The sequence below is a fragment of the Aotus nancymaae genome, unplaced genomic scaffold (assembly GCF_030222135.1).
Source record: "Aotus nancymaae isolate 86718 unplaced genomic scaffold, 86718_ANA_hifiasm-v0.15.2.pri h1tg000089l, whole genome shotgun sequence".
Classification (NCBI taxonomy): domain Eukaryota; kingdom Metazoa; phylum Chordata; class Mammalia; order Primates; family Aotidae; genus Aotus; species Aotus nancymaae.
The window spans coordinates 6,192,220-6,332,550 of record NW_026988504.1 but is presented as its reverse complement, the minus strand read 5'-3'; the positions used below and the strand labels follow the sequence as shown (position 1 = coordinate 6,332,550).

The 140,331-nt window shown below is 53.2% G+C and overlaps 1 protein-coding gene, 2 long non-coding RNA genes and 1 pseudogene across 5 annotated transcripts; 2 read left to right on the top strand and 2 right to left on the bottom strand.

Moving 5' to 3' along the window:
- The first annotated feature begins 28,682 nt into the window (after window positions 1-28,682).
- Window positions 28,683-113,612, top strand: MGAT5B (alpha-1,6-mannosylglycoprotein 6-beta-N-acetylglucosaminyltransferase B). Of its 2 annotated transcripts, XM_064369739.1 has the most exons (18): window positions 28,683-28,822; window positions 32,604-32,716; window positions 43,313-43,460; window positions 64,352-64,467; window positions 65,096-65,169; window positions 65,904-66,074; window positions 66,820-66,984; window positions 67,700-67,869; window positions 87,939-88,070; window positions 89,540-89,673; window positions 95,566-95,696; window positions 96,212-96,217; window positions 100,662-100,817; window positions 103,016-103,162; window positions 103,349-103,465; window positions 109,345-109,419; window positions 111,106-111,362; window positions 111,830-113,612. In XM_064369739.1, exons 1-18 carry the CDS (start codon window positions 28,755-28,757, stop codon window positions 112,026-112,028), a joined length of 2,379 nt encoding a protein of 792 aa, XP_064225809.1. In that variant the 5' UTR covers window positions 28,683-28,754; the 3' UTR covers window positions 112,029-113,612. The 2 variants fall into 2 exon arrangements, with proteins under 2 accessions (XP_064225809.1, XP_064225808.1); XM_064369738.1 differs by lacking the exons at window positions 28,683-28,822; window positions 96,212-96,217 and having other exon boundaries at window positions 32,503-32,716.
- On the bottom strand, window positions 104,384-113,124 carry LOC135271722 (uncharacterized). Its single transcript, XR_010339858.1, has 4 exons — window positions 113,097-113,124; window positions 111,912-112,417; window positions 107,888-108,088; window positions 104,384-104,518 (listed from the first exon to the last, which is right to left on the bottom strand). It is a non-coding gene; the product is annotated as an uncharacterized LOC135271722 (long non-coding RNA).
- On the bottom strand, window positions 113,522-131,545 carry LOC110568292 (uncharacterized). 2 transcript variants are annotated; one of them, XR_002478587.2, is made up of 3 exons: window positions 131,233-131,545; window positions 126,529-126,779; window positions 113,522-113,714 (listed from the first exon to the last, which is right to left on the bottom strand). It is a non-coding gene; the product is annotated as an uncharacterized LOC110568292 (long non-coding RNA). The 2 variants fall into 2 exon arrangements; XR_010339859.1 differs by lacking the exon at window positions 113,522-113,714 and adding an exon at window positions 125,711-126,013.
- On the top strand, window positions 129,326-129,891 carry LOC105718080 (large ribosomal subunit protein uL24-like; annotated as a pseudogene).
- Window positions 131,546-140,331: the final 8,786 nt, after the last annotated feature.

Here is a 140,331-nt window from a genome sequence, read left to right as displayed (position 1 = left end):
CAATTCTCCTGCCTCAGCCTCCTGTATTTACTTACTTATTTATTGAGACGCAGTCTCACTCTATCACCAGGCTGGAGTGCAGTGGTGTGATCACGCCTATAATCCCAGCACTTTGGGAGGCCCAGGCGGGTGAATCGCTTGAGGTCAGGAGTTTGAGACCAGCCTGGCCAACATGGTAAAACCCTGTCTCTACTAAATATTACAGTAGAGACAGGGTGGTGGCACTCACCTGTAATCCCAGCTACTAGGGAGGCTGAGGCAGGATAATTGCTTGAACCCAGGAGGCAGAGGTTGCAGTGAGCCGAGACAGCACCACTGCACTCCAGCCCGGGGTTTTGCCATGTCGGCCAGGCTGGTCTCAAACTCCTGACCTCAAGTGATCTGCCCACCTCAGCCTCTCAAAGTGCTGGGATTACAGGCACCCAAAGTTTCCTTTTTGTTTCATTTTATTCTTAAAAATTAATTATTTTAATGAATTGAAATGCAAGGCTGGCTCCGCGCCGGACAGTGCCTCCTAGGAGGCCGTGAGTACCTGCGCTGTGCCTTTGTAGAGCATCGGCAGCTGTCTTCCACATTTGTCCTCCCCGCACTGACACCTCCGCTGAGCCTGCATGAGGCCCGTCTCTTCTTGACACCTCCCCTGGGTGCCTGATAGGCACGTGGATTGAGCACACGGAAATTCTCTGATCATACTCTGACCAGATTCCCCCATCGCAGAGAATGGCGCCTGCCAGTGCTCAGCTCCAGACCCAGGAGGTGCATTTGTCTCCTTTCTCCCGCCCTGAGCCGGTCACCTGGGCTTGTCCCTCCAGACAGACCCCAACCTTCACTTCCCTCCAGCCCCACTGCCTCAGCCCACTCCGGCTCCTGCTGGCCCTCCCCGCTCTCTGCCTCCCCATTCCTCTCCCGAGTCCCCCAGCCCAGCAGCCAGAGTGACTTGGCTACAGCACGATCCCAGCCCCTCGCTCCCTGCACCCCCAACTGCAACCAGAAGCCATCCCTGCTGCTTGGTGGTCTGGCCTGCCCAGCTCTCCCACCCCGTCTCCTCTCTCCCCTTCTAGTCTCCTGGGCTCTGGCCGCCCTGGCCTCTGCCCCTGCAGTGCCTGTGTGACCCCCACCCAGGGCTCCTGTGTTTGCTGCTTGGAACTCTCCCCCTCTGCCTCTGTGTCTCCTTCTCAGTCTAGTGTGAATTCAGTGTCACCTCCTCAGAAAGGCCTCGTCTCACTACTCACTAGCGCAGCGTGTTGTCTTTGTAGAGAGCACAAAGCCCCTCCAACCAAGTGACTTCTGCAGGGAGCACCAGCCCCTCCAGGCCAGAGCGCTGCTCTGCTATCACCGGCTGTGTTCCTGGGAAAACATTCTTGTCGGCCTCCCTGAGCCAGGCTCTCTGTCCCTTCCTCCCTCTCCCCAACCCGTCTCTTCCTCTCTCTCCCTTCCTCCCTCCTTCTCTCCCTGACTCCCTCTGTTCCCTCTCTGTCTCTCCCTCTCACTTTGCCTGTCTCTTTCCCTCTCTTTCTGCCCATCTCTCTCTCTCTCTCTGCCTCACTGTCTCTCCCTCCCTTTCTCTGTTTCTCCCTCTCTCTGCCTTTCCGTCTCTCCGTCTCTCTCTCTGTCTCTCTTGCTCTGTCTCTCTCCCTCTCCGTCTCTCTCTCTCCCTGCCCCCACCCCCCCCCCACCCCCGCCTCTGCCGCATCTCCCTTTGCCCTGGGACACTCTCTTTTTTTCTTCCCCCGGTTCCATCTTTTGGGTGAAGGGTAGAAGGAAGCAAAAGCTGGAATTCCTGAGCCAGAGAAGTCATTACTGGCCCAAGCTGAAGTTGTGACTGCTCATGCTGTGGCCCCTGGGTGACCCCTGATGCAGCCACGCACCGGGGTCCCACTCTGCTCCTTACCGGACCCGACCCCACTCCCTCCGGCAGCGTCCGCGGGAAGGGACTAGCTTCCCGTGTGCCCAGTGGGTCCAGGGCGCCTGGATCAGTCCTTCGGTACCTTCAGGTTTCAAACAACACCTCTTGTAGCTCAGGGAGCAAACTGTGCTGTTGGTGGGGAGGGACCGAGTGCCCTGACCAATCGGAGCTGGACCTGCCTGGCTCCTCTGGTAGAAGGTTGGGGGAACACCTGGGGTGGGCCTCAGGGCGGTCTCATGTGCACCCAGGTCTATTCTGAGCCAAGCACCAAGCACCCCGGCTGGAACTGGCTCACTTCCTTCCCTGATTACAGATCCCAGCAGCAGCAAACCCAAACGTCCCCCGGCACTGGCACACGCCCCGCTAATGATAAGGCGGGAGCGCTCCTGCTCCTTCCAGCCCTGACTTTAATTCTCTAATTATAGCTGAGGCTTGGAGCAGTCCCTCCCCGTTAATCTACTTAGTGCAGACACATTACTCCCCCCACTCTCCACCCTACCCAGCTTCTGTCTTTAACCCTTTTGCTCCTGAGTGGCAGTTTTCTGAGTGGGCGCCTGTTAAGAACTGAATTGTGTTCCCCTCACCAAATTCGTATTATAACCCTAAACCCTGGAGCTCGGAATGTGACCATTGGAGACAGGGTCTTAAAAGAGGTAATTAAGGCGCAGTGGCTCACGCCTGTAATCCCAGCACTTTGGGAGGCTGAGGCAGGTGGATCATCTAAGGTCAGGGGTTCAAGACCAGCCTGGTCAACATGGTGAAACTCTGTCTCTACTACAAATACAAAAATTAGCCGGGTGTGGTGGTGGTCGCCTGTAATCCCAGCTACCTGGGAGGCTGAGGCAGGAGAATTGCTTGAACTCGGGAGGCAGAGGTTGTAGTGAGCTGAGAACACGCACCACTGCACTCCAGCCTGGGCAACAGAGTGACTCTGTCTCAAAGAAAAAAAGAAAAAAGAAAAGAAAAAGAAAAAAGAAAAGAAAAGAAAAAAGAGGTAAAAGCCCGGGTGCGGTGGCTCACACCTGTAATCCCAGCACTTTGGGAGTTCGAGGAGGGTGGATCACCTGAGGTCAGGAGTTTGAGACCAGCCTGACCAACAGTTGAAACCCCATCTCTACTAAAAATACAAAATTAGCCAGGTGTGGTGGTGTGCACCTGTAACCCCAGCTACTCGGGAGGCTGAGGCAGGAGAATCGCTTGAACCCAGGAGGTGGGGGTTGCAGTGAGCGGAGATCACGCCATTGCACTCCAGCCTGGGCGACAAGAGCAAAACTCTGTCTCAAATAAAATAAAATAAAATGAAGAGGTAATTAAGTGAAAATGGGCCCTAATCCAACGTGACAGGTGTCCTTATACGAAGAGGAACACAGGACATAGACACAGAGGGAAGGCCATGTAAAAGTCACTCAAGCCAACGCAGGAGGCATTACAAAAATCCAACCCTGCTAACACCTTGAACTTGGACTTTCAGGCTTCTGAACTGTGGCCAAATTGCTGGGCTGGGTGGCTCATGCCTGTAATCCCAGCACTTTGGGAGGCCAAGGCAGAAGGATCACTTGAGGCCAGTCGCTTGAGACCAGCCTGGTCAACGTAGTGAGACCCCATCTTTACAAAAGAAAAAAAATTAGTCAGGTGTGGTGGCATGCACCTGGGGTTCCAGCTACTCTGGATGCTGAGGTGGGAGGATAGCTTGAGCTCAGGAGGTGGAGGCTGCAGTGAGCCATGATTGCACCACTGCCTTCAGCCTGAGCAACAGAGTGAGACTGTTTCTGAAAGAAGAAAGGAAACATTGTGAAATAATAGATTTCTGCTGGTTGAGGCGCATGGTCTGTGGCTCCTTAGCATCCTCGGCAGGGAGGGAGCCATGTGGCTGCCGTCTGGGAGGCAGGAAGTACCTCTCCCTCTGAGGAAACCCCTCCAGGAACCCAGCTCCAGGGCCACCAGTTGGGGTGGTCAAGTGAAGCTGGGCCTCTCTGCTGGCCTGATCCTGGAGGTGGGGACATCTGGTGGCCTCTTGGGGAAGGGAAATTGTGTCTTGGCCGGTCGACCCTTGCAGCTGCCGGTGTGCACGTGAGAACATGTCTGTGTGCTTGTGTGTGTTCACACAGGAGAGACAGATCAGGCTTTGTGATTAAGCTCAGACCCTTCCCCAGCCCTCAGAGCACACAGTGCTCCATTTCTTTCTTTCTTTTCTTTTTTTTTTTTGAGACGGGGTCTTGCTCTGTTGCCAGGCTGGAGTGCAGTGGTGCGATAGCTCACTGCAACCTCCGCCTCCTGGGTTCAAGTGATTCTCCTGGCTCAGTCTCCTGAGTAGCTGAAGCTACAGGCACATGCCACCACGCCCAGCTAAGTTTTTGTATTTTTAGTAGAGAAGAGGTTTCACCATGTTGGCCAGGATGGTCTCCATCTTTTGACCTCATGATCCGCCCGCCTTGGCCTCCCAAAGCGCTGGGGTTACAGGCGTGAGCACCGTGCACCATTTCCACAAGGAGCTCAGAAAATCAAAGGGTATCCCATCAGGACAGGAGCTGCTGAGTTCAGCTTGTTTCCTGGAGTGTGACTGTCCCAGATCATCTGTCTGGTGATGCCAGAGGCAGAAGCAGAGCTTGTGCAGAGCTGATGATGACTCCAGCCCCCCGGAAGTCTGAGTCATACTCTTGCCATAACCTCCATGGTCACAGTTGTGCCTGCTGGGCACTCTCACTGTAGAGTCCTTTTGAAGGTCACTGCAAAATCGTGATGCCCTAAATGCATTGTGGACCAAGACAAGAGGCAGGTGGGGCTCCCCTTCGACAGGCCCCAGCCCGGGAGATTTGCCCTGAGGAGGAATCACTGGTGACTGGATGTTTTGTGGGCAGGAGAGGCAGGGGATGGATATGGAAAGACCCCCTGCAGGACGGGTTGGAACCACAGACCTGGAAAACAGCCATGACATGAGCCTGGACAGCCCGGAGTGGGGGGTGTGGTCAGGCTGCCGTGGGGTACTCCTGTCTTAACAGTGAAGAATGGCTGGGTGGTCCCCAAACAGCAGACAGCACAGCTGTGCCCGACCTGTAACCTGCGATGCTGGTCAGTTCTGTGAGGGCTCGACTCCCTGCAGGGCCTCTCCCAGGTCCCGCTCTGCATTCTCTTCACGACCCTCACCCAGGCCAGTCTTTCACGACTGCTCTGCTAAGCCCACAGGGGTTCTACATTTTTTCACTATTCGTAACCAAGGCAACTCATAAATATAGCACAGACTGATTCCTGATCCCTGAGACAGTTTTTGTTAGATTACTACTCAGTTTCCATCTTTCCTTTTGGTCCTGGGTTGTGGCGGTCCCTGGGACGGCCCACACACTTGGTGATTTGCCAGAAGGGCTCCTGGGACCCAGTGGAGTCTGCAGAATTCTGCGTACAGCCACCAGGGGCTTCCTCCTTCCCCTGAGGGTGCTCATGGAGCACGCTCCTCCCCAAGATGTGAAATACACATGTGAATTAAGTCTACCCAGGACTACCCCTTAGAGACTCAGCACCCGAGGTTTTTATTGAGGGCTGGTCACATAGGCAATCCCTGCTGAGCAACTTAAAAAAAAAAATCTCCCATAAGAAAAGCAGGTGTTGGGTCAGGTTCAATGGCTCATGCCTGTAATCCCAGCACTTTGGGAGGTCGAGACAGGAGGCTTGCTTGAGCTCAAGAGTTCCAGCCTGGAACACAGCAAGACCCAATCTCTACAAAAATAAAATAAAAAAATAGCCCAGCACGGTGGCATGCACCTGTGGTCCCAGCTACTCAGGAGGTGGAGGATCACTTGAGTCTGGGAGGTGGACGTTGCAGTCAGCCAAGATTATACCACTGCACTGCAACCTGGATAACAGAGCAAGAACCTGTCTCAAAAAAAAAAAAAGGAAGAAAAGAAAAAAAAGCAGTGATTTGTCCTAAATAACGCACGCACAGCTTAGGCACAGTGAGTCATCCTTATCAGCTGGAGGAATGGTTCAAGCGCCAAGTTCCCAGAAGCCAGCTCAGAGCTGACCTTGCAGGCAGACTGTTTTAAAGATAGCAGCCCTGGGCCTCGAGTCCATGAGGTCTTTTCTCAGTCAGGACTTAGCCAGGATCTCTCAAATAAACGATCGACCACAGAGTTGTTTTCCTCTCAGCTCACTTTTCTTCTAGCTGTGACCCTTGGCTTCCTCCCTCCCTGCCATGGGGACTTCCCATCATACTTAAGGCACAGCTGTTGAATGGGGCTCTCGGTGCCGGTTTTGAAGAGCCTCTCCCTCTGCTAATTAGTCTTCCCATCTTCGGAACTGATTCTTCTTTAAAAAAAAATTTTTTTGAGATGGCGTCTTGCTCTGTTGCTCAGGCTGGAGTGCAGTGGAGTGATCTTGGTTCACTGCAACCTCTGCCTCCCGGGTTCAAGCAATTCTTCTGCTTCAGCCTCCCAAGTAGCTGGGACTACAGGCACACACCATCACGCCCAGCTAATTTTTGTATTTTTAGTAGAGACAGGGTTTCACCATATTGGCCAGGCTGGTCTCGAACTCCTGACCTCATGATCCACCCATCTCGGCCTCCCAAACTGCTGTGATTACAGGTGTGAGCCACCGCACCTGGTCCACGACTGACTCTTAATTTATTGCTGTGTTCATATCATTTCAACCACCCTGGATAAATTTTCCTAACACCTCCATAATGGGATCTTAACTTGAGGCTTCTAGCCAGGGAGAGAATGAACTCTTTCTACTGAACACCTCTTCCAGATGCCTTCCACAAGCATTCAGCCGACGAAGCAGGAGGCACCTGTGTTAGCGTCTGCAGCTGCACATTACACACGGTGCTAAGAATACGGGAAGGTGCAAGAAACGGGTACCATAGGCTGCCTCCAAGGGGGGAACTGGATGGGGAGCAGGCGTGGAAAAGGGACAATTCACCTTTAAATTTTGTACTATGTGAAGGTATTACTTTTTCAAACAAAATTATTTTATTTTATTATTATTCTCTTTTAAGACAGAGTCTCATTCTGTCATCCAGGCTGGAGTGCAATGGTGTGATCGAAGCTCACTGCAGCCTCAACCTCCCAGGCTCAAGTGATCCTCCCACCTCTGCCTCCTGTGTAGCTGTGACTGCAGTCACATGCCACTCTGCCTGGACAATTTTTTGTTTTTGTTTTAGACGTGGGAGTCTCACTATATTGCCCAGGCTGGTCTTGAACTCCTGGGCTCCAGCAATCCTCCCACTTCTGCCTCCTGACGTGCTGGGATCAGCCAATTTTTTTTTTTTTTTTGATAAGGAGTCTTGCTCTGTCACCAGGCTGGAGTGCAGTGGTGCAATTTTGGCTCACTGCAACCTCTGCCTCCTGGGTTCAAACGATTCTCCGGCTTCAGCTTCTCGAGTTGGCTGGGACTACAGGTGGGTGCCACTATGCCCAGTTAATTTTTGTGTTTTTAGTAGAGATGGGGTTTCACCTTGTTGGCCAGGATGGTCTTGATCTCTTGACCTTGTGATCCTCCTGCCTTGGCCTCCCAAAGTGCAGGGATTACAGGCGTGAGCCACTGTGCCCGGCCCCTCAGTCAAAATTTTTGACTAAAATGAAGAAGAAGAGGAGGAGGAAGGAGATGAGGAGGAGGGAGAGGAATAAGAGTAATCGTATGTTGAAACCCTGACTAGTGTGATGGTATTTGAATATGGGGCTTGAGGAGGCAATTAGGTCAAAAGGGTACAGCGCGTGTAGATGGATGCAAGCCCCTATAAAAAGCCAAGAGCTCTTGCTTCCGCCCTGCTCACCACCACGTGAGGATACAAGGGAGGCCACCTGCAAGCCAGGAAGACAGTCCTCAGTAGCCCTCAGATCCACCGACACCTTGATCCCAGATTCCGGCCGCCAGACCTGTGAGGAAGCGACACCGTGTTTTTTTTTTTGTTTTTTGGAAAAAAAAAAAAGGAAGAAAGAAAGAAAAAAAAAAGAATGAAGAAAAGGAAGAAAAAGGAAGAGAAAGAGGGAGAGAGAACGGGAGTATTGCTTTATTGCCTAGGCTAGAATGCAGTCTAAAAATGGGAATTGAAAACCTCTTTTATGCCAATAATTGTGCTTAACAATGGAGACAGGAAGGAATAAGGGAAGAAAATAACAAACAAGCAGCCAACCAATATTTCATTTAAACCTATGAAATGCTATGCAATTACTGAGGAGTGATTTACTTCCAATTATGTAGTCCCTTTTGGAATAGGTGTGACATGGTACTGATAAGAATGTGTGTTTTGTGCATTTGAAGTGGAGAGTTCTATAAATGTTTATTAAGTTTACTTGTTCCGGGTCTGAGTTCAAGTTCTGGGTATCCTTGTTAATTTTCTATCTCGTTGATCAGTCTAATATTGACAATGTGATGTTACAGTCTCCCACTATTATTGTGTGGGAGGCTAAGTCTCTTTATAAGTCATTAAGAACTTGTCTTACGTATCTGGGTGCTCCTGTATTGGGTACGTGTATATATAGGATCGTTAGCTCTTCTTGTTGCATTGATCCTTTTACCATTATGTAATGTCCTTCTTTGCCTCTTTTTTGATCTTTGTTGCTTTAAAGTTTATTTTATCAGAGGTGAGAATTGCAACTCCTGCTTTTTATTTATTTATTTATGTTTGCTCTCTGTTTGGTTGGTAAATCTTCCTCCGTCCCTTTGTTTTGAGTCTTTGTGTATCGTTGCATGTGAGATGGGTCTGGATACAGCGTACCGATGGGTTTTGGCTTTTTATCCAGTTAATAATATATATGAGTTTAATACTGCCATTTGATGCTAGCTGGATATATTTTTGGAAAGGCTGATACTGGTTGTTCCTTTATATGTATAGTGCTTCTTTCAGAAGCTCCTGCAAAGCAGGCCTGGTGATGGTGAAATCTCTAAGTACTTGCTTGTTTGCAAAAGATTTTATTTTTCCTTCGCTTTTGAAGCTCAGTTTGGCTGGATATGAAATTCTGGGTTGAAAGTTCTTTTCTTTAAGGATGTTGAATATTGGCCCCCACTCTTTTCTGGCCTGTAGGGTTTCTGCTGAGAGATCTGCTGTAAGTCTGATAGGCTTCCCTTTGTGGGTAACCTGACCTTTCTCTCTGGCTGCTCTTAGTATTTTCTCCTTCATTTCAACCCTAATGAATCTGATGATTATGTGCCTTGGGGTTGGTCTTCTTGAGGAATATCTTTGTGGTGTTCTCTGTATTACCTGGAGTTGAATATTGTCCTGTCTTACTAGGTTGGGAAAGTTTTCCTGAATAATCTCCTGAAGAGTATTTTCCAACTTGGATTCATTCTCTTTGTCACATTCAGGTACACCTATCAAACGTAGATTAGGTCTTTTCACATAGTCCCATATTTCTTGGAGACTTTGCTCATTCTTTTTTATCCTTTTTTCTCTAATCTTGACTTCTCGTTTTATTTCGTTAAGTTGGTCTTTGAACTCTGATATCCTTTCTTCTGCTTGATCAATTTGACTGTTAAAACTTGTGCATTCTTCGCAAAGTTCTCGTGTTGTGTTTTTCAGCTCCATTAATTCACCTATATTCCTCTCCAAATTGTCTATTCTCGTTAGCATTTCGTCAAACCTTTTTTCAAAGTTCTTAGTTTCTTTGCATTGGGTTAGAACAAGTTCTTTTAATTCACAGAAGTTTCTTATCATCCACCTTCTGAAGCCTACTTCTGTTAATGGAACGCACTCGTTCTCCATCAGGGCTTGTTCCGGTGCTGATGAGGAACTGTGATCCCCTGTAGAGGGAGAGGCATTCTGATTTTGGGTATTCTCAGCCTTTTTACGCTGGTTTCTTCCCATCATTGTAAATTTATCCACCTGTTGTCTTTGTGATTTCTGACTTTCAAATTAGGTTTCTGAGTGGACGTCCAACTTGCTGATTCCCCAGCACCGAAATCTGAGCAATCCACTGCGCTGGCCAAACAGCGGTGTTAAGATTGATGGTGCTTTTCTGCCAGGGAATCTCTGGACTCTGCACCAAGAACTGCCGTGCTGAGGCGCCAGCAAAACTGCCGCGCCGGCCACAAGAGTCGCGCTGGCGACCTGTGGGGCTCCTCCGCTGGGAATCTCCTGGTCCGTGAGCAACAAAAATTCGTCTGAAAGTGTGGCGTCCTCTCGTTCTCTGCACTTTCACTGGGAGCTACAATCCCGAGCTGCTAGTGGTCAGCCATCTTGGATCTCTCTCGCGACACAGTTGTTTAAGCCCCTGGTCTTCAATCTGTTACCGCAGCCTGAGCTGACCACGCACTCAGTGTGAGGCAATGACTTTTTCTCAACCGTGTGCAAGTGGTATTTCTGTGTGCTTCAAATATCACAGGCTGGATTGTCAAAAAGCCGAGGAAGAGCCTTTCGGGAGAGAATGATGCTGAACCCTCTGGGTTCCTGGACAGCCAGTAGCTCTGAGGCAGACAGAAGTTTAGACAACTCAGGACAGGGAGCTTGGAGGGCAGCCCTACATGTCTGAGTGGTTTCTACCTGTGCTGACTCAACTTCAAGGCAAGAGCCTCTAAGGACAGAGTCAGGACACTCTAGCACTCAAGGCCGTTGAGCTCAGCTGAGGGTAAGGCTAGGGCTGGACGAGCTACACCTGGGGCTCAGGTGGCCCTGGTGGGGCTGAGCACAGTGCAGGAGCTGGCCAGGCTTCTCTGAGACTTGCAAGTTGCACAAAATGCCTTCTTTTTTTTTTGAGATGGAGTCTCACACTGTCACCTGGGCTGGAGTGCAATGGTGTCATCTCAGCTCACCACAGCCTCTGCCTCCTAGGTTCAAGCAATTCTCCTGCCTCAGCCTCCAGAGTAGCTGGGATTACAGGTACCTGCCACCATGCCCGGCTAATTTTTTGTATTTTTAGTAGAGATGGGGTTTCACTATGTTGGCCAGCCTGGTCTTGAACTCCTGACCTCATGATCTTCCTGCCTTAGCCTCCCAGAGTGCTGGGATTACTGGCGTGAGCCACCGCCCCCGGCCCAAAATGCCTTCTACTCCATGGAGGGAGGGAGTGGAACTAAAAGGAGGGGTAGTTCTAGAAGCTGGGCCAGGAGGTGGGAGAGGCACCTGGTAAGGGCTTGGGCCTGGCAGTTAGAGGAACAGGCAGAGGGGCTGGGGCTGGGTGCAGAGGTGGGGGATGGACCACATGGTGGGGTAGGTGGGGGGAAGGTGTGGGGAGGAGGCACAAGGTGGCCATTATGGGGTTCTGTAAGAGAGTTTGAGGGCAGGGGCCTGGTGTGATGGCTCACACCTGTAATCCCAGCACTTTGGAAGGCTGAGGTGGGCAGATCACCTGAGGTCGGGAGTTCAAGAGCAGCCTGGCCAACATGGTGAAGCCCCATCTCTATTAAAAATACAAAAATTAGGCTGGGTGCGGTGGCTCACGCCTGTAATCCCAGCACTTTGGGAGGCCAAGGTGGGTGGATCACGAGGTCAGGAGTTCAAGACCAATCTGGCCAAGATAGTGAAACCCTGTTTCTACTAAAAATACAAAAATTAGCCAGGCATGGTGGCGGGTGCCTGTAATCCTAGCTACTTGGGAGGCTGAGGCAGAGAATTGCTTGAACCCAGGAGGCAGAGGTTGCAGTGAGCTGAGATTGTACCACAGCACTCCAGCCTGGGCAACAGAGTGAGACTCTACCTCAAAAAAAAAAAAAAAAAAAAAAAAGAGAGAGAGAGTTGAAGAGAATGGGGGCGGAGGCCGCTGGAGGTGTCTCCTCTTCCTGGATCTCCAGCAGCCCTCACTGTCATCTCACTGAGTCCCTGTGTACTCTGATATTCCTGAATAAGACACAATTCATTATCATCCTAAAAATTGATTTAGGGGAAAAAAAAAGTAGAGCCTTCAGCTCAGAGAACTGCTGAGCTGGGATGATGGATGGCTTTATTAACATGCTTCAATTTTATATTTATCAAATTAAACCAGCAGCCAGGGGACACTTAATTAAGATTCTTTGTCATCAGTCGGAGGAGAGAAGATGGGGGAGAGAAAGGGCTTATGACCCATATTCTAGGAGGAAAGGTTTAAGTGTCCAAAATAATATGCCAGAGGCCCTCGTGAGGGCTTGGTGGCTGGCAGTAATGAGGAGCGTCTTCGCCGTGGGAATCTGAGGACTGGTCCGAGTCTTCCTTCCTTAAGTGTCTTCTCTTTATTAAGCTCTCACCAGAGATGCGACATTTATTCAGTGCCTGGTCCTCGGGCCCCCCACCCAACACGGTGTCTGTAAAGATGTCAGAGCACAGGGCAGCCAGGGAGCCCAGGCTCCGAGATCAAATCTGGTTTCAAATCCCGACTCTCCTCCTTACTAATTGTGTAATCATGGGCAAGTTACTTCATTAAAAAACCTGGGATATAATTCACATGAAATTCACCCCTTTAGAGTGTACAATTCGGTGGTTTTTAGTATATTTATAGATTCTTGGTGTATTCACGATTTCACAAACGTTATTGTCCAGTTAAAACATTTCCATCATCCTGTGTTAGTCTGTTTTCACCCTGCTGATAAAGACGTACCCGAGGCTGGGCAATTTACAAAAGAAAGAGGTTTATTGGACTTACAGTTCTGCATGGCTGGGGAGGTCTCACAGTCACGTCTTACGTGAATGGCAGCAGGCAAAGAGAGGGCTTGTGCAAGGAAATTCCTCCTTTTAAAACTGTCAGATCGGCCGGGTGTGGTGGCTCATGCCTGTAATCCCGGCACTTTGGGAGGCTGAGGCAGGCGGATCACCTGAGGTCAGGAGTCTGAGACCAGCCTGGCCAACATGGTGAAATCCTGTCTCTACTAAAAATACAAAAAAATTAGCCGGGCGTTGTGGTGAGCGGCTGTAATCCCAGCTACTCCGGAGGCTGATGCGGGAGAATTGTTTGAACCCGGGAGGCGGAGGTTGCAGTTAGCCAAGATCGCACCACTGCACTCCAGCCTGGGCAACAGAGTGAGACTGTCTCAAAACAAAACAAAACAAAACACCCAAAACAAAAAATAAAAAACTGGGCTGCGCACTGTAGCTCATGCTTGTAATCCCAGCATTTGGGGAACCTGAAGTAAGAGGATCACTTGAGCCCAGGAGTTGGAGAGCAGCCTGGGCAACATAGAGAGACCCCTCTACAAAAAATTAAAAAAAAATTAGCTGAGCATGATGGTGCATGCCTGTGGTCCCAGGTACCTGAGAGGCTGAGGAAGGAGGATAGCTTGAGCCCAGAAGATCAAGGCTACAGTGAATTGTGATTGTGCCATTGCACTCCAGCCTGGGCAACAGAGAGAGACCCTGTCTCAAAACAAAACAAAATGAAAAAAACCCAAAACTCTATACCCAACAAACCCCTCCGCATTCTCTCCTCCCTCCAGCCCTTGGCAACCCCCTTTCTACTTCCTGTCTCCCTGAGTTTGACTCTTTTGGACCTCATGTAAGTGGAATCCTATAGTATTTGTCCTTTCATGTGTGACTTATTTCACTCAGCATAATGTCTTCAAGGTTCATCCACGTTGTAGCATGTGTCAGAAATCCCTTCCTTTTTTTTTTTTTTTTTTTGAGGCAGAGACAGAGTCTTACTCTGTCACCCAACTGGAGTGCAGTGGTGCAATCTGGGCTCAACTGCAACCTCCGTCTCCCTGATTCAAGCAATTCTCTTGTCTCAGCCTCCTGAGTAGCTGGGACTACAGGTGCATGCCACCATGCATGGCTAATTTTTGTATTTTTAGTAAAGACAGGGTTTCACCATATTGGTCAGGCTGGTCTTGAACTACTGACCTCAGGTGATCCACCTGCCTTGGCCTCCCAAAGTGCTGGAATTACAGGTGTGAGCCACCATGCCCGGCCATGAATTCCTTTTTTTTTTTTTTTGAGATGGAGTCTCACTCTGTTGCCTAGGCTAGGGTGCAGTGGTGTGATCTCAGCTCACTGCAACTTCCACCTCCTGGGTTCAAGCGATTCTCCTTCCATAGCCTCCTGAGCAGTGGGACTACAGGTATGTGCTACCATGCCTGGCTAATTTTTTGTATTTTTAGTAGAGATGGGGTTTCACTGTGTTAGCCAGGATGGTCTCCATCTCCTGACCTCGTGATCTGCCTGCCTCGGCCTCCCAAAGTGCTGAGGCGTGAGCCACTGTACCTGGCCAAATTTCTTCCTTTTTAAGGGTGAATAATACTCCACTGTATGGACATACCACAGTTTGCTTATTTATTCATTTGTTGATGGACAGGTGGGTTGTTTCCACCTTCAGCTGTTGTGAATAATGCTGTATGCACATGGGTGAAGAGATATCTCTTTGGGACTCTAGTTGCACCTCTTTTGGGTTTATACCTAGAAGTAGAATTGTTGAATCATATGGTAATCCTGTTTTAGTTTTTCTGAGAATAATTCCTTTTCAAGGCTGAGTAATGTTTTATCACATGGATAAATCACATTTTGTTTATTCATGCATCCACTGATGAACAACCTGAATTGCTTCCCCCCTTTGGTCACGAGTCGTGCTGCTGCGAACATTCATGTACAAGCTGCTATGTGGATGTGCATTTTCATTTCTCTTGGACGTGCACTTAGCCGTGAGGCTACTTCATTCTTTGGGCCTCAGTGTTTGCCTGTGAGACAGGATCGGGCTCTCACGTGGTTATTTGCGTGAACTGATGAGATGTATGCCTGACAGGTGGGTGTTAAAGAAATGGAAGCTAATGATAAAATGATTTCGTTTCTCTGTGTCTGATTCTCATCCTCAGGAGCTTATAATTTAGTAGACAAATAGGCCACAAACAAAAGCCAGCTCTGCGTCAGGCCCCATGAGAAGTCCGCAGGTGCGATCTTGAATTTAGAGGTGAGGAAACTGAGGCTCGGAGAGTGATGTGCCAAGGTCTGGGTCGGGAAGGGGAGACAGGACCCAAGGCCCCCATCCTGCAGGCCCCGCTGTGCTTCCAGGGATGCCTGTCCCTGACAGGCAGGGAAGGGGGCCACGCCGGCCCTGGGGGTAGTTGTGTGGATGAACACCCAGTGAATGAGGAAATGCAGGCCAAGGAGAGTCTGAGATGAATCAGGAACAGTTTCGGGAAGCTGCCTCCACGGCGATGCCCAGAGTCAGGGAGATGCACAAGGAGCCGGTGAAGGAACGTGGAGAGCAGGAGGTGGTGTGGAGCAGGTGCTCTTTGCCTGGCATGGGCTGGAGGCGTGGGATGAACGGTTCACGAGAAGAGGGGGTCTGTGCAGTGCAGTGGGCGCAGAGGGCAAGGTGGAACAGACCTGGCTGACCACTATGTCGGCTGGGCTTAGGGACTGGGGTCCTTCAAACCCTCACCTTTCCCTGCCTCGTCCCCACACTCATTCATCCATTCACTGAAAACACCTTTGTCGAATGCGGCTCGTGTCAGATGCTGTTCAGGACACTTGGGAGGGCTCAATGGGCAACAAACTCCTCCTCCTAGCTTGAGTGTGTGTCCATCACCACCCTCTTCTCAAAATTCTCAGAGGACCAAGCAGGGGCCATGGCTCTCCCACAGCATCCTCTGTACTGCCACAGAGGCTGGAGCAGAGATGGACCAAAAAGGGGTCCATCTGCCACATCCCCCATCTACTCCCCTTCTGTTGGAGATGGGAAGGTCATAGCTGTCTCAGGGTGGCAAGCTCCCACTCGGACCTGGACACCATAAGTTCTTGCTAAACAGGGACAGGTTTCAAGGTGGTCTTGGGTGGCACCTCCACCATGGCCTGAAGCCCTGCATCACCCTTGTCTGGGCCACAACCAGAGCAGGGGGTGTCTTTGTGTAGCTGCTCTTTTGAGATGAGCCAGGTGCGTTCAGGGAGCAGAAGGAGGAAACCAAGGCAGCTGGGTGGAGAAGCGCCTCAGTGCTTGGTGGCCTGCCGTGTCAGCCCCTCCTTATGTGGCACCTGCAGCTCTGGGAGGGAGCCCTTTCCTGGGGCCTGAACTTCCTGGGCCATACCTGCTCATGCCTGCCCGTGAGACTCCTGGCCAGGGTTTTGGGTCCTACGAGGGACTGAGGGTAAGCTCATGGACTCTGAGGTCTCCTGGGCCTGAGTTTGCAACTGGATCAGTAGTGAGCCTTTGTACAAGATGTTTCACCTCTCCGAGCCTCAGTTTCTCTCATCTGTTAATGGGGATATGTGCTCACACGTGGGGAGCATTGAGCATCACAGTGCCTGGCCATGGCAGCTCTGAAAGGATTGCATGTCAGTTTCCTATGACTGCTGTAACCACACACTTCACGGCTTAAAACAACACGGATTCAGCATCTTACAGTTCTGGACATTGGAGGTCCAAAATGGTCTCTTGGAGATATAAACCAAAAATAAAATTCTAAGGTCCCCGCTAGCCATCTGAATGGACTCCCTCCTCTCGGCCAGGGCACTTCAAAATTAACGTGAAAAACTGTTCAGACCACGAGGGAAGAGGGGGTCAGACATGCCCCATTATGCCCTCCTCCCTTTTGGAATTCAGGAAAAGGTGACTAACATTTAACTTCAACAAAGACTTCATCTGATAAGAAACCTCCTCTCTGTGAAGCCTGCTACCTGGAGGCTTCATCTGCGTGAGAAAAGTTTGGTGTCCACAACTTCTTATAGACAATAACAATCAATAGACACTCCTTTCTACTGACAATAAACCAATCAGAAAACTGCCAATCAGAAAAATTTTATTTTTAAATGTATTATTATTACTATTGTTGTTATTATTATATGAGAGGGAGTCTCAGTCTGTCACCCAGGCTGGAGTGCAGTGGTGCGATCTCAGCTCACTGCAACCTCCACTTCCTGGGTTCAAGCAATTCTCCTGTCTCAGCCTCCTGAGGAGCTGGGATTACAGGCGTGCACCACCACACCTGGCTAATTTTTTGTATTTTTAGTAGGGAAGTGGATTCACCATGTTGGCCAGGCTGGTCTCGAACTCCTGACCTCAGGTGATCCACCTGTCTCGGCCTTCCAAAGTGCTGGGATTACAGGCGTGAGCCACGGTGCCCAGCCTAGAAAAAATTTAAATCTACCTATATCCTGGGAAACCTCCTCTCCCACTGCATCGAGTTGTCCCGCCTTTCTGAACTGATCAAATGTATATCTTAAGTGTATCTGATTGATGGCTCATGTCTCCCTAAAATGTTTAAAAACACACTGTGCCCTGACCTCCTTGGGCACATGTCTTCAGGATTTCCTGAAGCTGCATGATGAGCACCTCCTTAACCTTGGCAACGTGAACTTTCTAAATGGATTGAGACCTGTCTTGGATCCTTTTGGGTTCGAAGAGGCTAAAGTCAAGGTGTCCGCCGGGCTGCGTTCCTTCCGGAGGCTCTAGGGGAGAACCCACCTCCTTTCCTTTTCTAGCTGTTGGAGGCCGCCTGGATCCCCTGGCTTGTGGCCCCTTCCTCCACCTTCAAAGTCAGCAATGGCTGGTGGAGTCTTTCTCGTGCTGTGGCACTCTGACTCTCTTGTTTTGCCTCCCTCTTCTGTATTTAAGGATCCTTGTGTAAGAGTGACAGAACCTTCTCTCTCTTCCCTGGAGGTTTGATATTCGAGCCTGAAAAATGCACTCAGCAGGAGACAGATGAGCAGGAGGAAAGACACACACATGTGTGAGGCACATGGGCACAGGGGTCGTGCAGGATAGGCGCCTCCAAGAAGGGCTAGATGGTTGAAGCTTAAACAGAAAGAATGAGGGGCTTACAGGCTCCTGAAGGGTGGTGGCGAGCAGCCATGGAGGGTGGGGCAGGAGCTGCCCTGGGAACAAAGGCATTATCATGCAGATAAAGTCACACAGGAGCTCTCTGAAAGACAGGTGAAAAGTCTGTCTAGGTATGGTGTCCTGGGCATGGAAAGCTTTAGTCTCTTTTCCAGTTAGTGTAGGTTCTGGGGAGAAGACAATTGCATTCCTTCTGGAGGAACTCCCCTTAGATAAGGAAAGCTTCAGGAAAGCTCCTCCCTGTGCTTCAGGAAAGAAAGGATGGAGACACAGGATGGAAACTGGAGAAGGGCAGAAAGACCTTGGTTCTGAGGATGCTTCTTTAGTTCAAAATACAGCCCTCCGTATTGGTGCATTCCACATCTGCAGATTCAACCAACTGAGAATGGAAACCATGAAAAAACAATACTAAAAATACAATATTTAACAATAATACTGGCCAGGCATGGTGGCTCATGCCTGTAATTCCAGGACTTTGGGAGGCTGAGGTGAGTGGATCACTTGAAGTCAGGAGTTCGAGACCAGCCTGGCCAACATGGTGAAACTCTGTCTCTACTAAAAATACAAAAAATTAGCCAGGCCTGGTGGTACCCACCTGTAATCCCAGCTACTTGGGAAGCTGAGGCAGGAGAATCACTTGAACTTGAGAGGCAGAGGTTGCAGTGAGCTGGGTGACAGAGCAAGACTCGGTCTCTTAAATAAAAAAAATAATAATATGATGAACCTTAATCTCTGACATACACAAAAAAGAAAAAGAAAAAGAAAAAAAAATTATATAAATTTTAAAATACAGTGTAACTATTTACATAGCATTTATGTTGTGTTAGGTATTATAAGTAATCTAGAGATACTGTAAGGTACAGGGGAGGATGTGTGCAGATAACATGCAAATATGATGTAAGGAAATTGAGCACCTTTGGATTTTGGTAGCTGCGCGGGTGCTGGAACCAATCCTGTGTGGATACTGAGGGATGATTGTACTTAGCACGTCGAAACACCGTATTTTGGGGTGTCATTTTCTGAGTTCCAGCACTTGGGGTTACATTAGTTCTGGAACAGTGAAAAAGCGAAGAACGAACACCACTCCCTCCATATTTGTTTAAGAGGCTTTACTCATTCCTGCACGTCTGCTGGGATAATTTTAGAGCACTGAGACAAAATGCAAAACAGCAATCATGTAGTTTTTTAAACTAACTCTGGGATTAAAGGGGACGTCTGTAAACAACTAGCTATGTTTTGTTGAAGATTTACAGGTGCAGTGTCACCTGACCAAGGACGGAGAAGTTCCCAACCTCTTCCGACCCTCACTGATGTACAGATGTCTGCTGTCCCTTATCACCTCTAGATCCCAACGCCCACCCCTTCCCTGTATCCCCCTCCCATAAAAACCCTCTGGTTGGCCAGGCCGGGTGGCTCACACTTTGGGAGTCCGAGGAGGGCAGATCACAAGGTCAAGAGATCGAGACCATCCTGGCCAACACAATGAAACCTCGTCTCTACTAAAAACACAAAAATTAGCTGGGCATGGTGGCAGGCACCTGTAATCCCAGATACTTGAGAGGCTGAGGCAGGAGAATCACTTGAACCCAGGAGGTGGAGGTTGCAGTGAGCCGAGAATGCGTCACTGTACTCCAGCCTGGTGACAGAACGAGACTCCGTCTCAAAAAAATAAGATAAAATAAAATAAAATATAAAATAATAAAAAAAAAATCAAGCCTCTGGCTAGCCTAAAAAGTTGGAGCTGTTACTTTAGAACACGAGTTCACCATCATCCCGGCTTTGCCGGCTTCCTGAATGAACCTGCTTTTCCTCCCTCCAAGCTTACTGCTCATGTCTGGCTTTTGGGTGTTGAGCAGCTGAACCTAGGTTCAGCTGAAAGCCCACTCAGATAATCTAGAATAATCTCTGCTTTTTTTTTTCTTTTTTTGAAATGGAGTCTTGCTCTGTTGCCCAGGCTGGAGTGCAGTGGCATGATCTTGGGTCGCTACAACCTCTGCTTCCTGGGTTCAAGCAATTCTCCTGCCTCAACCTCCCTGAGTAGCTGGGATTACAGGTGCATACCACCACGCCCAGCTAATTTTGTATTTTTAGTAGAGATGGGATTTCACCATATTGGCCAGGCTGGTCTCAAACTCCTGACCTTGTGATCCGCCCGCCTCAGCCTTTCATAGTGCTGGGATTAGAGGCATGAGCCACCACACCCAGCTTTTTTTTTTTTTTTGAGATGGCATTTTGCTATTGTTGCCTAGGCTGGAGTGCTACGGCATGATCTTGGCTCACCACAACCTCCACCTCCCAGGTTCAAGCGATTCTCCTGCCTCAGCCTTTCGAGTAGCTGGGATTACAGGCATGCACCACCACACCTGGCTAATTTTTTATTTTTAGTAGAGATAGGGTTTCTCCATGTTGGTTAGGCTGGTCTCAAACTCCCAACCTCAGGTGATCCACCGCCTCAGACTCCCAAAGTGCTGGGATTACAGGCATGAGCCACCGTGCCTGGCCTAATCTCTGCATTTTAAACTCAGTTGATTAGCAACCTAAATGTCACTTGCAACTTTAATCTGATTTTGCCACGTAAAGTAACATACTCATAGGTTCTGGGGATTAAGAGGTTGACATCTTTGGGGGCTATGATTCTGCTGATCCCATATTTCTGCAGTGATCTGTGATGCAAACAGAGAAACTATCCAGAAAGAAAAGGGAGTCTGTATTAGTCTGTTCTCACATTGCTATAAAGAAACACGAGAGACTGAGTGATTTATAAAGAAAAGAGGCTTCATTGGCTCACTAGTCCACAGACTGTATAGGAAGCATGGCTGGGGAGACCTCAGGAAACTTAACAATCATGGTGGAAGGCAAAGAGGAAGCAGGCTTGGTTTCACGGCAGAAGCAGGAGGAAGAGACGGGGGGAGGTGCTATATATATATATTTTTTTTGAGATGGAGTTTCGCTCTTGTTACCCAGGCTGGAGTGCAATAGCGCGATCTCGGCTCACCGCAACCTCCACCTCCTGGGTTCAGGCAATTCTCCTGCCTCAGCCTCCTAAGTAGCTGGGATTACAGGCACGCGCCACCATGCCCAGCTAATTTTTTGTATTTTTAGTAGAGACGGGGTTTCACCATGTCGACCAGGATGGTCTCGATCTCTTGACCTCGTGATCCACCCGCCTCGGCCTCCCAAAGTGCTGGGATTACAGGCGTGAGCCACCGGGTGCTATATACTTTTAAACAACTGTATGTTGTGAGAACTCACTCACTATCAGGAGAACAGCAAGGGGGTTATCTGCCACCTGGTCCAGTCACCGCCCACCAGGCCCCTCCTCCAACAGTGGGGATTGCAGTTCGACGTGAGATTTGAGTGGGGACAGAAATCCAAACCATATCATTAAAAAAAAAGTTGCTCTGCCAAAGCAAATCTAAATAAAATAACAACGTGAACATGGTAATACATTTAGAGTCCCTGGTTCATTTCCTGGCTGCGGTAGTCCGTTTTCACACTGGTATAAAGATACTACCTGAGACTGGGTCTCAGAAAGGGGTTTAATTGATTCACAGTCCACGTGGCTGGGGAGGCCTCAGGAAATTTACAGTCACGGCGGAAGGGGAAGCAGGCACCTTCTTCACAAGGTGGCAAGAGCGAGAAGAGTGAGGAATGAAGGGGGAAGAGCCCCAGATCCTGTGAGAATGCGCTCACTATCTCTAAAACAGCATGGGGGAAACCGCCTCCAGGATCCAATCACCTGCCATGGGGTTCCTCCCTCAACACGTGGGGATTATCACAATTTGTGATGAGATTTGGCGGGGACACAGCTGAACCATATCACTGGCATATAGTAGATGCTCAGTGAATGGAATCTCATGATCATGATAAAGCGTTCACCTGTGTTGACAGCACTGGGATGGGGTCTATGTGGACGAGGAGGGCTGCCTGTCTGGTTGGCGCCTGCTTCGCTGGCCACACACACTCCAGACACAGTGGCTACCTTTCCTGCGGAGCAGGGCAAGTACAATAGCTCCGCTCCCAGCTCCCACAAGCTATGACGTAGAATGGCCTTCTATCATAAATAAAGACAAACCCTCGACGCTGCTCTTCAATCAGAGGATTAGCCTAAATGTTGTGAAACAGAAAGCATAAAATATGCATCGGAGCAGCGGCGCTCCCCACCTCACGGCCTCCATGCTCAAGGCTGCTGGCGTCTGCCAGCCCGTTGTCCCCGCACAGGGCCTCTGCTGCTGATTTGTACAGGGTGTCAGTAAATGCTTTTATGACATTATTAATGCTGCACACTCCGGCAAAGGACAACGGCCTATTGCCTCGTAAGGCGCCGTGTGCCACTGCAGTCGGCAGACATTAAATGGCGACTGTAAATGGCTTGTTTCTCTTCTCCCTCTGCACACCCCGGGCCCCATCTGTGAGCTCCAAAAACAACCTTGAAGGCTTGAGAAGGCAGGAGTGGCAGTCGAGGCTCTGATGCCCAGTGAGGCTGCAGGGGGCCCAGCCCTCCCACCCCAGAGTGCACCTAGGAGTGTTGACTTTCCTCCCTGGGGCAGGGAGCTGTCTGGGCAGCTTGGACTGAGGCTTGAGGGTGGGGGTTGTTCAGGGAAGCTGGACTTGCTGGGTGGGCGGACTGGTGGGCTCACTGCTCTGCCCTCCAGTGACACCCGCAGGGGCCCAGATGGCAGGCACTCCAGTGGATTTTATTGGTCTTGCACGAAGTTCTAAAAATACTGAGCCTACATTTTAAAATTATACGATTTCACAGGAGGAGCCCAGATTTCTAGCTTCTCTTGAAATAACTGGGTCCACAGTCACACAACACAATGGGGGTGTGTCCGCTTCAGGGGCTGCAGCCCTCGACCGTCTTTAACCATGCAGGTCATTTGAACTAGGTCCCTGTAGTAGGTTAAACAGCGTCTTCCCCAATCCATGTCCTCCCAGAACCTCAGACTGCGACCTTAATGGGAAATAGAGTCTTTGTTGATATACTTGTTAAGATGAGATCCTGTCAGATTAGGGTGGACCCTAAATCAATGAGTAGTGTCCTTTCAAGAGGAGGGAGATTCAGGCACACAGAGATACACGCAGAGAAGGGCAGAGGGAGATAAGGCAGAGGCCAGAGTGATGTAGCTACAAGCCAAGAGCTGCCTGGGGCTGTCAGGAGCTGGGAGGGAAGCCTGGGGTGGTTTATCTCTGGAAGAAATGGACCCTATCAACATCTTGACTTCAGACTTCTGGCTTCAGGAAGCTGAGGCAGGAGGGTCGCTTGAGCCCAGAAGATCGAGGCACTGAGCTATGATTGCACCACTGGACTCCAGCCTGTGCATCAGAGCGATGCTGTGTCTCTTATAAAATAATAAATAGGGCCAGGTGTGGTGGCTCATGCCTGTAATCCCAGCACTTTGCGGGGCTGAGGTGGGTGGATCACCTGAGGTCAGGAGTTCGAGACCAGTCTGACCAACATGGAGAAACCCTGTCTCTACTAAAAATACAAAATTAGCTGGGCATAATGGTGCCCACCTGTAATCCCAGGTATCCAGGAGGCTGAGGCAGGAGAATCATTTGAACTTGGGAGGGAGAGATTGCAGTGAGCTGAGATCGCCCCATTGCACTCCAGCCTGCACAACAAGAGCGAAACTCCGTCTCAAATAATAACAATAAAAAATAAATAAAAACTGACATCAGGTGTACCCGTTTTCCAATCCCGTCCCTCCTCACTGTTTCTCTCTTGAAGCTATCAACAGACCCACAACCAGCCAAATGCAGGGCTAAGAAGCACATTCGCCCAGCTGCCCTAAATATAGCACTTCTAGCCCCTCCCCTTGGGAGGGGGTGAATGTGAAGAAATAAATTCCAATTGCTTTAAGCCACACAGATTGTGGTGGTTTGTTACGATTGCCTGGGAAACACCGCGCTCCTCTTTCCTTGTTTCCTGGCCCACCCTGTCGGTATTTTGAGTTTGGACCTCTGAATGGCAGGACCACCCCACTGCACCCCGATCCCTTCCCTAAGTCCTCTGCCTTTTTGGACACAGGCCTCCGCTTCCTGGCCAGGGCTTTCTGCTGGCTGTGGGCTTCTTCTGACCCTTCCAGCCAGGCCAGCAGAACCCAAGGGCAGGGGGAGGGGCTGGAAGTGCTATATTTAGGACACCTGGGAGAATGTGCATTCTGGCCCTGCATTTGGCTGGGGTGTGTCTGTTGATAGCTTCAGGAGAGAAACAATGAAGAGGGATGGGGTTTGGAAATGGGTTCACCTGGTGTCAGTCCTTATTTATCTGTTTATTATTTTACAAGAGAGAGGGCAGCTGGGCACGGTGGCTCATTCTTGTAATCCCAGCACTTTGGGAGGCCGAGGCGGGCAGATCGTGAGGTCAGGAGTTCGAGACCAGCCTGGCCAACACAGTGAAATCCCATTTCTACTAAAAATACAAAGTTAATGGGGTATTTTAACTGTGGTGCAGGAGCCTGTAATCCCAGCTACTCGGGAGGCTGAGGCAGGAGAATTGCTTGAACCTGGGAGGTAGAAGTTGTAGTGAGCTGAGATCACGCCACTGCACTCCAACCTGGGCGACAGAGCTAGACACCATCTCAAAAAAAAAAAAAAAAAAAAAAAATGGAGAGAGAGCATTGCTCTGTCACGTGGACTGCAGTGTAGTAGTGAGCTCATAGGTCTGCAGCCTCTGTTCTCCTGGGCTCAAGCGATCCTCCTGCCTCAGCTTCCTGAGTAGCTGGGACTACAGGTACATGTCACCACACCTGGATAACTTTTGAAGTTTTTGGTAGAGATGGGGTCTCACTGAGTTGCTCAGGCTGGTCGTCTCAAGCTGCTGGCCTCAGCATTCCTCCTGCCTTAGCCTCCTGCAGTGCTGGGATTACAGGCTTGAGCCACCGCGCCTGGCCCACTGTCAGTCCTCAACTGCGCTCTGCAGCAGTGCGGCCATTCCTACTCTCCCATTCTCCCCTGGCTTGCTTGCAGAGACTGCTCCGCCTCCTCAGAAGGCCACAGGTATTTGTCCAGAACAGCGCTTTCCCACCCCGGCCTGTGTTGGCATAACCTGCGGCATTAAAGCACCAACGTGCGCAGCTATTAGGTCAGAATAAGGACAACTTTGCTAAATTCTGCAGGTGCTTCTGCTGGAAGCCAGTCTGAGAAACTGAGTTGATGAGGCAGGACCTTGGGATGTTGGTGTGGGTCCCCAGAAAGATTCTGAGAATAGGATTCTGCAAGTGGTTTATTTGGGAGGTGACCCCAGGAGCATTGACCGGGGAGTGGAATGAGACAGGGGAGAGAAGGGAGTGAACACAGGTGCATCATAGGGCTGGTCACGCCACAGGCAAATGGAGCTCAGACTTGCTGGGAACCCGGGGAGCCACGGGGTAACACCATGCAGAGGGTCCCCTTGAGGAAGAGGAAGTAGGGGTGTCTGTCCACTGCTTGAGTGCTGCTTCCAGGGTGCTGATGCCCTGTCCAGGGTCCTTCTTTCTTTCTTTCTTTGTTTTCTTTTCTTTTTTTTTTTTTGAGACGAAATTTCACTCTTGTTGCCCAGGCTAGAGTGCAATGGCTTGATGCCGGCTTACTGCAATTTCCGCCTCCCGGGTTCAAGTGATTCTCCTGCCTCAGCCTCCCAAGTAGCTGGGATTACAGGCATGCGCCACCATGCCTGGCTAACTTTTTTTTTTTTTTTTGAGACGGGGTTTTGCTCTTGTTACCCAGGCTGGAGTGCAATGGCGCGATCTCAGCTCACCGCAACCTCCACCTCCCGGGTTCAGGGAATTCTCCTGCCTCAGCCTCCTGAGTAGCTGGGATTACAGGCACGCACCACCATGCCCAGCTAATTTTTTGTGTTTTTAGTAGAGACGGGGTTTCACCATGTTGACCAGGATGGTCTCGATCTCTTGACCTCGTGATCCACCCACCCGCCTCCGCCTCCCAAAGTGCTGGGATTACAGGCGTGAGCCACCGCGCCCGGCTCTTTTTTTTTTTTTTTAAATAGAGATGAGGTTTCTCCATGTTGGTCAGGCTGGTCTCAAACTCCTAAGCTCAGGTGATCCACCCACCTTGGCCTCCTAAAGTGCTGGGATTACAGATGTGAGCCACTGCGCCTGGCCCCAGGATCCTTCTTTCTTACCCCTTCACGTTCTAGCATATTCCTGAAACCATTTAAAAAAGTCCTCAGGCAGAGAGTGGAAGGTGTTCTCCGTAATCTGCCTCTTAGCTTGCAGAGGTGACTGCAGCAGGGGGCAGAAGCAGCATCTGTTCCTGACGGACAGTAGCAACGATCAGCAGAACCACTGTGCTTGAAGGCTCTGGAGGGCCCAGCAATGGGCTACTTGCCTGCATTAAGTGACTGGATCCTCGGAACAGCTCTATGAAGCAGGTTATAAGGAGCTTGATTTATGGTTGAGGAAACTGAGGTGTGAAGAGGTTGTATCCAAGACTGAATGATATGGCACTCACAGCTTTTCTCCTAATGCCTACAGCACCGCAGGGAGCAAGCAGGACTGTTTACATGGAACTTTACTGCAGACAAGAGGCCAACAGACTCCAAAAGGGCCAGGCAGCTGGACAGTCTGGCTCGCAAAATGTCACTGGCTGGCCTGGCGTGGTGGCTCCTGCCTGTAATCCCAGCACTTTGGGAGGCTGAGGTGGGTGAGTTACTTGAGGTCAGGAGTTTGAGACCAGCCTGGCCAAACATGGCAAAACCCTGTTTCTACTAAAAATACAAAAATTAGCTGGGCATTGTGGCACGTGCCTGTAGTCCCAGCTACTCAGGAGGCTGAGGCAGAAGAATCGCTTGAACCCAGGAGGCGGAGGTTGCAGTGAGCCGAGATCATGCCACTGCACTCCAGTCTGGGCGACAGAGCGAGACTCCATCTCAGAAAATAAATAAAAAAAAAGTCACTGGCTCTCCTCTGCTTGCTTCCCTCCCAGGCCCCAAGCCGGCCATCAAATGGCAGAGGGACTCCTCCACTCCAACCTCAAAGTCCAGATCTAAGAGAGTGCGACCCAGAGGAAGTGGAAAGCACCCTCCCCTACCTTCTGAATTCTGGCTTTTGTGGAGGGTAGGCCACCTCCCCAGATGGCCTGCTCCAGAGGTGACCATGCCTTCTAGGGAGCCCCATCTCCACCACTCAGGAAGAGGCTTCCCCTTTGGCCTAAAATGGCAACCGGGTATAAATGCAACCCGCTGAGCTTACATGAGAGAGACGCCCAATCAGAAGGGCCGTTTCATTCCTTCGTGGATACAGCTTTGGCCTTGACATCCAGGGAGTAAATTATTGCCAGAGTTTGTGGCAGATGTAGGCACCCAGGCATGAGGTGTGATTTAGAGGCCTGGCAGAGACCTCTGCCCTCTGACATCTCCTTAGCCAAGCTGCCACGATGCCCAAATTTCCTGCCACCATCCGTCACTCTTCTGCACAAAGGCACGGTCAGCATGTCCTTGTTCAATGCAAATTTGTTACCTAGCTGGTGTAACACATCCTTCTGCTAAGACCAATTTATCACCCATTTTCACATCAGCAGGGAGCAAGGCAGTGAGATAATGGAACTCAGGACAGGTCAATTCTGATGAAGAAGGAGCAGGAAAAGCAGAGAGCATGAGTCACGGCCAGTAAAAAATGGCCCAGGAAGGGGACAGGGAGGTGGGCGGGACAGGCGACAAGGGGACTGGGCATGGGGGATTGGAGGGGACCAGGACCAGCTGGAGGAAAAGAAAGTCCCCTCCTCGCAGAAGCCAGGCTGCCCCATCAGGGCCTGAGCTGGGAAGAGCCTGAGTCAATTTGACACATGACCGAGGCTTTGGGCACTTCCCAGGGTGGAGTGTTCAGGTCTGGCCTCGGGAAGTGCTTTTGAAGTCAGAGAGCTTTCTTCAGACTGGCCCTTCGAGCTCCCAAGAGCCTCTGTCCATCTCTGCAACTGCAAACACATATCAAATCCAGGAAGGGCGAGGAGGGGGGAGGGGAGGACGCCTAGATGCTAAGAGACCACATGAGATCCTACATGTTTAGGGTTGTAAGGGGCCTTGGTGAGCTTCTGGTCCGATCATTTCATAGTGGAGACTCTCAGATGTGCACACTTGATCGCCCACTGACTGGTGGAGGATCTGGGGCTAGAACAGTGCGCCCCTGCGCCTGGCTCTGTGAGCGGGCCCTGGCGCCACAGGCCGAGTTTATACTCAGATCAGTAAGCAAAGAAGAGCCACGAGAATTTCTGATCAGGGAGGGACAGAAGATGGGCGGGTGTCGCCAAGCGAAATCCCATCGGCGGGAAGCGGCTGGTGCGGAAGCCCATGGGGGCGCCTGGCGGAAGAAAAGGGTCTCCGCTGGGCGCGCATCTCCACTGTGCTCTACGGGAGCCAAAGCGGCTTTCGGCCCTCGGGGCTGGCGGCGCCCGGGGAAGTTGCTTGGCTCAGGGGGAGGAGCAGGGACCCCCGCCCACCGGTCTCCAAGCAGGTCCTCCGCGCCCCAGCCCCGCACGGCTCTGGGCAGGGCGCACAGCGAGGCTGCGGCCACGAGGTGGCGCCGGCGCGTCTTGGAAGCGCCGCGGCCGCTCCCGGGCCGCCCCAGCGCCGCTCGGCCGCCTCCTCCGAGGAACAATGCGGCGCCTCCGGGCGTAGCGCGGCGCGGCGCGGCGCGGGGCCGGACGCCGGACACCCTAACGCGGGCGGTGGAGCGGGCGGCGGGCGCGGGCTGCCTTCGTCGAGAGCCATGGGCGCAGCGCGGCGCGGGGCCGAGGATCGGCGCGGCCCGGAGGCGCAGGGGGCCGGGGCGCGGGCCCGGGGCCGCCTCTAGCTGGCACCGAGGGCGCAGGGCCGGGGATGAGGGCGCCCGCCGCGGGGAGCCCGTCTGCGCGCCGCGGCACCGTCCCGCCCAGCGAGCGAGTCCGAGCAGGCAGACGCGCGGCCGGTGGTCTGGGGGCGCGCCGCCTCCCGGCCCCCAAAATGTGAAGCGGGGAGGGCAGAGACGCAGAGACGGCCCGGCCGGGCGCCCTCGCCGCCCTCCGGCAGCCGCGCCGCTCCCTCCGCTGCCCGCCCAGGCCCGAACAGCGAGGCCACCCGGCCGCGCGCCCCCAGCTTCGCTCGGAAGTGGCTTCGGCCAGCAGAGGGTTCGCGCCTAGGACGCGGTGGGAGCTGGGCCCAGGACGGTGCGTCCTGCCTCGCCTGTGGCTATTCGCCCCGACAAGTTTGAACAATGATCACCGTCAACCCCGATGGGAAGATAATGGTCAGAAGATGCCTGGTCACCCTGAGACCCTTTCGGTAAAGTTCCCTCCTGGTTGGTCTTTTCCCCTGGGGGGCGCGGGGTGGAGGCGGGGAGGTCGGTTCCTGAGAGGGTACAAGCCCCAGTGGCAGAGGGGGCGGTTCGCGCTTCAACCCTTGGCGATGACCAGTGGGGCTGGGCTGGGGACACGAATGGGGTTGGGGCTCGGGGTGCGGGTGGGGAGGGGTGTGTTATTCTGGGACCTGTCCTGAGTTGGGCAGGGTTGGAGAAGACTCGGGGGCATAAGTGAGAATGGGGGCAGAAAACACCTGGGTGTTGGTGGTGGTCCTGGACCCAGAAAGTCGCCCCAGCCTGCGCGCCCCTTCCCAGCCCCTCGGGGTCCGTCCTCACCCCGCGGACCGTCCCATCCGGGCGGCAAAGTTAGTGCGCAGCACCCCATAGCTCCCCCTCCGGTCCCTCCCGTCCTGCCCGTCCGCCCCTAGGTCGCTCCCCCGCCAACCTCCCCGCCTGTGCTACCCTCTCCCCCGCCTATGGTGGCACTGCCCTCCTCCCCGCGGGGCTCGGGCCTGGCTCTGACGAGAGGGTCCCGAGATGAGGGCGAGGACCCCCTAATCCCGGGATTCGCTCCTCGACCGCAGGTGTTGAAGAGGCGGGGCAGGGGCGGCGCTGCGGGGCCGGGGGGCGGCGGGCGCTGGGGCTGCGGCGGGACGCAGCCGCGGGCAGTGGCGAAGGAGACACACTTCGGGCGGCCAACACCTGGGGGCCCAGGCCAGGCAGGGCTGGGGCCGCACGGGACTCACCCAACCCAGCGGTGCTGGGCAGTCCCCTCTCCTCCCAGGCACTCGCGGAGCCGGCCTGCAGCGGGGTGGGAAGGGGGCGCTGCCCGGTGGGCGCCCGGCTGGGCCCGAGTGTCACCCTCTGGGTAGCTGGACAGCCAGGACGCTGAGGGAGTGGCGGCCCCGACGGAGGGGCCGAACTCGGGACGCGGCCACAGGTGGGGTCCGGGCGCAGGATGGAGCTCGCGAGGGCGGAGCTGGCAGGAAGCCTGAACCCCTCAGGCCGCGGCCGGAGCCCCGTCCGGCCAGCCCCGCTGTGGTCTCCCCAGAGGGGGATGGGGGCGGGGAGACAGTGGCTCACCTGGCGCCCGCCTCCCAGCACACCGGGCCTGTCTGCTGGGCCGAAGGGGCAGCCCTCAGGGACGGCAGGAGTTAGGCTAGACCGCCGCGGTCCGGGGGTGCGGGAGGCCGGGAGAGCTGAGGCAGGCCCTGGGCGGTGATGGGGGCGTTGGGAGCCCATGAGAAGCAGGGCAGGAAGCAGGCATCTCTGGAAAGGGCCTTGCTCCTCCAGGGAAGCCCTTGAATCCCCGGCCTGACTGGGATCACTGGAGGATCGTCGCCCCTCCTTCCCCCCACCCCCGACCCCGACCCCTTGCCGGTCCCGCCCTCCGGGCCGCTGGGTGTTCCTAGAGCGGTTGGAAGCAGCCTCTGGACCCCAGCACCACGGACAGCGCTCAAGCCCCAGAGTGGCTTCCCTGTCTGGTCCTGCCCTGGTTTTTTTTGGGCCCTTATCTGAAGACAGGATTGGGGGTGGAGCTGCACGGGTCCCCAGAGTTGTGTAACTTCACCCCAGGGTGTCCCTGGGCTGCCCAGAGACCCGCAGTCATCAGTGAGTCCCTTCAGTTGAGGGGGGGCAGGCTCCAGTCACAGCACCCCAGCTTGTTCATCCTCAAAGGCAGGCTGGGGTCCTGTTCCCTCTGGTTTTCTCAGGGCTGCTGGCAGCGTCTTTATTCCATAGGTGCCCCTGGAATATTGCTTGAGTGGATGCATGGATGGCTGAAACCATTTTAACTTGAATCCACTCCAAATGGTCCCCAGATGCCTTGGGGGACGCTGAACCCCAAGATGGGGGTCTGGCAGAGGGAGATGCAGATGAGGTGTGCTGGGGGCTTCAGGTTCTGGGCTGAAGAGGGCAGACGCCTTTCTCATAGCAGGGTTGTTGGACCCTGGCAGGCAGCCCAGGTCCCCAGCTCTAAATACAACTCCCTGGCTGGGGAAGAGACCAGGGGAGTGAGGTACTAGAGACAGGAGTCGGGGAAGTCCGTCCTTGTCCTCAGACTAGGAGGACAAATAGTTTATTTCCCCTGAGATCTCCCTGGGCGTGGGACAGCACCTCTCTTATGCCGTTGCTGTGGCTGCTGTCTCCAGAACCACCTGACTTCCTCCGAGGGACCCCAAGATCTGAGCCCCAGCCCCAGGTTTGGTGGAATTCAGCAAGGCATCCCTCTGCACCTAGGGAAGTGTCCCTTACTCGGTCTCGGCTACTGAATCACGTCTCCTGTCCTCCCTGTTGGGGGTGTGGTCTTCGAGTCTCTCCTTGGGGAAGCTCCCAAGGCCCTCTCTGCTTTTGGGTTCTCCTCCTCCCTGCCCAAATCTCTAACAGCTTCCTTTAAATATGGGCTGGGATTTTGTTGTGCTTTTTATTTTCTTCTTCAATTATGTGTTTTCTTTAATGGACCAAATTTTAATTAAATACTGCTCTGCCAGTTTCAAATAATGAAGATTAAAATGCATAAAACAAGTCTTGCGTAAAGATGCAAACAAGCGTGGAACTGGAGGGTGGGGAGTGGAGGGTCGAGGCCCAGGGGTCTCTGGCATGACATGTGGGGCTCTCCCCAGGGAGCCTGGCTCCACTCAAGATGGGGTTCCTCGCCCTGGTCTGGGGTTGGTGGGAGGGTGTCCCTGTCAGCTCTGCCAGTTCATCAAGTCCTCTGAAGGTCCCAGAGGAGCCCCAAGGCTGTGCTGCTGAGCTCAGCACTCCTGTTTTGGGCCTAGGATTGATGAGGGAAGCAGCAGGACTCTGGGTCTGGACTTGAGGGAGGGAGGGTTCTGTGCCTCGTTCCCTCCTGTACCCTGAGATTACCCCAGAGCCTGGCTCCTGGTAGATAATGAACAACTACGTGTTGAAGGCATGAACAAGAGAGTCCTGTTCTGGCCAGCCCTCCCTCCCACCCAGTGTGACAGCACACACACCTGTCACACAGGTGTGAGGGCACACCCTGGCCAGTCCATGGTATAGGCTGATGACCCTGTGTGCACCTGCCTAGGGGAGATGTGTGTTGGGGGGATTGTGGGCATGGGGCCGTGTGGTCCTGCCATGGAGATCTTACCATCTAGTAGTGGACATGGATGGGGGTGTCCAAGCAACCTCATGACTGCTGCAGCAAGGCCTCCGCACAGCGCCCAGGGTAGCCTGGGTGACTGATGGGATCCAGGTGGGCCTTGTCTGGACCAATTCCTTGCCCTCTGGCTGGCATCGGGCCCTGCTGTGTCCATCACTGGTGATCAAACATCAGCATGCAGTGAAATCTTCAGGAGACTTTGCCTAAACAGCTTGCTTGCCCCACCCCCAGAGTGTCTGATTCTGTCATTTGGGGTCTGGACGTGGCACTGGCATTTCCAAGGATTCTCAGGTGATGCCGACGGCTGGTCTGGGGACCACACTTTGAGGACTGCATGCAGCTGTTAATGAACCAGCTCTGCCTGGAGGCTAGAGCCCACCCGCCTCACGCCTGAGTGTGCGTCATTCTGCCTTGTGGTTTTCCGTGTGGCTGTGGGCCAGCTCCCTGTAGTCGAGCTCTCTTTATCCTATAGTGAGGGGAGCCCTCCTGGGCCTGGGAGCTCAGCCCCCACCCTTTCATTCTCCCTTGCCTCCTTCACTCATGTACTCACTCTTAAAGCATTTGTGCAGCGTGTACTTGGTGCAGCGCTGGGGCACGATGGTGCTGCCTGCCCTTCTGACCCGCCTCCTTCCTCTCTGCAGGCTTTTTGTCCTGGGCATCGGCTTCTTCACTCTCTGCTTCCTGATGACCTCTCTGGGAGGCCAGTTCTCCAGCCGGCGCCTGGGGGACTCGCCATTCACCATCCGCACAGAAGGTACCTTGGTGGGGCGAGGGGAGTGTGAGATGAGTGAGGGTGTTTGTGGGTCAAAGAGGAAGTGCCTCTGAGCCTAGCCCTGTTCCTGGCTTTCTGGCCACCCTATAGGTGGATGTGAGCGGTGGGGACCCGGGCTTGGGCTGTATGACCCTCAGTATGCTTTGGCTCTGGTCAGGCTTCCTCTGGCCTGGATTCTCAGGCCGGGCTGGGGCCTTTAAGCCAGCGTCTCCCAGGGCTCAGAAGAGGCTGCCAGTGTCGCTTCTTTAGTTGGGTGTTGGGGGTAAGAGATCTCTGGATATGACACCTGTCTCCTTGAGGCATACATATCCTCGCCTTTGGCCCAGCCTGTGGCCACAGTGGGGACAGGCACCAGCCCTGGGCTTAAATGTTTCATCTATGAGTTCTTGGGACACAGCTCCCCCTTCCAGGCCCCATCACTCCTTGCCTACATGATATTTGCAAGGCATTGGAATGGAGATCAGAGCATGGGCTTTGGGGGTCTGGTGGGTCTGGGCTTGCATCCTAGACATCACCTACCAGCTGTGTGTCTTTGGCCGAGTCACCTGGCTTCCCTACAGAGAAGGGCAGCAGTGACCTTCTGCAGAGATTGGACTGAAGGAGCTCACACATGGACATCACCCAGCATGGTTGGAGCCACGTGGCATGAGAGTGACCAGCTGGGAACCCTCCTCCTGAAGCTGGGCCTCGCCGTACCTCATCTCACCCAAGGAGGGGTGGGGGTCAGAACTGAGTCCTGCCCACTGTGTCATGGGGATTCTTCTGGTCACTGGTCTAAAGGAGGAACATGGGGTAGTGGGGAAACTGAGGCAAGTAGGTTTCTGGAACTGTTCGAGGGCTGGCTCTGTGAGATTCCCCTGCCCCTTGGCAAAGTCTCTCCTTGAAGTCCACCTTCTTGAATTCGCAGGGCTTGGCTACCTGGCTCCCCTGTTCCCGGCGATGAATATCGTAGACATCTCAAGTTGAATAGGTTGTCATCTGGGGTGGGTGCTGAGGGGCTCTTATTATGCCATCTGTCATCTCATCATTAGATTCATTGCTCTGGTTTCACATGCACTTCTTTAAACTTGCAAAAGCTCTCAGAAGGAATCTCACACTTATTAGTCATTCAAGCCTGAGTGTAAGTTAATTTATCCCAACTCTGACTTGCAGAGATTTCTCAATCTCTGAGGCTCCAGATTTTCCTCTGGTAGATGAGGATGGTAATACCCACTTCCCAGGCTCATCTCGAGGCTCTGCAAAGATAAAGCATGGGAAGGGGCCTCAGCAGCATCTGTCAAATGACGGGCACTCCATCAATACTTAATGGATGTGTCAAGTCTGAAACGGGGGCACTGCAGCAAAGCGTGTTTGCGAAAGAGGACCAAGGAGGTGCCGGAATGTCTACGTGTGGGAGTCTGAGGATTGAGGTAGGCGGGGGTGGGATGGGGCAGTTGAGAAGGTGCACTGAAAGGGTGGCTCGGGGGAGGGCTGGTGGGAAAAGTGGTGTATGGGAAGATGGGCTGTAGACAGAGATTCATAAACTACCTGGGTGCCACCCTGGAAAGGGGGTGTGCCCATCTGGGTGGGCTGCTACAGAGGCCTTGAGGAAGCCGAACCTCCAGAAAGGTCAGGGGTCTAAGAGGTGGGAGTTGGGGTGGGGAGGAGGGATTTTTGGTTGGGCTCTGGTTTTTCTGCTCATCTCCCTAAGGAGGTTGGAGAGTCAAGGCAACACACCTACCCCATGGCTCTGGCCCCATCTGGGCAGGATCAGGCTCAGTGGCCCAGAATTGCAAGGGGTGTGGGTGCTCTGCTGTGCTCTGTCCTGTACAGTTTTGCCTGGGTATGGGGGTGGGGGTCCAACCCCAGCTGCAGGTCTGGGTCTAAAGATGGATGGAACCACAGAGGGGAGAGCACTTGCCCAAGGTCATGCAGTTGGACTAGAGGTGTGTGTGTGTGTGTGTGTGTGTGAGAACAATCTATACAACTAACAACCCAGATCTAGGAATAGAACATGATCAGCCCCCAAGTGTCTCCATGCCACTTCACAGTCATTACTCACCCAAGGATGGTTGTGACCTGACTTCTGATCGCATAGAGGAGTTCGGCCTGTTTTTTGGACTTTATGAGAATGAAATCGTGTTGGGAGCTGATAGGGTTTGGCTGTGTCCCCACCTAAATCTCATCTTGAATCGTAATTACCATAATCTCCATGTCTGGTGGGGTGGACTCTGTGGGAGGTAATTGAATCGTGGGGGTGGTTACCTCCATGCTGTTCTTGTGATAGTGAGTGAGTTCTCACAAGATCTGATTTTTTTTTCTTTCTCTGAGATGGAGTCTCGCTCTGTAGCCCAGGTCAGAGTGCAGTGGTGTGATCTCACTGCAGCCTCTACCTCCTGGGTCCTGGTTCAAGCAATTCTCCTGCCTCAGCCTCCCAAACAGCTGGGATTACAGGTGTGTGCCACCATACCCAGCTAATTTTTGTATCTTTAATAGAGACGGGGTTTCACCATGTTGGCCAGGCTGGTTTTGAACTCCTGACCTCGTGATCCACTGCCTCGGCCTCCCAAAATGCTAGGATTACAGGCATGATCCACCATGCCTGGCCCTGATCTGAAGGTTTTGTTTTTTTTTTGAGACTGAGTTTTGCTCTTGTTACCCAGGCTGGAATGCAATGGCGCGATCTTGGCTCACTGCAACCTCCGCCTCCTGGGTTCAAGCAATTCTCCTGCCTCAGCCTCCCGAGTAGCTGGGACTACAGGCGCGTGCCACCACGCCCAGCTAATTTTTGTATTTTTAGTAAGGACGGGGTTTCACCTTGTTGACCCTGATGGTCTCGATCTCTTGACCTCGTGATCCACCTGCCTCGGCCTCCCAAAGTGCTGGGATTATAGGCGGGAGCCACCGCGCCCGGCTGATCTGAAGGTTTTATAAGGGGCTTTCCCCGTTGTGCGCAGTACTTCTCCTTCCTGCTGCCATGTGAAGAAGGACATGTCTATTTCCCCTTCCACCATGATTGTAAGTTTCCTACAGCCTCCCCAGCCGTGCTGGACTCTGAGTCAATTAAACCTTTTACCTCTATAAATGACCCAGTCTCGGGTACGTCTTTAGTAGCAGCGTGAGAATGAACTGATACAGGAGTGTTCTTTTGTGTGTGGCTTTCCTCTCTGTGAGACTCACAGTCTTGTATGTGGTTGTAGTCATTTGCACTTTGTTTTCTTTTGCTGTTAGCCTCCCATTGTGTGAGTACACCGCCATATTTTTATCCTTCCTACCATTGGTGGGCATTTGGTTGTTTCTAGTTTTGGGCTTTTGTGAACAGGGCTGCTATAAATATTTTAGTGCAGGTCTTTCTGTACACACATGTAGTCATTTCTGTTGGGTATACCTAGGAGTGGAGATTCTATGTGTTGTAACATTAGTTCTCAGACCAAGTTTATCCAAGTCGGTCTTTTCACATTTCCCAGGCCTCAGGAGCTGAGTGCCTGGAATACAGAACTAAAGTCTGGGAGAAGGAGAAGACAGACAAGAAAAGGGGCTGCACAGAACCCGGGAGAGCTGACCCTGATCTGGTTTAGATCCAGATTCACAGTGTCCCCTGTATTTCTTTTTTTTTTTTGAGATGGAGATTCCCTCTTGTTGCCCAGACTGGAGTGCAATGGCATGATCTTGACTCACAGCAACCTCTGTCTTCCAGGTTCAAGCAATTCTCCTGTCTCAGCCTCCCGAGTAGCTGGGATTACAGGCCTGCACCACCATGCCTGGCTAATTTTATATTTTTAGTAGAAATGGGGTTTCTACATGTTGGTCAGGCTGGTCTTGAACTCCTGACCTCAGATGATCCACCTGCCTTGGCCTCCCAAAGTGCTGGGATCACAGGCCTGGCCAATTTCTTTCGTACCCTTGGATGAAGCTAATTTGCTTGGGCAGACCCAAGGCACGGACTCAGGCCTGGAAAGCAGTTTGCAATGTGGGTTTAACATCCTGATCCTGCAAGAGAAGCCCCTCAAACTCCGTCCCCACACAGTGCCTGGGGCAGCCCTAGGAGATGCCCGAGGGAAGGATTGGGGCTGCGAGGGAGGTGCTTGGCAAATGCTTGGCTGAATCAGGCCTGGGGAGGGATCCTGGAATCCTGGGCCAGGGCTGGGTTGTTGGATAACGCACATTTTGTTATGGAAAAGACATCTGTGGAGTCTAGACAACCCCAGAGTAGAATCAGGAGCAGGAAACCCTCTAAGGCCCTGCTATTAAAAAACAAAAATCACTGGGTTGGTCAACAAAACAATCTGCACACAAATGGGAAAAACAGTCTCTCCTCACCTGTCAAACCAGTGACAGAAGTGGGGTCCCACGCGGACAGCGGCTGCGAAGGGGCAGGGAGGAGAAGGCTTTTCTTGAAAAGGAGAGGGGGTGTCATTCAGCCTCTTGTGGATGGTGGTCTCTGTGTGGGGCCTCCAAATTCTCCTCTGTGCCTGTTTATACTTCATGATAAACTCGCTTAATTCGGGGATGAAATGTGACTGACATCTCATTCTGTATTCTGCACACTCATCTTAAAGATTCAGGAGAGGAGGCTGGATGGGGAATCATAACTCGGAGATCTGACCTCATTCCCTCTTGCTGCATTTGGGCCGGTCCTGGGCCCTGGAAAGGGCTTTCCAGCACTGCCTCCTCCCAGGCAGCTCCACCCTACTTCCCACCCCAGGCCCTCCTCCTGTCTCCTGCCCTTCCAGCCCTTCTCTCCTCCTAAATTGACACCTGAGGCCTCCTTTCCCCTGTGGCTGCAGATAGGGCTATGGGGCTGTTTCCTGCCCTCTGACTTGCCTTGAAGAAATAGTGGTAGGAGGCCGGGCGCGGAGGCTCACACCTGTAATCCCAGCACTTTGGGAGGCCGAGGCACGTGGATCACCTGAGGTCAGGAGTTCGAGACCAGCCTGGCCAACATGGCGAAACTCCGTCTCTACTAAAAATACAAAAATTAGCTGGGTGTGGTGGCGCACGCCTGTAATCCCAGCTACTTGGGAGGCTGAGGCAGGAGAATTGCTTGAACCTGGGAGGAGGAGGTTGTAATGAGCCGAGATCATGGCACTGAACTCCAGCCTGGGCGACTGAGTGAGACTGTCTTGGGTTAAAAAAACAAAAAAGTAGTGGTGGGAACTGTCTTTTGGGAGGATTCTGTAGGCTGGAGGTCCATGGCACAGCTGCATGTGTCTACTGCGTCCTCCTAGACTTCCCAGGCCTCCGCCAGGAATGAACCCGGGGAAGGCTTCCTGGCTCCGTGGATGGCTCTGGCTCTGGCCCTCGGTGCTAAGGGGCCCTGGGGCTCTTCTCTCAGGGGTGATGGATGGGGTCCAGGGCCCCAAGGGCTGAGGAAGAGCCTCATGTGACCTCCCAGAGTCTGTCCTTGTCTTCTCTGCTGCCCGGAGCCCAGAGCTCCCGTGGCCTCAGCTGGTTTCTGTGGTGACCAAGTACAGAGAGACAAATGTACGCATTTCTCCAGCTGTGCAAACACCCGGTCACAGCTCCCTTCTCAGTGCCAGGGAGGTCTCTGCTTTCTGGAGAGATGGGGGCTCATTCAATTTCCAATGGTAAAGGGTGGGGATGGGGACAAGAAAAGGGGGACGGAGGAGGATGGGAGGGACAGAGAGAGACAAAGAGCGTCTGGGGAGGGGATGTGCCTCCATGGGCAATAAACACACCCCGTCTGTAAATGAGAGGATCTATTTGTATCTCCCGGCTCCCAGCTTTCCTTATTTATATGGAAATATGGAGGGAACATGTGCCTGCTCTGAGATGTATCACTGGGGCCTCACATTAAATATATTTCAATTTAACTGACGCCAAGAGTGGCGAAGTGACTCTGGGGAAGCGGTGTCAGCTTGCTCTGCTGACAGTCCCAGGGCCAATGGTGGCTTTCAGGGGAGTGGGTCACTGGGGGAGGGTCGGCCTGACCTGCTTCCCACCAGAGTACCCTACTCCCATTGTCTTTGGGCATTTCTGGAGCAGAAAATGTGCCTGGTGCCGCGAGGACTCATTGGGAAGGGGTGGGGGCTGTCTCCCAGGTCTCAGGGGTTTCTGGAGTTCCTTGCCATCTGCAGAAGATGGGAGCAGCTCCTGAGCCCCAGGCACTGGAGGGTGGGACTCTCACTGCCTCGGGTCCAGTCTGATGGGGTGGGGCTTGAAGAACTACAGACGGGGATCTGTCTCTGTGGGCGTGGCCATCATGAAACCCAGGCTGCAATGACCCATGCCTCTGTAAGTCCTCAGGGCTTTTGTTTGTTTGTTTGAGAGAGGGTCTCGCCCTGTTGCCCAGGCTGGAGTGCAGTGGTGCAATCACAGCTCACTGCAGCCTCAATCTCATGGGCTCCATCAGTCTTCCCACCTCAGCCCCCCAAATAGCTGGGATTACAGGCACATACCCCCCTGCCTGGCTAATCTTTGTATTTTTTATTGAAAAGGCATTTTTTCATGTTGCCCAGGCTGGTCTTGAACTCCTGAGCTCAAGCGATCCATTCACCTTGTCCTCCCCAAGTGATGAGATTATAGGTGTGAGCCCCTGCACCAGGCCTGCTGCCAGCTTTTATAGGAGTGATGCTTTCCTTTCCCGTTTCCCTAATCTCTGGAGGCAATTAGGGGAAGACGCAGAAACAGAAGTCAGGGCGATAGAGACTCCGAGCTCAGTGAGCCCAGCCCCCTCGTTTAACATGAGGGTAAATCGAGGCCAAGAGAGGGACGGTGACCTGCCCACCCGTCTGGTCCGTGGTAGAGTGGGTCTGGAGCCCAGGCTTCTGCCCTGCCCGGCTTGACCGGGCCCAGGCCACCGTGCTGCTGCTGCGGCTCTGCTTTGTCGACTCTCAGGGGCCCCTGCAGCTCGAGGCCAGACCTCGTAGTTTCTGGCCCACCAGCTGTTTTCCAGACTGTGGAATGCGGCTGGGAGCGTGGGGTGTGGGTGGAGAGCTGTGACTGAGAGGTGTCTGGGAGGGGCTCAGGCAATGGGCAGGGGCAGAGGAAGCTTGGGGTGGGCTTGGAGAGCGGGACCAGTAGAGCAGCAGGCAGGGCGCCAGGCCCGAGGCAATCCAGGGAACACAGCGCCGCCCCAAAAGCCGTGCTGTGGGTTCAGCACTGCCAGGGTGCTTTGTCTGCAGGAGCGAGCTGCTTAACAGGCTCTGTGGTCAGTCAGGCCTGAGAGCTCTGGCCAGGGCACAGCTACGATGTCCCAGCTGTGGCCCGCTATTCCATTTTTCATCTCAGTCCTTTGGAGAAGAGGCTACTCCAGCCTGGGCTATGAGTGACAGCCCACCAGGGCTGCCCAGGGAGGGTGGGCAGGCTGCGCACTGCACAACTCCACGACACCCTTTAGGTGGTCACATTACCAGTGGTGTCCCTAGGAGTTGTGCAAAGCAGGGCCAGGCTGGTCATCTGATGTCCTCCTGGTAAAAACTAGGAGGACATCATTTAGCTAAAAAGCTAAAATGATGGGAATCTCTTCATTTACTCCAAGCACTGGTTGCAAGCTCGGTGTTGAATTTGGCTGATGGACTTGGGCAGTCGTCTCCGAAATAAGACTGATCTGAAAAAGCAAACCGTTGCCCCCAACTCTGGGAAGCCCCCAGAGAGACAGGGAGCCGTCTATATCCTGTTTGTTTCATCCCAGTGCTTTGGAGAAGGACTCCAGCCCAGGCTATGGGTGATGGCTCACCAGGGCTGCCCAGATTAACCCACTGAGTGTGTGAGTGTGTGGGGAGGGCCGGAGAGGCTGGAGAGACTTGAGTTAGTCTCGTTTAACGCTAGAATGAAATTTCTAGCTGATTTTTTGAAAATCCACTCTTTTCCGAGAGGGACTTGTGGGGAAGTCCTTTGCTGCTTCAGTTCTTGGGGTGGGGAGGGAATATGCCCATTTTCTCCAATACCCGACCCCACCTGTGAGCCTTCCTGGGCATCTCCGCCTCTCTCTCCTCCTCTTCCGCTGCTCTTTGCCCCCTACGTCCTCCCCTCACCGACCCCTGCTTCCATTCATTCGTGTTCTTCAGAGCCAGGAACGCTGTGTCTTTTTTTTTTTTTTTTTTTGAGATGGAGTCTCTCTCTCTCTGTCACCCAGGCTGGAGTGCAGTGGCACAATCTTGGCTCATTGCAACCTCCGCCTCCCAGATCAAGCAATTCTCCTGCCTGAGCCTCCCAAGTAGCTGGGATTACAGGCTCGTGTCACCTCGCCTGGCTAATTTTTGTATTTTTTAAGTAGAGATGGGGTTTTACCATGTTGGCCAGGCTGGTCTTGAACTCCTGACCTCGTGATCTGCCTGCCTCGGCCTCCCAAAGTGCTGGGATTACAGGCGTGAGCCACCTCGCCTGGCCGGAACTCTGTGTCTTTAAAGAAATTGCAGCTTCTCCTCTTTTGCAGCCTGAGCCTGGCTGGCGTTTCCAAGATGCGTGAGTGGTCCCTCCCCAGCTCCTGTGGGCTCCCTTCTGACATAGGGCAGGCTCAGCTGTCAGGGGTGCCCAGCCAGTGTGATTTATATCAGTGTGGGAACGCAGCAGCAGCGGCTGGGCTGGCTGCAGCCAGGGAAGAAGGGCGGAAGCAAAGCAGGGGTGTGAGAGCAGCCGTGGTGACGCGGGGGCCGCCACTGCCCCTGCCCAGCCCAGCGCCTCAGCTCCCTCTCTCCTTTCCCTGCTCTGCCTCTTCTCAGTGGCCTCTGTCGTCACCTTCCTGGTGCTATGACATTGGTTTGCAGATGGGACCTGGAATTCTTGCCTTGATTTGGGGATGCTGAGGCTCAGAGCCATCCGATGACTGTGTGCTGGTCACACGGGAGTCAGTGGGCGGAGGCCGGTGAGAGCTCACGCAGTGCCTGCCTCCCAGCCCTGTCTATCCCTCTGAGCCGGCTGAGGTGTTCAGGCTCCTTCTTTCCTGAGAAGTGGATGCTGGTGGTGCTCACACCCTCGGCCCTTACGATTCCAGTGAACACAGACCAGACCTCCGGCTGCCAGCATCTGTGTGACCTTGCCTGGAAGCTTCCTTTAGCCACCCCATGGTGGGGCGGGGAGGGGGAGTGGGGAAAGTGCCAGAGCAGGGTGGTCTCTGGAACAGAGCAGCCCTCACCCAGAGACTGGTGGGAGAAGGCATTTGAATGGCCCAGTCCCCTCGCCCCTCCCAGTCGTGGTGACTGCAGCGGGCTCCACACGGTCTCGGGCCTTCCCTGCAGTGCTGAGCTTGGGCCTCCGCGTGGTAACATGCCGGGCAGTGCAGCTTTCACAGCTTCCCCCGCTTCCCTGTCTCTCTTCATCACTCTCCTGCTGGGGCTTCCATCAGCTCTTGGTTAAACTACTTACCGTCAAACCCCTGTCCCAGGTGTGGCTTCTGGGGAGCCCAAGCCATGGCATCCTCTACTGGGCCCCTGGACCGGCAACCTGGGAGCGTGGAGGGTTTGTGTCCCCAGGTGACTTGGCTCATTTTGGGGAGTGCTTTCAAGCCCGACCCATGGTGGTAGGCGCGGAGCTGAGTTGGGGATTTTAGTGCCTAGAGCCCAGCTCCCTATGGACTGTTTGGAGGGGCAATGTGACGCCTTCAGATTTAATTAAAAAGGAAGGCGAGAACTCACTCCTGCACACGGGCACGTGCGGCACTAATGATCGGAAATGATGAGAAAGGCAGCCGTGGAGGATTGCAGGCTGCCTAATGGGATCTTGGTCGAAGCGCCTCATTTTCATTTAATTCTGTTCTTCGCAAGGTCTCCCCTGCCCAGGCTGGGAGCAGAGGGAAGAGCAGCCGCCTCTGCCCTGGGGAACCTGCCCTTGTCAGTCGACCTTTGGGAACCCAAAGACCAGCTTGAGACTCAGGACACATGCATTATGGTTTCCTACCCGAGGGTCCAGGGAAGGGGGATGGGGAAGAGATGGGGTCAGGGCCCAGAGACTGGGCAGGAGGAAGGCTGGGGAAGCCACAGGGCCTTGGGTCCCTGAACACAGGCTCCCAACTGACCCACATGCTCGGATCCACGGGGAGCAAGGAAATTGCAGATTCCCGGGCCCCGGGCCCCAGAGATTTGAATTGGCAGATCTAGACCAAGGCCTAGAAATCTGAATTTTAACAGCCTGGCCGGAAGATTCAGATGCTGCTTGGCAATTGGCCGCCCTTCTAGGAACCCTGATCTAGAAGTTCTGCCTGGAGCTTGTGTTGGGGGGCCCTGGGGCTTTTGCCCTATGCTGGGCCTTCCCTGCCATCTCACGGACATGAGGGTTGTTGGGGCCCAGGGCACCTCAGAGGTGACATCTAAAGCTCCATTTTACAGTTGACAGAATTGAGGCCCAGAGGGCTTAGGAAATGATCCCAATGTCTCACGGCTGGTGGGGAACAGGGCTGCCCAGGGCTCTGCACTCCACGATGAGAACCACGATGCTGTTCTCTGCACCACAACGCAATGCAGCAAAGGGGTCAGAAGTGCCTGGGAAGATGGGGGTGAGGCTGGGGTCTGGTGTTGGTGTTGGTGTTGGGGGCTTTGGGGCCAGCTTTGTCTGAGCTGCCCCGGCCTGGACACCAGGTGGCCTCAGGCAGCCTCCAGGCTGCTTGGGCCTCCCCTAACCATGCCCACACTCTGCCCACAGTGATGGGGGGCCCTGAGTCCCGCGGTGTCCTGCGCAAGATGAGCGACCTGCTGGAGCTGATGGTGAAGCGCATGGATGCACTGGCCAGGCTGGAGAATGGCAGCGAGCTGCACCGGGCCGGCGGCGACCTGCACTTTCCCGCAGACAGGTGAGGGGATGTGGGGAGGAGGCACACGGAGCTGGGGATTGGTGGCACCTGCCACTCTGCCCAGGGTGCTGCCGTCATCTCGTTTTGTGAATCTGGAGAAAATTTTGGCCACACGGTAATACAGTCCAGAGCGCGTTTCTACCACCCAAATTTAATAACCGTTAACATTTTGTCGCATTTGTGGCCTGTTTTCCTCTCTAAATGAAACATCACAGATGAGAACTGAAGGGCCCTTTAACAACTTCTCCCTAGAGACAAGTGCCTCCCTGAAATTGATGTTTTTCCAGTCCATTCCAAGCACATTTGCACATATGTTTAACACACACACATTATAAATGCGTAGTGTGTGATTTTAACAAATCATGTAAGTGGCATCTCAGTACATATTCTACTGCCTTTTTTTTTTTGTCGCCCAGGCTGGAGTGCAGTGGCGTGATCTTGGCTCACTGCAACCTCCACCTCCCTGGTTTAAGCAATTCTCCTGCCTCAGCCTCCCGAGTAGCTGGGACTACAGGCATATGCCACCACACCCGGCTAATTTTTATATTTTTAGTAGAGACAGGGTTTCGCTATGTTGGCCAGGCTTTTGAACTCCTGATGTTGTGATCCGCCTGCCTTGGCCTCCCAAAGTGCTGAGATTACATCTACTACCTTTAAAAAATTTAAAAAAAAAATGTTTTTTGAGACAGTCTTACTCTGGGCTGGAATGCAGTGGCACGAACTTGACTCACTGCAAGCTCTGCCTCCCAGGTTCAAGTGATTCTCATGTCTCAGCCTCCTGAGTAGCTGGGATTACAGGCACCACCACACAGGTTAATTTTTCTGTTTTTCAATAGAGATGGGGCTTCACCGTGTTGTCCAGGCTGGTCTTGAACTCCGACCTCAGGTGATCCACCTGCCTTAGCCTCCCAAAGTGCTGGGACTACAGGCGTGAGCCACCATGCCTGGCCCATCCTTTCCTTTTCTTCTTTTTTTTTTTTAATGACGATTTTGAGCTCTGTGTTGAGGGGCACGTGTGGATACTAATGTACCCCTGGCCATTTTTGCCAAGTAGAACTATCTGGTTTGTTTATTCTAAATATTCTCCTACTTCGGCCAGGATGTCTGAGAGCCCCGAGTCTTGCTGCTCTCCTATGAGCACCAGCAGCATCTCCAGAGACGCATGTGGTATGACATCCAAGTCGTGTCCTAGGTATACAGGCATCTCCTGGACCTCGGGGAACAGGAGCGCGTGAGGTCAGGCTGCCCTGACTGGGAAGTCCTGGTCCCTAGAGGCGGGTGTGGAAGGAGGGGGCTTTGACCCCACCCTATTCCAGGCAGATGAGCTCCACTTTCTGTCTTTTACATATTGGGGTTCTTTGTGAGATTGATGTGCTAAATGTATTCTAGCTGCTAAAAATTAAGCTTGAAATGCACTTTTAGACAATTTGCAGAAAAGCTCTTTCTCAGCCAACGTGTGTGATGAAAAGCCAAAGCTCCAGGCATTTCTAAAGTACGGAGTTGGGAGAAATAGAGGAAAATGATGACCCACAGGAGGTCACTGTGCCCACGGGAGGCTGGGACGCCTGCCTGAGTCAGGCCTGAAACACAGTGCGCCCATGTGGACTGGTGTGGGATCCTTTGCCACGTAGCCTGCTGGTGCTGGGCTGCTGGCTGCGGGGCCAACCTCTGACCGGCTTTGCCGACTGAGCGAATGTCCTGGATGCCTGGCAGGCCAGCCTGGTGTGAGCGTCATTACCCTCACATCAGCTGACATTTACTCAACGTGCACTGAGCACCTGGCATGGTTCCTACTGCGTAAGCTCCGTGATCTTACCCATCTCACAACCGTCTTATGGTTTAATCTTTAATGAATGATTTAATTAAATCTTTACTCTCCCAGGGGAGGAAACTTTAATCTCCCAGAGGAGGAAACTGAGGCACAGAGAAGTTCAGAAACTCACCCAAAGTTGCACAGCTGTGAGCGGCTGGACCTGGCTTTGGGTTCAGGCCGACTGGCCCCACAGCCCACGTTTCTAAGCACTGTGCTCTTGATGATTATTAAACATGTGGTTATGTGTGGTACGGTTTTTATCCCTTTTTAAGAGGTTTTATTAATTTATTTATTTTGAGATGGCGTCTTGCTCTGTTGCCCACCTGGAGACCAGCAGTGGTGTGGTCTCAGGTCACTGCAATGTCCACCTCCTGGGTTCAGAGGATTCTCCTGTTTCACCCTCCTAAGTAGCTGGGATTACAGGTGCCCAGCATCATGCCTGGCTAATTTTTGTATTTTTCGTAGAGACGGGGTTTTGCCGTGTTGGCCAGGCTGGTCTTGACCTCCTGACCTCAGGTGATCTGCCCACCTTGGCCTCCCAAAGTGCTGGGATTACAGATGTGAGCCACTGTGCCTGGCCTCTAAGAGTTTTCTTTCTTTCTCTCTCTCTCTCTCTTTCTTTCTTTTTTTCTTTCTTAAGAGTTTTCATATCAATTATTTCACGAATCAGAAAAAAAAATCCTTTGTTAGATCTTGCACTCCCATGTTTTTGGTATGGAAAATGTAAGCACGAAAATTGCGGTCCTGGAACTGAGGATGGAATGTGATACCGACGTGAAGTGTCTAGTGCGGTGCTCGGCTCACGGTGGGGTTCGTCACCCCCAGGAAGCCAGGTCTCCTTGGCGGGCTCCACTGCATCGTGCTGGGTCCCTGGTCAGAGGCGATTTCACCTTCCAGGGATTTATCACCTAATAGACGGGATGAAAGCGATCTGCCCATGCACTGGGGAGTGTCAGGCTGCAGGTGCTGGGGGCACAGTGATGAACCCGAGAGCGCCTTGTCCTCATTCTTCTGGAGGGGGAGACAGGGAATAACCAGGAAGAAGAAGCAAACAAGATCATTTCAGATCCTGAGCCATGCTCCAGAGACTGGAGAGTGAGTGACTGGGAAAGGGGCTGGCTATGCTAATGGTGGTCTGGGAAGGCCCTCCCGAGTCTGTGATATTTGAGCCTGAATCTGAATGAAGGGGAGGTGTCAGTTGTAGGTGAGGAGCTGGGAGCAGAAAACCTGAGGTGGAGAGAGCAGCAAGTGCAAAGGGCCTGGGGTAGGAACGAGCTTGTTCTGTTGGAGGGAAGAAACCAACAGGAAGGCCGGGCATGGTGAGGGGTGGGAGAGATCCGCGGGGCCAGGTTACGGGCTTTGTCAGCCATGAGATGCCATTCCGAGAGCCATGGGAAGTTACTGGATTTATTTATTTACTTATTCATTCATTTTTATTATTATTATATTTTGAGTCTAGCTCTGCCACCAAGGCTGGGGTGCAGTGGTGGGATCTCAGCTCACTGCAGCTTCTGCCTCCCAGGTTCAAGCAATTCTGCCTCAGTCTCCTGAGTAGCTGGGATTACAGGTGTGTGCCACCACGCCCAGCTAATTTTTGTTTTTTTTTGAGACAGAATTTTGCTCTTGTTGCCCAGGCTAGAGTGCAATGGTGTGATTTTGATTCACCACAACCTCTGCCTCCCGGGTTCAAGTGATTCTCCTACCTCAGCCTCCTGAGTTTCTGGGACTACAGGCATGTGCCACCACACCCGGCTAATTTTTGTATTTTAGTAGAGATGGAGTTTCTCCATGTTGGTCAGGCTGGTCCTGAACTCCCGACCTCAGGTGATATGCCTGCCTCGGCCTCCCAAAGTGCTGGGATTATAGGTGTGAGCCACCGTGCCAGGCCTAATGTTTGTATTTTTAGTAGAGACAAGGTTTTGCCCTGTTGCCCAGGCTGGTCTTGAACTCTTGACCTCAGGTGATCTGCCCGCCTCAGCCTCCCAAAGTGCTGGGATTATAGGTGTGAGCTACCGCGTCCGGCCTACTGGATTTATTTTTTAAAAAGATCACCCTGACTGCTGTGTGAAAATTGGATTAACAGGGTGGCAGGAGGGGAAGTATCAAGGCTGTGGTAGAGATGGGGAGTCCTGCCAAAGGGATCTGAGCTTCCCTGGAAACCCCCCCGGGGCATGAGGCCATTTTCCTGTCCGTGTGCATGGATCCCTCTTCTCTGACACTGTCTGTGTGCCCTCAGATCCAGCCCCTGCCCCCCGGCTCCGTCCTTCTCCCTCGGGTCCAGCCCCTTGCCCCTCTCATTCTTTCAGCTTTCCTGTCTGTCCCCAGCTGTGCAGCTGATGCAGCCCTGTCCGCAGGCCTGTTCCCCAGCTCAGGAGCAGGCCTTGTTGGTCTCTGTTGAGGATATTGCTGCAGGCAGCAGAGCTGAGGGGCCGGTGGACCTCGGGTCCAGGTCTGCCTTCTTGAGCTGGGGGTGCTATTGCCGGCACGTCTGAGGTCTCTGATTTTTTCCAGTCCTGGCCTGTCCCTCCCTCCCCTGCCCTGCCCTTTGTCTCCTCCTGGGGAAGGAGAGAACTTGTACGGGGATGGGGAACACGCGCCACCTCCCAGCTCCCTCCTGGGAAATAGCAACCATCCATCACACCCGGCAGAGCCCATCACACCCACAGGCAGAGCCATCAATTTCAGGGACACTGTGGTTACTGGTTTCAGGGAGAGAAACGGTGGGTGTGTCCAGGGCCTGTGAAAGCTGCCTGCGCACACTCCCCTTGAGCACAGACACTCCTGCCCCTTCCCCACCCCGAACCTGACTCCAGGTTTACCAACCTGCAGCTAGACCGGCAAAAATCCTGCAGGAGTGCCTGCTGCTGTGTTTCCAGAAAACTCTCGGGTACCTGCACTTGGATTCTCCACTTAGAAATTTCCTGTGGCTTAAAAAAACACCTGCCCTGCTCTTCTCCAACCGTTTCCGAAGCTTCTGGGCTGCCGCCTTCCACTCATGGCTGGTGTGTCCTCGGGGAAAGTAAATTTGCGATTTTAGCCTAGGAAAACATAATTAGGGAGGCAGATTTGCTGCAGACGGCATCCTATTATGTATCCTAAAGCCAAATAGTAATGATCTTTGAATTTTCCGTAAGGCCATAAAAACACCGAAATTTGAGGCTGTCTGGATTGAGGAGGTCAGTCCGTATTTGTTGAATGCCTACTGTGTGCAGAGTCCGGGCTGGAGGTTTGAGAGCAGGTGGAGGACATAGAAGAGAGAATTCCGCTGCGTGCCCGGTGCCCAGCCTGGCGGTGGCTCCTGGGAGTCGGGCAGACATGGGCAGCCTTGGGCTCTTTTATGAGCCTCGGGTTCTTCACGTGTGCATTAGAGACGATGATGACGGGAGGCCTGGGCCCCGTGCCCCGTGCGCGGGAGGATGGTTTGTCTCCCTTGCTTTCCTGATACTGTAAGGGTCCAGAGAAGGGGGTGACCTTGCCACATTGGGGGAGGCTTACATCACCAAGTATGGCACAGGGGGTGTTTGGGATGAGTCTTGAAGGAGGGATTTTTTGACTGGGGAGACAGAGCCAGCGCTCTGGTCAGTGGGAAGGAGCAGATGGCCTGCAGACCCAGAGGTGGCTGAGCCCGAGGGAGGAGGACTAGGGAGGAGGGGCCGCCTGGGAGTGCTGTGGCTGGAGGATCTGGTCAGTGAGGGGCAGTGGTGGGCTTGAACCCTGAACTTCGATGTCTCTAAAAACCACCTTTAGCCCAGGTGTGGTGGCTCACGCCTGTAATCCCAGCACTTTGGGAGGCCGAGGTGGGCGGATCATTTGAGGTCAGGAGTTCAAGACCAGCCTGGCCAACATGGTGAAACCCCGTCTCTACTAAAAATACAAAAGTTAGCCAGGTGTGGTGGTGCGTGCCTGTGGTCTTAGCTACTCCCGAGGCTGAGGCAGAAGAATCGCTTGATGCCAAGAGGCGGAGACTACAGTGAGCCGAGATCACGCCACTGTGCTCCAGCCTGGGTGACAGAGGGAGAGTCTGTCTCACAAAACAGAAAAACGAAAAAGCACCATTGTCCTCTAGACTCCCCATTTTACGTCTTAAGCTCGGGCCGTAGCCCTGGATGCTGCTGCTCTCAGAATAAGCACCTGCCGACCCATCTGGGTGTCCTGGGAACGCTCAGATATGGGGTGTCCTGATTGCACCCAGAACCCCCTTCTGCCCCAACCCCCATCTCAGGCTGTATCAGTGCCATTATTGCCATGGCTGAGACCTCAACCTTGCAGTCACCCCGACTCTTCTCTCTTACACCCTCGCCCAGTCCATCAGCAAATTCTCCCACCTTCAGAATATACCTGGAAGCCCAGCTCTTCTCACCCTGCTGACTGACCTCAACCAGCTGTTCCCGACTCAGTGGCCACTGGAGTCTTTCTTTCCTTCTTTTCTTTTCCTTTTTCTTTCTCCTTCCTTCCTTCCTTCCTTCCTTCCTTCCTCCCTCCCTCCCTCCCTCCCTCCCTCTCTCCCTTCCTTCCCTTACTTTCCTTTTCTTTCTTTCTTTTGATAGAATCTTGCTCTGTCACTCAGGCTGGAGTACAGTGGCATGGTATCTACTCACTGCAACCTCTGCCTCCCGGGTTCAATCAATTCTCGTGTCTCAGCCTCCCTAGTAGCTGGGATTACAGGCGTGCATCACCATGCCTGGCTAATTTTTTTGTATTTTCTGTAGAGATGGGGTTTCGCCATGTTGCCTAGGCTGGTCTCCAACTCCTGACCTCATGTGATCTGCCCGCCTTGGCCTCCCAAAGTGCTGGGCTTACAGGTGTTAACCACCATCTCTGGCACAGTGGAGTCTTTCTAAATCATCAATAAGGCCAGCTCCCTCCTCTGCTCCCCCCTCCCTCTTGGCCCCCCAGCTGACTCAGGTAAGAGCCCAAGTCCTTCCAGTGACCCCACCACACCTGGCCCCATATCCCTCTGGCTCCTCCTGCTGGTTCTGCCACTGTCCCTGGAGCACAGTGATTTCAGGCTTTGCTCCCCCAGGCAGGGGTAATGACGTTGCACACAGCCCAACCCCAGCTCTGCTCCTTTCAACAAGGGGACTGCATGTGTGCATGGGTGTATTTACGTGTTTATTTTTTGTTTGGGAGAGAGGAGTCTTCTCTGCTTTCGCTTGGGGAGGGGGCCTCCCCAGCATTGGAGCGGGGGGCTGTGGATGAGCCAAGGAGGAGCTGAAGCAGAAGAGAGCAGTGCGAATGCAAGCCAGGCTGGAGCTGGGGTGGGGGCTCCATGTCCCGTGTGGTGTGTGTGAGAGAGGCAGAAGCAGACACAGAGACACAGTGACAGAGAGGCTCTGTCTCCCTGGCTGCAGAGCTCATGTGTCTAGCTGTGTGCACTCAGGTCTCCCGGTATGCATGTCTGTGGGCACCTGTGTACATGAGTCTCTGTGTTTTAAAAGGAAAGTGATCAGTTTCAAATAAAATAACAACCCCAGCAAGCACCTTAGCCAGCGGCGGGGAGATCAATACCCCCGTTAATTGAATGCAACTCTCATAAATCAGGAGAGGAAGTCGGAATTGAACCTCCTTCCTGAGGTGGCCTGGAGAGCTGGTTCTCAGGATAAGCAGTAAGCAGACTGGACCAGAATCAGTGATTACCTCATGGGACTGGGAGAAAGGGGCTGAGCCTCAGGGGCCTTGTTAGGGGACCAGCCTCAAGGGAGTTGAGGATTGGGGCCTGCGAGGAAGTAGCGACCTGCCACCAGCCACCTGCGGAGCCAGAGTTCCCCGCTGGCCCTGGCCCGTCGCCCTAGGCCCCAGGTGGTGGAGGGAACAGAGCGTCTGGGGCCGGCACGCGGCCTGCAGCGTTGGCTGCCTCTGCTGTCCCCTGGGATGGTGCCCGGAGGCTGGCTGCATCGGGTCAGCCTTGGGAAGAGGGGTGGGTGGTGACCAGAGGCCTAGCTTGGCCTTCTTTCACTTTCTGAGTAAGAAACGACGGTTTTGGTGGAATGCCTGGGGCTTAGTGGGTGTGCAGAAAATACACTCAGGCCCAGGTCTCCCATGCCAGGTGCACTGAGCTGTTTTGCAGATGCAGTGAGAAGCAGCGAGGCTGGTGCAGGGTCAGTGTCAGTCCTGGGGGCTCGCCGTGTGACCTTGGGAAAGCCAGTATATCTGCTCATACATCCTGGGACCTTAGGACCCAGGCAGGCTCTTGAGGTCACAGTGGCCATTGGAGGTGACTGAGGCCACAGGAGGTCACTGTGATGGGTTTGGGCCCACCAAGGGGCAGCTCCAGCAGGCAGGGAGGGAAGGGCTCTCAGGGAGCACACCTGATAGCCTGGGAAGTCATCGTCCCTTCTCCCCATCCCTGCCCAGAGCTGTATGCAAACCCCTGTGGTCTTAGAAGCTGTCTCGGGCCACCGTGGGTCCCTTCACTGGGAGAGAGGCGTCTGGTTGGCAGGTCAAGGGCCTCTTTCAGCCAGTGCCACACAAGGGCAGCCCTCGGCCCCCAGTGGCACGTTCTGGATCCCAGTGGACTTTGCTGCTGAGCTGGCTGAAGTAATCATTATTAATCATCATAATAATGAATGATGATAATAATGAATGATGATAGTAATGAATAATAGTAACAGCCACTCTCTATTGGGCCCTTATGGACTTTGAACATCCCCAGCAGCTTGGTGAGGAGGATCCCACGCAGGTCTGAGCCAGGCCTGCACTCTCTTCACAGCCCCGAGGTGCAGAGAGCTGGACCAGCCACGTGGCAGCCAGGTTTATTGGGGATGGGGTGTGACAAAGTCCCCAGATTCCCAGTGCAGTCTCTGCCGGGCTGGGAGGGAGGTGGGACTCTTCAGGCTGCAGGGGTGTCCTGTTAGCCCTGCGGGCTTCCTGATCATGACCAATGTCCCAGCTTTTCTGTTGGCGGCAGGGTGGGCCCAGAGACCTTCACTCACTTCTCATCGGCTGTGCCATGGGTGGCCTCCTGGCCTGGCTTGGGAATAACCTGTCACTACAGGATTGTGTGCCAAGGCCTGGGCCAGGCTCACTGCTGCCAGGGACGCAGGCCCCACAGAGTCCTGGGTCTGAAGGGGGACAGTGAGTGGTGGATCACAGGGTCACTCCCTCAGAAGGGGCTGCAGTTCTGTCCTCGGTCCCTCTGAGCCATTTAAACCTCTGGTGGAGCAATTTCAGAGTCGGGAGACTCACCGCTTTCTGATGTGGACTATTCTGTTGTTGGGCAGATCTGACTGGGACTTTGTCCAGAAGCGGATGAGACCTAACTTTGACTGAATGTCCATTACCAGTAGTGATAATAATAGTAACACCACCAATAATCATTATAGCTAGGTATGAGCGCTAGTATACCTTAGGTATACCTGTAGCTCCGTATAGGTGTCTTAGGAGTTCAGTCTGCAAGAGCAAAGTTCCAGAGCCTGGGGGGCTTGTAGACAGCAGACATTTCTTTTACTTTCTTTTTTTGAGACAGGGTCTCCCTCTGTTGCCCAGGCTGGAGTGCAGTGGCATGATCACAGCTCCCTGCAGCCTTTGCCTCTCAGGCTCAAGCAATCCTCCTGCCCCAGCCTCCTGAGTAGCTGAGACTACAGGTGCACACCACCATCCCTGGCTAATTTTTATATTTTTGTAGAGATAGGGTTTCGCCATGTTGCCTAGGTTGGTCTTGAACGCTTGAGCTTGTAATTGGCCCACCTCGGCCTCCCGAAGAACTTGGATTGCAGGCGTGAGCCACTATGCCTGGCCTCAAACATTTATTTTTCACAGTTCTGGAGGCTGAAGGTCTGAGACGAGGGTGCCAGCATGCTGAGGTTCAGGGGAGGTTCTTTTGGGTTATAGGTGGTCAGCTGCTTGCTGTGTCGTCACACGGTGGGAAGAGGCTGAGAGAGCTCTCTGGGGGCCTCTTTCTTTTTTTTTTTTTTTTCCCTGAGACTGAGTCTCACTCTGTCACCTAGGCTGGAGTGCAGTGGCACTATCTCGGCTCACTGCAACCTCTGCCTCCCAGGTTCAAGCCATTCTCTTGCCTCAGCCTCCTGAGTAGCTGGGATTATAGGCATGAGCCACCATTCCTGGCCAGGTGGGAAGTCTTTAGAAGGAAGCTCCAGGACTGTGCTGAGCCAGCGGTCTGACCCCCGCGAAGCCCCAAGTGCCGGGCAAGAAGGAAACTGGCAGACCCCGTGTGGAGAGGGGAAGGTGACCTCGGGCTGGTCCTGGAGCTCCAGACACAGGGCACTGGCACGGAACGTCAGGTCCCTGAGGCTACCCTGAGGTCCAGTGACTTACTAGGAGGACCTCAGAACTCAGCACAGCCATGATCTTCTCGGTGATACCTCAATCCTGTGAAAGGATATGGACGAAAAGCAGCCAAGGGGAGTGGCGCAGGGGCAGGGCAGGTCTCTGGAGACCCGCCTGGAGCACCGGTGTTCCTCTCCCCGTGGAGCCGGGGCAGGGCCCTGGAGACCCGCCTGGAGCACCAGCGTTCCTCTCCGCATGGAGCCGGGGCAGGGCCCTGGAGACCCGCCTGGAGCACCGGTGTTCCTCTCCCCGTGGAGCCGGGGCAGGGCCCTGGAGACCCGCCTGGAGCACCGGCGTTCCTCTCCGCATGGAGCCGGGGCAGGGCCCTGGAGACCCGCCTGGAGCACCGGCGTTCCTCTCCCCATGGAGCTGTGGACAGCGCTTGCTGTCCCAGCCATGATGTGGGACCACACACGTCGGTGTTGCCAGCCTTGGTGTCCAGAGATGTGATGGAGGCTCGGTCTCAGAGACATGACTGACCACTCAGGGACTGGGCTCTGTCTCTGGCCCTTCCAGAGGTCAAGCTGAGGCAGTGTGGCCCAAGGCCCCCACCATCAATCACAGGGAAGCAGAGACTATTGGGGGTGGCCTAAGGCACCAGGTAGACAAGGACACTCTTATCAGGGGGCTGGACACTCCAGGGCTTAGGGGTGAGCTCCCAGAAGTAGGTCCAGGTCAGGCCTTTCTTTGGAATGTGTGGATGTGGACCTCCCAGAGCTGCCCAGCTCACCCGTTACTGCACGCACAGCATGGATTCTTGGGTACCTGTGTGTTCTTCCCTCTTGCCCTTGAGTGGCTCAGTGATACCCTGTGATACGCCCCAGGGTTACCCCACACAGACACGCCCCAGATTGCTCTCCCCTCTGCCCCCTCTCCCTGATAACCCCCCTCAGTGTGTCCTGGAGGCTGGGCCTGCATTTGGTACATCTGTGTTGGGTTCCTCTGTGCCCAGAGCCCGGCACCGAGCAGGCGCGTGGTGAATATGTGTGGATGCATGTGGATGATGGGCCCTCTTCGGGGACACCCCTCCTGAGCTCTCCAGCCTCCCCTCTCCCTGCTTCTCCTGACACGGGCCGGGCCTTCACTGCTTACATTCGTGCTGCTCTGCTGGAAGCCACCGGTTCAGGCTCACCTGGGTTAACAGCCTTCCTCTCTGCAAATGCATGTAACGAAGACGTGAAAGGAAGGAAAGGAAAATGCACTCGGAGCAGGACCAAAGGGCCCTTGGGCATTCGCAGCAGCTGGAGAAAGGCTGGGTGCATTTGGTGGTGGGAGTAAGCCCAGGGCATTGTCCGCTGTCCTGCTTGCCAGGGTAGATAGAATTCAAGGTTTGTACCCTGGTGATGGAGCCTGCAGGGTTAGGGTGGTTGTTGCCTGGGAAACCCCTTATGCCAGAGCAGTTTCGGCCTCGCCTCCTGTGGGGAGTGTTGGCTGTTATCCCAGCGGAAACAGCCCTGAAAGTCCCATCCCCCCGGATGTCACTCTCTAGACCGGCGGTGGGGGTTCTGGCCTTTTGCTGGGTGTTGGCCTTGATCCTGATGTCCTGCCCCCGCCCTGTACATGGACCCCTTCCAAGCGAAACGGCGCATTCCTGCCTGTGTCAGAGCCCACCTGTTGGCACCACCTTCCCAGGCTGTAAGAGGTGGAAAATGGATTTTCTTCCAGCAACCGAGCGTGTCTCAGGACAGCCTTTTCTGATGTATCGAAGCCAGTGTTCCACTTGCGGCTCCAGCTTGCTTCCCTTGCCGAAGACCAAGGCCTGGAGGCCCCTTGCAAGCTTGTAGGCACTGCACTTGTGCCCAGGGATTCATTAGGGCCACCCGGCTCCCTGTTCTCCCCAGGAGCCTCCTCTCCAGCTGGTGCTCTCCAGCCGTGTTGCCTGTTCAGCAGCGTTCTGGGCTGGGTGGTGTGAGCTTTGGGGCCAGGCTGCCTGGTTGGACTGATTTTCTTATTTAATAACTGCGTGACCCTGAGCAAGTCACTGTCACCCAGCCTTGCTGTGCCTTGTTTCCTTCTTGTTCTGTACAATGGGGGCATTAAAAGGGACCAAGATGTTGTCATGGGCATTGAATGAGATCAGAGTATAGACAGAGCTTGGCAAGCGCCTGTTCAATACCTGTTGGCTGTGTAACTGCCATGATCATTAGTGGAAAGGTTTTCTCCTGTCCTCCTAAAAGTCTAGAAAAGTCCCGCCTCCCTGGGCAGCCTTGTGACATCGGGTACCTTCCCCGATAGAAAAGATTTTAATAGCAGGGCTGCTGTAACACAGAGGCACAAGCCGATTGTGTTAAACCAGCTGTCCCCAACCCCCTGGCATGGACCGGTACTGGGCCATGGCAGGTTAGGAAGTGGGCTCCACAGGAGGAAGTGGCGGCAGGGGAGAAAGTGAGGTTCATCTGTATTTACAGCCGCTCCCCATCACTCGCAGCTCCGCCTCCTGGCAGATCAGCTTCGGCTTTAGATTCTCATAGGCGTGAAAACCCTGTTGTGAACTGCGCATGTGCGGGATCTAGGTGGCGCGCTCCTCATGAGAATCTAACGCCTGATGATCTGTCACTGTCGCCCATCACCCTCAAATGGGACCATCTAGTTGCAGGAAAATGAGCTCACGGCTCCCGCTGATTCTACATGATGATGAGTTGTATAATTATTTCATAGTAATAGAAATAACGTGCACAGTCAACGTAACGCACTTGAATAATCCCGAAACCATCCCCGTGGCCCCTCTCCCCCCGTCCATGGAAAAACTGTCTTCCGCAAAACCGGTCGCTGGTGCTAAAAAGGTTGGGACCACTGGATTAAACGACAGAAATTGATTGCCTCATGGTTCTGGAGGCTGGAAGTGTGATATCAAGGCGTCAGCAGGCAGGTGCTCGGGAAGGATCTGTTCCAGGCCCCACTCCAGGCTTCTGGGAGTTCCTTGGCTGACGGCAGCACAATCCGAGTCTTCGCATGGTGTTCTCTCTGTGTGCAAGTTTCAGATCAAATTTCCAGTTTTGATAAAAACACCAGTCATACTGGATGAGAGCCCCACTTTACTCCAGGATGACCTCATATCATCACTCATTACATCCGCGAGGACCCTGTTTTCAAGTAAAGTCACATTCTTAGCTATCGGGGGATAGGGCTGCAACATGTGAATTTGAGGGGTGCATAATTTAGCCCATCGCAAAGATTGTATTTTATAATATATGAATATCACGTTTTTTTCTTTTGTTCCTACACAAAGAATGTTGTAGAGAATGAATATCACATATTAAAACATTTTCCTTGATCTACAAGGGTTTTTGTTGCCCCCTGATTTTTAAAGAAATTCAGACATTTTCGAGGGCCCCTAAAAGCAACATAGGCCCTGGCCTGCACCTCCTGGCCCCGGTGGAGAAGTCAGCGCTGGTGCTGCCCACCCCACGGTGACAACGCCGAGGCCCTGGGTTCCTCAGACCACAGCGGCTGAAGGCTGTTGTCCACCGTCTCCCCGGTCCAGCCCCTCCTTTTCTCTTCCAACCAGGCATTTCCCAGTCATAGATCTGCTGTGGTTGGAGGCTTTACAACATCTACTTTTACTGTTACTTTTAGAAAAACCTCTCAGGGAGAGAAACCTAATCATATATTATTTGAAAATAGAAAGGGCTGCGCAAATGCTAAGTCCAGTATAATAATAGTGACGCCGAGTAATTCTGTTTTGAACAAGTTGAACTTGTTAAATCAGACAGATGCCATCTGCACTATTTAAAGCCTGTGCTGGCGATAGGTTTTATGCAGACATGCTTATTGTAGGAAAATTGCTGAAACCCCCAAAAAGTAAAGTGCTTTGCTTTGTAGTCAGGCGTATGATGCTTCCTCTCAGGAATGGGATGACTGCTGTCCCTGGGAGCAAAAACATCTCGAGCACGTATTGAGCACCTCCAGTGTGCTGAGTACTTTACATTTGAGCATGTATTGAGCACCTTCTGTGTGCTGAGTACTTTACATTCGCGCATGTATTGAGCACCTCCAGTGTGCTGAGTACTTTACATTTGAGCATACATTGAGCACCTCCTGTATGCTGAGTACTTTATATTCGAGCATGTATTGAGCACCCCCTGTGTGCTGAGTACTTTACATTTGAGCATGTATTGAGCACCTCCTGTGTGCTGAGTACTTTACATTCAAGCATGTATTGAGCACCTCCAGTGTGCTGAGTACTGTACATTTGCACATACATTGAGCACCTCCTGTATGCTGAGTACTTTATATTCGAGCATGTATTGAGCACCTCCTGTGTGCTGAGTACTTTACATTCGAGCATGTATTGAGCACCTCCAGTGTGCTGAGTACTTTACATTCGAGTTGAGCACCTCCTGTGTACTGAGTACTTTACATTTGAGTATGTATTGAGCACCTCCTGTGTGCTGAGTACTTTACATTTGAGCATGTACTGAGGACCTCCAGTGTGCTGAGTACTTTACATTTTAGCATATATTGAGCACCTCCAATGTGCTGAGTACTTTACATTCGAGCATGTATTGAGCACCTCCTGTGTGCTGAGTACTTTACATTTGGCCTCACAGCTAATCCTCACAATAACCATGTTACTCGGATTTCATAGGAGTTAAAGCCTGAGTTTAGAGAGGTTACGTAAGTTGCCCAAGATCACGCAACTGTGAAGTGCAGCCAGGATTTGAACCCAAGACCTCTGACTCCCAGGCTTTCACTCTTTCCAATATATTCCTGAATAACGTCCCTGAATAATATGGAGAGTCACTGACCCAGGGCATCCCTTGATTTCTCTCTTTCCTATGAGAGCAGCAGGAGAATTAACGCTTGGCCTTCAGCAAGAGGAACATGGTTGGCGAAAAGAACTTCCTGACAGCAGGAGCATCCAGGAGAACCTAGACTCTCTCTCTCTCTTTTTTTTTGAAACAAAGTCTTGTTCTGTCACCCAGGCTGCAGTGCAGTGGTGTGATCATGGCTCACTGCAGCCTTGACCTCACGGGCTCAAACAATCCTCCTGCCTCAGTCTGAGTAGCTGGGACCACAGGTGCACGCCACCATGCCCAGCTAATTTAAAGAATTATTTATAGAGATAGAGTGTCACTCTGTTGCTCAGACTGGTCTCGAACTCCTGGGTGCAAGTGATCCTCCTGCCTTGCCCTCCCAAAGTCCTGGGACTACAGGCGTGAGCCTCTGGGCCCGGTCCTGGACTCCCTTTCGTGATGGATTAAAATCTACTTCCCCTCAATTCTGCAGATGGTGACTATCTTCGTTTCCTAGGGTTGCCGTAAAAAATGACCACAAACCAGATGCCTTAAAACAACAGGAATTTACTCCTTCCCAGTTCTGGAGACAGGAGGTCTGAAAATAGGTTGTCAGCAGGGCCGTGTTCCTTCCAAAGCTCAAGGGAGACTCCTCCCTGCCCTTCCTGGCTCTCCTGGCGGATGCTGGCGGTGCCTGGCATTCTTTGTCCTGCAGACGCTTCACTCTCTCTCTGCTGCCTTTGTCATGCACGTAGCCTTCTCCCCTGGATGTCCACATGTGGCCTTCTTAGAAGGACCCCAGTCACTGGGCTTAGGGCCGGCCTGATGTGGTATGACCTCATCTGAACTAATTGTACCTGCAAAGACCGTAGTCCCAAGTAAGAACACATTCTTTTTTTTTTTTTGGTTTATTAAAAAATAAGTTTATTGGCCAGGCATGGTAGCTCATGCCTGTAATCCCAGCACTATGGAAGGCTGAGGTGGGTGGATCACGTGAGGTCAGGAGTTTGAGACCAGCCTGGCCAACATGGTGAAACCCCATCTCTACCAAAAATACAAAAATTAGCTGGGCGTGGTGGCACATGCCTATAATCCCAGCTACTTGGGAGGTTGAGGGAAAAGAATCAATTGAACCTGGGAGGCGGAGGTTTGCAGTGAGCAGAGATTGTGCCATTGTACTCCAGCCTGGGCAATGACAGCGAAACTCCGTCCCCCAAAAAGAAAGTTTATTGAGGTATATTTTTCATAAAGTCACTAATATTAAAGGTAGAACTTGATGGAGTTTTACATATGGACAGAGTCACCTACTGAGATTGGGTTATATAAAATATTTCTAGTACACAAGAACATTTCCTGTGTTCCTTTGGCACAAGTCATTCTTAGCCCCTAAGCCTAACTGCTGCTCTGACTTCTATCAGCGTTACTTTTTTACCTGTTCTTGAACATCATATAAATGGAGTCACAGAGTACATAATCTTTTTTATTTGAGATTGAGTCTTGCTCTGTTGCCCAGGCTGGAGTGCAGTGGTGCAATCTCAGCTCACTGCAACCTCCGCCTCTTGGGTTCAAGCAATTCGATTCTCCTGCCTCGCCTCTCAAGTAGCTGGGATTACAGGTGCATGCCACCACGCCTGGCTAATTTTTTCTTTTTGTATTTTTAGTAGAGATGGGTTTCGCCATTTTGGCCAGGCTGGCCTTAAACTCCTGATCTCAGGTGATCCACCTGCCTCGGCCTCCCAAAATTCTGGGATTACAGGTGTAAGCCACCACACCTGGCTTATAATCTTTTCATTTGGCTTGTCAACATTATGACTCTGAGATTTGTCTATGTTATTGCACGTAGCTATATTTTTAAAATTTCCCTAGGTTATTGGGAATAGGTGGTGTTTGGTTACATGAGTAAGTTCTTTAGTGAGGATCTGTGAGATCTTGGTGCACCCATCACCTGAGCAGTAAACACTGGACCGTATGTGTAGTCTTTTATCCCTCACATAAGGCCGTATTCTGAACTTCTGGCTGGACATGAATTTTGGGGCCACTCTTCAGCCTATAGTGATGGAGCCCCTGGGTATGGGTCCCACACTGGGCAGTGCCCGGCTCCACACAGGAAAGCTGAGTCTCTGTCCTCAAGGCCTCAGGACTCCATTCAGGGTTTCAGGCTGGCCACTCGCAGCCACACCCCACGGCGGGGCAGGGGATTCAGAAAGTGACCTAGCTCTTGCAGGGTGGATGGAGAAGAGCCTTGCTCCGGGGAGAGGTGCCTCCAGGAAGGGCTGAGATGCATTGGGGTCTGTTCCAAGGTCTCTAGCTGACCTGGCAGAGCCCCTGGCTTGTCTCGACATAGGTTGTTTGCGCCCTGGGGTCTCTGGTGAGAAGATAGGACAGGCACCCAGTGTTTTCTCCACCTTGGGTGCCTCCTGTCATGATGGGAGCCCTAGAGCCCACCCTCACCTGCCCTTGCTGGTCTCCAGTCCTGACCCTGCCTCTGTACTCTGTCCTTGAAATATTTGTTCCAGGCCTGGTGCAGTGGCTCACACCTGTAATCCCAGCACTTTGGGAGACGGAGGCGGGAAGATCGCTTGAGTCCAGGAGTTGGAGACCAGCCTGGGCAACATTTTTCTACAGAAAGTTAAAAAAAAAAAAATAGCCGGGTGTGGTGGCTCATGCCTGTGGTCCGAGCTACTTGGGAAACTGAGGTGGGATGATTGTTTGAGCCCGGGAGGTTGAGGCTGCAGTGAGCTGTGATCACGCCACTGCACTCCAGCCTCTGTCCAGGGTGGCAGAGTGAGATCCCTTCTCTCACTCTCTTATATACAAAATATTCATTCCTGTCAAAGACACATCCATCCTGTCCCTGTAGGTCAGCATGGAAAGTAGCTCCATGGTCTTCATCTGGACCGATTTCAGAGCCTGGCAGACATCACATTGGCACGTTTCTTCCTGGGGTGGACCCAGGCATTCTTGGTGGGAGCACATCAATGCCAAAAGGGCGAACACTGGTTCTTGAAACAATCTTAGTAGCGGTAAAAACGTCTAAGAAACCTCCTAGATGGGCAATAATGAGAAAAGGTTGATGTGCCCTGGTCTAACCCAAGTCCCTGGTGCTGCCGCTTCAGCCACATCAATATCAATGCTGATCACTAATGCAAACTGTGCTGATGTCACACAGGTGCCACGGGCCACCCACTTTGCTGCTCTCTCCTCATTCAGTCCTCATGATGGTAGCTGCCCTTCTGTCTTAAAAGATGAGAGTGCTGAGCACAGAGAGGCTCAGTGACCTGCCCAGGGTCACACAGCTCATAGGGGGCCGAGCTTCCTCTCAGCTCCTTGTATGGTACTGGTAATGAACCTTGATGAGTTTTGGATGGATGAAAAATACTCCTACTTCCTTCTGCCTGAGGACTTTTCGAGCAAAAGAAGCAGCTGGCTTTTAAATCTCTTCTCTTTCTTCTTTGCAATCTCACCGAAGGCTGTTGTGTGTTGAACCGTGTGCTCCAAAAAGCCATGTCCAAATCCTGTTCCCTAGAACCTGTGAATGTGAACTTATTTGGAGATAGGGTGTTTGCAGATATAATCGAATTAAGAGGAGGTGCTACTGGGTTCGGATGGGTCCTGGTATGGTGGCTGGTGTTCTTGTTAAGAGAGGAAACATGGACACAGACACACATGGGGAGGAGGCCGTGTGAAGGCAGAGGCCGAGGTCAGGGTGAAGCAGCCACGGGCTGAGGAACACTGAGGGCTGCTGGCTACTTCCGGGAGCTGGGAGGGGCCTGGAGGAGGCTCCCCCGGAGTCTGAAGGCACTGGCCTGCTGCCGCCTTGCTGTCTGACTTCCAGCCTCCAGAGCTGCCAGAGGAGAAATGGGCGTGGTCTTAAGCCACCTGGTTTGTGGAACTTCATTTCAGTTGCCCAAGGAAACTAACACAAAAGTGATGGTATTTTTTAAGAGTTTTATTTTTATTTGTTTTTGTCAAAGTTTGCCTTGGGCACTGAACTAATAATGAGTGAGAGTATGGGCCGGGCCCACAGTGACTCACTTCTGTAATCCCAGCACTTTGGGAGGTCGAGGGCGGGTAGATCACCTGAGGTCGGGAGTTTGAGACCAGCCTGACTAACATGGAGAAACCCCATCTCTACTAAAAATATAAAATTAGCAGGGCATGGTGGCGCATGCCTGTAATCCCAGCTACTCGGGAGGCTGAGGCACTGAGGCAGGAGAATAGCTTGAACCCGGGAGGTGGAGGTTGCGGTAAGCTGTTATTGCACCATTGCACTTCAGCCTGGGCAACAAGAGCAAAACGCTGTCTCAAAAAAATAAAAAAATGAATAAAGAGTGGGAGGATGGACTGGATTGTGCGTGCGCGCGTGCACGCACGTGTGCATGTGTGTGTGCATGTGTATGTGTGTGCATGTGTGTGCATATGTGTGTGTGTGTGCATGTGTATAGTTGGGGGGCTCGTTCCCCATTCCTATCATCTACCTTTTGTCCCCTCCCCCATGTGTCTGCTTTGCCCCCACCTGTCACCCTCACTAGTCCCCCGTTGGGTATGGGGCCACTGCCCTTTCTCTCCTTAGGGAAGGTGGAGGTGGGAGAGGATGGTGGCTGCTGAAGGTTCACACCATCCCTCCTCTAGCGGGTAGCTCACCGGGCTCAGAAGAGGAGGAGGGTGAGGAAGTTGGAAACATCCTTCATTTAATTCCCATTATGTGCAGTCATAAAGACCAGTACCTTGTATAGGGATAAACAGAGCTTAAACTGGGCCTGCAAAGCCATGGGGTGAGGTGAGAATCAAAGGAAACGAAATTAATATGTTAAAAAAAGGCAAGCAGCTTCCTGGAGAAAAACCCCCAGGGCTGTCCTGTGTGAACAGGTCTGCCAGCCGAGGGGAATCCATCTCAATAGAAGTTTGCAACAAGATAAACTCTGCATATGATGGCTAATAAATGTCCCTGAAAGCTGAGTAGTAATCCCACAGGAAATAAATTCTCTAAAACTAAAAGCGACACTAGTATTGGTGGTGAGGTGGAGGGCTGTGGTGGTGGCAGTCACCTCGTTTAAGATCCTGGGAAGGATTTGTTCTCAGGAAGCCAGTGATAATTTACTGGAGTTTTAATACCTGGCAAGTTCCCAGACTTCTGTGGGTGGAATTTATTTTGGCACAATACGGCCCCTTGGGAGGAAATAGACAGACTCGGAGAGGCCTGGCTGTGCCTGGGAAACGGCCTCTGTCACCTGTGTGGTCCCTGGACAGAACCTTGAAGTTCTGGACGGAACCTTGTGGTCCCTAGCCAGACTCTTGAAGGGAATTCCTCTGCTTCTTTCAGTCCCATGCACTGCCCTTCAGCACACAGGCAGTAACACACAGACGTGCCTGACACGTGCAGATAGGGTCACACGTGCAGATAGGGTCACACATGCAGACATGATCACACATGCAGACACGATCACACATGCAGACACGATCACATGTGCAGATATGATCACGTGTGCAGATATCACACGTGCAGATAGGATCATACATGCAGCTATGACCACACATGCAGATATGATCACATGTGCAGATATGATCACATGTGCAGATATGATCACACATGCAGACATGATCACACATGCAGATATGATCACACATGCAGACACGATCACACATACAGATATGGCCACATGTGCAGATATGATCACACGTGCAGATATGATCACACATACAGATATGGCCACATGTACAGATATGATCACACGTGCAGGCATCACATGTGCAGATATGATCACGTGTGCAGATATGGTCATGCATGCAGTTGTGGGCACACATGAAGTTGTGACCAACAGGTGTAGGTATGGGCTTTCCCATATGTCTGTAATGTGTGTACTGGATGGGGTGGGCTGCCAGCTCCATCTTCTCGCCAGATTCCCGCCCCACCGATCAGTCTGCTCGGGTCAGGGTTTGGGAGCCTGGGGCACTATAGAGCCTGCTGCCTTTGCCTGTGGGCCTTACTAGTGGGGCCCTCCTGGGAAGGTCACCCTGGCCGGTTCTGCTGCTCACCTCTGGCTTCTCCCACTTAGGATGCCCCCTGGAGCCGGCCTCATGGAGCGGATCCAGGCTATTGCCCAGAATGTGTCTGACATCGCCGTGAAGGTGGACCAGATCCTGCGACACAGCCTGCTCCTGCACAGCAAGGGTGGGTGCCGGGGGTGGGGTGCCCTCTGCCTCTAGGAGGCCAATGAACTGGGTGCTGGGTGGGCCCTGGGAGGGTGGGACACCTGGTGTGTGGCCAATTTCTCCTGACAGCAGCTCTCCTGGCTCTTCCGGGCCCCAGCTTAGACTTTCAGCAGGAGGAATGGGGATTCACTACCCCCAACCCAGCAGGAGGGTGCAGAGGACAGAGGAGGTCCCTGGAGTCTCAGCCTCTGGGGTCCACAGTTCTAGGAGTGAGGCTTCCTGGGGAAAGGTCCCTGGGTGGCCCCTCCAGTCCCTGTGATGTGGGGAGCAGCGAGCTGGCGGCTGCAAACCTCATTTCTGCCTCCTCAGAAAACACCGGGGATGGTTTCGGGTGGGTGCTGAGGTCTGCCCATCCAGGCAGCTGCTGGGTGGCTGAGCACACTAGCTCCTCACTGCTTCTGAACCCCTCGAGGAGGCTGGGACAGCCCAGGCCTGGGGGTGACCTTGTGGGTGGGTTGTGTGGCTGGTGAGCTTTAAGGCGGGAAACTGGCAGCGGGTTGTGTGGGAAGCTGCCTCCCGCACCCAGGCCTCTCTCCCTGGCCTCCTCCCTGGACCCAGGGCTTCAGCAAGGTGACCCCTCCCTGCAGTGTCGGAAGGCCGGCGGGACCAGTGCGAGGCACCGAGTGACCCCAAGTTCCCTGACTGCTCAGGGAAGGTGGAGGTGAGGCCCGGGGCTGGGAGGTGGGGATGTCCACTAGCGAGGGCCTCTCTTGCCAGCCCTGGCCGACCAACCCGGGCACAAGCTGGCAGAGGCCAACTTCAGGGAAACAGCTTCTCTGCTCAGTTCATCCGCCCCACCCATCATCCCAAATCCCCCAGGAGGCATCGCCCTCAGGGGTCAGTGCTTTTTCTCAGCGAGTGATTAAATCTCTGTGTGTCACCACCAGCAGGTGGATTCCCCTAGAGACTCAGAGGAGTGGCCCTGACCGCCCTGTCCCCGATCCTCCTGGCCCAGACAACAGCTGGACGGAGTCTTCCTGTCCTGCCTCTGGGGCCACCGTGGGCTGTATGAAGTCTGTCTCTGTAGGAGCCTTGGAGGCTGTTCCCTGACCTTGACCTCTAGCCCAATCCTGCTCCAGTAGCAGGGAGACAGGGACCAAAGGGAGAGGGAGACAGCCAGGCCTCCCGGCTCTTTGCCCCAGACCTTTAAGCCAGCTTTATCTCCCAGGCCCTCCTCTTTCCAGACCTGAGGGCTGGTGGTCTGCCTCTGCCATCTCTGGGGTCCTTCGGGCAGGTCCTGGTTCAATCTCTTCTCTGCCCTGTTGGATCAGCAGGGCGGGCCTTGTGGTCCCCATCCTGGGGGACCTCAGGGCCCCTGGGAGTGCATGTGCAGGGGAGCCCCTGGGGGTCGGTGGGGCCGGCGCGGCCCCCTGCCCAGCCTGGCCCTCTCTGCAGTGGATGCGTGCCCGCTGGACCTCTGACCCCTGCTACGCCTTCTTCGGGGTGGACGGCACCGAGTGTTCCTTCCTCATCTACCTCAGTGAGGTCGAGTGGTTCTGCCCCCCACTGCCCTGGAGGAACCAGACGGCTGCCCAGAGGGCATCCAAGCCCCTTCCCAAAGTCCAGGTGGGCCTGGGAGGTGGGTGGGCCAGTGAGGGGCTGGCGTGGCTGGACATCCTCAGGGACAGCAGGCAGAAACCGTTGCCCTGGGGTAATGAGACTGAGCGGCTGTGCCAGGTGTGCGGGCAGCTCCCAGCCCACCCTGCTGGGCAGACGGGAGGACAGCCTGCCGGGGCCTGTCTGCCTTCTTTGAGATGCCAGCAAGCTGGGCTTCTTTGCAGGGCAGGTGGGGGACCTGGAGGTGCCCCCTTAATGGACTAGAATAGTAGTAATAGCAGCTGCCACTTATTGAGGGCTTTCTGTGTCTAGACGCTTTATTTGCACTTAAAGCTCTGGCCATTCTTGTGTGATCTTATTTGACAGACACTGCATCTAGGGTTTAGAGTTGAATTAATGGGTTCAGGTGCACAGTTGCTGTGGTGGCCACATCTGTCCCCTGCCATCAGAGTCCTGGCTGTGACCACCACCCTCACTGCCTCCCTGTAGTGGCTGGGATCCCGGGAACTGCTGTGATCAGCCGCCTCCCTGGAAGGGCTGGAGTTTGTGGTCAGAGCTGGGCTGGGGAGGGTGTATTGAGGGGGAGGGCAGGACTCCCTGGTTTCAGGGGCCGATGAGCCCCTTAGAAAGTGCAGAAGAAGCTGGAGCAGGCCTCAGGCTCATGGGAGGGTTCCAGGCCCTGTGCCCTGGCCAGTCGGAATGATGGTGGCCGCCGGTCGAGGGGCAGAGAGAGCTGAGGTCTGGACCCCTCCAGGCAGTTTTCCGAAGCAACCTGTCTCACCTCCTGGACCTGATGGGCAGCGGGAAGGAGTCCCTGATCTTCATGAAGAAGCGGACCAAGAGGCTAACAGCCCAGTGGGTGCTGGCTGCCCAGCGGCTGGCACAGAAGCTGGGAGCCACCTGGAGGGACCAGAAACAGGTGTGTGGCCCCTGACCCCTCACTTCCAGGAGCTGAGAAAGTTCAGGGCGCCTGCTTCTGGGGGGCATGGAATAGGTCTTCAAACAAGCTGTAGTGGGCCTCTGAATTTGATCAGAGGGAGAGAGGGGTGGGGATGGCAGAGTCGGGGTAGATGTCTGTGGTGGTGGCCCCTGGCCCTTTTCAAAGTTGAGACAGAATGGCAAGTTCCCAAGGGGTCCTGCATTCTGTGTACATCTGGTTCATGTCAGGCAGAAAAGTCATGGGATTGGCCTGGAAAGTTGGGAATGTTCTGGGGAGCTTTGTTAGCTCATCCTTCCATCGTTCCTTCCCCCCGCCGCCTCCTTTCCTCCCTCCCTCCCTCCTTCCCTCCCTCCCTCCTTTCCTTCATCCACCCAGTAGATATTTACATGACTCTCACATTGCCCTTTTATTTCTTTCAGAGTCCTTGTCATTTCATGAAATTATCTCTTGTCTGTGTTCACTGTTGTCCACCTCTTCCATCTGGAACATAAGCTCCATGAGGGCAAGCACGTGACTATCTTGTTCGCCTGTGTCCCCAGTGCCTGGTCTGGTCACTCTGGTGCCAGAAAGCACCTGCCGGGGCCCAGCCTGGAGACAGGGTCTGCTGCCGGCTGGTATCCTGGCTGGTTCCCTGGGGAGCAGGGCTGAGAGCTGCCGCTCCTCCCTGCTGACCCTCTGTGTTCCACCAACCCAGATCCTGGTCCACATCGGCTTCCTGACGGAGGAGTCTGGGGACGTGTTCAGCCCTCGGGTCCTGAAGGGCGGGCCCTTGGGGGAGATGGTGCAGTGGGCGGACATTCTGGCTGCGCTCTATGTCCTGGGCCATGGCCTGCGGGTCACAGTCTCCCTGAAGGAGCTGCAGAGGTGAGTGCTGGGGAAAGCCACTGGCATGGAGTGGGCAGGAGGGGATGAAGGGGAACCCCTTCCCTGGAAGCTCCTGCTCCGCCTGCACGTCCCATGGTCCTGAGACCCTGGGAGGCGTCCTGGTGTCCTGCGGGACATCACCACTCCTGATCCCCCTCCTCCTGCCTGGTCTTGGGGGAGGTAGCAGGGAAGCGTATTTGCATAGCGCTATCTGGCCAGGGCGTGGCTCCTTCTTCGGTGTTTCTGCTCAGGGGCTAGCACATATTGGCTTGTGGAATTGAGCCATGTCTGCACGTGGGGTCCCCTCTGTCTGCCATCCTGGGAGATTTGGTTTCTCTTCTCGAACTGGGCTTCTTCTTGGGTCTATTTTAGTATCTGGAGACCAGCAGGATGTGGAGGGTGGGGGGCGGGTGGATAGGTGGTACCTATCCCTTACCCAGTGCTGGACTTTCTGGGTCCCTCAGATGCTGTGGGAGGTGGAAGGGCAGTGATTAGAGGCTCCCCTGGGTGCTTGAGGGCAGGATGGGGTGAGGCGGAGAATGTGGGATGTCAAGGAGGTAAGAGTGTGTGTGTGTGACTGAGTTTATTTTTAACTACTGTTTCTGTGGGATGTAGGAATACAGGAGATTTTTCTCTCTTTATTAATAGTTGTTTTATGATATTTGATGCATACAAAAGTCTATGCAAAGTATGCTGTGAAACACAAGACTCAAATCAGCTCCCACAAGTGGCCATCCACTTAATGTCACCAAGGACTCTGCATCTGCCTGAGAGTGTCCCCCGATCTCTCTGCCTCCTCCCCAGATGAAACCTTAGCTTGAACTTTGTGTATATTATTGCTTTTTTTTTTTTTAATGGAATTTCTCTCCATTTCCGGCTAGAGTGCAGTGGTACGATCTCGGCTCACTGCAACCTCCACCTCCCGGGTTCAAGTGATTCTCCTGCCTCAGCCTCCCGAGTAGCTGGGATTACAGGTGTGCACCACCATAACCAGCTCATTTTTGTATTTTTACTAGAGACAGGGTTTCACCATGTTGGCCAGGCTGGTCTTCAACTCCTAGCCTCAGGTGATCCACCCACCTCGGCCTCCCAAAGTGTTAGAATTACAGGCGTGAGCCACTGCACCCAGCCTGCTTTTTTCATAAAAAGTGTTTTTTTTTTTTTCATGTTAGTGTATCCATAAACAGTTTATGGTTTGCTTTTGTTTTGTTCTGGTTTCAAGCTTTGAGAAAATGGCATCTACTATACGTGGTCTCCAAACTTGCTTCCTTCAAACTCTGTTTCAAAGACTCATCCATGTCCTTGCATGTAGCTTTATTTCATTCATTTTCACTTCTATCTAATATTCCATTATGTGAATGTGCCATAATTATGTGTCAGTTTTTCCTGACTGTGGATATTTTTTCCCGTGTTTAAAATGGTTTTGGACGTTGCCCTGGTGGACACTCTTAGACATGTCACACTGGGTACAGACTTAGATGCACAGTCGTTGGGTCTTGGCATAGTGAAAGTTGAACTTTACAAGATAATGCTGAATTATCCTCCAAGGTGATTGGTACAATTCAGAGGCTCACCAGTGCCTGAGTTTCCACGGGGTCACATTCTCACCTATACTTAGGGCTGTTAGACATTCTGATTGAGGGTGAAGCCTGGCATGATGATGTCTTGTTATAGTTGCAACTTGCATTTCCTGAAATGTAATGGGCTGAGCATCCTGACCTGTTTATTTGTGGTTCTTTCATCTTGATGAGATGCCCATTGATATGGGTACCATATGATATGGGTTATCATTTCCATATTGAGTTGTAAGAGCTCTTTATATATTATGGATGTAAATTCTGTGTGAGTTACATGTGTTAAAAATCTCCTAATTTATGGCTTGTCTTTTAAATTTCTTTATGGTTTTTTGGCAGGTAAAAGAAGTTCTTAATTTTAATGTAATCGAAGTTATTCATCTTTTTTTTTTATAGTTAGTGATTTTGTGTTTGGTAGAATTTTTCCTTCCTTCCTTTCTTCCTTCCTTCCTTCCTTCCTTCCTTCCTTCCTTCCTTCTTTCCTTCCTTCCTTCCTTCCTCAGGGCCTTGCTCTGTTGTCCAGGCTGGAGTGCAGGGGCACAATCATGGCTCATTGCAGCCTCCACCTCAAGCAACCCTCCCACCTCAGCCTCCTGAGTAGCTGGGATTACAGGCATGCGCCACCACGCCTGGCTAATTTCTGTATTTTTAGTGGAGACAGAGTTTCACTATGTTGCCTAGGCTGGTCTCCAACTCCTAGGCTCAAGAGATTCACCTGCCTCAGCCTCCCAAAGTGCTGGGATTACAGGCATGAGCCACCGTGCTTGGCTTTATTCCTCCTTTTCGTTGACTTAAAATTTTTTCTATCGATACATAACGTGTACATATTTATGGGGTATGTGTGATATTTTGTTACATGCATCGAATGTGTAATGATCGAGTCAGGGTATTGGGATGTCTATTACCTTTAATATTTATTATTTTTATATGTTGGGAACATTTCAAGTCCTCCCTTCAAGCTGTTTGGAAATCTACAATAATTGTTGTTAACTACAGTCATCCTACTCCACTATTTTTTCTTTTTTTTTTTTGGGACAGAGTCTCACTCTCTTGCCCAGGTTGGAGTGCAGTGGCACGATCTCGGCTCACTGCAACATCCGCCTCCTGGGTTCAAGCAATTCTCCTGCCTCAGCCTCCTGAGTAACTGGGACTACAGTCGCATGCCACCATGCCTGGCTAATTTTTGTATTTTTAGTAGAAATGGTGTTTCACCATATTGGTCAGTCTGGTCTTGAACTCCTGACCTCAGGTGATCCACCTGCCTCGGCCTCCCAAAATGCTGGGATTATAGGCATGAGTCACCACGCCCAGCCTCTGCCATCTTTTTCAAAAAATTTTATTTATTTTAAAATAGAGATGGGTTTTCACTATGTTGCCTAGGCTGGTCTCGAACTCCTGGGCTCAAGTGATCTGCCTGCCTCAGCCTCCCAAAGTGCTGAGATTATAGGCATAAGCCACATGCCCAGCCTACTCTGCTATCATAACGTAGAACCTATTCCTTCTATCTAATTATATGTTTGTACTCATTAACCAAACCAACCTCTCTCCATCCCCCCTCCCAACCACATTTGATGAGATTACTCCTCAGGGCCTTCCTTAAAGGCCCCAGAATTGTTTGCATGTGAATCAACTTTTCTTCATTGGCCCATTAACTTGTACTCAGGTGGTTTTCAAGTGGTTTCCTTGTGAGTTCCCGCCAGAGCCTGCCTCCTCTCTTGCTGGTCTAATTGGCCTTCTCTCTGCTAATGCTGATGCTCTGTAGCACAGGAGGGTTGGCGAGCAGAGCATGCTGATGAGGACGGAGCCATGACAATCTCAGGTTGCTAGGACCCAGCAAGTGCCAGTCTGGGCAGCTACTCAGTTTCTGCACTACTTCCCTGAAACTCAGAGTCTGCCAGTAACTCAGGTAGGACGTCCGTGGCTCCGATCAGAGGGAGGATTCTGGACCGGTTATATTGAGTAGTGGGAGAAGGAAGCTGGGTCTGGGTTGTGTTGTGTAGGAGGCCGCTAAATGACCCAGGGGTTGAAAGGTTTTCATTCCCATGGGCTGAAATTCACAGCGCTGGAGTCATCCTCTTAGGTGAATGCATGTGTTTCCAATAGGCTCAGTAAAGATGAGGCTTCCCTTTCTGCTCCCTCAAGGAATGGGAAGGCATCTCCAGTGCATTCATGACAGCCCAACACCACGCGCACAAAATCATCTTTCCGTAAGAAGGGCAGATATCTGACAAGTCCCCTTGAGAGGTGGAAATGGAACTCCATTGCATCTTAGCCCATGCTGCATTTCTGCTGTCTGAAACCTGAGCTCTTACCTGAGCTCTTACCTGCCCAGAGCTCTGCTTACCCTGAGCTCTTACTCGCCCAGAGCTCTGTTTCCTCCTCTGATCTCTCCCCTGGGACCAGCACTGAGCCTGTGGTCAGCCCAGCTTCCAACACCCTTCTCAAGGCCAGGGCAGGGACAATGGGGTGTCTGCACTTGGGAGGTGCAGAGTGTCTCCAGAAAGGAACAGCACATGTAAGTGGGGATATGGGGCAGAGGCAGGTTGGCGCCTGGGACTGAAGAGGTAGCTGCACGCTTGTGGCTGTGTTAAGAAGCACAGTCCAGGTTGGGGACAGGCTCTGGAGCAGGAAGTACCCACCTTGAAACAGCAGGAGCTGGAGCTGCAAGGAACCCCGCTGGGAGCTGTCCCTGAGTGTTAGTGCTGAACCCACTGACAGACTCCCAGTGCTGTGAGAGGGAAACAGCACGTCCCTCACGCTGGCTCTCACCCTGGTGACATCTTGTCAGAGCTAGCTGTTTGCACTGTGCAGGCCACTTCAGAGGCAAGGTGTAGGGCCCACTTGCCCGCCTGCACCCACTGCTGTACATGAAACTGTCCACCCCCGGCTCCCTCTGAACAGAGAGCCTGAAGATGCATCGATGCTGTCTGTGGAGCAGAAGGCTGCAGAGGCAGCTCACATTTGCAAATTATGAAGAAAGGTGATCTTTCCCTGGCTTGGAAGCTTCCCACAGGGAAATCAGAAGGGGCAGGGCTGAGGAGGAGGGAGAAGAGAAGGGACCTGGGTTGGGGGAAGCTAAGGAGGTCTTGAGCAACTTGTGAGTGGTACAGCCGGTGATGGTGGCTAACCATGGGCCAGACCTGCCTCAGCAGAGCAGCAAACAAGGGTCTAGTGGCCCTTGATGCCTGGTTCACCAGAGACTCCAGGATGTAGTGAGAAGGGTTCTGGGGTGGGGGCTGTCTGCAGCCTTGCATCTTAGGCTCTGTCACACAGTCCCTTGTGAGCATGGCACATACATGCAGCCTCTGCATGCACACATGCATACATGTGCATATCCACCACATGTGTGCACATACGTGTCGGGATCACTGACACCTCGCCTCACCTCAAGGTTAGATGAAGTCATGTTTACCAAACAGCATTCAGCCCGGGTCCTTCCTTCTGACTGTGCAAGATCTGGGGAGAGGTGAGACATCCTTCCCTTACTGCTCCCTCAGGGAATGGGAAGGCGTCTCCTATGCATTCATGACAGCCCGACACCACGCATACAGAATCATCTTTCCATGAGAAAGGCAGATGTCTGACAAGTCTCCTTGAGAGATGGGAAGGGAACTCAGTTGTTTTGCATCTCTGTGCATGTGGGTTTCTGCTCTCTCACCTTACCTGGAGCTCTTACCTGCCCAGAGCTGTTTCTTCCTCTGGTCTCTCCACTGGACCCCGCACTGAGCCTGTGGTCAGCACAGCTGCCAACACCCATCTCGGGGCCAGAGCAGGGACGACGGGGGTGGCTGCACTTGTGAGGCCCTGGTAAAAGGTGACAAGATCAGGAAATGCCCCTCTGCTGCCTTGTCCTTTACTATTCATATGCCCTCAGACATACACACATAGAGACCCACATGCACACATATGTGAACACCCATTCACATGCGTGCACACATGCATCCTCACCCACTCACATACACACTCATGTACATATATTCAGCCTCTGCACCCACACATGCACACCACTCACACACCTGAATCTGCACACACCCCACATATACTCATGCAAATGCATGCTCCTGCACGTGCAGACATGGTGCGCCTATACATACACACATGCACACCCTCTTGCACACACGTGCTCACACATACACGTCCACACACCACAGAGATTCACTGTCTTCTACCAAGCAAGGCGCCACTTCCTGTCAGGCTCTTGCAGACCTGAAGGTGCTCCAGGGAGAGGGTGCCCCATCTCTGGTTTGCAGTTTGTTAAACGGGCAGGCCCAGGGCTGTGCTTAGATGCCGTGGCCCTTCTTCCCCTGTGGGGTGTATGTGTGGATTAACAATCTTGCTCAGACAGGGCAGAATGGTGTAAACAGCTCAGCTACCTCAGGGGATCTCCTTAGGAAGGTGATTTCTAAATCTGTTACCAAATACAATTTAAAAACAACTGAAAGAATAAAAATAAAAACAAAACCACCTTCCCCAGAAGAATTCCCCAGGAGAATTTGTTATGCCTACAAAATTCACAGCCTCTGCTGTGGTTGAAGCACATTCAGGGTGGGGGTTCTTAACCCTGGCTGCAGCAAAACCACCTGAGGTGCTTTGGAAACTTACCAGCATTTGGACCCTGCTCTAGGCATCTCTGACTTCATCCATCTGGGTTGGGGGCCCAGGTAACAAGTTTCAGCTCCCAGTGACTCTAATAGGCACCAAAGGCCGAGAAGTAGAAAAGCTCGAGGCTGTGGCTTTTCTAAGCCCCTCACCCTGGTACACAGAATGGGTGACAGTGGGGCTGGGACACTGTGGAATGCATGGCTCCTTCAAAAGGCCTCGCCTGTGTCCCCACTGCAGTCATAGGGGATGGGATTAGGGCCCAGGCTCAGGGCCCTCGAAGAGATGTAGAAAGAATGGAAGGACCCTCTGCACACCTCAGATCACCCAGGATACCCTTGGTTGCTGGAGTGTGGCCTAGTCGGGGCGGGGGTCAGGCCACAGAGGCACCCCGTGGAGGTGGCCCAGATGGTGGGGCCTCTGGCGTCCTGCACAGGGCAGCCGGGGGGAGTCTGCTGGCCTGGATTGTACTTTGTGCCATGCCCTCTCTTGGATGTACTTTCTTCCTGCTTCCTTTGTAAAGTCGGGGCATTGCATTGGTCCCCATAGTTGGAGGGGTCAGTGGCAGATGTGAGGCCAGGGTGGAGGCAGAGCTGTGAGCTCCTAAGCACATTGTCTGCTAGGGCCTCTCTGATACAGAGATGCAGGCCTTTCCTCACAGCAGAGATGTCGATACAGCTTGAGATGCGGATGAGCCTCCTGAGCTGCCATAACAACGGAGTGCACGCTGTGGGGCTTACACAGCAGGAATGAATGAACTGAATCCCCAGGAGCGAGTGTTGGCAGGGCTGGGGCCTCCCGAGGCTGTTGGGGAGTCTCTGCCCCAGGCTTCTCTCCGGGCTCCTGGTGGTTTCCTGGTGAGGAACTTGGTGGCCCTTGTCCTGTGGCTGCATCTGTACTGTCATCTCTGCCTTTGCCTGGTGGCCTCCCTGGGAGCATGTCTGTGTCCCCCTCCTATAAGGACCTATTGCATTAGGGCCCACCCTGATGCCCTCATGTTAACTCAGTTACCTCTGTAAGGACCCCAACTCCAAATAAGGTCATAGCCTGAAGAATTGGGGGTTAGGACTTCAGTATGTCAATTTGGGGGTGGGGACACAATGTGAACCCATAATAAGATGCAAGCGTTGGAGCCTGGACAGGGCCCTGGGCAGAGTTCCCACCGAGTACCCGAGAGCCCCTCAGGGAGAGGCAGAGCACCCAGGTCCTTCTCAGAGCTGGGAGCCGTTCTGTGGGAGCAGCGCCAGGTTAATTTGAAAACAGGTCAACAGGACGTGAAGGTAATCTGAATTCCGAGTGTCTCGGCTTGGCTTCTGCGACAGAAACGTCTCCCTTGGCTGGCAAAATGACCTGTGTGGGAGGCGGCGGGACAAAGACGCGGCTTGTACATTTGTTGTAGTTCATTCACAGATGTTCCGGCAGATGTCCTGGCCACTGACGGAGCACAGGGCTGGATGGATGAGCCGGCCCCGCTCCGTGCCTCGGGTTTCGGTGTTTTAATTAACCGGCTCACTGGAGTGACGTTTGGGGCCACGGGCAGGATCCACATCTGGCTTTGCTGCTGCAAGATGAGGGAGGTGGCACGAGGGAGCCGTGGGCTCTGTGATGAGATTGCAGCCAGGCAATGTCAGCGGTCCCCACCTGTGCCCCCGAGGTGGCGGAGGGAAGGGGATGTCAGACCCCGGCACCTGCCCGGCTGCTGCTTCCTGAGAAAAGCTGGTGTGTGCGCAGGTCCAGGGTGGGCGCCTGAAAGTTAAGCCTTTCCCTTCCTGCTTTCCCAAAATCAGCTGTGCTCATCAATTTTATTTGCATAATTTCAAGCATCATTAATAGTACATGGCATGAGGAAAAATTACTGAGCTCTTCCTCCATCCATGAGTGAAATTGGGTTTAGTAGAAAATTAGTTGACTTAACTGGCAAATGATGAAAGCTTGAGAGAAGAATGTTTAAATAAGGAGGACTAGGAGGGACGACTCCTGGCTGTCAAGCACGCAGCCAGGCTAGAAAGCCGCCTCCTGCCTGGGGCCCGGTGCCCAGAGGAAAGGCTGGGGAGGGTCCCCAGAGAATGACGATGGTGGGGACGAAGGTGCTTCCTCCTGCACAGTCCACTGTGACCAGCTGAGGCAGGTCTTAGATCTGGATATGACTGGATATCTGATCCAGAGATCAGATCTGGGTATGACTGGCTCAGACTGGTCTGAACCAATGCAAACTGGGCCCAGCTGCTGGAAACCAGCTTGAAGTGACCAGAACCAGCTGAGCTGAGCAGCTCAAACCAGCTTCAGTGGGAGGATGCTGCCCTCCTCTGAGAGGGGAGGAGAAAAGCACTGGGTTTGGGGCACAAACATTGAAACAGAGGTGCCCCATGGAGGCCACTGGGTGGCAGGCCCAGGGGAGGTGTGGCATGGAGTCAGTCTTGGCCGTCCAGAGTGGTTCAACACAGTGTGGATGAAGTTGCCAAGGGAAGGGAAAACAGGCTTGAGGGCACAGACTTGGGAAATATCAGCACAGAAAGGCCTCTTACAGGCAAAGGAGACTGAGAAGGAGTAGCCAAGAGCAGGCCAGATGTGGAGTCACGGGTGCCCATGAGAAGATGCTTCTAGAAGGATGGTGTGGCCAGCAACACATGGCTCATTGAAAAGCCAAGTAAGAAGGAGACTGAAAATGTCCAAAGAATTTGGTCACATGGGGCTGGGTGGGGCGGCTCCTCCTGTAATCCCAGCATGGCGGGAGGCCACAGCGGGAGGAGTTCGAGACCAGCCTGGACAAGATAGTGAGACCTGGTCTTGACCAAAAACAAAAAAATTAGCCGAGTGTGCCTGTGGTCCCAGCTACTCAGGCGACTGAGGCAGGAGGATCACTTGAGCCTGGGAGTTCGAGGCTGCAGTCAGCCATGATTGTGCTACTGCGCTCCAGCCTGGGTGACAAAGCAAGACTCTGACTCAAAAAAAAAAAAAAAAAAAAGAAGAAAGAAAGAGGGAAGGAAAGAAAAGGAGGGAAGAAGGGAGAAAGAAAGAAAGAAAAGAAAGAAAGAGAATTTGGCCACATAGATGTCATTGCCAACCCTGGAAAGAGCATTGTGGTGCAGTCGTGGGGAGGAAGGTCCTAACCCAGTGAGCTGTGGGAGTGTGGAAGGAGGGGTGGGGAGGACACAGTGGTGGTGAGTGTCTGCACTTCTCCAAGGAGCTTGGCCAGGAGTCGGGAGGAGAGAGAGAGAGAGCACAGGAGTGGGGGTTACAGAATCGCAGACAGGTGCACCAGCTCCTGGGGGTGACTAGTCAAAGGGTGTAAGTAGTCAAAGGGTGTAAACCACACAAATGTATCCTCTCACAGTCCTGGAGGCTGGAAGTCTGAAATCAAGGCTCCCTCCGAAGGTGCTAGGGGAGAGTCCGGCCCAAGCTGCTGCCTGTCTTCCGGTAGCCGCAGGCGTTCCTGGAGAGATGGATGGTGTTCTCCCTGCGCCCTCATCTCTTCCTCCCTCCATGCATGGCTGTGTCCACATTTCTTCCTCTTCCTCCTTCTTCTTCCTCTTTCTTCCTCTTCTCCTTTTTGAGACACAGTCTTGTTCTGTTACCCAGGCTGGAGTGCAGCGGCACAATCTCTGCTCACTGCAACGTCCGCCTCCTGGGTTCAAGTGATTCTCCCACCTCAGCCTCTCACGTAGCTGGAACTACAGGCATGTGCCACCACGCCCAGCTCATTTTTGTATTTTTAGTAGACATGGGGTTTCACCATGTTGGCCAGGCTGGTCTCGAACTCCTGACCTCAGGTGATCCACCCACTTTAGCCTCCCAAAGAGCTGGGATTACAGGCGTGAGCCACTGCGCCTGGCCACATTTCTTCTTATAAAAAGGACACTAGTCATATTGGATTAAGGCCCACCCTAATGCCCTCATCTGAACTTGATGACCTCTGCAAACACTCTATTTCCAAATAGGCTCACATTCACAGGCACGGCGGTTAGGACTTCACTTGCCTTTGGCTGCGGGAGGGGTCACAGTTCAGCCCATGATGAAAGATGTGCTTGTTTATTTTTCAGGGTAAGAGAGTGCACTCGTGTTTAAATGCGGATGTGAAGGGGCCAGAACAGTAGGGAGGTTGCGGACACAGGAGGGAGAGAGCATCACTGGCAGTGGCTCCAGGGGAGGGTCCCGGGAGGAGGGACAGGGACAGCTCCTCTGCCCTGAGAGAGGGAAGGAGATGAGACCAGGGCATGCTATAAATGCTTGGGGCGGGGAGGGGGGAGCGGGGTGGGGGACGGGCGCTCTCCTCTGATGGTTTCTATTTTATCTTTGATTTGGGAGGGGAGAGCATTTGCCACAAGTCAGGTGGAGGCAGCGGGAGACGCGAGGAGAGCGGGAGACAAGACTGAAAAGCAACGCTCAGGCTCCACCAGGGTTGTAATGTTATTCCTCAAGACAAAAAGGATTTCAAGCAAATATGGCCAAATGTTAAGGCTTGACAAGGCTGGGAGGTGGGAGCGTTGGAGCATTATATTATTTTCTGTAATTTTCTTGATGCTTGAAATATTTTAGAACTTGTAAGCACACAGCTTAGACAAAGGGAGGGAAGAACCGCGTGTCGGCACCTAGACTTGTTGTGGACGGTGGCTCTCCTGCATCCTCCTCCCCGTTCCAAGAGGAGGCACGAGAGGCTGGTGATGACGTGACACTAAAAATGCCCCGGCCCCTCTCAGGTCTCCGTTTTCCTTCCCCTTCCTTCAGTTTTAAAGAGGCATTTTCATCTCCTGGCTGAGCGGGGAGTGAGTGCAGGAACCACGCATCCCAGCTGAGACACTGGCAGCCGGACACCCAACCCAAAGGTGGTCAGAACCTTTCCCCAGGAAATTCAGACCTGGGTGGCAGGAGACCTGGACAGCAGGCAAGGGGACAGAGAGGGAGCAGGCACCGGCATGCCGACTGTGCTGGGGTCACGTTCAGTGCGGCCAGATGTCATGGAAGGTTGGGGGCTTCTGCTGCTGGGGTCCGGGGCTGCCCTGACCCCTGCCCTTCATCCCTCCTCGGGATCCAGGAGAGCCCCTCCTTGCAAGGGCCTCCTCTCCCGTCACTTTCCACGCTGCACTGGTGCCACAGGGAGTCTGTTTCTTGCAAGTCAATGCCCCCGGCCAAGTCTGACATTGACAATAGGCAGGACTAGTGGAGGCAGTGCCGTGTCCTTTCCCAGCTCTGACCTGGCCCGTGTTGGGAGGGCTGCAAGGGAACACTCATGGGAAGGATGGCGCTGGCTCTCATGAGAGGTCCATGCAACCCAAGTGGAGTGGGGAGAACTTGGGGAGATAAGAAATGAGGAAGGCCGGGCCCGCCGCTCATACCTGGGAGGCTGGGATTACAGGTGGATCCCTTGAGCCTAGGAGTTCAAGACCCACCTGGGTAAGTGAAACCTCATCTTTACAAGAAAAAATTCAAAAGAGAAACAAGGAGAAGGGCTGGCGTGTGGGTGCTCTTGAAGGAGGCAGGTTCATCCCTGGGGAGGAGGCACCAGGGCCTCTGTGAATCTCAGGGGTGGCGGGTTCTCGGGGAGGGAGAGGGGGACCAGTGTCCTCCCTCCACCAACGACAGACCAAGAGAGCGTCTTGTCAGACGGTGGCTGGACAGGAGGAAGGCGGCAGTGGGCGGGCTTTGGGAACTGTCTGTCAGGGAGACTGAGAGGAGCCACCCACAGGAAGGGTGAAACTCAAGTGCTCCCGCCTCTTGGAAACGAGGGCCGGGGCTGGTCTGGGGCCTTTTTATTCTTGGTGAAGCTGGCAGAAGCACAGGATGGTACGGATAACCCCCTAGCGCTCCTCCCGACTACAGTGTCAGGTTTGAGTCAGCCTAGTGGCGCTGATTCCAACGCCAGGTGGGAGGTTGCGCTATGACTCAGTGGCCAATTAAATGCCTCCAGTCCGGGTTTAGTGCGAGGATTTCGCACACCAGCCATCACTGCAAGTACACTCAGCACACCCGGGCGCGTGGCCGGGAGTCGAGTGCGCTGACCGGCGAGCCAGGCACGTCCGAATGTCCCTCGGAAGTCAGTTCCTGTGCCGTGTCTCCGGCCTCCGCAGGGCCGTCCGTGGTCATTTCTCAGCTGCCTCTGGCTTCACTTTCCTGTTGGGTCTTGGGGGTGCCTTCCCACAGCAGGCGCCATCTCGTCACCCCAGTCCAGCAGACATCTGTTTATCGCTTTGAAGGGTCAGCAGTTTCACTGTGGGCTGAGTCGCTTGTCATAAGTGACTCCATTTAGAGATATTTAGGATTGCAAAAACACTATGCTCTATCACCGCCTGCCCTTCAAACCAGAGTGGCTTTGATCACAGGAATACGTTTTCCTGGGAGCCAGGCTGCGTTTTCCTCAGCAGCTCTGGAGCGGAGCCGGGGCCCTCGGTATCGATGCCCGAATCCAGGACGCAGCGGCTGCATCTTAGCTTTCGGCCCTCACCTCCCACAGAGACCGCGTTAGTGGGATTGACAGCAGATTCTTACCCCAAGGCCCCTGCACGGGTCGGTTCTCAGCAAAGGCTGGTGGAACCCGATAGAGTAGCAAGAGCCGCTGGCACACAAGAATCGCCAGAGGAACTGAAAATAATCCCCGACGCCCAGGCCCCAACCCAGAGCAAATAGAGGGACCCTCGGGGTGGCCTGGGCGCCGGGAGCTAAAGCCTGGATGAGAAGACCTGGGTTCGGGCTCAGCATTGACAGGCATTTGTTGTGTAAACTGAGGCCTGTCTGTAAGGAAGAGGACTGGGAACAGCCGGAGGGCCGAGTTCCCGTGCCCGTTCCTCTTCCCGAAGCGTGCGGCTTCCTCCAGCTCTCCTGGGAGCGCGGCCCTATTCTTAGCCCCGAGTTTGCTTACTAGGAAAGAACGCCGGGGAGAAAGTGCCAGCTTTGGACGCCAGCCCCACGTTGGGTCTGCAGTGTCGAGGATACGCTGTTTCCTTTTCAGAGGCCCCCCCCAACGCCTTGCACCCCATCTCCCGCCCCCACATTTTGTGGTGGTTTTAGCTAAGGAGCACCCGGACTGTGCCCCCATTTGCCTTTCGACTCCCTTTTCCTCTGAGCCACGGACCCCGAGGGGGCCTGGCAGGTCTCAGCTGTGGCCCTGAACCCTCCAGGGCACAGGGTATGTGCTGGGGAGGTTCAAGGGCATCTGCCTTTTCAGGAGGTGAGAGCTGAGGGCAGGCCCATCCCAATGGCTCCATAAAGCAACTCTGGGCTGCTTCTATGGGTACAGGGAGGTCAGTCCATCCTGGAGAGGAAGAAAATGCTACAGGATGGTGTAATTGTTTCCCCATTAGTGATATTAACCCCTGCTTCCTGAAGCAGCTCATTAGATGCCAGTTCAACCTCTGGGCTGCTGCTTTCTGCCCCTGGCACTCTAGGGACCAGACAGTATCCTGCTCTGGTAATGGGACATCCTGGGGTGGGGGGCTGCCCATGACGCTCAGGCTTGGAGGATTTCAGGGCTCTGGGGAGACAGAAGGTCCCAGCTGCCCCGACTGTGTGTTCCCCTTGAGAGGCACCCAGTGAGTTTGTGGATCCTACCTGCACTTCAGCCCCTGGAGCCAAAGATCTCTGAGCACTTTGCAAGGATTCTTTTTAATTAGGTCCCTCCCACACAGAGAAGAGAGAGAGAATAGTTTGTTCCAGAATGTGAGCACTACCTGGAGAGATTATTTCTAGCCACAGACCAAAGGCACGGAGAGAAATAAAACCAGAGAATTTTTAGCTTAGAAGAGACCGTGGAGATTCGCCCAAGCACGTGTCCCACATGTGGAGGCGGACACCAGAGCGATGTGGTGGCTTGCGCAAGGCTACCCAGCAAGTGCCTGCTGGAGCTCCTGCCCAGGAATATCTTTCATTGCCCCAGAATCCAGCGTTTGAATTCCTAGCCAAGGGTTTCTTCTGCTGAGTGGTTTATTTTTCTCCTCCCTCAGCCCATCTCCCCGTCCTCCTCTTTGATCTTTTAGCAAAGGGTGCCTGAGCCAGTCCTTCCCTGGGTATTTACTAAGCCCCTATGTGTTGGTGGCCAGCTGGGAGTCCCAGGCAGGTGGGTACGTGACAGCTGGAGAAGATGGGGCCTCAGCCCCTCTGGGAGGCAGAGTGCTTGGCACAGGAGCCGGGAATGTGGATGGGTTGACTTTTAAAAATTATTTTTAAATGATTCTTATTTTTAAGACTGGGTGTCACTCACTGTTGCCCAGGCTAGAATGCAATGGTGTGATCACGGCTCACTACAGCCTCAACATCCCGGGTTCAAACGATTCTCCCACCCCAGCCTCCTGAGTAGCTGGAATGACAGGTGCATGCCACCACGCCTGGCTAATTTTGTGTATTTTTGGTAGAGAAGGAGTTTTTCCATGTCGTCCAGGCTGGTCTCAAACTGCTGGACTCAAGCAGTCCTCCCACCTAGGCCACCCAAATTGCTGGGATGCGAGGCGTGAGCCACTGTGCCAGGCTGGCTTTTTACAAAATTATAGTAAGATGCACATAACATAAAATGTGCTGCCGTAACCACTTTTAAGTACACAGTTCAGTGGCGAAGCACATTCACGTTATTGTGCAACCATCGCTGCCATCCACCTCCAGATCTCTTCTTGCAAAACTGAAGCTCTGTACCCATGAAGCACTAATTTCCTATTCCTTCCTCCTGGGAGAGGGTAGCTTTTCTGGATGGATTAATTTGTGCACAGTGCAAGGGCTGACTCTAACCAGGTGACCCGCAGAAATGTTGCATTCCCCTGGACCACCCTGACCCTGCCCCTTTCATCTTGGGATTCAGACTCCTATTCACCTGGCCTGGGGACACTCAGTAATACATTCTAACCAGCCAGTCTGGCAGTTCCACGCAATCTTCCCCGTCCTTCCCAAGCACTGGCTATTGGCTGTGGGCAGACAGAGGTGTACACAGCAGATATGTTTCAAGTTCCTTCTGCCCCTGAGGTCCTCCCCTGGCACCCCCCATCTGTGGGGGCTGCCAAACCGTCCTCTGAACCCAGCCCTGGACTGAGGGTCCAAGAGGATTGAGGACTTGGCCTCAGAGGTGCAGAAACGTCTGGACAGGAAGCAGCGTTTCGCAGACTCAGCAGGAGAGGTGGAAATGTACAGCCCAGCCTCCGGGCACCTTTGGTTCAAGGATATCAGGGGACAGCGTTTTCAATTCATGTCGCTGCTCCAGCCAATCACTTAGCGTAAAATTGCCCATAAAAGTAAACTTAAATTACAAGTGATAAAACTACAGCCTCCTCTTCCTGCAGCTGACCTCTCTGCTCTCCAGGGGGCAAAGCTCAGGTTTCTTCTGACAAGAGTGATGAGGCCGCTGCAGACACCTCCAGGGACGTCCTGCCCTTCAATGGAAAAATCCTTGTTTTCCAGGGCTGGGGACAAGCTTTCTTTTGCAAGAAGAGATCTGGAGGTGGGCTTCTTAACTCCTCCTGGTAAGGGATGCTGCTGCCACTGGGCCGTTTGTCTCCCTCCTCTCCTTCCCGCTGTGATGTCCTTCGAGCCGTGTGGAGGGCCAGTGGGCTCGGGTCCAGATCTATAGGCCAGTGACCAAGGCACCTTCACCCTTGAGTCCGTCACTCACCCACATTCTCTCACCAGAAAGGCTTTTCTTGGCTAGCTGTTAAACATTTAAACCAATTCCTCCTGAGGGGCTCATCTCATTTACCACTTTGTGTACTCCTTCATGGACACAGCACACCTTGATTGGTCAGGTCCTGTTCCTGGTCCTGATTTTTTTTTTTTTTTTTTTTTTGAGATAGAGTCTCACTTTGTTGCCCGGGCTGGTGTGCAGTGGTGCGATCTTAGCTCACTGCACCCTCCACCTCCCGGGTTCAAGCGATTCTCCTGCCTTAGCCTCTTGAGTAACTGGGATTACAGGCGCGCACCATCACACCTGGCTAATTTTTGTATTTTTAGTAGAGACAAGGTTTCACCATCTTGGCCAGGCCCACTTGACCCTGCCCTCAAAGGGGCCTCCAGGTGGGAAGAGGTGACTGGGACATTCACTAGGTGTGTCCCAGGTGTGGAGGGAGCATAGCGGGAGAAATGTCTCAGGCAAGGCTTCCTGGAGGAGGTGATGTTTGATTTAAGCATGTGGAGGTGAGAAGAGTCTTCTAGGCCCAGGGAACAGTTTCTGTGAAGGCAGGGCGCCGTCGCAAGAGAACCTTGGTCAGATCAGAGGGGAGGGTTTGGCCGGGACCACTTTGAAATTTCTGTGGCACCTGGCCTCACGTGTGACAGGTACAGGAAGTGTCTGGTCTCACTTAGTCGCGTGCTGGCGACAGCCACCGTCTTACTGTACATTCCTTCTCCCCCATCCCTTTACATTCCTCCTTTTTTTCTGGTTTAGTCAAGACTTTGATTCACATTGAGCGGGGGTGTGTACGGGGGATGCCATTGCCCAGAAAGGTGCCCCTGCTCCTGCCCGGCTCTGGATCTGGGTGCCAAGGCTTAGGGTTGGTGCTTCATGGGGTGAGGCCTAACTGCCCACATGGTCCCTGCACAAGGTGGGACTCAGCGGGGGTCCACCTTCCGCCCACTCCCCCGCTCCCTCCATGCACACCCAGTGAGCCTGTGCTGGAGAGGCTGCTGCAGACCCTGAGGGGCACAGGGTGTGGCGCAGGGGCCGCAGCAGTTGCTCCCACAGGGGTTAGGTGGGGAAGCGCCCTCGAAGTCCTGGCTCAGAGGCAGTGGGAAACCTTGGAAACTGTCAAGACCCCGGGGAGACGTGACCAAGTTTCCACTGTAGAAAGACTCTGATTCCAGCTCTGCTCCTTCCTGGCTGTGTGACCTTGGGTAAGTTACTCAGCCTCTCTGTTTCCTAATCTGTGAAGATGGGAACAGGATGAGAATGGGTCTGATCTGGTAGGGTAGTTGCCAAGATGAAAGGAGTTGACGAATTAATAAGTTGAAAGCACATAGAATGATACCTGTGTCCAAAATGGTAGCCTTGAAGATGGCGAGAATGATGGATTCGCCTTAGAACAGCAGCGTGGAGGTCTCCCAGGAGAGGGCTGTGACGTGCTATAACCCCTCTGTCCTCTCAGTGGCCCTGCTGTCTGGGGCTAGGGTCGGGGTGTGGTCAGTGATGGGGCGACAAAAGGAAGCTCCCGGGACAGAGGGAGAAGATGCTGTCTAGAGACAACCCGAGGTCCTTAGGGAAGGCAGCTGAGTTCCTAGCGCAGGTAGCAGCTTCTAGACCCACCTACGGTTTGTATTCTCAGGATTGTCTTAAATTTACTTGACCCAGATTCCATGTGGGAGGAGCAGCCACCCACTTCCTGGTTTCTGCAAGGAAGGGGATAGAGGGAGCATCTTTGTGTCCTTTTGTGTGTGGTTCTCAATTGGGTCGGGGAGGTGAGGAAGAGAGGACTTCTGGAGCCCCAGGGCAAAAAAGTGAAGCTTCTTTCTGGGGCATCAGTTTTACTGGAGGTGTTTTGGGAGTGAGAAAGTCCATGCTTGAAAGCAAACAACGGGGTAGAATGCAGAATTTGTTGGACACTTAAACGTACCACCAAATATTTCATGGAGTCTCCAGGTTGTGGGAGCTGCTCCCTGGGAGGGCTCCAGACCCCTGGGGTCTGTGCTCCTTCTCCTTTGCTTTCTGGGTATTTCCACAAAAATGCTGAAGAGGCAGGCTCTGCTTTAGAAGCCCTGGATCAGAGAGTCCCGTGTGGTGTGCTGTCTGGGTTGGAAAGGAAGGTTGGCGGGATGGGGGAGGAGCCGTTGGCCATTTTTAAGTTTGTGAACAAGAAATGGGGAGGAAACGGTTATTAGGTTTTCAACCCCCCTCTCACACTTAGCAGCAAAGGTTCTGTCATGGCGGGGAAGCTTGTGGGGGAACAGCTCAGGAGGCTGGTGGGGGCAGCAGCTGGAGTGGGGGGCAAGGCCCAGAGAAAGCCCCTCCCCTCTTGCCGTCCTTCTCTGCAGGGCAAGGCCGACCTCTGATGGCTTAGTCCCCGTGCTGGCCGCTTCTCCCCACCTCTTTCCATCACAGCGCTGCCGGCAGGTGACCAGAAACATCATTGACAGGGCGCCACTTTGGACGGTGTGCTAACGGGGTGGGGGGCACAGTCCCCTCCCTGAGCTTCTGAGCAGGCGTGAAGTGAGCAGGAGCCTTTTCCACCTGGCCTGAATGGTTTCAAGGAGCCCAGACACAGCCTAGGAAACTGATCAATCCCGGCCTCGTGCCGTTAATGAGCAGGTGACCTTGTCAAAGCTCATCACCTCCCCAGCCTGACTCTGCTTATCACATGGGTCCCCGAAGGTGCTCCCTAGTAGGAGGTGTCTTGGGCCTCTTGCAGAGCTGGCAGCTGAACCCCAAATCCTGGGGAGGTGGGTATCCCTGGGAGATGGGGCCCCACGGCCTGGCTGCTTCACCATCTGAGTCAGGAGCAAAGGATGGTCACATCCAGCCCCATGAGGTGTCGTGCCCACCAAGAGCTGTTGAGAGAGGAAGAGGAAGACAGGGCATGTGGCGTTCTCTGCTTGGGCAACCCCCTCTGCCCGTCCCTCCACCAATGGGCCCCTCCTCAGGACGCCTCTGCACATGCTGTTCAGATCTCTGCTCCAGCACCCCCAGGTGCACACGCCTCACATGGCTCATGCTCCTGGGGCTGGGGCCACGTCCCACATTGTCTCTGATGTGGGCACAGGGCCTGGCACCCGACATGCGCTCAAGAAACATTTGTTAAAGAGAATTATCCTGAGGACACAGTAGGGAGAGGGTGTTTGGGGAGCTGGCACCTGGCTGGGTTCTGCAAGCATACTGAACCCCCGGGTGTCGTCCTCTGGTGGAGTGGGGAAGGGAACGTGGAGGGGCCATCTCTGCAGAGGACGGCATGTTCCCCCTGGCTCAGGGGCTCAGCACAGACCTAACTGAATGAACAAGAGAGTGAATGCCTTGTCATGCCCTGCAGGGGAGAAACCAAGGTTGTGGAGTTGGAATAAACAGAGGCTCCTGGTGGGAGGAGCTGGCTTGTATGGACACTGGCAGGGGGTTTGTGGGGAGAGGAGTTTAAATTGGCAGCTGTGGTTGCTGGGACAGGGGCTTCGAGCCCTTCTCCAGGGAGGCGGGCTGAGCAGATGTGGGGATTCTAGAGGAAGCCATGGGGTGTGGTCACGCCCTTCCATGTCCTCCTGTCCATGCCCCTGGAACCGGGGGCCTGGGGAGGTCCAGCAGGGGGAGATGACCCAGCAGCTCCAGCCGGACGGGATGCCAGATGGCAGAAGGGCACCACCCCTCCTCTGGCTGAGCTGCTGCTTCCAGGTTACCAGAGGCAACCTTGTCCCAGATGAAAACCTATGTGTAAGGGACCCGGCAGGCAGGGGCAGGCAGATCCGCTGGTCAAGTCCAACACTCCGAGCCTGTGCGGTCCCCAGAGTGGGGAACAGGTGACCAGTGGCTTGGAGGAGCTCGTGGCCTCAGCCAGCCCTGGGCGCCAGGAGCTCAGCCAGCACTGTAAGGCTGCACTCTTCTGAGGCAGGAGGTTTGGGGCCCTTAGGTCCAGGCAAACGTGGAGCCGCACTGAGGACTGCCGCAGCACCCACGGCGTTTGTGACAGTTAGAGAAAAGCTCCCTCTCTGGGCAGCCACAGCCCTGTGGGAGCACATCTGTGGCTAAATGACAAAAGCTGCCCCTTCCTCCTGGCAGGTAGCCCAGGCTGGTTTCACGGGAGCCCACGCTGACCTCAGTCCCACCTGCCCCTCGCTGGATTGCCTTGTGCAGTGAGAAACCTACACCACTGTCCAGGGCCATCCTGCTCACTTCCTTTCTGAGAGTCTGTGCTAAGCTCTCTGGACTTTTACAGGTCATCCTGGGCTATAAGGAACTGGGGCAGCTGGTTGGGCAGGTGGGTTTCTTGGAGCCCAGACTCTGAAGGGCTCTTCTCTCAGTAACTTAGGGGTGCCGCCAGGCCGGGGGAGCTGCCCGCTCACCATACCGCTGCCCTTTGACCTCATCTACACCGACTACCATGGCCTGCAGCAGATGAAGCAGCACATGGGACTCTCCTTCAAGAAGTACCGGTGAGAGCGCGGACGGAGGGTGGTAACGTGGTCCGCATGCCAGGGAGAAAGCTCCTCCTTCATGCCTGCCCCCATGTCCCCCCTCTGCCAGCTGGGCCCAAGCGGGAGAACATGCTGTCCTGCATTCTGCCCTCTGCCCTTCCCCTCCCCTGCCACTTCCATGTCTGCCTCCCGGCCCAGGGAGGTACTCCCTCACCCCTCTGCTGCATGGAGGCGGGGGGCAGGGGTCCAGGGTAATCCACATGGAGTGGGGCCGAGGAATTGGAGAGAGGGGTATAAGGGAACGGGACAGTACCCAGGGCTGTGACCCTGCTGTGGGGACCGTGGGGTGGGGAGGGTTGCTCAGCACTCCCCTCCCCTCCTCCATCCCACGCCATCTCCCTCTGGAGGAAGGCCAAGGCCATTGCTCCCTGTCTCACCGCAGCCAGCGGGATGTGGGGCTTCATTTGGCACAGAGAGCCCTGCTATTTATTATGTGTGCTCCAGCCCCACTGACGATCCCACATGATTTTATTAGGGAAAAAAGTGACAGGCAGTGTTATTGCTTTTATTATTAATGCGAGTTCTCTATGCACTTGGCGCTCTCTCTCCCACCCCTGGCCCTTCCCCTGGGGGAACAGTGCCCACCTCAGCACTCTGCAGACAATTCTAGATCACCAGGAAGGATGCTGGGGCGAGGAGCTCCTTGCAGGGCCTCTGAGTCTTAGTGCCTTTTTCCAGGTGCCTCTTCCAGGGCGTAGGGTGGGCAGAGGCGGGTGGCTCTGGGGCTGTGGCCCATTAAGAGTGGCCTCGGAGTTCATCTGGCCCTGTGGTTGGCTGATCCACAGGGACAAGGCCTCTCTGGGTTTTGAACTTGGGCCTCCACCCCTGGAGGCATCAGAGGGAGAAGGACCCCGTGGAGCGGAGCCTCTGCCCAGCTGCACGGTCTACCCCTGCAGGGACCAGCCTTGCAGAGGAGGCTCAGAGGCGCCGCCCTCCCAAAGACAGCCCGTGGACAGTGCGGGGACCCTGCCTGTTGTATCCTGGCCCTCTAGGCTGAGCACATCCAGGGCTGTCAGGCTCCCGAGGAGAGGGGCTATGGACTCCCTGCCCAGGCAGGGGCAAATTGTATAGATGACCCTGGGGACTACAGAGAGGGACCCCCTCTCCAAGCAGTGCCTCCCTTCTGGGTGGCAGTAATGGCTGCAGTTCCTGAGTGCTAACTGCGGACCATGGGCCAGGAGCTTCCCTACAACCCTGAGACAACTGGGCTGTTGTTTTTCCCACTTGACAGATGGGGCAGCACAGATAGGAGAAGGCACTTGCCTGTGGTCACACAGCGAGGCAGTGTCTGAGCCCAAGTGCTAATACACATTGCGCTACTCTGACCCAGCCACTGGCTGGTGGCAGCGCTCGTGGCTGGGGCAGCTCCAGCCCAGGGACACCAGGGAGGTTGCCGACCCTGGTTCTCGGTCCCTGGGGTGGGGCAGGTGCCGAATCAGGGTCATCGATACCTTCGGGACGGAACCCGCTTACAACCACGAGGAGTACGCCACGCTGCACGGCTACCGGACCAACTGGGGCTACTGGAACCTCAGCCCCAAGCAGTTCATGACCATGTTCCGTGAGTGCCCCACAGGGCAGGGGTGGGGTCGGGGTCAAGGGGTCCTCCTCGTGGTTCTCAGCGGTGACACGAGAGGCGGCCAGGGTCATGCTTCTCCCTCTCTTTCCTTCTCCGGCCAGTGGGGTTGGTGGGACCCACCGAGCATCGCCTTCTCCCGCTCTGCAAGTGTGTGAACCAGGAAGGAAGCCTCTGGTGCTGTTTGGGGAGCAGGAAGCATGGAGCGGGTGTCTGGGGTGGGGTGACCTCCCCAACTCCAGTGGGTGTAGCCTTCACCCTCCAGGAGGGCGGCTGAGCACACAGTTCCGGAACGCAGGGGGCTCCGCAGCCTTCCAGAAAGACAGGCATTCCAGGTTAGGCTGGAGAACTTCCCTGGGTGGAAAGGAACAGGCGGGCAGAGGGAACAGATGCAGTAAGAGGGATGCAGAAAGAACTGGAAGGTTCTGGAAATGCGGGAGTGGGCTTGGCTCCCAGGGCTCCAGGCAAGGAACGTGAGTGGAGCTGGGCTTCAGCTGTTTGTTTGTTTGTTTGAGACAGGCTCTCGCTCTGTTGCCCAGGTTGGAGTGCAGTGGTGTGATCCCCTCAACTCACTGCAGCCTCGACCTCCTGGGCTCAAGTGATCCTCCTCCTTCAGCCTCCCGAGTAGGTGGCATTACTGCCATCCACCACCACACCTGGCTAATTTTTATATTTTTTTGTAGAGACAGGGTTTCACCATGTTGCCTGGGCTGGCCTTGAATTCCAGAGCTCAAGCGATCTGCCCTCGTAGGCCTCCCAAAGTGCCGGGATTACAGACATGAGCCACCGCGCCCGGGGCTTCAGCTGTTTTTAATGAGACTCTAAAATGTATACACACACTGACCTACCCCATGAAACGCAGCTCCCTGAAAACAATTTCACCTTTTCTTGACATTCCGGGGTCAGTTCTCTGCCTCCCGGGCGTGTGGGCCTGCTCTTCCCGACGCAGAGGTGTGCGGAGCTGTGCCCCCTCCTTGTGCCTGGCCGCGCCGTGCTCTTCCACTTGTCGGGAGGCTCCCGGCTGTCACTTTTAATTGTTGTCAGCGCATCTGCCTCCAGCAGCATCTCGAGGGTGGCTCTTTGAAGGCTCTGGGCCAGAAAGCTAGATAAGCACCCTTGTTAGGATGGCATCTATTAAATTAAGAGCAACGTAGACTCTGAGCCGAGTCCTGAGGGACTTGCTTGTGAGTAAAGCGTATGGTTTTTATTTAGCCTGTCAAATTCGTGGCATCTCTTTTGGGTGCTTGGCGTATTCTTTTTTCTGATTCTCCAGACTCTGGGATGTATTAGGGGCAGATGCGATTTTTGAATAAATAAGTAATGGCTTCATTGAATCCCAGAAAGTTGGGAAAGTGGGAAGGCTCCTGGGGCTCATGCAGTCCAGATGAGAAAACTGAGGCCCAGAGAGGGAGAGCGTGCAGCCTGAGGTCACACAGCTCAGTAGGGACCAGACTCCTTCCGCAGGGCCCCTTTCAAGATTGCATGAGACTTCTCAGCTTGGGGTAGAGCAAGCACAGGCAGCAGATTTCTGGAGAGAAAGGAAATGGGGAGTGGAAATAGAGGTGGGGAGGAAATGGTGGTGCTCAAAGCTGTGGAAGAGGAGAAGCTCTGGAGTTGAGAGGCTTGGGTAATTAGTTCACTTAGAAGGGAAACAGTCAGGCCAGGCACAGTGGCTCACACCTGTAATCCCAACAGTTTGGGAGGCTGAGGCGAGTGGATCATGAGGTCAGGAGTTCGAGACCAGCCTGGCCAACATGGTGAAACCCCCATCTCTACTAAAAATACACAAATTAGCCAGACATGGTGGTGCGCACCTTAATCTCAGCTACTCGGGAGACTGAGGCAGGACAATAGCTTGAATCCAGGAGGTGGAGGTTGCAGTGAGCCGAGATCGCGCCACTGCACTCCAGCCTGGTGCCTGGTGACAAAGCGAGACTATGTCTCAAAAAAAAAAAAAAAAAAAAAAGAGGTTTCTGAAATAACCTGCTCTGAGAAAATTAGGACTTGTCCCAGGGTGCAGCCCACTGGCTGTGGATTTCCAGACCTGGCAAACTCCTACTCATCCTCCAAAACCCCAAGTCAGATGTCTCCTCTTTTTGCCATCACTTTCACTGATCCCCTCATCTCCTAGTCCAGGCAGAATGTATTGCCTCTTTGCCTCTATTTTTATAATTCTTAAACTTAACTCTTTTAAAACATATGTTGAAGTGTGCTAGAGTTATTTGCTTATACATTTATTTCCCCTGATAGATTACAAACCACTTAAAAAGGGGCTGCTAATTGGTTTATCTTAATCTCTCTGGAGCCAACCTAGGTCCTCAGAGAACATTAAATGGATTGAATAAATCAAAGAAAGTGAGGACAAAAGGGAAGAGGGAGGCTGGCCGGTTTTAATGACACTGAGTGCAGGAAGGAAGTCACCAGCCGGCCTGTTCCCATCTAGCTGGCTGATTTCCCCAGGGAGCTTACTTGGGGGGCTGCCGCCTCTCCTGGCCTTACCCTCTCTCTGCCCCCAGGAGCTCTTGGCTTAATGGTCCTGTTATTTTAATTGGTTGCAATACTTCCCTGTCCCCTCCCACTGGTTTAGCTAATTGTGTTCTAAATCTGTCCCTTCTGGTGGAGTTGGTGGAATGAAGGCAGTTTAGTGAAGGATTCTTCAGCTGCACAGCGTGGTGGAGACAGGAGAGAGGGCTGGGGGGCAGCCTCAGAGGAGCCGGAGGGGAGCGGGAGGATGGATGCAGGACGGGTAAACAGGTCGGTAAACAGGTCGGCCAGGGCTGCTTTGCCTGATGTGGGCAGAGCCTGCTGAGGCGGGGGAGCTGTCCTGGCCCTGACCACCCACAGAAAGAACTCCAGGCCTCCGGGGCTCCTCCTGAACCTCCTGAAGCTCTAGAGAGATCGTTTTGATCTGTAGCTGGATTTTCAGGCCCAAGAATCTGTGAGCTTTGGGGGCACTTACACAGGAAACCGTCATCTCTTCTAAGCTGTACCAGAAGTTGATTACTATGTCTTGTGGGCCTTGAGGGGTGGGTGGAAATACTACATTAGATCTACACATTTGATTAAAACATGCATCCCAATTGGAGAAACATTCAAACGTGGGAAATGTGCATTTGAAATAAGAAATAGGGTATTTAGAATCAAGGCTGTTGCAGGAATCAAGGCTGGGCGGCTGCTCCCAGCCTCCTCACTCGCCACAGCCCCTCCCATGCAGGAAGGTAGATTAAATATAATTGGATTCAATAAATGGCTTATTCGGGATCCTGGTGCGCAGAAGGCAGGGCTCGTGTGCCTTGCAGGTTCTCAGCTCTCATGCTGCTCTCCTCCCCTCCCTGGCGGACGGAGCTTAGCAGTCACTGCGCTCCACAGATGGCCACGGCATTGGAACACGAGATCAAACAGGATCCCTGGCCCTGGTGGGTGGGGTCCTGGGGACAAATGAGTCAAATGGCAAGGAAGTCCCAGAGCGATCCCTGCTTTAACAGAGACATAACTGCCACAGATGGGGCCACAAAGGGAGGCACAGTGCACCCCAGAGAAGGCTTCTGGGAGGACTTGTCATGTGAGAGGGGCCCGAAGGCTGAGTAGGATTTCCTCATCCAAGACAAGGGAGGAGGGCAGTGCAGGCTGAGGCTCGGAGCTGGGAGAGGGAGGCTGCCTCCTCCATCTCATCCGTCTTTGTCCAGCATTCATTCAACCAGCCCAGGCTCTGTTTCAGGTGCTGGGGGCACACAACTGAACAAAACAGAACCATTGCCCACAGGGGGCTTATATTCTGACAATTATTATTATTATTATTATTATTTTTGGAGAGGGAGTCTTGCTCTGTTGCCCAGACTGGAGTGTAGTGACGTGTTCTCGGCTCACTGAAACCTCCACCTCCCGGGTTCAAGCGATTCTCATACCTCAGCCTCCTGAGTAGCTGGGATTACAGCCGTGCGCCGCCACACCTGGCTAATTTTCGTATTTTTAGTAGAGACAGGATTTCGCCATGTTGGCCAGGCTGGTCTCAGACTCCTGACCTCAGGTGATCCACCCGCCTCAGCCTCCTGAAGCACTCGGATTACAGGTGTGAGCCACTGCGCCCGGCCTATTCCGACAATTATACATGAACAGATAAGCATATGATCTCATGTGTGGTCGGTAAGTGCTGTGATGAAAAATAAAGCTGTTGAGGAGACGGCGAGTGACCAGGGTCAGGACAGACCTCTCACCGGCTCATGAGCACAGGTCTGTCTGGGGAGGGGCTGCGTCCAGCAGGGCTCTGGGTGGGCTGGATGGTCACCGGTGCAGTGGGAGGGGAAAGAAGGCAGAGCCTGGAGATTGTTGGGTGGACTTTGACGTGTGGGTTTTGTGTGGAGGAGGAAACTGACAGGGCCTAGATTCAAAAGGATCATTTCAGAGAAATGAGTGTCCTGAGAGAGCCCCAGGAACGGGGAGGCAGCTGTCAGGGCGGTCCCAGTGAGAGCCGATGTGGCCTGGGCCGGGGTGCAGCCATGGAAGAGGCAGAGAAAGTTCCTCCTGGGATGACGGACGCTGCCAATGGGCGCAGGCGGAGGGACAAGAGGAGTCAGAGATGCAGCCGAAGCTTGGGGCTCCAGGGACTGAGGAGGGCAGAGTCTCTGCTGGGTCGCCCAGAGCCTCAGCCTCAGTTTCCTTAACTGAAAACAAACAGGAGGATTGATGACCTCTTAGGTTGCTGCTGCTCCTTCCTTCTTTCTTCTTCTTCCTCCTCCTCCCCTTCCTCCTCCCGCTTCCTCCTCCTCCCCTTCCTCCTTCTCCTTCCTCCTCCTCCCCTTCCTCCTCCTCCTCCCCTTCCTCCTCCCCCTCCCCTTCCTCCTCCCCCTTCCTCCTCCTCCCCCTTCCTCCTCCTCCCCTTCCTCCTCCTCCTCCCCTTCCTCCTCCTCCCCTTCCTCCTCCTCCCCTTCCTCCTCCTCCCCTTCCTCCTCCCCCTTCCTCCTCCTCCCCCTTCCTCCTCCTCCCCCTTCCTCCTCCTCCTCCCCTTCCTCCTCCTCCCCTTCCTTCTCCTTCTCTTCTTTTTCATCTTTTGTCTTCTTCTCCTTCTCCCTCTTTTTCCTTCCTCTTATCCCTCCTCCTCCTCTTCTTTCTCTCCCCCCCCTCCCCTCCCCATCTTCCTCCTCTCCTCCTCCTCCTTCCTCTTCTTCCTCTTCTTTCTCTTCTTCTTCATCATCATCGTCTTCTTCCTTCTCCTTTCTTCTTCTTGCACAGGATCTCACTCTGTGCCCAGGCTGGAGTGCAGTGGTGCAGTCATAGCTCACTGCAGCCTTGAACTAGTGGGCTCAGGCAATTCTCCCACCTGGGCCTCTCAAGTGTCTGGGACTACAGGCGCATGCCACCATGCCTGGCTAACTTTTGTATTTTTAAATAGAAACAGGGTCTCACTCTGTGCCCAGGCTGGAGTGCAGTGGTGCAGTCATAGCTCACTGCAGCCTTGAACACTGCTCAGGCGATTCTCCCACCTGGGCCTCTCAAGTGTCTGGGACTACAGGCGCATGCCACCATGCCTGGCTAACTTTTGCTTTTTTAAATAGAAACAGGGTCTCACTATGTTGCCCAGGCTGGCCTCAAACTCCTGGGCTCAAGGGATCCTCCCACCTCAGCCTCCCAAAGTGCTGGTGTTATGGGCGTAAGTCACCATGCCAGGCCTCGGTTTCCTTCTGCTGAGCTTTGTGGCAGTCTCTGGGAAGGGGCCACCCAGGCCAGGGCACTGATCACACTCTCCCCAGCGTACTCCTAAGGCCCGCCCCCTTTCCCACCCTTGCCAGAAGAGGACCTCTTGGGCAGCACAGTCCAGGGAGGCCAGGGGCGGCCATTGCTTGTTTGGTGACCCAATTCCTTTTGCGCGGTTGGGCTTAGCTCACACCCCCGACAACTCCTTCATGGGCTTCGTGTCCGAGGAGCTCAACGAGACGGAGAAGCAGCTCATCAAAGGCGGCAAAGCTAGCAACATGGCCGTGGTGTACGGCAAGGAGGCGAGCATCTGGAAGGTGAGCCCCGCCCCTGCTCGCAGGAAGCACCCGCCCGCCCAGCACAGGCCCCGCCCGGGTCCCTCATCTCCTCCTTCCAGGATGCAGCGCCCAGCTCCCGCCCCTGCATGCTGGAAATGTCTCCCAGGAACAGTTCACGACAAAACGTTCCTAACTGCCATTTAAAGACACCCAGCCTGGAAGCTGACAGGTTGTCCTCCCATAATAAATGATTCCTTCATTGAGGACTGTGACTAAATCTTCCACCTTCCCAAGGAACAGATCAATAAACAATGTAAACCCAGCAAGGGCGTGGTAGGTTGGCGGGGGCATGGGGGGGGGTCATGCTAGACTTGGGGGTTCTGTGGGATGAGAGGCAGAGAGAAGCAGGAGAGGCTTAGAGACTAGAACCCCATCTTCAGGGTTGTGGGTCCCCAGAGAGGAGCTGCCTGCATGGGGTGTTGTCTGCGAATCATCACTAACCTCTCTTTCTCTCTCTCTCTCTGTTCCCTGTGCTCCCCCTGGCCATGAGGCAGCTCCAGGTATGGAAACCGCTTGCCGCCTGCCCCCTCTGCCTTCTGCTCCCTTCCCCTCTCCAGCAGCCGCTCCAGGGGTCTCTCCTCACGATGTTCCCCTGACTCAGGCTCTCTGGAGCTGTGACTCCTGTGGATGGACCAAGATGGGGAAGAGGGTGATGGGGACAGCAGGGTCCAGGAGCCGTCTTTCCTGGCTCCTCTGTAAGGGGAGGTAGGTCCCTGGAGGTCAAGGTCCTGCTTGGCATGGCCACCGGGCAGCTCCTGGGGAGTAAGAGGAACCAGCATTGGATGGGTCATTGCATCAGGCAGGTGGCATGAGGTCAAGGTTAATAATGAGGAGACGGTCAGGGGAAGCCCCTTCACCCTACATCAGGCCTGTTACATGATCACCGTATCTAACCACTCTCACAACTGCACTGGTTAGGATTAGATCCAGCTGTCGCAGGAAAACTCCAAAAGTAATTGTGATTTAAACAAGATGGGAGTATATTTTCTTTCCTGCTTGCAAATTCCAGAGGTTGGGAAGGCTGGTGTGGCGTTCCCGGGGGTCTTCTTACCTTGACCCGCTGTGTTCAGTTTCCACCCCGGCCTTGCCTCAGGGTTCAAGTGGGCCACAGCCGTTCGAGTCATTACCTCTGCATCCCAGCCAGCAAGGAGAAGGAAGGGGCAGAGCAGGGCACCATGTTTAGGGCCATTCTTTCCCACACTGCTCGTCAGCTCCATCTTGGCCACAGGGCCATGCCGACTTCCAGGGGACGCTTGGTGGCTTTATTTCCAGGCAGCTCAGTTCAGTGTGCCCACCTCAGTTCCGGGTTCTATGACTGAGGAGGGAGGAGAGAAGGAGGACTTGGGGGGGATCTCACAGTCTGGGCTGCATCCACCCAAGAGGCTGCTGTTCGCTGAGAGCTTGCTATGTGCCAGGCGTTGCACGAAGGGCTCACGTGCGTCTCTTATTTAACCTTCACACCATGAGGTAGGTACTCATGTGATCACGCCCACTCTGCACATGAGGACCCCAGGGCGCAGTGAGTTGGAAGGTGACCCATAGCTAGTAAGCGCAGAGCTCATGTTCCAGCCTGCATCAGTGTAAGTCCAGAGCCAGAGTGCTTGACCTTAACTCTACACTCTCCCCAGCATTACGAAGCCTTGGAGAATGGCAGAGAGAAGGTTTGGAAGCAGGAATCAAGGTCCAAGACCTCTGCTGAGATATCAGAGCTCACTGTGGGGTGTGAGGGGGCGCTGGGAGGTGAGGCTCCCCATGCTGATCGCCACGGCTGCAGAGAAGCCTGGGAGGATATGGGCACTGGGTGCTGGGGAAGAGGGCAGAGTCGGAGGGCTGTGGAACGCACGGAATCTATATCAGAAAATGCTATTAAGAAACTGGCCCAAGAGAATGAGAGGTTATGAAGTCTGGGAAGAGAAAGGTTTTATCTCTAGCGCTGGAACTTCTGTGAAGCCCGAGGCAACCCTGTTCAGCCAGAGACTTCAAAGAAACTGCTTCCAAAAAAAAGACATCTTTGCTCTGGTATTTGTAACCAAAGGAAGTCAGAGGTGGCTGGATGAAGAGAAAAATGAAAGTAGCATCCTGGGAGAGATGCCGTCCAGAGTTCAGGGGACCAGGTGGCCGAGAAGCAGAGGAGGAAGGAGGGAAGACCGGAGGTCATTTATCATCCTTATGGGGAGAGGGAGCTGGGGACCCAGGGTGAGGCGTTGGGTGATTTTTGTGCTAAGCAGGTCTGTCTTATTCTGCATTCCCCAGCAAGTGGAGCCTGAGGCTAAAGCTTGGGTGCTATTTTAATAGATTGTAGTCCCAGGAAGCGGGGAGGGGAGGGGAGTGAGGGACCAAGGGAATGAAGCGGGAAAGAGGGAAAGGCAGCTGGTTCAGGCCCAGGGCAAACCCACCCTCATCCCTGGAGGAAATGTTCCAGACTCTCAGAGAGTCATCTGGGTGAGCTGGGGTGGAACTTTTCAATCTGTAGGTGGCAACCCATGGAAAAGTTGTGAAAGCTACTCGGGGAGTCTTGACTAGCCTTTTTGCTTCGTGTACAGTTTTTTGTAGAAGCATATGCTTTCATTTCTCCTTGGGTAAATGCCTAAGAATATAATGGCTGTTTAATACTGTAGAAGTATGTTTAACTTTTTTTTTAAGTTGTCATTGCCATTTTATAGTCCTACCAGCAATGTAGGAGGCTTTAAATTCTTTCACCAATTCATCAGCGCTTGGCATGGTCAGTCTTGTAAATTTCAGCCATTCTAACAGGCGTGGAATGGTGTCTTCTTGTGGTTTAAATTGACATTTTCCTAATGACTAATGATGAAGACATTTTTGTGTGTTTCTCTGTCTTCCATATATCTTTTTTGGTGATGTGTCTTTTTAAAAACTTTTGCCTATTGGAAATATTAGGTTGTTTATTTTCTTACTATGGAGTTTTTAAGAGTTCTTTATATATTCTGGATCCAAGTCTTGTATCAAATATATGCTTTATAAGTATTTTCTTCCAGTCTGTGGCTTGTCTCTCTCTGTCTCTCTGTGTGTATGTGTATGGAGAGAGAGAGAGAATGAGAGAGAGAGAGAGATGGTCTCCCTATGTTGCCTACTCTGGTCACAAACTCCTGGGCTCAAGCGGTCCTCCCGCCTCAGCCTCTCAAAGTGCTGGGATTACAGGCATGAACCACTGCACCCAGCCTTGTCTTTCTCTCAACAGTGTCTTTCAAAGAGCAAAAGTTCTTAATTTTAATGAAGTCCAGTGTTTTCTTCTATGGATTGTGCTTTTGGTATTACATTCAAGAAATCTTTGTCTAACACAAGGTCACAAAGATTTTTTCCTATTTTTTTTGTATAAGTTTTATAGTTTTAGGTTTTGTATTTAAGTCTGTGATCCATTTTGCATTAACTTCTACACGTAATAAGTGTAAAGTTCTTTCATTTTTTTGTGTATAGATATCGTGTTTCATGACCATTTATTGATGAAACTATCCTTCCTCCACTGAAATGTTTTGCACCTTTGTCGAAAATCAATTGACCATGCTGTGTGTGGGTCTATTTCTGGAGTCTCTATTCTGTTCCATTGATCTGCGTGTCTATCTTGATGCCAATACCACACTGTCTGGTCTACTGTAGCTTTATAATAAGTCTTGACATCGGTAATAGAAGTCTGCTAACTGTGTTCTTTTTCAAAGTTGTTTGTCTATTCTAGCTCCTTCGCATTTCCAAATCAGTTTTAGAATCAGCTTGTCAATTTCTACCAAAAAAAAAAAAAAGGTCTACTGGGGGTTTGATTGGGATTTCAATGGTTATTTTTTTTTTTGAGTTCTGGAAAATGAATGAGAAAAATCATAGGATAATTTAAGGTCCAGGATGACCCTATTTTATTCCAGACAGAATTTACTTTTACTCTCGGCTTGTAGCTGGGGGCCCTAGTAATCTCGGATCACCTTAATCCATATAGTGATTGAGACAAAATGGATTCAGCCCCTGCAAGGACTGGTCTAGCTCTGTTTCCTCCTTTTTTCCAGGGTAGAATTCCCCTGAGTTCAAATCCCAAATATGGAGCTTCCATCAGAGGTCCTCCACCTTTGATGAAAGAAGGGATGGAGATAAGGTGGATGGATGGGTAGATGGATGAATGGATGGGTGAATGGGTGAATGGAGGGATGTGTGAGAGGGATAGATGGGTGAATGGGTGGATGGGTAGATGATGGGTAGATGGATGAATGGATGGGTGGATAGGTGAGTGGAGGGATATGTGTGTGAGAGGGATGGATGGGTAGATGGATGAATCGATGGGTGAATGGATGGATGGGTAGATGATGGGCAGATGGATGAATGGATGGGTGAATGGATGAGTGGAGGGATGTGTGAGAGGGATAAATGAGTGAATGGGTGGATGGGTAGATGATGGGCAGATGAATGAATGGATGGGTGATAGGTGAGTGGAGGGATGTGTGAGAGGGATGGATGGGTGAATGGGTGGATGGGTGAATGGATGGATGGATGGGTGGACAAATGAAGTGATGGGCAGTTGGATGAATGGATGGTGGTTGGATGAATGGATAGGATGGATGTGTGAGAGAGAGATGGATGAATGATCTGGACTACAGAGAGCTCCACAGCTCCTCTGAGGAGCTTAGAGGTCATTAGGGGTTCAGGGGAGGCCAAGTGGCCCCATGTGAATCCATTTAAGTATTGGTCTCCATAGGGTTCCTTTGGAAAGAAAACAGTTTTGTGGCTAAACGTAATCTGGAAGCCTCTGCTCTAGTCCAATCTCTGCAACTCACAGATTTTTAAAGCCAGAGAGGGGAGGGGCCTTTTCCAGGGTCCCACAACCAGTTAATGGCCAACCTGAGACTGGGCCCACATCTTCTGACTTCCAGACCAAGGCGTCTCCTCCACTGACTTTGCCTTCTCTGGTTCGCATGAGGCTCCCATCTCCCCCTCTTCTTTTTCCAGGGGAAGGAGAAGTTCCTGGGCATCTTGAACAAATACATGGAAATTCATGGCACCGTGTACTATGAGAGCCAGCGGCCCCCCGAGGTGCCAGCCTTCGTGAAGAACCATGGCCTCTTACCGCAGCCCGAATTTCAGCAGCTGCTGCGCAAGGCCAAGGTGAGCCCCCATCCCCCGAACCATTCTCACACGTGCCGGCTGCAGACGCTGAGGTCACCACCCATGCCGGCCACCCCCACTCAGGCCCCTTCCACATGTGGACACACCCCAGCATGCTCTGCTGCCCTGAGCCCCACATCTGGCCAGAGCCCAGGGGCAGAGATGAGGGTGCCCACCAGGCAGGAGAGGCCCTATAGAGAAGGGGACCAGGGCAGGGCCAGCAGAGCAGCAGAACCGTGGTTCAGTGGTGGGGAAGTGGAGTTGGACTCCCACCCACCCCCTTGCAGTACCAGTCCAGCTAAATGGACTCCTGAGCCGGGGTGGTTGGGTGGGTGGAGAGAGGGCTCCTGGCTAGAGTGCCCTTGAGCCACTACTCCCAAGTGACTGCTTCAGGGGCCCTGACCTGTACTCCTGGAGCAGCAATTGGCACAGCGGGCAAAACCCTGCCTCGGCCCTGGAGAGTCTCCAGCCAGCTTCTAGGCACCCCCACCCTCTTTTTTATGAGACAGGGTCTTGCTGTGTCACCCACGCTGGAGTGCAGTGGTGCAATCAGGGCTCACTGCAACCTCGTACTCCTAGGCTCACGCAGTCCCCTCACCTCAGCCTACTGAGTAGCTGGAACCATTGGCATACACCACCACACCTGGCTAGTTTTTAACTTTTTTGTAGAGATGGTGGTGTCTTCCTACTCTGTCCAGACTACTGTCGAGCTCCTGGGCTCAAGTGACCCTACCACCTCGGCCTCTCAAAGTGTTGGGATTACAGACCTGAGCCACTGCACCTGGCCCCAGGCCCTCTCTTGATCTCATCATAGCTTCTTTCCCAAGGGATCTTGTGTGTGTCTGTGTGTGTGTCTGTGTGTGTGTTTGTGTGTGTGTGTTTGTGTTTGTGTGTGTGTGTGTGTGTTGGGGGCAGTGGAGATGCTCACATGCAGTGAATGACCTGAACAACCTCACAGAACAGCCCTGGATTCAGAGTCATTTATTAACTTCCTTCCAGGCCAGCCCTGTGCACTCCTACTATAAGTTACTTGAAAAAAAAATAATTTCGGCTGGGCAAGGTGGTTCACACCTGTAATCCCAGCACTTTGGGAGGCCAAGGCCGGTGAATCACCTGAGGTCAGGAGTTTGAGACCAGCCTGGCCAACATGGAGGCCTCGTCTCTACTAAAATGCAAAAATTAGCTGGGTGTGGTGGTGGGCGCCTGTAGTCCTAGCTACTCGGGAGGCTGAGGCAGGAGAATCACTTGAATCCTCGGAGGCAGAGGTTGCAGGGAGCCGAGATCGCGCCACTGCACTCCAGCCTGGGTGACAGAGTGTGACTTTGTCTCAAAAAAAAAGAAAATAAAAATTAAAAAAATTTCAACTTTTATTTTCGGTTCAAGGGGTACATACGCAGGCGTGTTACCGGGTCTATTGCATAATGCTGAGGTTTGGGATGTGAAGGCTCTTGTCACCCAGATAGCGAGCATAGCACCCAACAGTTAGCCCCTCAGTCTTTGTCCCACCCTCCTCCCCACCGCAGTGGTCCCCAGGGTCTACTGTTGCCCTCTTTATGCCCACGAGTAGCCAATGTTTCGCTCCCACTTTTAAGTGAAAATATGCAGTATTTGGTTTCTGTTCCTGCTTTAATTCACTGAGGATATCGGCCTCCAGCTGTATCCACGTTGCTGGAAAGGACATGGTTCTGTTCTTGTTTATGTCTGCATAGGATTTTGTGGTGTTGATGTACCATAGTTTCTTTAACCAACCCACCCGTGATGGGCACCTCTGTTGGTTCCGTGTCTTTGCTATTGTGAACCGCCTCGCACATTAGGTGCTGAATAAATGTTTTGGGGATGAGTGAGTGAAGGTTCCTGGCGGTCTCTTACAGGTACGAGCCTGGAGCTTTCTTGGCTTGAGACCCTTACTCTTCTCTTCCCCCCTCCAGAATCATAAATCATAGCCTGATAGAGCAAGAAGAGATCATTGGTAACACCTAATTGGCCCCCCTTGTTTCACAAATGGGGAAACTGAGGCCCAGAGAGGGGACGTGCTTGCCCGTGGCACAAGATGGCCTGGGCCGGCTTTTCTGGCCCAGCTGCCTCCTGTGGATATCCCGAAGCCTAACCTCGTCCCCCGCATCCTGGGGCTCCTGGGCTGTGGCAGCCCAGCCCTCCCTGGGGTCACCTCCCAGTCACCGTGCCCCTTGACTCTGCAGCTCTTCATCGGGTTTGGCTTCCCCTACGAGGGCCCCGCCCCCCTGGAGGCCATCGCCAACGGCTGCATCTTCCTGCAGTCCCGCTTCAGCCCGCCCCACAGCTCCCTCAACCATGAGTTCTTCCGAGGCAAGCCCACCTCCAGAGAGGTGAGTGGAAAGCACCCTGGTCCCCGATCAGGAGGGGCCGGGACAGAGACCCCTGCAGGTCCTGGAAGAGGCAGATGAGATGTAGGGCAAAGGGAGAGAGGGGACAGTTGGATGGGGCGCCTTCCTTTGTCCCTGCCCCGTTGGCAGGCGCAGGGGGCAGCTGCGTGCGGTCTCTGCCCCGGCCAGGTGTTCTCCCAGCATCCCTATGCAGAGAACTTCATCGGCAAGCCCCACGTGTGGACGGTCGACTACAACAACTCAGAGGAGTTTGAAGCAGCCATCAAGGCCATCATGACAACTCAGGTGAGAGCAGCCACAAACAGTCAGGACCACCACTAGCCCACGCTGTTTGTCTTCACTCTGATTAGAAAACGGTGCCCCTCTGGGTGAATTCAGGCCTGGGTTGACAAACGTGTCCATCCCTGCCCTGGTCAGACACAGCCCTGAGCCAGGGCATGTGGATTGGAGAGTGGAATGGGGGCCCCCATGTATCTACTCAGGTGTGATGAGTGGGAAATGCCTTTGTGCAGTGAGCAACCTGCACAACCTTCTATGGCAGCCCTGGATCTCGAATTGTTTATGGAGCACTTTTGAGGGCCAGGTGCTAAGGGAATGTTTTCACGACGAATGTGCGGAGGTTCTTTAAACACTGCTGCAGGTGTGGGTTTGTAGCCTTCCCACAGCACATTTCAAAATGTAATGCGCACACAGACCATCTGTTAAATGCAGGTTCTGACTCAGCAAGTCTGGGTGGGACTAAGCTCCTGCCTTTCTAGGACAGGGGTGGTGCTGATGGTGCTGCCCTGGGGCGATGCTTTGAGGAGTGAGCGTGGGTGCTGGTGTGTGTAGGTGCACATGTGTGGGCTGGGTGAGAGGAGGAGGGGCTGTGCCCGATGCTCATCTGCATGGCGGGCACCTTTGTGGCTTTTGATCGTTCCTTGTGCTTGGCTGGTTGCTTCACTCTGGGGAGGCTCTGACCTGGTGAACGAGAGACCTTCCTCTCACGATGGTCCTCCCGGATCCCCTTCTTACTGTAGTTCAGATAACAGGCTAAGCAAAAACAACCACTCCAGGCCGAGTGCAGTGGCTCATGCCTGTAATCCAGCACTTTCGGAGGCCAGGAGTTTGAGGCCAGCCTGGCCAACATGGCAGGTTTCTCAAGGCCACGGACTGCCTGAGATTGGATTCCTCCAGGAAGTATCATGAAAACAGGGATTTCAGCAGTAGTTTATTTTGGAAGCAACCCCAGGAAGCAGGCGGTGCCAGGTGAGTCAGCGTGTGTATCAGCAGGTGGCACCTGGAGCTTGTCACCACGGGGCCTCTGGGAGATGAGGTGGGTCACATTCCTGAGCTGTCCTGCATGAGCAGAAGAAGGCTAGGGTGGGTTTCCACCTCCTCCCATCCGTCCGTGGCTGAGGGCAGCGCCTGGGATGCCAATTCCTCACACTTTTGTCCTGCACACAGATGGGCTTAGCAGGCCAGAGAGCCCTGAGGTGCAGTCACAGGTGACTGAGGGTGGGGCGCCAACATCCCTGCTGCATGCAGGGAGAGGCTGTGTGACCTGGTAATCTTGGGTCCTAGCAAAGCACCGGCCTAGACAGAGTGGGGAGGGTAGGGGATAAAAAGCTCCCTTGCCAGCTCTCAACCCAGTGTTGTCCCTGTCCTGGGCTGGTGGCTTCAGTTCTGGCAAGAACTTGTAGAGCAGAAACAGAGACCAGGCACAATGACTCACACCTGTAATCCCCGCACTCTGGGAGGCTGAAGTGGGCGGATCACTTGAGGCTGGGAGTTCAAGACAAGGCCAGGCACAATGGCTCACACCTGTAATCCCGCACTTTGGGAGGCTGGGAGTTCAAGACCAGCCTGGCTGACTTGGTAAAACTCCATCTCTACTAAAAATAAAAAAAAAATAATAAAAAAATTAGCCAGGCATGGTTGGCCTGTGATCCCAACTACTCAGGAGGCTAAGGCAGGAGAATCGCTTGAACCCAGGAGTCGGAGGTTACAGTGAGCCAAGGTTGTGCCACCGCACTCCAGCGTGGGCAACAGAGTGAGACTCCATCTCAAAAAATTAAAAAAAACAAAAACAAAAACAAATAGAAACTTGGCCCCTTGGTCACGCCCTAAGAAGAGGGCCAGGTGTTTGACTGGTACCAGTGTACAGGCTTAAATGGGGCTAGAAGCACCAGTGCCAGGAAGGAGGCCTTAGGTAGAGACCTCAGTGTGTAGAAGAGTAAAGGGGGTTAACTGATTAATTTCACTGCTGGAAACTGACCAATCCCAGCCCACTGCATGGGGACGCTGGCGGCAAGGCACACAGCTAAGGAAGGGGGCTCCTCCCACCCCACGATCTCCTCTGGCTCCTCCCCACTTCTCCACCCACCTCCCTCTGCTCTCCTCCCTGTCTCTTGCCTTGCAAAGCAGTCCTCCGAGGCTTCTCCTGCAGAGGGGCTGGGGAGGGGGACTGCATGGACTTTTCCAACGTGGGGAGCAGGGTTTGACCCAACCTCCAAGACACACTGAATGAGTGAGACACTCCACTCTGTGGATACTTCCACCCTGTGGTTCCCCCCAGAGGACCTGAAATCGGGGTCGGGGGAGGGCTGTGTGCGTGAAGGTGCTGGGATGGTCTCTGGTATTTCTGGTTGGACGCACAAGAAATTCGTAACCAGGGGAAGGACTGAGTGTCTGGGGTGGGAGGAAACTTCCTTCTCACTGCTTCATTGTTTGATTTTTTTTCTTTTTACATGAACATCTATTTAATTTAGTTAATTAGTTAATTAAAAAATAACAATTACAAAAGGATTCAGGAACCAAGGTATTGCAAATCCAACCAGCTGAGACTGGTGCTGGGGCCTCAAACCAGCTGAGGCCCTTCTGCCCTCAGGCCCCTCCCTTCTGTGGACCCCACCCTTCCTCATAATAGTTTACCCCTTCTTAGCTCACAGCAGCTCCAAAACATTCATGTGCCCAGGCCGGGCATGGTGGCTCATGCCTATAATCCCAGCACTTTGGGAGGCCGAGGCAGGCGGATCACGAGATCAGGAGTTTGAGGCCATCCTGGCCAACATGGTGAAACCCTGTCTCTACTAAAAATACAAAAATAAGCTGGGCATGGTGGCAGGTGCCTGTAATCCCAGCTACTTGGGAGGCTGAGGCAGGAGAATCACTTGAACCAGGAAGTTGGAGGTTGCAGTGAGCTAAGTGGCATTACTGCACTCCAGCCTGGCAACAGAGCAGGACTTCATCTCAAAAAAAAAAAATTCATGTGCCCAAGAGTCACCTGGGGGAGGGGCTTAAATGCAGATTCTCGAGCCCATCCCGCCCCTTTCCATTTAATAGGACTCAGCTTCACCTGGGAATCTGCATTTTAAACAAGAACTCTGGGTAATTCTAATAATCCTATTGTTTCTTTTAATTTTCTTTTTATATTATTTGAATAGAGATGGAGGGGGAGTCTTACTTTGTCGCTCAGACTGGTCTTGAACTCCTGGGCACAAGCAATCCTCCTGCCTTGGCCTCCAAAAGTGCTGGGATTACAAGCATGAGCCACCAGGCCCAGCCTAATATTTCTATTTTAGAAAACAGATTTAGGGACAGCTGGTGAAGGTTGATAACAAATGAGGGCCGCCATCAGGGGGAGTGGCATGTTCTGCAAGTCACATGGCCTTTTACAGGGAGAGGGAGGGAGGAGAGGCCAGGAAGGGGAGTAAGAGATGAGAAGAGGTGAGGAGAGGAGGTGAGAAGAGGGAGACCTAAGACACAGCCCAGCCAGCCCCGACCTGACAGCTGAGGAAAACCGGGGCCCGGCGCCCCGTCTGCATCTCTGCACCTCCCCGGGTTTGCCTATGGCCATCTCTGGGTCCAGAGCAAGGCCATTCAAGGTGATGCCAATGCGTCCCTGCTGTCACTCCCGCAGGCCAGCAGTTCCCAGGCAGGACCAGCACCTGTCACTCTGTCAAGACTGATTAGGGCGCACACCTGTAATTAGACCTAATGGGGGTAATTTCCAGGCCAGGCAGGCTGGTTCCTCAGGCAGGAGATTCATGGCAGGCAGAACGTAGTCCCTGGCTGCAAGTGTTTGCTTCACATGGGGACCTTTGAATTACCTTGTGACAAGGGCTTCAGACACAGGAGCGAGAATAACTCAGAGATTTGTTGTCACGGAGCGGGGAGGCAGTGTTCGGAGGGGAAAGCTCTTCTCTGGGGAGTTTTATTTATAACCTTGGGAGTGAAGCCTTGTCCCTGCAAGACCCCCAGGGGCGTGTGGGGCTCAGAGGCTTTCGGGACTTCGTCATGAGTGTCTGGGGAACCAGCTGGGACAGCAGCCAGGGGCTGCTTGGGCCATCGGCTCAGGAACGAGGGCAGGTTGGGACAGGGCTGTGCAGAGCACAGGGCTTGAAGGCTGTGCTGAGGATGGGAACTGCGGATTCTCTGGGACTTCGAAGTTGCCCCAGCGTGAAGAATACCCATGCAGAGTGCTGGGGGAAGTCAGTGCTGGGGGAAGGTCCAATTTCAAGGGTATCAGTGGCGGCTGCTTCCCTGGGACCCTTGAGTGTCAGGATGTCCCCTTGGCCAGAGGCCCCAGGACAGGTCTCCTAAGAAGTGGGTGCACTGGAAGCAGGACCGAGTGTGGTGCAATTGGACCTTCTTGTACTAACTACCCGGTTCTGATGAAGAAGAAAGGAGGTGGTTGCAGGCTTGAGCCAAACGGTTAGATTTTACCCGCTGGCTAAAGACCGGAAAGCGCTGTCGTTGCTAGGAGGTGGGCGGGGCCAGGGCAGGTGCCAGCAGGTGTGCTGGGTGGGGAGGTTGAAGGCTGAAACAGACCTTTCTCTGAGTCTGAGATGGCTCCTCCCTGGGTCCTCACTGCTGCCCCTGCTCGTCCAGGTCAGTGATTTTCTCTATGGTTGCTCTGCACTGGGCCTGAGAATGTTAATGGAACAGGAAGGGGATGGTTGGTTAAGAAGTGGGGAGGAGGTGGGGGTGCCCCCTTACTCCTCTATCACCTCGTCCCTCCATTCTCCTGGCTTCCTGGACCCCAGCTACTCCATGCATTTGCCCACAGGGCAGGTTACTGGGTAACTCTTAGATATTTATGTATTTATTTATTTTTGAGACAGAGTCTCACTCTGATGCCAGGCTGGAGTGCAGTGTCGAGGTCTCGGCTCCCTGTAACCTCCGCCTCCCAGGATCCACCGATTCTCCTGCCTCAGCCTCCCAAGTAGCTAGGATTACAGGCACCTGCCACCATGCCTAGCTAATTTTTTTTGTATTTTTAGTAGAGACAAGGTTTCACCATGTTGACCAGGCTGGTCTGGAACTCCTGACCTCAGGCAATCCGTCCACCTCCGCCTCCCAAAGTGCTGGGATTACAGGCATGGGCCACCACGTCCAGCCAACTATTAGATATTTAGACAGACAGCCTGTGGCCTCTGTTTGGAGGTTTGAGCCTGGTGGGGCCAGGGTACTTTACAAAAGTCATCTCATTCCCGCCGACTGGGAGATGCTCCTGTGTTCCTCTGTGTGAATGTCCCATGTCTTGGGCAGGATACAGGCAGAGCTGGGGTGCCTTTTCATTCATGGCTATTTCCTGAGCACCCACTGTATGCCAGGCACTGTGCCAGGCACCGGGGATTCAATGTGAACAAGCCATAGTCCCCACTCTCAGGGGGTCTATGAGTTCATGAGAGAGATGAGGAATGAACAGGAGATGGTAACACAGGTGCCATTCTGTGCTGAGGGAAGTCTGGGGTGCTGGAGCTATCAAGGGAAGTGGGTCTGTAACAGGAGTGGAGTGGGGCTCAGGGACAGCTCCCTGGAGTAGGTGATGCCTAAGAGGGTGAGTGGGCTGTGGGAAGAGGAAGTGTCATAGCCCAAGAGGGGACAGAGCTCTGAGCTTTATGCTCAGTGGAGTTGGGACCAGGACCTGGGAGGGAGAGGGGAGGGATGAGGCTGGGCCTCATGGGTCCTGAGCCTGAGTCCCTGAGGGCCTCTGAAGGGTGTGCTGGGGAACAGGGACTCTGAGCTGGGTGGAAGGGCCAGGTGGATGGGGTGGTCGGCTCCCTAGGCATGGTACAGGATGTGAGAGCCCACCCGACCTGTACCCCCAGTGCTAAGTGTGGCAGGGCCCCCGGCAGCTGGGCCTCCTCCCGCCCCATGTGTCTGCATTCCTCCCACAGGTAGACCCCTACCTACCCTATGAGTACACCTGCGAGGGGATGCTGGAGCGGATCCATGCCTACATCCAGCACCAGGTCGGTGAGCCCTCTGTCTCTGCCCCAGACCCCTCAGACTAGAGGAGAGGGCTGAGCGAGCTTCGTGATCTGCCCAGGGCCCTGCATCCTGAGACCATCCAGCTCCCTGCTCCCTCCTCCAGCCTGTCCAGGCTCTTTTCCCAGAGTTCCCTCAGGGCTGGAGACAGGCAGGCCTGACCTCGGATGGGCGTGTTAAGTGCCCCTGCCCTGGGCCCAGCTCTGGAGCCCAACTCCACGGCACTCAGAAACACAAAGACTTTCATTCTTAGAAAACAGTGGTTGGAAAGTCTGGTAACTGATTGGGATTTAGTAACTGAATGGGAAGTGAAGATCCCCCACCCACCCGCTTAGGATGACAGTGAGACTGGAATGGGAGGTGAAGATCTCTGCCCTGAGAGATCTTCGGACCTTCTCCACTATTTCAAAAGCTTGGCCACCCCCAGCCCCCAAGGGAGTGTCCAGGCAGTCACCTGTCCCAGGAGGACACTCCCTTTTCCTCCCACGGGTGCTGAGTGCCTGGAAGTCGTGGCTGAGGAGGAGGGCGTGCCCTATTCTGGCCCCTGCTTCGTGCCAGTGGATCTAAGCCACCATGAAGGCTGCAGGTGGCCCAGACAGAGCATGGCTCTGCAGGCTCTGGGTCTCCAGGATGATGCCTGGAGCGGGCCCTGGGCTCAGGGCCCTCGGGCAGGTGGCTGTATGGCTGTTAGAAATTTCCACAAATAGGCTGGGCATGGTGGCTCACACCTGTAATCTAAGCACTTTGGGAGGCTGAGGTGGGCAGATCACAAGGTTAGGAGATCAAGACGATCCTAATATGGTGAAACCCAGTCTCTACTAAAAATACACACACACACACACACACACACACACACACACACACACACACACACACACATTAGCCGGGCATGGTGGCACATGCCTGTAGTCCCAGCTACTTGGGAGGCTGAGGCAGGAGAATCGCTTGAACCCAGGAGGTGGTGGTTGCAGTGAGCCAAGATTGTGCCATTACTCTCCGGCCTGGGTGACAGAGTGAGACTCCGTCTCAAAAGAAAAAAAAGAAAAAAAGCAATTTCCGTGGGCGTGTGGCCTCTCCATCTTGTCCTCGGCCCCACCAATATTAGGGGCCGAGAGAGTCCGGTTCTCCCTTGTCCCTTTGCAGATGGGAATACTGAGGCCCCCAGAAGGGAAGACATGCTGAGGTCACGGGGTGAGGGTCCAGGGCCGTAGCCAGATCCCAGGACTGTACCCAGACACCTGTGGCGGCATCCTGCAGGAAGCTCAGAAAAGCCTCCTTGGGGCCCTCCAGCCCCTGGAGTTGAACCCTGCAGGTGGGCAGGGCTCGTGGGCCCCAGGGTAGAAACCGGAGCCTGACCTGAGCATCAGGACAGGTCCAGGGCAGACAGGATGCAGAGAGCCCTGAATCCAAATCCTGCTCTGCCGTCCGACCCCAAAGCCCTGGGCAGGCGCTGTGACCTCTGAGCCTCCATTCTCCCTGTAAGTTACCTGGAGACACGAGTGTCCATTGGAAGTCAATGAAATAATGCAGGCAAAGCTACCTGGTATTTGGTAAGTGCCCATTAGTGGTGGCTGGTACTGTGGCTTGTACTGGCAGGGCCACACCTTCAGGTGTCCCCTGGGTGCACCTGGCTGGCATTTCCCCACCTAATGCTTCTCCCCTCCTCGCAGGACTTCTGCACAGCTCCAGGCCCTGCCCCACCAGGGGCCCATGCCCCGCAGAGCCCTTTTGTCCTGGCCCCAAATGCCACCCACCTCGAATGGGCTCAGAATGCCAGCTTGACCCCGGGGGCCTGGCCCCCCGTGAACTCTCTGCGGGCCTGGCTGGCCGTGCCTGGGAGGGCCTGCACCGACACCTGCCTGGACCACGGGCTGATCTGCGAGCCCTCCTTCTTCCCCTTCCTCAACAGCCAGGACGCCTTCCTCAAGTGAGTGTGGGCCCCCGCCCCCCAGCCCCCATCCTTGCTGGCCCAGCGGGCTCACCGTGAGCTCTCACACCCAGAACTGGCCCTCAGCCCTGCCAGCGGTGGGGGATTTAATGCTTTCCAATGAGTCAGGAAGGACCTAGAAGGGACCCTCCAGGCCAACATCCAGGTCACTGCTGCCCCACTCTTGGCCAAGCCTTAAACTACAGGGGAGGCTACTTCCAGTCCCTGCTCTCCTTCACCCACTCGGCCCCCTGCCCAGCCTATTTGGGCATTGTCTAGCCCAGACCATGAAAGCTGTCCCGGGTGTAACGGTAGGGAGCGTAACCCATCTCCTTACCCAGTCTGGGATGAGGATGAGCCAGAGAAGGGGAGCAGGCAGTGCTGGGCTTGGGGGAGCCCCTACCCTGGCCCAGCCCTTCAGCCCAAGCAACCAACACTGAGTGACGGTGCTGTGTGGTGCGTGCCAGGCTGCAGGTGCCCTGTGACAGCACTGAGTCGGAGATGAACCACCTGTACCCGGCCTTCGCCCAGCCTGGCCAGGAGTGCTACCTGCAGAAGGAGCCCCTGCTCTTCAGCTGTGCCGGCTCCAACACCAAGTACCGCCGGCTCTGCCCCTGCCGTGACTTCCGCAAAGGCCAGGTGGCCTTGTGCCAGGGCTGTCTGTGAGGCCACCTCTGCCGCCCTGCCTGGCACCCACAGCTGGCTCTCCCCTGCCACAGGAGAGAGTACCAGCAGGTCCTGGGCTCCGGCTGCTTGTCCTCCTCGCAGCTCCCCCAGGCCGGAGCTTCCTTCCTTCACCTGGAAGTGTCCAGAGGAGAGCCGTGCAGAGGAATAGGAGGCGGTGGCACACCGCGCCCCTGGGACCTCCCAGGCAGGCTCCTGGTTCTCTCCTGGGAACTCACGGCAGCATCAAGGCCAGGCAGATGTCGGGCTGCTCAGAGTCTGCATGGCCCAGGAGCAGTTGGTCGAGGCCCCTTGCTTTGTGCAAAGCTGGATCTGGGCCAGGTGGAGAAGGAGGCCCAGTCATTCTTGGGCCCAGGATGGGGCCTCTAGACCTGCAAGGGAGGGAAGCAGGGACCAGGCTGCCCCACAGTCCCCGCAGGGTCCACGGAGGGCCCCTCCCCATGGACCTGGATGGTATCTGCTCCCGGCAGGGGAAGTGGGGGCTTGCCCTCCTCCTGTGAGGGGAGCCAGGCACACAGGGCCCACTGGCATTTGGGTTGTGGACGCAGGGGCAGGGGGTGGGTGGAAGGCTGAGCCAAGGGGCCCTGTTCGTGCCTCCCCTTAGCCCCTTTCCTCCCGGTTTCCCGATCCCGCCACCCTCCTGCTGCACTTGGGGACCACAGTTGGGGCTGCAGGAACCTCCCAGGCCCTGGTTGAATTGTTTGTCTCTCCTGCTCGTTCCAACCCCTTTCACTCCGGGCTTCTCCCGAAACCATCCTGGCATGACCTGCCACTCCCAATGGTGGATTTCTTCCAAAGCCTCGAGCCCTGCCCCCTCCAAGGGGAGGTTTCACCCCAGCCTCAGAACAGGCTCTGGGACCCCCGCCTGGGGCTGGCCTTTGTGTACCAGGCATGCCCACAGACGCTGACTCCTTACCCCCCAGCATCTTTTGCAGACAAGGGCTTGGGATGGAGCCTCAGCCCCATGGCACGCCGTGCCTAGTTTCCAGTTGCCCTGTCCGCTCACCCAGGCAGCCCCCAACCCCACCCACCTCAAGTCCTTGTCCCTACCTCCAGCCTCAAACCACCTCGAGATCCAGCCGTCCTTCTCTGAGTGGCATGCCTGCCAAAGGATGCCCCCTTCCCCTCTCCCCACCCCCAGAGCCCCGCCTGCCTCAGTGGGCCAGGCCTTCAGAACACTGCCACCACCCAGTTTTATAATCCTGCTCCCTCTCCCGGCAACCCCACCCACCAGCCTAGGCCTGCTCCTCCACCCTTCCCAGGAGGCAGCCCCAGGATGCTGAGAGTCGGTGGAGGGGCCAGGCTGGATCCTTCCCACAGGAGTCCCCTCCAGACCTGGCTGGCCCCTGCAGCCGCAGAAACCACGATCGCAAGAAACTCGCTGGTTCCCAAGGACTGACCTGTGGGGGAAAGCAATAGAGACACTCTTTTTCTCTCTTTTTTTAAAGATTTATTTCTTGAAATAATAAATATTTTATTGGGATGTGAGATGCCGAAGAGGAACTCTGCTGGTTCTCGCCTTTTCCTGCGGCATCCAGAGCTCGCCTAGGGTGGGGGGCAGATAGCTGGGGTCCCCAGGTTCTGCTCCACATCACGTGGGGCACATGGGGTGCTCAGATCTGCAGAGCTGGGCGCCGTCTGCTTCAGGCCACCCAAAAGAAGTCCCTGCTGGTGGCAGAGACCCAGGGTCATCTCCTGGCTGTTCCCAAGCTGTGACTGCAGGCACCCTGACAAGCAGTGGCATACTCAGTCATGTCCACCTTGGGCTGGCCTCTGTCCGCCTCCAGCTGGCTGTGACAGTGGCGGTGTGGGGTCAGAGAACACAAATCCATTTTGATAAGAGCCTGAGCCGGATAATGAGAAAATGAGCCAGTGTTTACCACCTCGGGCACTGGGCTGAGTTTGTCGCTTGCTTCAGTAGTCATTTCATGCACTCAGCTGCCCTAGCAGGTAAGTACTATTATATAAATCTTTCCATTTTACATCGAGAGGCACAGAGAGTTCAAATAACTTGCCCAAGGTCGCACAGCTTGTAAGCAGGGAGGTGGGATTTGCTATAAAATGGGGATCACAGCCAGGCATGAAGGCTCACACCTGTAATCCCAGCACTTTGGGAGGCCGAGGCAGGCAGATCACAAGGTCAAGAGATCGAGACCATCCTGGCCAACATGGTGAAACACCGTCTCTACTAAAAATACAAAAAAGTTAGCTGGGTGTGATGGTGGGCTCCTGTGATCCCAGCGACTTGGGAGGCTGAGGCCCGAGAATGGCTTGAACCCGGGAGGCAGAGGTTGCAGCGAGCCGAGATCACTCGACTGCACTCCAGCCTGGCCACAGAGTGAGACTCTTGTCTTGAAAAAAGAAAAAAATCGGGGGGATCATGTTCAAGTTGCGGTGAGGAGCAGATGACTGGCCAGAGTGACAGCCTGGCATGATGACTGCGCCTGCACCATCTGTGCTCCAGGTTTTATGTGATCCTGTATTTCAGTCACTGCAAAATCAGGGCCTTCCTTCCATCCAAGGGTTCTCTGCTGGGGCACTGTGTTGTGTTGGATCATCGTGACCTGAGACACGGGTGGCATGCCATTGGGGTAGGGTCCAAGGAGGCTGGCAGCATCCTCCAGTGCACAGGACGGCACCCCACACAGGATGATCTGGCCTGAAGCGTCAGCAGCGACAAGCTTAACACACCCTGTTCCAGGCCAGTGGTTCTCAAATTTTGGCATGCATCAGAATCACCTGATTCGTGAGCGTATAAAATGCAGGTTGCTGGGCCCCACCCCTAGAGTTCCTGATTCAGCAGGTCTGGGGTTGGGCCCTGGGATTTGAGTCTTTAATAAGCTCCAGGTGAGCGGGAGGATTGCTTGAGCCCAGGAGTTTGAGACCAGTCTGGGCAACATAATGAGACCTTGTCTCTACAAAAGAAAAAGAGGCCGGGCACGGTGGTTCACGCCTGTAATCCCAGCAGTTTGGGAGGCCAAGGCGGGCAGATCACCTGAGGTCGGGAATTCGAGACCACCCTAACATGGAAAAATCCCATCTCTACTAAAAATGCAAAATTAACTGGGCATGGTGGCGCATGCCTGTAATCCCAGCTACTCGGGATGCTGAGATGGGAGAATTGCTTGAACCTGGGAGGCAGAGATTTTGGTGAGCCGAGATCATGCCATTGCACTCCAGCCCAGGCAACAGTGCAAGACTCTGTCTCAAGAAAAAAAAGAAAAAAGAGAGCCAAGGTTGGTGGGAGGCTGAGCGGGGAGGATGGCTTGAGCCTAGGAGTTTGAGGCTGCAGTGAGCCATGATTGTGCCACTGCACTGCAGCCTGGGCAACAGAGCAAGACCTTGTCTCAAAAAAAAAAAAAGACCAGGCGTGGTGGCTCACACCTGTAATCCCAGCACTTAGGAGGCTGAGGCTTGAGTTGCAGACCAGCCTGGGTAACATAGACCTCATCTCGTAAAAAAAGAAAAAAACAACAACGTCAGGTGCTGCTGCTGCTACAGGGGTTGGGGCCCACACTTTGAGAACAACTGGTCTAGACCAAGCAGATACTAGCAGGTATTTCAAACATGAGAGTACCAATAACACGGTACCAGTTTTTAATTGATTACGTTCACAGGTAACAGTGACTGTGGCCGTTTTCTTCTGTTCCAGCATGTCATGCCAGGTGAGAGACCTCATACAGCCAAATCTGCTCACAGAGATCAAAGCCACAGGCCATCAGAATTCCTCCTGTCCCTTCATTTTACAGATGGAGGCTGGAAGAGTCCGGGGGCCTGATCCATATCGTGTAGCTGGAGAAAGAGCCTAGATCTCCTTCTTTTTTTTTTTTTTTCCTGAGACTGGGTCTTGCTCTGTTCCCCCAGGCTGGAGTGCAGTGGTGCGATCTCAGCTGACTGCAATCTCTGCCTCCCGGGTTCAAGCGATTCTCCTGCCTCAGCCTCCCGAGTAGCTGGGATTTCAGACGTGCTCCACCATGCCTGGCCAGAGTCCTGATCTCAGTTCATCTCTGCTGTGCTGCTTAGAAGAGGCTGAGAAAGAATAGCTGAGCCAGGCCTTTTCCATGGTCTTGTGCAGCAGGAGGGTGGGTGGGGCTCAGAAACCTGGCCAACGCCTTCTTTCAGAAACTGAACCTAGTTTAAAAAAAAAAAGGCCAGGTGTGGTGCCTCGCGCCTGTTATCTCAATGTTTTTGGGGGGCCAAGGTGGGAGAATCTGAGATAAAAGGATCCTTTAAGCCCAGGAGTTCAAGCAACATGGCAAGATCCCATCTCTACACAAATTATTTCTATTTTTTTGAGATGGAGACTTACTCTCTTGCCCAGGCTGGAGTGCAGTGGCATGATCTCGGCTCACTGCAACCTCTGCCTCCTGGGTTCAAGTGATTCTCCTGTCTCAGCCTCCCAAGTAGCTAGAATAACAGGCACCTGCTACCACGCCTGGCTAATTTTTGTATGTTTAGTAGAGACGGGGTTTTACCATGGTGACTAGGCTGGTTTCAAACTCCCGACCTTAGGTGATACACCTGCCTCGGCCTCCCAAAGTGCTGGGATTACAGATGTGAGCTACCACGTCCAGCCTACAAAAATTATTTAAAAATTAGCTGAGTGTGGTGGCAGGTGCCTGTGGTCCCAGCTACTCGGGAGGCTGAGGTGGGAGGACCGCCTGATCACTTGAGCCCAGGAGGCCCACGCTGCAGTGAGCTATTATGCCCCACCACTGCACTCTAGCCCGAGTGACAGAGTGATACCCTGTCTCCAAAAAACAAACAAACAAAGACTATTTTTTGAGCAGTTTTATGTTCATGGCAAAGTTGGGTGGAAGATACAGAGATTTCCCGTGTGCCACCTCACCCACATACACAGGTCAGCCCCCCAGTCATCCACATCCCCTACCAGAGTGGGCCACGTGTTCCAGTCTATGAGCCTACACTGACGTATCATCATCAGCCAAACACAGTTCACATTAGGGTTCACTCCTGGTGCTGTATATTCTACGTGTTTTCACAAATCTTTAATAAGATGTATCCACTATACCGCACCATACAGAGTGGTTCCATTGCCCAAAAAATCCTCTGTGCTCCTCCTGTACATCCCTCCCTCCTCCTCACCCTGGAAAACCACCGATCGTATGAGCGTCTCCATAGTTTTACCTTTTCCAGATCATCACGCAGTTGGAGCTTTAAGTCTGTAGCCTCTGAGATTGGCTCCTTTCCCCTGGTAACACGCATCTAAGATTCCTCCGCATCTCATGGCTTGATGCCTCATTTCTAGTTAGCACTGAATAATATTCCATTGTCTGGATGTATCACAGTTTGTTTACAAATTCACCTACCAAAGGACATCTTGGTTGCCTCCAAGTTTTGGCAGTTATGAATAAAGCTGTTATAAACGTTCACGGCCAAGTTTTTGAGTGGAATCCATTTTCTTTTTTGCTTATAACAATCACAGTCATTTATTTTGCTTGCAGAGCCGCAATTTGGGCAGGGCTTGGTGGAGGTAGTTCATCTCCGCTTCACGTGGCATCAGCTGAGGTGGCTTGCCGGGAGGCTGTAGAATCACTTCCAGGACAGCTCACTCATGTGGCTGGCAAGTTGGTGCTGTCTGTCAGCTGGGAGCTCAGCAGGGGATTTGGGCTGGGGGCTGTGGTTCCCCTCCATGCGGGCCTTTCCAAGGCCTGGTTGTGCTTCCTCCCGGCATGGCGGCTGGGTTCCAAGAGTGAACATCCCAGGAGAACAAGGTGGAAGTGAAAGGCATTTTTTTTTAAAAAAAAACTGGCCTTGGAAGCCACACACTGTCAAGGCTGGCATACTCTATTGATCAAGAGAGTCACAAAGGCCCTCCTGCTGCTCATGGGGAGGGGACATAGATGCCACCTCTCAACAGGAAGAGTGTCAAAGTCACAGAAGAAGCGCTTGTGGAATGGGACATAGTGTGGCCTCTATCTTTGGAAAATAGAATCTGCCAAAGATATATCTTGGTCTTCCAGCATTTCAGGACGGTTGCCCTCATCCGGTCCAAGATGGCTCCCTTCTAAGGCCTCATTCCATCCAATGAAAGAGAAAAAGGAGAGGGAGGGTCATCTCGTACCGCTTCTGATCGTGCTCCATTGGCCAGCGCTTAGTCATGTGGGCATACTAAGGTTTACCCGTTTATTGTAAAGGTCTTTGCTAAGGATACAGATGAAGAGGAGCATAGGGTGAGGTATGGAGGAGGGGGGGACACAGAACTTCCGTGCCCTTCCTGGACGGCACCTTCCAGGAACCTCCACATGTTCTGCTATCCAGAAGTTCCTGGACACAGTTTCCGATTCAGGCAAATGCCAAGGAGTACGATTGCTGGATCATATGGTAAAAGTATATTTAGCTTTGTAAGAAGCTGCCAAGCCGTTGGCTGTAGCGTCTGAATTACCAGCCCTGAATGGGAATCCCTGCTGCTCCACAGTCTCACCAGCACTTGCGGCTGTTCCAATAGGTGTGCAGCGGTATCTCATTGCTGTTTTAATTTGCATTTCCCCGATGACATATGATGTGACATATATATTTATTTGCCATCTGTGTATCGTCTTTGGTGAGGTGTCTGTTCAGGTCTTTTGCCCATTTTTTAATTGAGTTGTTTTCTTACTGTTGAGTTTTAATAGGTCTTTATGTATCAGCCTACTTTTGAATCCTGTCTAAACTTTTTTTTTTTGTGAGATGGAGTCTCGCTCTGTCACCCAGGCTGGAGTATAGTAGTGCGATCTCGGTTCACTACAACCTGCACCTCCTGGATTCAAGTGATTCTCCTGCCTCTGCCTCCTGAGTAGCTGGAATTACAGGTGCCTGCCACCATGCCTGGCTAATTTTTGTATTTTTAGTAGAGACGGGGTTTCACCATATTGGTCAGGCTGGTCTTGAACTCCAGACCTTGTGATCCACCCACCTCAGCCTCCTGAAGTGCTGGGATTACAGGCATGAGCCACTGCGCCCGGCCTGAACTTTTAAATGAAGCTGGAGGGGCAGGCTGGCTGGCAGCAGGGCAAGAGAAGTTGGGGATTAGAAAGAATTTGTAGCCCAGATGCAAGACCAGATGTCAGTGCCAGGCAGAGCTGCAATTCCCAGGCCTTCCTCCAAAGCTGGCCATGCCTCCTTCAGCCCTGGTCCAGCCCTGAACAGTAGATGGAAGGGCAGGCATGACCGGCCTTGCCACTACCCTGCCAGGTGACCGCCCCTCCCCACTCACAGGTGAGGAAACAGGTGTAATGAAGCCCCTCAGCCCATGGACTCACCTGAGGAGGCAATTAAACACAAAACCAAAATATCTAGGCGGGGCCAGGAAAAGTGGCTCACACCTGTAATCCCAGCACTTTGGGAGGCCAAGGCGGGCAGATCACTTGAGGTCAGGAGTTTGAGACCAGCCTGACCAACATGGAGAAACCCCATCTCTACTAAAAATACAAAAATTAGCTGAGTGTGGTGGCACATGCCTGTAGTCCCAGCTACTGGGGAGGCTAAGGCAGGAGAATCACTTAAATCCAGGAGGCGGAGGTTGTGGTGAGCCGAGATCTTACCGTTGTACCTCAGCCTGGGCAACAAGAGCGAAACTCCATCTAAAAATAAAGGGGGCTCCCAGAGACCCCATGTGTTCCCTAACCCCACTTTCCACACCCTCCCCTGGGGAAGATCTGATCTCCAGGGGGAAAGAGCCTGGGGCAATTTGGGGTCTCATAAAAGAGGTCTGCAGGGTTTACTCACCCCTTTCTGCCACACCGGTTCCTCCATGTCCAGTCCTAGCGCTCTCTAAAAGGGAATCGACATAGTCCCTTAAAGTGGGGAGTCCTCCTTTCAGGACTGTGCTGGGAGAGGCTGCCCTGCTCCTCCGTGGCTGTGCAGGCGCAGTCCCCGCCGCCTCATCTCAACAAGCCCAGCTTGGAAGGGAAGACGGGATCAAAGCCCTGTCACAGTTCTTGCAAGAGCACCAAGTTCCTGGCCGAGCTGGCACCCAGCACCCCACCCTGCCGCTGCGAGACTCCCTCTTAGTTTGCACTTCCGCTTCCTCCTCTGTAAAATAAGGGACATCGTCCTGGGTCACAGGTGTTTTGAGGAGTAAAGGGGCAAGGCAGGTGAGCCTCCAGGTGCTGCCCCTGAGAGGAGGTGGGTGTTGATGACTGCGGGACACTCAGCTGCTCTCAGGAGCCAGGAACTGCTGCCCTCCTGGCAGGAAGGCACAGTAAGGCTCAAGTGGGCCCCGGCTCCTAGCCTGCTGCCACCCAAGATTGGAAACCCCAAACCTGGGAGGCCTTCTCCTCACTGCAGCTTCTGGGGGTGGCTGTCCTTGGGCAGAAGAACATAGAAGATGCTGTGGGTAGGCCGGGCGAGGTGGCTCACACCTGTAATGCCAGCACTTTGGGAGGCCGAGGCGGGCAGATCACCTGAGGTTGGGAGTTTGAGACCAGGCTGACCAACATGGAGAAACCCTGTTTCTACTAAAAATACAAAAAATTAGCCGGGTGTGGTGGTGTGTGCCTGTAATTCCAGCTACTCTGAAGGCTGAAGCAGGAGAATCCCTTGAACCCGGGAGGTGGAGGTTGCAATGAGCTGAGATCACGCCACGGCACTCCAGCAGCCCTGGTGCCTGTGAGTAGGACCTCACCTGGAAACAGGGTGTTTGCAGATGCTCATCAATTTGAGAAGTGGTCACACATGGGCCCTAAGTCCAATGACAAGTGTCCTTATGAGGAGAGGACCAGAGACACACAGGGAGGAAATCCCTGTGAAGACAGAGGCAGAGGTCAGAGCCATGCAGCTGCCCCAATACACACTAAGGACTGCTGGTGACCGCCGGAAGCTGGGGGGGCAAAGAAGGGCCCTTCTCCAGCGCCTTCAGAGGGAGCACGCCCCGCTGGCGCCCTGATGCCAGACTTCTGGCCTCCAGAACTGTGAGGAAATAACTTCTGTGGGTTTAAGCTGCAGCTTGTGGTAACTTTATAACAGTCATCCTTCCGCCACCTTTCAAGATAACAGCAGAGGTCGGGCTATGCATCCTGAGTCAGGAGTCAAACGGCCCGCCCTCCCCCGCCAGGCCGATGGCTCCAGCGTGCAGCCCGCGTTATCATTTCACAGAAAAGCAAAGTGTTTGCTAAAAAAAGAAAAGCCTCAAAGAAAAAAGATCAGTCCCCCTGCCCCAAATAAACACCCACAACACAGACCTTCAGGGCACCTGGGGTGCAGAATCCAGGCAATCACAGCAGGGAAAGGGGGCGGTCCCCAACCCTGACTTTTCAGGTGGGTTCTGCGCTCCTCTGGGACCAGCCCCCTCCCGCTCCAAGTCAGCTGAGATCATCTCCCTCTGAGTTTCTGCTAATGGTCCAGGCTCTGACGTCTGCATAGATTTGAATATTGGGCTCAAGAGACCGTGATTCAGGGGAACGGTGCAGCTGTTCCGCTTGATGTTGGGGCATGAAGCCAACAGAGCACGTTCTCCCCATCAACTCTCAGCTCCCGCAGCTGGCCCTGGCTGCCCAGGCCTGACCACCAGCCACCTCTTCCTTAGAGACCCTTTTGGGGGTTCTCCTCCAGCCTGGGGCCCTGTGGAGCAGCCCTGGGCTGCGTGGGATTGGACTTTCGGAGTGCTAGGAGAGTTTCGGGCTGGGGCTGAGCTGTGGGAGGGCTCCTTGGGCCCACAGCAGATACCCCTGGACCCCATGGCTCCCCCAGCCCCGTGCCGGTGCCCACGCCGTCCTGCGGCCCTGGTAGAGGTGGAAGGTGGGTGGAGATTGGGAATTCCTCGGCCTTGTCTCAAGCTGGATTTAGACACTCTCACTTTCCCATCTCTTTTCCCTCTCCCCATCACCATCCATTCAGCAAACTCCCCCTGCAGCAGTGCTGGGTGAGGCACCAGGCCTGGAGGGTACAGTCTTCCGTCTGGTGACTGTGTCCTGAGCCCCTATGTCCAGAACCGGGGCCTGCTGGGGACTCAGTGGGGCTTCTGAATCTAATTGTGCCTGGTTTTCATCAGTTCTGGAGACCACTCTGCTAATATCTCCGATGTCCCTTCTTCCACAGTGACAGACCAGCCTCCCCATCTCCCTGTGCTGGGGATGGGCATTTTGCTCTGTCCTTCCACAGAGGTCAAAGTCCTGAGGGGCCTGGCTTTATGCAGGGGTCTCGATTCTGCATGTCCATCCCCGAGGCCACATCTCATTTCCATGGAAGAGTCGAAGTCCAAGCCCCAGACCCCAGAGCTGGGGAGCCTCAGCCTGCGTGGGCCACACTCACGCGGCCACTGGCTGGTTTCCAGCGTCCTGCTGCACCCGGGTCCTTGGGCTTCCCCTCCTTGCTGCAAACTCAGCCCCACCTTCAGCTGGATATGGTTGTTTGTGGTGGTCCCTTCCCTTCCCCTCCCCCACCTTTTCCTCCCTCTCTCCCTCCCCCCTTCTTCTCCCCTTCTCCCCTCTCCCCTCTCCTCTCCTTTCCTACTGAGTCTCTCTCTGTCACCAGGCTGGAGTGCAGTGACACAATCCTGACTCACTGCAATCTCCACCTCCCGAGTTCAAGCCATTCTCCTGCCTCAGCCTCTCAGATAGCTGGGATTACAGGCATGCACCACCATTCCTGGCTATTTTTTTGTATTTTTAGTAGGGACAGGGTTTCACCATGTTGGCCAGGCTGGTCTTGAACTCCTGACCTCAAGTGATCCGCCGCCTTGGCTTCCCAAAGTGCTGGGGTGACAGAGTGGTTTCTTTTGTTTTCTGGTGTTTCATAAAGGCTCCGCAGTTCCTCTGCCTGAAGTAGGACGAAGTTGTTAACCCTCCCAGAGGCGCTTTCATGTAAAGAGTGGCCTCTCTCCTGGGGTACAACAAGGAACGTGGCTCGAGTCGGAAGGCCCGGAGTCAAACCCCGTTTTGAGTCCCCAGCTCTGAAATTTTGTTCCATCGCCTGGTTCAATGGGGACAATATCACTGTTTTGGAAACAAGTGGCCATAAATTTAGTGGTTAAAATTACACAATATATCTTACAGTCCTGAAAATCAGAAGTCTGGAACAGCCCTCACTGGGCTAAAATCAATGTGTCAGCAGGGCTGCCTGCGTTCCTCCCGGAGACTGCAGGGGAGAACACATTTTCTTCCTCTTCTGTTTTCTAGAGGCTGCCTGCACTCCTGGTTCTTGGCCCCTTCCTGCATCTTTAGAGCCAGCAATAGCCCGTTGAGTCCTTCCTGTGTCTCATCCCTTTGACCCTGACTCTTCTGCCTCACTCTTTGTGCATCAAAGCCTTAAAAACATATGTCCTTTGATCAGGTAATCTGTCACCCAGGCAGGAGTGCACTGGTGTGAGCACAGCTTACTGCAGCCTCAGCTTCCCAGGCTCAAGTGATCCTCCCACCTCAGCCTCCCAGGTAGCATGGACTACAGGTATGCACCTCCATGCTTGGCTAATTTTTGTATTTTTAGTAGAGATGGGGTTTCGTCGTGTTGCCCGGGCTGGTCTCGAACTCCTGAGCTCAAGCCTTCTGGCCGCCTCGGCCTCCCAAAGTGCTGGGATTGCAGGCAGGAGCCACTGCACCAGGCCTTCAAATGTTAATGTCACCCAGAAACATTCTCAGAAACACCCAGAATGTTTGACCAATACCTGAACACCCCATGGCCCAGTCAGGCTGACAGATAAAATGACCACCATGACCTCCTTTCAGGGGAGTCGATCCCATCACACACACTGAGTGCTGGGCTCAGCTCCCGTGAGCTCCCAGAGATGGCTGTTAGATTTTTAGGATTTTGCAAGCCAGTTGTTAAATTGTTAGTATCTTGAAACTGGGCATGGTGGGAGTATTACACCATGGAAATTGGCAAGTACTAAAATTCAGGACTTTTGATTTCTTATTTGCATTTTGCTTTGTTCTAGACTTTGTATGTAAAAATCAGTGTGATCCCCTATAAACATCTATCCTTGGGGTATGATTTTTTTTTTTTTTTAAGACTAAGCCTTGCTCTGTTGCCCAGGCTGTAGTGCAGTGGTGCGATCTTGGCTCACTGCAGCCTCTGCCTTCTGGGTTCAAGAGATTCTCCTGCCTCAGCCTCCCTAGTAGCTGGAATTACAGGCACCCACCACCATACCCACTAATTATGTATTTTTAATAGAGATGGGGTTTCACCATGTTGTCCAGGCTGGTCTCCAACTCTTGACCTCAAGTGATCCACCCACCTCAGCCTCCCAAAGTGCTGGCCTTGGGGTATAATTTATCACCATTCTTCCTGATGTTAATTAAGTAATGTGCATCAAAGCCTTAAAAACACATCGTTTGAGCAGGTAATTACACCTTTAGAAATGTCACCTAGGTAAGTGAATGAGGATATGGGGAGATATCTATGCAAAAGCCTGTTCATCACATTTGTTTAGAATAATGAAATGGCCCTAGTGCTCAGTAGTAAGGGACTGATAAGGGACCTGTATACCCCCACAGTGGAATATTACAGAACCATGAAAAATGAAATGGTAGGCCAGGTGCAGTGGCTCATATCTGTAATCCCAGCACTTTGGGAGACCGAGGTGGGAGGATCAATTGAGTTCAGAAGTTCAAGACCAGCTTGGGCAACATAGAGAAACCCCATCTCTACATAAAAATACAAAAATTAGGCAGGTATGGTGGCGTGCACCTGTAGTCCCAGGTACTTGGGGGGCTGAGGTGGGAAGATCACTTGAGCCTGGGAGGTGGAGGTTGCGGTGAGCCACGATCACGCCACTGCACTCCAGCCTGGGTGACAGAGCGAGACCCTGTCTCAAAAAAAAAAAAAAAAGAAAAATGTTAGATGATTTTTTTTTTTTTCTGGAGATCCAGTTCACCAGTTCACCACTGACTGAACGTGTCCTGTGCCTTGGCTGGTGGTAATGGTAATTCTCTTCTCTTCCCTACTTCACTGAAGACAAAAGTCTTCATTATCCAGTGAAGGAACTTCTTGAAGGTGAAGTGCCACCCTGGTGGAAGGAGTTATTTTTGTCTGGTACCCTTGGCTCCCTCCAGGGGCCCTCCCCCCGCTGTGCCCCCTCTCTGTCCAGAATGCTCCTGTGCCCCAGCCCAGCCCAGGCAGCTCCTCAGAGCGGCTCGTCGAGGGTTTCCCAGTCAACATGCGACTCGCTGTCTGAGCTGGGCCCTGCCTCCCCTTGCCACTGCTTAAGAAAATAATTAAAAATAATTAATGAATAAAGTGGGTTTATTGAAAGCCATTTACCACAAAAGGCCTCAGGGCACATTGCACTCAAGCATAATTAAAAGTGACATCTTTGAAACTTCAATTTGAAACGGAAAACTGGCTGGGTTGCCCACTGCAGTCTGCCCTCTCTCTGATCCGAACTTTGCAAACGGGGCCTGAGATGATGGGAGGAGGAAGGGAGGTTCTTCCTGAGGGTGAGGGTACAGCCGGAAAGCATGGGGAGGACCCGGAGGAGTGCCGTCCTCAAGATCAGAGTGGGCCTTCCGTCTGGGAGGGCTGGTGCCGCCATGGCCACCAGCAGAGAGGGAAAAGGAGGACCTGGAAGCAGGTGACCATTTGCTACAGAGGGAAAGGATGAAACCCCTGGTGCCAAACTCAGGCCACTTGACCCCTGCTTGCCAGCTGAGTCTAAAGGAAACAGGTTTCCCATTAGGCCCAATGCCCTGTGCTCCTTCCCTGGCCAGGGATGGTGATCCATCCATTCGTTCATTCATCAAGTGTTTATTGAGAGCCTGCTGCCTGCAAGCACCATTCAGGAGATACAGCTGTGCATGAAAGAAGGCGCCTGCTCTCGGGGAGCTTACAGTGCAGTTGGCAGAAGACAGACAAGCAAATATTTAATACATGCCATAGAGAAAATTACAGCAAGAGGGCGAGGGAGTGCGGAAGGTGAGAAGGTAGTCCTGGGTTTCTAGGGGGATCTCACAGAGATGACATTTGGGCAGGAAATGAGGGAGTGCACCGAAGGGACGAGCATCCAGGCAGAGGGAGCAGCGTGTGCAAAGGCCCTGAGGCAGGTGCAAGATAGAGGCAGGAGGAAAGTGTGGGTGGAGCAGAGCAGGAAGCAGGGAGTGGGGATCAGACCTGTTTTCTCTAAGAGTTGCTGAACTGCAGCCCTGTGGGTGACCCTGGACTCGGCCCTGGAGGGACAGTGGTAAACATATCCATCCTCATCCTCAGTGTTTATGGGGAGGGAGCGACCATGGAGAGGCATGTAGATGGCTGGTGGTGAGGGGCGAGGCTGCTGGGGGCTTCTGATTGGCCCGGTGGGAGTGCTGCCCTGTAAAGTCTGGGCATCCTGACTTACACAAGGGCAGGTGGAGTCTGGAGAGCCCTCCCTCTGCATCTCCCACCTCTCCGGGGCCCTCAGGGTGGGCCAGGGAGGCGGCTTCACCTTAGAGGCCGTATCCCACTCACTTCCCGTCTCCCTCCCACTGGGTTCTCTCCCTGCTGCCCTGGCTGCGCCGGCCTTACCCTCTTCCTGTGGAGACCCTCTTAGGGACCACTGCTGCCCCCGACTCACTGTTGACTCTGGATAATAATTGAGTCCTTCCCTCCTTCTGGGGGAAAGGTGTGCAGACCCCTCCCGGAGGCGGACTGCCATCAGCCACGAGCACGTGGACCGTCTGCAGGTGCCCGGCTCCACGTCCCTTGCTGGGAAATCCTGCTCCCTGGCTCTTGAACTTTCTCTAAAATCAGGGGACACTTATCCCTTTGTATCCCAAATAAGGCAAACGAAAGCTCGATGAGGGTGACACGGTGGAACCCCAATTCCTGCCAGGAGCAAGAGAGGTAGTAATTGGGATTGGAAGGGTATCCACACCTCCTGGCCGTCCCAAGGGGCCAGGCTGTAGGCTGCAGACCACACCTTTCTGCTTCCTCTCATCAGCCAGCCTGTTCCAGGCCCAGAACAGATGCCATGTTTGAGGAATCCCACCTTTCGGGCAAGGCTGGATGCAGGTCACACAATACCTGGATGTGAGGTGGCCTGACACTGGGTAGGAATACAGGAAAAGCAAAGGTCAGGCATGGTGGCTCACACCTGTAATCCCAGCACTTGGGAGGCCAAGGCAGGCGGATCACTGGAGGTCAGGAGATTGAGACCACCCTGGCTGACATGGTGAAATCCCATCTCTACTTTAAAAAAAAAAATAAAATTAGCCAGGTGTGGTGGCACACCCCTGTAATCCCAGCACTTTGGGAGGCCAAGGCAGGCAGATCATTTGAGGTTAGGTGCTTGAGACCAGCCTGACCAACATGGTGAAACCCCGTCTCCACTAAAAGTATAAAAAAAAAAAAAGAAAAAAAATTAGTTGGGTATGGTGGCATGCGCCTGTAATCCCAGCTACTCGGGAGGCTGAGGCAGGAGAATTGCTTGAACCTGGGAGGCGGAGGTTGCAGTGAGCTGAGATCATGCAACTGCACTCCAGCCTAGGCAACAGAGTGAGATTGTGTCTCAAGAAATAAAAAAAGAAAGAAAGAAAGAAAAAGAGGCTGGGTGCGGTGGCTCATGCCTATAATCCCAGCACTTTGAGTGGCCGAGGCGGGTGGATCACGAGGTCAGGAGTTCAAGACCAGCCTGGCCAATATGGCGAAACCCTGTCTCTACTAAAAATGCAAAAATTAGCCAGGCACGGAGGTGGGCACTTGCAATCCCAGCTACTTGGGAGGCTGAGGCAGGAGAATTGCTTGAACCCGGGAGGCGGAGGTTGCAGTGAGCCAAGATTGAGCCACTGCAGTCCAGCTTGGGCAACAGAGCGAGACTCTGTCTCAATAGTAATAATAATAATAATCAGGGAAGGCAATTGCATTCTTCTCTGGCAGGTCTGGTTTCTGGGTCGATAAGGGAACTTCAGAGAACAGCTTCATTCCATGCTCTGAGAGAGACAGAGGACTGAGGGGCGGTCAGAGAGACCTTGAGGCCACCTCATATCAAATCACCATGCTTCGGAGTATCGGTTTCTGGGTCCTGAAAAGGTCTTTGTTTCCACCCACCCATGTATCCAACCATCCATTAAAAGGTAATTACTGTGTGCGTATCCTGAGCCAAACCCTGCGTTTAAGCCCCCAGGACATAGCTCTTCGTCCCCTCTGCCCTTCTAGAGGGATGGCTCACTTGAATGTTTAATGCTCTAGTGGAATTATAATTATGAAAAACACACACACTGCAATTCAGGTTTAGGATGAAAGTATTAATTTCCTGGTTTTAATTATTCAATAGAAATTAATGAAAATTCAAGAGGAATCTCCAAGGAGTCTCTCTCACCAGCAGGTGTGGGGTGGACAGAGGAGAGGAGAGTGGCTTGGAGTGGAGTGGAGTGGGATGAGCCAGAGGCCGAGGGTGCTGCCCCTCTGCCCCGCCCTGCTCATCTGGGAGCTTTCCCGGGGCGAAGGCATGAGCCTGCTGCAGGAACCAAGACTCAGGGTTTGCTCATTCATTTGGGGGACTGGGGCTGGGGCATGTGTTGAATTCCATCCCTGCTAGGATGATGCCAGACAGTGGAGAGATGAAGACCCAGCCCTGCCCTCAGGGAGCTCCTGGGCCATTGCAGGGAGACAGACCGCACCTGGAGGACCTGAGCTAAGCCCGGGAGTTCTGGCCACGTGGAGCCGGGCTGCTGGGACGAGGTGGGAGGTGAGGACAGGAAAGGTTTGCCTGAGAAGATGACTGGCAGTGTTCTGAGGGTCTCTCCCTCCTGGGTGAACTGAGAAGCCCCCCTCTGAACAGAAGCAAGGCAACATTTTAAAGTGGTGGTGTCCATTTGGGACAGGATAATGTCCCTCTATGGTTATGTGTCATTTGTCCTCACCATAAAAGAATGTGAATTCAGAGCACTTTCTCTTTCTCTCTCTTTTTGGTCCACCCCTAAGGGCTAGGAGGGTGGAGGCTTTGAGCCCAGAAGATAAAATCTGAGCGTGGGACAGCTCTGAGGCTTGGAGAATGGGAGACAGTGTCACTAAATGTCACTTCCTCAGAAAGGAAGCGGATTGGAGCTTTGAGGGCAGATGATTCGGAAGGTGGGGGAACCTGTGTCCCAGTCCTAGGAGGCTCCCTACAAGGTGACGGGTCCTCGAAAGGGATGGCTGCAGAGGCCGTGATGAACCCAGGAGCTCTGGCCTCAGCAGCCCTGGCAAGGAGTCCTCGCACCCAAGCTCAGTGCCAAGGAGAAGGCTTTGATGGAATGCAGTTGATTCCTGCCTTGTGGCCAGTGTTGTATCTGTTTGTCGATTCATTTCCGTGTTCCTGACTGCCTACTTATATGTGTTCCCTGAATTCTTTTTTGAAGTTGGTTGTAGCACCTTGCAGGCTCCCTCATGAACTAATGAGTTAAATAAAAGCATGGCTTCCCTTTTGCGGCCATCACCTTAGCAGGAGCTGCCAAAATGAAGTTCAATCCCTTTGTGACTTCCGACCGAAGCAAGAATCGCAAAAGGCATTTCAATGCACCTTCCCACATTCGCAGGAAGATTATGTCCTCCCCTCTTTCCCAAGAACTGAGACAGAAGTACAACGTGCGATCCATGCCCATCCGAAAGGATGATGAAGTTCAGGTTGTATGAGGACACTATAAAGGTCAGCCGATTGGCAAAGCAGTCCAGGTTTACAGGAAGAAATACGTCATCTACATTGAACGGGTGCAGCGGGAAAAGGCTAATGGCACAACTGTCCACGCAGGCATTCACCCCAGCAAGGCGGTTATCACTAGGCTAAAACTGGACAAAGACCACAAAAAGATCCTTGAACGGAAAGCCGAATCTCGCCAAGTAGGAAAGGAAAAGGGCAAATACAAGGAGGAAGCAATTGAGAAGATGCAGGAATAAAGTAATCTTATATACAAGCTTTGATTAAAACTTGAAACGAGGAAGAAAATAAAATAAAAATAAATAAAAGCATGAACATTTGTTCGTTATATTTGATCGAGCCATGATATTCCTTTATGGAAAGTATTCTCTAGCAATGCCTTATACTCTAGTAGTGAGAACAGCAGTTCACACCCTCATGCTAAGAGGAAGAACCGGGCACAGAGACTTTAAGTAGTTTGCCCAGGTCACACACCTAGGTGGGTGGGGCAAGGATTTGGATGCAGTGCTTGGTTCAAAGCCCCTGAGGAGCACTTGAGCTCTGTTATCTGTCAGTCCCACAAAATGGGTACTTTATTTTTAGAGACAGGATCTCACTCTGTTGCCCTGGCTGTATACAGTGGCCCAATCACAGCTCACTGCAGCCTCAACAAGGAGGTTGAGGAGCTCAAGTGACCACCTCCCGCCCACCCGCAGCCCGTCTCAGCCTCCCGAGCAGCTGGGACTACAGGTGTGCACTGTTAGGCCCAGCTAATTTTTTTTTTTTACTTTTTGTAGAGTCGGGATCTGGCTATATTGCCCGGGCTGGTCTCAAACTCCTGGCCTCAAGCGACCCTCCTGCCTTTGCCTCCCACAGTGCTGGGGTTACAGGCATGAGCCACCCCACCAGGCAAAATAGGTACGTTATTTACGCTCAAGAACCGCAGCACAGAGAGGGTAAGCAATCGATCCACACTCTCACGGTTAGTAAGTGGCTGTTTTACACTGTGTGGTGGGTTTGACGTCTGCACAGGGCAAAGCAGTGATAGAATATTAACAAAAATTGTGGCTAGCATCTGTTGAGCACTTTCTTTTTGTTTTTTTTTTTTGAGACAATTTCGCTCTTGTCACCCAGGCTGGAGTGCAATGGCGCGATCTCAGCTCACCGCAACCTCTGCCTCCTGGGTTCAAGTGATTCTCCTGCCTCAGCCTCCGGAATAGCTGGGACTACAGGTACGAATCACCAAGTCAGGCTAATTTTGTATTTTTAGTAGAGACGGGGTTTCGCCATGTTGGTCAGTCTGGTCTCGAACTCCTGACCTAAGGTGATCTGCCCACCTCGGACTCCCAAAGTGCTGGAATTACAGGCGTGAGCCACCGCACCTGGCCGCTAATGAGCACTTTCTCAGTTCCAGATACTGCGGCTATACCCAGATCGTCTCATTTGCTCCTAATTCCCTACCAGGTAGATAATTTCATTAGCCTGTTACAGATAGAAAGACTTTGAGGCACCCAGAGGTGAGCGGCTTGAGTTTTTCTTCTCTGGGTTTATCTGGAGCTGAGCTCTGCCTGCAGGGGTGGCCCGTAGCCATCTAGACGCCTTAAGAACTGGCCAGGACTCCCCAAACACCACCCTTCCTCTCCCGAGGACCCTAGCCCCACTTACACCCTGAAGGCAGATTCCTTGACCCTGGGAGGTTGGCGGTGGAGAGCGCGGCGGGACCGCGGGGCTGAGCTCTGCAGCTGGTCTGGGCTTGGGGGACACCGGCCTTGAAAACCTCCTAATTACCGGTGGGGTCGCAGCCGCGTCTTCAGGGTCTCGGGGCGGCGTCGGGGGTCAGGGGCTGCAGGTGCCCGCGGCCGGCCTCGGCTGTTTACCAGGGACGCGTCGCGCTAATTGAAATGTGCCAAACAGCTGCCCCTCGCCGGGCGGAGTCGAGCAGCGGGCTCCCGGTCGCCTGCTGGGTTGATGAGGTGTTAAAGAGGAAAAGGCGGCGGAGCGGGAGCTTCATTTGCAAGGGAAATAACGGGGCCAGTCTTTCGGCCCGGAGGTTCTAATGAGCTGCGGAGGGAAAGCCCCCCTGTTTCATGCATGAGGAGCTCGGCCTGGGGACCCTCGGCTGCGCACCCGCCCCAGCCTTGCCTTCTCCTCCTCCCAAGTCGGGAAGGAGGAGAGGGGTCCCCAGAGGGCAGGATCTGAAGCTCAACACCAACCCTTGGTGGTGAAAATAGAAATTTCTTGCAGCAAGGCTCATAAAGTGGAGTGAGACCCATCGGTAAGGGGGAGACTGCATCTCCATCCGGAGTCTTAAGGCCAATTGCGAGAGCTGAACCTGCTGAGAGCCTGGCAGGCAGCGGGAGCTCCTCTAGGGTTCCAGCCACTCCGCCCAATGGCTCTGGGCAGCTCTTCTCCGCCCCTTGCCCCACCCCCCACCAGAACCTACTGCCCCCTTCCAGGCCCTCCTGGTGCCCGCCCCCCCCACTGCCACTGCACCAAGATTCCCTCCCTACCTTCTTGGTCTCTGATGCTGACTTCTTCTGGGAAAGGGGAGACATTGGGTTTGATGCTTTTGCAAATGTTTTCTCTACAATCTCCAATCTTTGTGGCAATTATCCTTAAAAGTTGGACCTTACATCCTGTTCCTTTCCTGTCATTCTCACCCCCCTTCCCTGGACTCCCCAAGTTGTTTTTACCATCACCCCCCACATTCTCTGCAGCTCCATTGGCCAGCCTGCCAGCTCTGCGAGCCAGCTGTCAATGTGGTAATGCTGAAGGAAGCCCTGCTGACCACATGGACGCATCCCTGGCTGCGGCACAGCTCTGGATCAAGTGGCCAGCTCGGGCCAGGCTGGTGAAGGATTAATCCAGAGTCTTGACCGACAATCAGGTGGCTGTTTTTCCCAGACAGGGGGTCTGAAGGGGGCAGTGCCCAAGGTTACCCTTGAAAATTCCCAAGGGTGGCAACCCAGTGGCATTAGGAGTGCCTTGGCTAGGGGCTTCTTGAGCCTGAGCCCAGCCTTTGGGGCCTGGCTGTCCCTTAGGGCCATGCCAGGCTGTAGCGGAAATGGAAGTTTTGTCGCTGTCTCTAGGGCACGCTGCCATGAGCACGTTTCAGACCCAGTTAAAGTCTGGCTCTGCTGCTAAACAGCTGGGTGGTTTGGGCAAGTTCCTTAACCACTGAGCCTCAGTTTTCTTATCAGAAGAATGGGGATGAAAGTCCCTCTCTTTAAGAGTTATGGAGAATTGGAGCTGATGTATTTGACCATGGTAAGCCTTCAGTACGTGATGGCTGTCACTTCAAATACTCTTCATGATACTGATGGGCTAGGGGAGGTCCCCGAATGCCGGTGGGACCTCAACCCAGCTCTTGACACCATCTCGAGGAGGAATTCAAGGATGAGTCAGGAAATAGTGAAAGCATGGAGATATATTGCAAAGCGAAAAGTACACACTCAGGAAAGGGGAATTCAGCGTTCTCAAGAGAGGATCGTACAGTGGGTTTGGGGTTTCATCTTTATGGGTTTATTTAACCAAGGGGTGGGATATTCATGAAAATTTCTGGGAAAAGGTGGGCATTTCTTAGAATTGTGGTGCCACTCATTTTTACACCAAATATGGGTGGTCTTGGAACCGTCCTGGCGCTGGCGGGTGTGTGATTTAGAATGTTAATCAGCATGTGATAAGGCCCTAGGTGGAGCCTGGTCAAATCCAGCACTGTGTTGGGTCCAGCTGGTCTCAGGCAGCTTGGTCCACACCCTGCTTTTCAGGGTTTTATCAGCCTATAACCTCTAGTCATGTGAAACTGTTATAGGAAAGGGATCCCAATGTAGACTCCAAGAGAAGGTTCTCGTGCAATAAGGAATCCAGGGCAAGTCTGTAAAGTGAAAGCAAGTTTATTGTGAAAGTAAAGGAATAATAGAATGGTTACTCTATAGACAGAGCAGCCCTGCCCATTTTTATGGTTATTTCTTGATTATATATGCTAAACAAGGGGTGGATGATTCATGTCTCCCCTTTTTAGACCATACAGGGTCACTTCCGGATGCTGCCATGGTGTTTGTAAACTGTCATGGCGCGGTGGGAGTGTAGCAGTGAGGACGGCCAGAGGTCGCTCTTGTCGCCATCTTGGTTTTGGTGGGTTTTGGCCGGCTTCTTTACTGCGACCTGTTTTATCAGCAAGGTCTTTATGACCCGTATCTTGTGCTGACCTCCTGTTTCATCCTGTGACTAGCCCAGTAGGTCTCAGCCTGTTTTTACTCAGCCCCTATTCAAGATGGAATTGCTCTGGTTCCAATGCCTCTGACAAAACTGCTGCCTGAAATATTTTAATTCTCCTGTGACCCACCCTGTCTTCATTCCTGTCTCATGCAGGTGCTGCTACCTGCAGCCCAGGGGGAGGGAATGCCTGGAACGGCTCTGCCTCAGGCTTAGCTTGAAGGAAGTCTCATCTCCCTCCTCCTCCCTGTAGCTGTCAGAGCAGGAGGTGGCCCCAAGGCCAGGCTCTAGCTGAGGCCCATTAATGACAAGGAAGAGAGGAAGGGGCAGGATGCAGCCCCTTGCCTGCCCAGGCTGGGTCAGAGGGCTCCCAAGGCTGCCTGTCTTGGGGGAGGCTCCTGGAGGAAACCTGCTGTGTGCAATCTTCCTGTAACATAAATGTGGGTGGGGATTCTGGAAGCCGCCCCATGGAAACATCTCCCCAGCTGCTTGGCAGGTACTTGGCTAATTTCACTTTGAGTCGGGGCGGGGGGCGGCGGTTAGAATTCTGCCCCCACTTTTTACCTGCCATGTGATTTGGAGCAAGTTACTGAATTTTTATGAATCTCAATTTTAAGTTGTAAAATGGGGATAAAAACTATGAGAAGTAAATGAGATAAAGCGTGTGAACTACAGAGCCTCACGTGTTACAAGTGTCCATAAATGTCCAATTTTATTTGTGTTACGGGAGCCTCTATTTCATGGCAAGCCCCAATTCAATCTTGAGATGAAGCTTCCTTTTTTTTTTTTTTCCCCCAGACAGAGTCTAGCTCTGTCGCCTGGCCTGGGGTGCAGTGGTGCAATCTTGGCTCACTGCAACCTCCGCCTCCCGGATCCAAGCGATTCTCCTGCCTCAGCCTCCCGAGTAGCTAGGATTACAGGTTCGTGCCACCACACCTAGCTAATTTTTGTATTTTTCGTAGAGTCGGGGTTTCACCATGTTGGCCAGGATGGTCTCGATCTCTTGACCTTGTGATCCACCCGCCTCGGCCTCCCAAAGTGCTGGGATTACAGGCGTGAGCTGCTGCGCCCAGCGAAGCTTCCATTTTGAAGGCTGTGCATATGAATATCTTCCAAGCTCCGCTCTGCACCCTGGCCCCGAAATGCAAATGTAAGAGACTAAAAGGAATAAACCCACAAGACTGAGACAGAGGTGGGGGGGGGTCACCGATTCCTGGAGGACAGACAGTGCACGGAAGGTGTTGCCTGCTACACAAGTGGGGAGGGTGCTGCAGCTCAGGACTGCAGAGGGAAGTGGCAGCGACCAGCCACGGACACAGCCCCCAGGACCCGGGGCTCAGGGGCAAGAGATTCTGTAGAGCGAAACGTGTTTCCTGAGGACGGGGCGTCACTGACGGTCTGTTTATGAAACACCTGCACAAGTAGCGCTCACCCTCTCCCAGACTCTGTGCGTGTCACTCAGCAACACCCTAGAAGGCTCCTCGCCAAAGGAGTTCAACTGCTGGGGAAGCTAAGGCCTCTGAACTGCAAGGCTGCCAAATATGACTGTGCACCTGTGAAGATACTGATGCCCCACAGAAAACCCCTGCCCATCCCGCCTAGAGGCCCCCACCCAGCCTACACAGGAGGGAATGGGGAGGCCGATTGACTCCACAGCAGAGGAAACACCAACCTGCCACCCTGTCCTTCCCTCTTACACATGAATGAGCCCTGAAGGATCCCCAGGCATTTGAAGAAGACCATCCCTGTGAAGGAGAAAAAGCAGGAAAGCAACAAAAACACTGGCCCAGAGGAAACAGAAATAATTCCTCAACAGAAGACAGCATTTAAGCCCTCTAATGAATATATTCAGGGAGAACCGCAGAATATATTCCATCTATAAGAGAGCTCAGTTTTCTTAGGAGAAAAAATACCCAGAGAACCATCAAAGAGCTCTTGAGATGAGCAAATATGCTTGCTGAAATGGGAAGTTCAATAGGAGGACTGGAAAACACACAATCTCAACATGCAAAAGGCAAAGAAAACAGAGCCGGGGAACCTGGGAAAAAGAGACGCGGGCTCTGTACAAAGGAGAGCAGACTAGGACCGCATCGCCTACCAGTAACACGGGGTGCCAGAAGGGAATGGATGCAGTATGGCTTCACGTTAGACGGGAAACTTATTTTCAACCTGGAATTGTATATCTAGCTACATTATCTACCAAAAACCTTATGGCAGAATAAAGACATGTCAAACATGGAAGGACACAGATTATCTTCAACACGACCACTTAAACATTTTTCCCGGCCGGGTGCTGTGGCTCACGCCTCTAATCCCAGCACTTTGGGAGGCCAAGGCAGGTGGATTACCTGAGGTTGGGAGTTCGAGACCAATCTGACCAACGTGATGAAACCCCATCTCTACAAAAAATCCAAAATTAGCCAGGCGTGGTGCCGTGTGCCTGTAATCCCAGCTATTCGGGAGGCTGAGACAGGAGAATCACTTGAACTTGGGAGGTGGAGGTTGCAGTGAGCCAAGATCGCACCATTGCACTCCACCTTGGGCAACAAGAGCAAAACTCCATCTCAAAAGAAAAAAAAGAAAAAAAAATTTTTCCCAGCTTTATTGAAGTACCATTGACAAATAGAAAGTGTATATATTTAAGGTGTACAATGTGATGATTTGGAATACATATACAAACACATCCTTTCTTTAAAAGTTGCTTGATAATGTTCTGCAGAGAAATTAGGGAATAAACAAAGAGGAAGATCCAGAAAACTGAATCCAGCCTAGAAGAGAGTCAAGGGAAGTTCTGAGGTTTGATCTCAGGTCTAGACAGGGTGACCAGCTCATCCTGGCTGGCTGACTTTTTAGTTTCAGTACTAAAACTAAAACTAAGACAAAGTCTTGTCTCCTGGGGAACCTTGCCGTCCTGGGCAAAACCGAGGTGACTAGTGACCCTAGTGATGGCAGCAGCTGCTGCAGATGGCCTGGTGCTGCCATCATACCAGCTGCAGCAGGGAGGCATGGCCAGGGCTGCACGCTCCATGGAGCAGGCAGGAGTCCTGCTCTCCTGGGTGGGGTTGCAGCCACCTAAGTTGTGGCTGCAGAGCAGAGCTTTCTTGTGCTCTTGTGGGGCCAGGAGCAGGCAGGAGCCCTGCTCTCCCAGGTGCCACTGCAGTCACCCAAACTGTGCTGCAGACTCAGGCATCCCTGCAGTCTTGGGGTCCCAGGAAGGCCTCCCGTGCCCTCACAGGCTTAGAAGTGCCTGTCCCCACTATCTGGCTTCTTTCTGCTTTCGGTGCCTGCTCTGATCTCAGAGCAAAGTTGGGCTGAGCCCAGGCACGATGAACAGCAGCAGGAGGCAGACTCCCAGCAGAAGTGGGCAGGTCCCTGGTGAGGCACCACCTTCCAGCCAGGGAGGTCTGGAAGGCTGGGGGCCAGGCTGCCAGTTCCACTGAGTGAAGTGGGAACTGGTGCCTTTTCTGGATCCACCCATGGCTGCTCATTTACTTCCTCCCCTCTGTGGCCCATAAAAGCCCCAGGATCAGCCAGAGTTGCGAAGATGACAGAATGACCAGCTGCAGAAAGGAGCTGCCCTCTCTGTTGAGAGCTTCAGAGGCCTGCAGAGACATCCCAGTGACCTGCCTGCAGAGGGGAGCCCCCCTTTCCAGGGCCTCCTCTCTGCTGAGAGCTGAACGCTTGATGGGAAAACCTGCCTAAAGAGAGCACCTACCCGCCACGGGTCTCACTGTGATGTTGTAACACTCAATAAAGCTCCTTCATCTTGCTCACCCTTCACTTGTCTGCGTACCTCATTCTTCCTGGACACAGGACAAGAACTTGGGCAAAAGTGCCACTGGTCACAGAGGTTTCTGGGAAGAAAATCGACACTCAAAAGACCCTGTAACCCTAGGCCTAGACACCAACCAGTGAAAATTGTAGCAAGATGAGTAGATTCTAAGAGGGAGGTTTCCTGGGGAAAGAGGAGTGCCATAGAATTTAGAGTATGATGGAGATATGAGTAAAGTACACAATACCAAAAACAAAGGCAGTTAGAAACTCCAGGAAAAATGAACAATTACATGAGAAAATGATGACCCAACTCAAAACATTAAATGTGACATGATTGTAAGCTATTGATTCAGTGTCAGAAAAGAGAATCTATTGGTCCTTGGTGTTAGAAATAATCCATGAGTGATCCAAGGTTGGACACTGGACACAAAGTGTGTATTTCAGTATACTGCTTGATTCAACAGCAACAAATATTTGCATGGACATACAAATACAAACATGTTATTCTTTTCAACTTTTAGAATCAAGCTATGGATAACACAGAGAAGATCTGATTGAAGTTCAGGGACAGATGATAAGTGTGAAGAACTTTGCCAATGTAAAAATCAAAATGGTTGTTAGGAGTGGAAACCATTGCTGGGAAAAGAGATGCATTAGAAAGAGATGCCGTCAAAAGTTGATGCCACATGAAAGAGATTCATCTACTAGAGTTAAAAGGTGCGCAAAGGAACCCAAATAACAATAACGACAATCGTCAAACTAGGAGAGGCAGAGGGGGAAGAGAAGGACGAGAGCTGAATATTCATGTTTCACACTGGGAATCCAATGGCTTTTGGTTAAAGTTAAAAAAATCAAGAAATAGTAATATTTGTACATTATCTAGAGTTTCAAGATAACCCCCACGAAGAGAGCAATGAGAAGTGGATACCTTAGATGAAAATACCTCCAGGGGGTGAGCCAGGGAAGGAAGGAAGGATAAGACAGGAGACTGTTGCTTTTTATTATGAGATCTCTGTACCTTTTGATTTCTACCACGGGCATATGTTATCTTCATAAAGGCTGAAAAAAAAGCAAACAAAATCAAAACAAACACAGATCTTGGGATTTTACCACCCTCTGGCTGGCTCCCTGTAGAGAATTGGGCTGCAATAAAGCTGCACTTAGGCAAGCTTTGAAGGACAAGAAGGAGCAAGATGGCAACCTGGGAGGCCCTGGTTCAGCCCTTCCGTCCCAGGGCATGGAGGTCACCAGAGAAGAAACAGAGCCTTGAAGAGTATATTGTCTTCCTCCAGGTTCTGTGTGCTGAGTAGTGTGTTCCATCAATGTCCTTGTATTACTTGTCTGAACTTGGGCTGTCCTATCCAAATTATATAAATGGAGCGTACATATGATTTACACAAAAGAAATGTATTTTCTCATGATATTCTGGAGGCTAGAAGTCAGAGATCAGGGTGCCAGTGTGTGTGGGTTCTGGTGAGGGCTCTCTCCATGGCTTACAGAAGGCCATCTTCTTGCTGTGTCCTCCCATGGCAGAAGGAGAGAGAGCGAAAGAAAGAGAGAAACAGAGAATCTCCTCTTCTTATGTATGAGGGCCTCACCCTTATGACCTCATTTAACCGTACCTGCCTCTTAAAGACTCTATCTCCAGATATAGTCACATGGAAGGGGAGAGGGAGTTGGGGCTTCAGAATATGAATTTTGGGAGAACACAGTTCAGGACACAACAGCCCTGAATGCTCACTAAGAGGCTGAGAGGAGGGAATGAAGATTTTCTCTCCATCCTATTCCCTGTTTTCCTTCTGTTGGGCTTAACAACTGTATTAGTCTGTTTTCGTTGCTATAAATATAGGAAGACCTGACACTGGGTGATTTATAAAGAAAGAAGCTTTCTTTATAAGCTCACAGTTCTGCAGGCTGTACAGGAAGCGTGGTGCCAGCATCTGCTTCTGGTGAGGCCTCCGGAAGCTTCCAGTCATGGTGGAAGGCAAAGGGCTAGCAGATGCATCACATGGAGAGAGTGGAAGAGACAGAAAGAGAGAGAGAGAGAGAGAGAGAAAGAGAGAGAGAGAGAGAGAGAGGGAGAGGGAGAGGGAGAGGGGGAGGGGAGCCAGGAACCAGGCTCCTTTAAACAACCAGCTCTTGGTGAACTCATTGCCACTCATTCCTGCAGGGAGGGCACCAGGCCATTCATGAAGGATCCATGACCCAGATACCTCCCTCTAGGCCCCACCTCCAATATTGGAGGCCACATTTTGACATGAGATTTGGAGGGAACAAAACATCCAAACCATATCAACAGCCAAACCTATGGCCGCTTCAAGTTATAGCCACTTCTTCCAGGGAGTGTAATAATTAAATATTAAGAAAGCCCTGCCCTTACTTCCATATGACTGTTGCCCCAGTAATTTTCCTCACACCTGCATGTCTTGTTAGGACCAGTGAGAAGACCCTTCAAAGCCCTCTTGAACCAGGTGTGATGGCTCATGCCTGTAGTCTCAGCTATTTGGGAAGCTGAAGTGGGAGGATTGCTTGAGCACAGGAGTTTGAGTCCAGCCTGGGCAAGCTAGTGAGACTCCCATTTTAAACAAACAAAAAACAGCCTTCTTGAAGCTCCTGCAATCCAGTGACAGACAAAGCATGGAGTAATTCCTGCACTCAAAGCTATTTCCATCTCAAATCATGTTGAGTTGTTTTGGAAACTGATATGGCTCTGTATCCCTACTCAAATCTCATCTTGTAGCTCCTATAATTCCCATGTGTTGTGGGAGGGACCTG

Coding starts and splice junctions, on each gene's coding strand:
- MGAT5B (XM_064369738.1), top strand. CDS start 32,503: ATGTACTCACTCTTAAAGCATTTGTGCAGCGTGTACTTGGTGCAGCGC. Junction 65,170..65,903: donor ACTGCTCAGGGAAGGTGGAG/GTGAGGCCCGGG, acceptor CCCTCTCTGCAG/TGGATGCGTGCCCGCTGGAC. Junction 103,163..103,348: donor GCAAGCCCACCTCCAGAGAG/GTGAGTGGAAAG, acceptor TGCCCCGGCCAG/GTGTTCTCCCAGCATCCCTA.